The sequence below is a fragment of the Lemur catta genome, chromosome 11 (assembly GCF_020740605.2).
Source record: "Lemur catta isolate mLemCat1 chromosome 11, mLemCat1.pri, whole genome shotgun sequence".
Classification (NCBI taxonomy): Eukaryota; Metazoa; Chordata; class Mammalia; order Primates; family Lemuridae; genus Lemur; species Lemur catta.
The window spans coordinates 19,620,153-19,742,048 of NC_059138.1; the positions used below are offsets into that span (position 1 = coordinate 19,620,153).

General features: G+C 41.8%; 4 protein-coding genes and 1 pseudogene across 9 annotated transcripts; 2 read left to right on the forward strand and 3 right to left on the reverse strand.

Moving 5' to 3' along the window:
- Window positions 1–2,008: 2,008 nt before the first annotated feature.
- CPA4 (carboxypeptidase A4) lies at window positions 2,009–22,446 on the reverse strand. Of its 2 annotated transcripts, XM_045565493.1 has the most exons (11): window positions 22,332–22,446; window positions 17,264–17,345; window positions 16,683–16,817; window positions 15,489–15,587; window positions 12,361–12,462; window positions 11,017–11,121; window positions 10,220–10,330; window positions 9,019–9,109; window positions 6,740–6,939; window positions 6,166–6,250; window positions 2,009–2,532 (listed from the first exon to the last, which is right to left on the reverse strand). In XM_045565493.1, exons 1-11 carry the CDS (start codon window positions 22,397–22,399, stop codon window positions 2,345–2,347), a joined length of 1,266 nt encoding a protein of 421 aa, XP_045421449.1. In that variant the 5' UTR covers window positions 22,400–22,446; the 3' UTR covers window positions 2,009–2,344. The 2 variants fall into 2 exon arrangements, with proteins under 2 accessions (XP_045421449.1, XP_045421450.1); XM_045565494.1 differs by lacking the exon at window positions 15,489–15,587 and having other exon boundaries at window positions 2,215–2,532; window positions 22,332–22,411.
- On the forward strand, window positions 19,059–19,176 carry LOC123647895 (annotated as a pseudogene).
- Window positions 22,447–24,955: 2,509 nt separating the features above from the next.
- CPA2 (carboxypeptidase A2) lies at window positions 24,956–44,854 on the reverse strand. Of its 2 annotated transcripts, XM_045565495.1 has the most exons (11): window positions 44,733–44,854; window positions 42,372–42,453; window positions 41,223–41,357; window positions 40,516–40,611; window positions 38,690–38,791; window positions 36,666–36,764; window positions 35,233–35,343; window positions 34,163–34,253; window positions 32,440–32,639; window positions 29,771–29,855; window positions 24,956–25,193 (listed from the first exon to the last, which is right to left on the reverse strand). In XM_045565495.1, the coding sequence occupies exons 1-11, from the start codon at window positions 44,795–44,797 to the stop codon at window positions 25,006–25,008; spliced, it is 1,254 nt and encodes a 417-aa protein (XP_045421451.1). In that variant the 5' UTR covers window positions 44,798–44,854; the 3' UTR covers window positions 24,956–25,005. The 2 variants fall into 2 exon arrangements, with proteins under 2 accessions (XP_045421451.1, XP_045421452.1); XM_045565496.1 differs by lacking the exons at window positions 36,666–36,764; window positions 38,690–38,791 and having other exon boundaries at window positions 44,733–44,822.
- Window positions 44,855–68,269: 23,415 nt separating this feature from the next.
- On the reverse strand, window positions 68,270–75,315 carry SSMEM1 (serine rich single-pass membrane protein 1). The gene is made up of 3 exons (XM_045565497.1): window positions 75,133–75,315; window positions 71,320–71,374; window positions 68,270–68,801 (listed from the first exon to the last, which is right to left on the reverse strand). Exons 1-3 carry the CDS (start codon window positions 75,313–75,315, stop codon window positions 68,317–68,319), a joined length of 723 nt encoding a protein of 240 aa, XP_045421453.1. The 3' UTR covers window positions 68,270–68,316.
- A 2,048-nt stretch (window positions 75,316–77,363) lies between these two features.
- TMEM209 (transmembrane protein 209) lies at window positions 77,364–118,052 on the forward strand. Of its 4 annotated transcripts, none has more exons than XM_045565499.1 (15): window positions 77,364–77,489; window positions 78,412–78,548; window positions 78,658–78,716; window positions 79,545–79,676; window positions 80,133–80,374; window positions 83,301–83,496; window positions 90,794–90,969; window positions 91,592–91,663; window positions 93,775–93,871; window positions 98,602–98,727; window positions 100,619–100,716; window positions 102,599–102,713; window positions 102,805–102,902; window positions 105,249–105,322; window positions 108,687–110,004. In XM_045565499.1, the coding sequence occupies exons 1-15, from the start codon at window positions 77,442–77,444 to the stop codon at window positions 108,739–108,741; spliced, it is 1,725 nt and encodes a 574-aa protein (XP_045421455.1). In that variant the 5' UTR covers window positions 77,364–77,441; the 3' UTR covers window positions 108,742–110,004. The 4 variants fall into 4 exon arrangements, with proteins under 4 accessions (XP_045421455.1, XP_045421457.1, XP_045421454.1 ...); XM_045565501.1 differs by lacking the exons at window positions 77,364–77,489; window positions 108,687–110,004 and adding exons at window positions 77,519–77,646; window positions 117,888–118,052; XM_045565498.1 differs by lacking the exon at window positions 77,364–77,489 and adding an exon at window positions 77,519–77,646.
- The last annotated feature ends 3,844 nt before the right edge of the window (window positions 118,053–121,896 follow it).

The window sequence follows — 121,896 nt, forward strand, 5'->3', positions numbered from 1 at the left end:
ATGTCAAATTGTTTTCCAAAGTGGTTTTACTGATTCACCTGCCCAGCAATAATGAATCAGAGACCCAGCCACCCACATCCTCTTCAACTTTTTGATTTTTGTAAACTGAATGAGTATAAATTAGCATCTCATTGCAGTCTTGATTTGCATGTCCTCAATCACTAATCATTCTTTCGTATGTTTATCAGACATTCCTGCTTCCTCTTCTAAGAAATGCTTGCTCATACCTTGGCCCACTTTTCTATCAAGTTCTTTGTGCTTTCCTTATTGATTTGTGGAAGTTCTCCATACGTCCTCTGTCAGTTGTGTGTATTAGAATTATGAATATTGTTAATATCTTCACCTAGCCTTTAATTTGTTTTCTCACTTTCTATAAGACATCTTTTTATGAATAAAATTTCTTAATTTTCTTATAGTCCCAGGTATCAGTCTTTTTCTTTTTATGGATTTTCATGTCCTGTTTAAGAAATCTTCCCCTAAAGGAATCAGAAGGATAGTCTCAATGTGAGGGGGCCAGGTGACAGGCAAGTCACAGAGGCAAACATCATCATGCCCTCCAATGCCTGTCCTCTCTGAGGAGCCCTCACTAGCCGGCACAATGACCAGCTGGCTGGCTGGCAGGTGTTTTCTGGTTATGAAAGTGGATATATCATGCTATTAGAGCTGGGTGTTATTAAAAATTCTAATCATAGACTTTAATTAACTTTCCTTGCACTGACGCCTGCTTGCTAAGCAACCACCTGATTATAATTTGGCTTCCCATGTATCTTGCCTACAGGGAGAGAATGTCCTGTTCAGGCCGACGTGAGGATCCAATCTACTACACAGTTACGTGCCATGATGTAAATTAATAAATTCGTATTCTGATTTTCTAGCCTCATCTGAGCTCTGTAGGCGTGAGTCAGCATCCCCAAGTCTAATCAACACGGACACTGGGAATATCAAGCTTCTGAGCTGTAAAATGAAGAACTAGCCCCAGGACCAGAGTGAGATCACCAGGGGAACATTGCCCTGGAGGCCTCTCGGCCTGGTGAAGGAGGCCTGCCTACGTGCCCTGCAGTACGGACAGGGATTAAAATCGACTTCTGACTTTATAAAGAGCTGCTTATTCAAAACCATGGCTTGGTTCCATTCAGGTGAAGGGGAAGAATAGGAGATGATCATGAGACTCACACTGAATATTTATTGGCTTCTGAGTACACAACAGATGCTGCCCAAATCCTAGGCAGAAGGTGAAGATTTACAGACATGTTTGAAAAGGAAAAGCAAAAAAACCAAAAACAAAACAAAAACAAAAACAAAAAAGGACAGATGGTACATACAGAAGAGAAATGGAACAAGAGGCATCTGACTGATGAATTCTCGCTCCACTTAGATACTCGTGGTCCGGGATACAAAATAGAAGACGACTTTAAACACACACACACACACACACACACACACACGTGCGTGTGCACACAAGCCCATGCACACACGCCAGGGAGAAGCAAACACGGTAGGCACACCAGAGCACAAACAGGAATGTGCCGAGGCGGTGAGATTATCCAGACCAGGAGAATGATTTAGGACTTGTAGGGTGAGGGCAAGATCTTTGAAGTGAGTTCAAAAGGCAAAGAGGAGGTGAGTCCCTCAGAACAGATGGGGATAATTTAGCCATCCTGAGACTTCGATCACCTCTTTGTCCAGCCTTCCTGGGTGAGCAGCATCTAGAGGGACACAGATCCCCTCCTGCCATCCCACTGATGCTGAGTAATAAAGGGACAGAAAGGATAAGAACTGTGGTTTCTAGAAATTCTTAGCCCAGTGATGGGGAGTGATCCTCTACTTTGTATTCAGACTAAAAAGAAAGGGGCCAGGAGGAAGAGACTATGCTGATGACCCCACAGGATTCATTGCTCAAAGAAAACCATATTCCAAAAGGAGTGAGAGAAATTAAAGGAAGTTCAGCATCATCTTTGAGATCCACCAGGGATAAGCATTGTCTCCCACTGCACCTTCCCTGGGGTTTGGCTACAGAACCATCTCAGCTGTTCCTCTGTCTTAAAAATGAGAAAGAGACATGCTCCCCGGGAGGGGATGACCCTCAGTGTGGCCGCCCAGCCCGCCGTATGGAAGGAGAGGCAGACAAAAGGCTCAGCAGCACCAAAATCCAGCAGCTGGCACAGCAGCTGGCACAGCAGCTGGCACAGGGACACTGCCAGGGATGCACAACTCCAGGGCTCGGGCTGGAGAGGGGCAGACCTGTGAACTCTGACTCACTCGGGAAGTAATGAGCTCCTTTGATGGTGGCCTCGGTGTGCACGTGCATGGGTACAAATAAATGTAGACAAAGCGGGGTCCTCGCCTAGTAGAGGTGGTCCCGCACGTGCTCCATGATGGTCCTCAGTCCCAGCCAGGTCTCCTCTGCGGTGGGGATGATCTGGCTGGCCGGCAGGAGGAAGCCATAGTGCCCTGTGTCTCTCAACTCAAATGTGAACGCGTACTTGATGCCATTGTCGTATGCCCAGTCGGGGCTGCTCCCACTGGCTGGATCTGTAAGTCAGAAGAGAAAACACTCTGGAAGGCCAGTTCCCTTCTCAGTTAGAAGGGAAGACACAGGATCTCTGCCTGCCTGGGGCTCCTTAAGGATCCAGAGTTCTTTCTGCAAGTCAGCAGATGTAGGACACAAAAACATCATCTCAGACCATCCTGCACCATGAGGGTCTGCGCAGCCTCAAACCAAGAGATCTGAAATCCTCATTCCCACCTTGTCACTAACTCACTGTGTCCAGTCCTGTAGGTCACTCAAAACCAGTCTCTGCAGAGACAGAGTGTGGCAGGCAGCCTCCAAGATAGCCGCAATGATCCTTATATCCTAGAAGTCGCATGCTTGTGTGGTCCTCTCCTACAATGAATAGGGCTGACCTCACCTGGGTAACAGTATGTTGCAGAAATAAAGCTGTTGTGACCTTCAAAGCTGGGTGGTAAAAGATACGGTGGCTTCCTTGCTCTCTGTTGGATGGCTCACTCTGGGAAAGCCAGCTGTCATGCTGTAAGGACACTCAAACACCCTATACAGAAGTCCCTGTAGTGAGGGACTGAGGCCCCTGCCAGTAATCAGCACCGACTCTCCAGGCACCCGGGTGGGCCGCCCTGGAGCAGCGCCCACACCCCCAACACGCCCCCCGCCCCCGACGCTGGCCCAGGCAGGCCTTGGGCTGCTGCAGCCCTGGAAGATGTCCTGACTGCAACCTCATGGGAAATCTCGAGCCAGAGCCATCCAGCTGTGCTGCTTTTGAAATCCTGCCCCACAGAAACCGTGTAAGAAAATAAATGTTTATTGTTTTAAGCTGCTAAGTTTTAGGATTTTTTTTCACATCGCAAGTGATACCAGATACACGGAGAGAAGGAAGCATGGCCCTTGGGACGTCCCTTTGCCAGAAGGCTCGAGAAAGGCAAGAGGCCTACTTATCGGCTTCTTTCCAGGCGAACGGGACCGGAGCAAAAGCTGGCTGAGAGTGCAGAGCGTAGCAGCTATCATTTACTGAGCATCTGCCTTGAGCCAGTCATGACACTAGAAACTTTACGTTTATGACCTCATAATCTTTAAGAACCCAGTGAGGTAGGTTTCATTGTCCATGTTTCACAGATGAAGAAATCCAGGCTCAGCATGGGTGTTTTATCCTACCCAGGAAGCACAGGCAGAAAATGACAGAGCTGGGATTTGAACCCAGGACCATCTGATGACAAAGCCCAGGCCCAATCAGTTAGTAACATGCCTGTTAAATGGGAATATGGGTCCTTTTGTTTTCCCATTGTTCCTGAGAGGAGAAGTTTGCCCTTGGTCCCTGCATGCGTCTTTAGCGACTATAAACAATGCTGTCATGAACATCCTTAATACACGTGATGTATCCATGACTTAGATGACCCCAAAGAACTTGTTTCTAAGCCCTCGGTGGAGCAGAATCAGTGAGGGGCGGGGAAAGGGATGCTAGAGGCAGTTTGCCTAAAAGCATACAAGCTACCACTGGCAGACTGACAGGAGAAAGGAGGCATACAAACTTCCAAAAGCAGACACAAGAATTAAAGAAACAAAACAGGCTGGGACCATTTAGCAGAGGGGTGGAACAGTCCTATATGGTGGAGGAGGCCTTCAGGAGGTAATAACTGGTGCTCACGAGACCACTCAATCATGAAGAAAGGGGCTTACATCTTTTCTGCATGCTCTAAGAAGGCAGGAAAAGTACAAAATCCATTTTAGAATTATTTTCATCTAAAATGGTTAATCTAAGAAAAGGTTGAGCACTTGGAGGAACAAACGCCAACTGTTTATGCAGAACATGCCAAAATCCAGGGGGTTAGATAGAGTGCTATTAATATTATACAAAAATTGATTGCCTTTTTGAAAAGCAAGGAGGACAGACAATTTTATAAAGAATACAAAAGATGGGCTCTCAAAAGAGGTCGGAAATTTTATGTCTCCTGGACAACCCTCAGGAGAGCCTCCCACCTCTTCTGTTGGAGGAATCGGATGAGTATCTCTTGGTTTGGGCACAGCTCACGCTGGGAGAAGAACACATCTGATGCGGGAGGACATGACCATTATTTAAACTAGCGTTTGACCCAAGAGCCAGGACCCTGGTGACCCACAGAGCTCTCTGGAGAGGACCTCCTCAGAGGGTTCCTACCAAGTCTCTTTAGACTCTCTTTGGTCTCTGACTCAGCTCTGACTAATTAAGCAGAAGGTGGAGAAGCTCTGCTGATGTGTTCTCTGAAGAGTTTTCCTTTAACAACACTAATAACAATAAGCCATGAATAATTAATGGATTGTTGCTGTAATTAGCAGCACAAACACCAACATCATGCTAACTGCTTTACGCAGCTCAGTGGCAGCTGAAACAGAGACGGGAGCTGTTGAGGTCACAGGCCAGAGAGGGCTTGGGGTGGATGGAGAGTCTTCCTAGAAGAGGAGGTCTGGAAGGAAAGCCGGGTGCCAGAGAATCAGGCAGGACAGGGCGTGAGTTATGGCATGAAGAGGAAAGAAATATCAGCAAGTTTGCAGGAGTTCCGAGGCGGGCTCGACTGTTGGAACACTCTTAATAGAAGAGGCACTAGAGGGAAAAACAAGGGAATTACCTTTAAAAGAATCACAGTTGCGCTCCTGTATTTATACCGTCATGTGTTGCTTAACGAGGGGGATGTGTTCTGAGAAATGCATCCTTAGATGACTCTATGGTTGGGTGAACATCATGGAGTGGACTTGCCTACACCTAGACAGTATAGCCTACCACACATCTAGCCTACTGTTCCTAGGCTACCTGTGCAGCATGTGACTGGGCTGAATACCGTGGGCAATTGTAACACAGTGTTAAGTATTTGTGCATCTAAACATAGGAAAGGTACAATAAAAATACGATATTATAATCTTATGGGATCACTGTGGTACGTGTGGTCTCTTGTTGACCAAAGCACCATCATATGGCACGTGACTGTATTTATATTTCCCATTTACAACTGGAGTCTTGGAGTATAGTTTTGTTTTTTTTTTCCAACCGGAACATTTAAAGACAGACTCACTGAATAAGGAAAGTGGAAAGATCTCAGCAGCAACTGAGTGAATTGCTCAGATGGAACATTTCCGTGAAAAACCAAAACAACGGTATTTCCTCTAAATGAGGCTGTGGGTAGTGAGCCTGAAGCCCAGGTTCAGGTCTGAGGCTTGGTAGATATTGTGGCTAGATGCTAACCACTGTGGGAGGGACCCCCTAACCTGCTGCCCCCTCAATATGCTCCAAGGCAAGTGCATCTTCCCACCCCCACTCCCAGCACCATCCTCCTGCCAACCCACAGGTGGATTTCCTCTGAAATTGGAATGATGGGCTTGAGCAATTTTTGATAAACTATGTCAGGATCTTTAATGCAAAATAGGCAACGCAGACTCTGCTGACAAGACTTAACTCATCTTCAGCACATGATAAATAGCTTGATGGCGGTGGTGATATTTAGGAAGGCGACTGCCTGCAACAGCTATCAGCACACAGGCTTGGCGTAAGTTCAGTCCATTACTCACCACAAAAACAATCAGACAACAACAGAGCAAGTCTAACTTGCAGTCCCCTCCTACCCCATTTCAAGGTTCCTCTCCAAGTGCTTTCTAAAGAATGAATAAATACAGAGAGTACTTACAGATGGTGGTGGCGGTGGGACCCACTTGGTACTCAGTGCCCGACAGGGAAGCCAGAGTCTTGGCCGCACGCTTGGCCACCACATCCTGGGAAGGGAGAATCGGTGGAATGAGAAAGAATGGATCCGGGAGCCTGACGTTCCTCAGCTGCTCCGCACTGGGATGGTTTGGAAGGTTCTCGGCCCCTCCCCTGATTTCCCATCTGCCCAGAGCCAAGGCATGACTGGAAACTGAGGGAGGTGGCACAGTTCCTCCAACTCCTTCTCCCGCCACATCTCCAGTTTGGGAGAAAGAGGTAAAGAGGGAGTGGGATGTGGCGGGAGAAGGAGTTGGAGGAACAAGAGAGGAGAAAGACAGTGTCAGGTGTGGTCTTGGAAGCTCACAGTAGGGACAGAAAGAGGCACTCCTTTATTCCTGTCCCCAGCACATCCCAAAGGGCAGGGAGAGAAGACTGGATCCTTAATGAAACCCGGCCAGACCCTTGGACTTGCCCTACAAAGCTGCAGAACAACCGCCGGGGCAGTGCCATGGGGTGTAGCAGGGCTGGAGCTGGCCGGGCAGCAGCCTGTCACTCACCAGCTCGTCAGCATCTGGGGCCTTTTTGACCATGTACCCATATGGATACAACAGCAGCTGCGAGTAGCTGTGCAGGTCGATGAAGCATTTGAAATTCCCATGCTTTTGGATGAAATCTACCACCGATTTCACCTCCACTTCCGAATTGGGGTGGGGTCCGTGGTACACTTCAGAGCAAGGGTTGTCACTGGCTCCCTTTCCTGTTGGAGAGGCCAAGAAAACAGAAATGCAGGACACTTAACCCAGAGGAGGCCCCCCTGCCAGGGGCCCCTGAGAACCTGGTGTGTGGGGACAGCGGGGAGGGCACGGGAGAGGCAGGCTGAGGTGCTGATCTGCCACAGCTGTGGAGGAAAATCATTAGGTCGCCTTTAAATGGACAACTGTATCATACCAGAAGCAGTTGTCATAAGTAATTAATGTCATACTTGAGAATGAGCTGTAATTAATAAGCATTCAAGATAATTAATATGAATACCAATAAATAATGAAAATGACTCCATTTATCCTGGTGTCAACTTATTTTCTCGGTTCAGATCTTAATGGCCAAGTGCTGCCAAAAATAATCTATTGTTGTGGCTAAAATCTCTCTATTATTTATTTGGCAGGTATTTAGAAATATTGCCTTCTGTATTACTTTACAATATAGCTCCCTGAGGTGTTGGGGGTGCGTGTGTGTGCGCGTGTGTGTGCACGTGTGTGTGTGTGTGTGTGTGTAAAACCACCCCAGTTGTGACACTATCTGACTCATGCCCTAAGTTCCCACATTGGTAGCAGCTCCTTTCCCACAGTCATTATTTTCCCCCAATGGTTTTTCTGGTATTTCTATGCACGTAAAAGAAGAACATTAAAAACAAAACATCAGCACAGCTGTGGAATAGTGAAAGAGCACTATCTGGATTTGGCATAGGAAGGTGAGTGTAGATTTGAACTCTTAGCAGCCATATGATCCTGAGATTGTCTCTGAGCTTCAATTGTCTCATTTCAGATAATAAAATTCACCACTAGATGAGAAGAATAAGTACAATATATATGGGAAAGTACTTGGCACACAGTTGGCACTTTTTTGAAAGATGGTTTTTTAATATCTGGAACTCAGAACCCAGGTTGCCTAATTCTTGTTCTCTTTCTGTGACAGCAAGCTGCTGAGGTTCATGTTGACACATCTAAGAGCAAAGTGCTGGAGTTTAATTTTCACAGCACGATCTTGCCTATTTGGGTAACAGTGCTAATTGCTCTCTTAGGAGTCGCCAGGAGGAGTCCTTCTACCTGCTCATAACTAGCCCAGGCAGAGTTGGTATGGACAGGGATAAGGAAGGCCCTTGGGTTTGTACTTGTAGGACAAGATTGGTTTTAAAAATATTAGTGTAGGCTGGGCGCGGTGGCTCACACCTATAATCCTAGCACTCTGGGAGGCCCAGGCGGGAGGATGGTTTGAGCTCAGGAGTTCGAGACCAGCCTGAGCAAGAGCGAGACCCCGTCTCTACTAAAAATAGAAAGAAATGATTTGGACAGCTAAAAATATATACAGAAAAATTAGCCAGGCATGATGGCGCATGCTTGTAGTCCCAGCTACTCGGGAGGCTGAGGCAGGAGGATTGCTTGAGCCCAGGAGTTTGAGGTTGCTGTGAGCTAGGCTGATGCCACGGCACTCTAGCCTGGACAAAAGAGTGAGACTCTGTCTCAAAAAAAAAAAAAAAAAAATTAGTGTAAATTTTAATCTCAATGTAAAGATTCTCTGTCCCATCATTCTCTTAGGAGGACAGGAGTTACTGAATCATTCCCTTTCAAAATTACAAAAATAAAATTTAAAAAACAAAATAGGCCAGGCACAATGACTCACATCTGTAATCCTAGCACTCTGGGAGGCTGAGGCAGGAAGATCACTTAAGATCGGGAGTTCGAGACCAGCCTGAGCTAGAGCAAGACTTTTTTGTCTCTACTAAAAATAGAAAAATTAGCCAGGCATGGTGGCACATGCCTGTAGTCCCAGCTACTTGGGAGGCTGAGGCAGGAGGATCACTTAAGCACAAGAGTTTGAGGTTGTAGTGAGCTAAAATGATGCCATTGCACTCTAGTGGGGCAACAGAGTGAGATTCTGTCTCAAAAAAAAAAAAAAAAGACAAAACACCAAGGCAGAGGGAGCATAAGGGATGCACCTCAGTCTCTCAGTGAATCAGCAATGGAAACAGAGAGAAACTGGCCCCATCCCGGCCAGCTCAGAGCACTGGTAGACTAGGTTATACCGGGGCAGGCTTTGCAAAGTGTCTCCCCCTACCTACCTGCAAAACTAGCGTTCCAATTCCTATTCGCATCAGTGCCAATGCAGGGGCTTCCAGGATTTAGGGACCGTGTCTTCCTCCAGAATCGGTTCTGAAAAAGCCGCCAAGGAAGGAACAAACAACCAGAAGCAGGTCAGGGCACAGGAGAGGCCTGAGACACCACAGGCAGGGCTGCTTATGGCTCTGCCTGAAGGGTCCTCTGGGCTCTAATCCTTACTGACTGAACAGTGACCTCTCCTCCCCCCGAGATAGCAGGGTTTTCCCTTCTGGCTCTAAAAGAGGGACTCCCTTAAAACATCCTGATGAGGAATTTATGTGCTAGAACCAGTCTGATCCCACCTGAACCCATCAAATAATTCTTGGCTTTGGCAGAAGTGGGACAAGTGGACACTATGTGCCTCAGTGATCATTGATGCAATTGCAAGTGTACAGCCTCTGTTTCATTCTTACCTAAAAAAACTTCACCTAAATCCAATCAAGCTCTAGATCTGACCATTGGTGAATAGAAAATACGGGGGGATAAGAGGAACAAACTAAGTGGCACAACAAAGAAGCCATCAGCCAAATTCAGAATGTGAGACATTGCACAGGACAAATTATTTGGTTTCTCCAACAGATGAATGACATTTTTAAAAGGCAGGGGGTGGGTGCTGTTGTAGAATAAAAGAGACTACAGAGACACTGCAACAGATGCAGTGTGCAGACCTTGCTGGATCCTGACTTAAACAAATTGACTCTTAAAAGACATTTTTAAAACAATTGGGGGTGTTAGATGATATGAAAGGGCTTCTGTTAATTTTTTAAAGGAGATAGTAGTATCATGGGTTTTTGTTGTTTTTTTAATCATCAGCTAGAGATGCATGCCAAAGTGGTTTTGGGTGAAATAACATGATGTCTGGGATTTGCTTAAAATATGTCAGGAAAAAAAAAATGTGTGGGAGAGAAAGCGATGAAAAAAATTGGTAAAATGTTGATAATTGTTAAGACCCACAATAAAGAGTTCATTCAATTATTCTCTCTAAGAAAAAATATTCCCTGATGATTCCTAGCTCTGAGGATGACTAGGAAATGAAATCCCAAGGGAGCTTATAACACACACATTTGTGGAAGTTCTCTCCAAGCTTGGACAATTAGGTTCATGGCAAAGTAAGGAATCCAACCAAGTCTTAACTCCAAGCGCAGTCCATTTGGGATTACTCACTTTAGTTTGAGCGTACACATATCCATCAGGATTGGCCACAGGCAACAAGAAAATATCCATTCTCTCCAAGATGGAGGTGATAGCTGGATCCTTCTGGTAATCAGATACAATCTAAGCAGAGACAACGTGCTTGTCAGCTATCCCACCACAGGCTGGGTCACCAGTCTAGGCCGTGTATCTTCCCGAGATGCCCAGCCAACTAAAACAGCATCCACCCTCAGGAGCCTCCCTGCCACCCTCATAGGCTCCACCCTCTGAAAAGCCCTCAGAGCCCTTCAAAACCTGGGAGGACAACAGCAACTGCAATGAGTCCTGGGGTGCCCCCTTTATTCATTGCAGGAGGAGGGGACCACATAGCATAAGTTTTTAGGAATCTCAACCCCCAGTGAAAGGATAGGGAAGATGTATCCCCCACGTGCGCCACCCCTCCTCTCCTGCCATGGACTTTATGAACGTAGACTTTCTAGAAGATGGAGACAGCATGAGATCCCTGAGGGCCTGTGGGGACTCGCCTGAGTTTTGCTCCATGGGTAGACTGCAGGTGAGGGTCTCAGGCCCACCTCTGCTGCTCCCTAGCTTGCTCACCACCATGAACATGTACTTTGTCACTTAGCCACAGTGGGCTGACCAAGGGGCTCTGACCGTTTGCTCCTCCAACCTGAAAAGCACCCCCACCCCCAGCCTCCTGGGGCTGGGCAGAACACCCTCCCACCTCATGCCCTGGGCCCAGCCACATGGGATGCTACAGGGGCCCCCCAGGCCCACCAGAATTCTTGGCTAATACCAGGAGACATGACCTTCCTCGCCGTCCAGATTGCGGTGGCCTGGGAGATCCACTCTCGGGAATGAATGCCCGCGTTCAGCCAGATGGCCGGCCTCCGCTCGCCTTCCCGGGTGCTGAACTGCAGGAGGGAGGAGAGGCCAAAAAGTGACCCGCCTGCCCACATCCCCCTCACCTCTCCTCTCCTCAGCTCACTCCCATTCATTTAATTCATTTAAGATAATTCAGAGACCAAATGTTCCTGAGGGCACCATCTATTTATCGAGCTTATCCGTGACCAGGGAGCTTAATTGGTTGGCTGTGGGGCCAAGCTGCAGCCCTGGGCAGCCTGAACCTCTCCAGCACTCAGAGCAAATGGGAAGGGGAAACAATTGTTATCGTGGATTATAATGCCAGAGTGATTAGAGATAATATTGTCTCTTTAAAGACCTCAAGTGGTATCCCAACAGAGAGAGACATAGAGTTCACGAACCAGGCTGTTCCAGTTGATGCAATAAATGAATTCGGTTTTAAATTAGGAAGAAGGGAGATGCACTATAGCTCTTTGTAAATGGTGGTAATGAATTCTGGCTCCTGCCTTTGCCATAGTGTTGGGCCCCCTTGGGTCAGAGCTTGGTGCTTAATGAAGCCAGGGTCTCCATCAGACTGGCAAATAATCTAAATATAATTAATTTTAGAGCAACCAGCTCAGTTGCAGGTCTCCCCTCCTGCTGGTAATTTGCCCGGTACTATAAACCTGAGTTCTTTGGGGCTTATATGAAGCTAAAGGTTTGGCAAATTCTTAGGGCCATCAGTTGTTCCGTGGTTTATATGCCCAAGTTCCTTTTTATTCATTAGGCTGATTTATGTAATTTATGTCATTGTCATAGTTCTCTACCTCCTTTGCCAATATAGACCTGAATCTGTTAGAAATATCTGGAAATGAGGCTTTGTGTAGCCAAGGATCAGAGGCTGGACTTAAATTATATCAAACCTAAAATTAGCTTCCTAGGTTGCTTTTCCAATAAAGTACCCCCAAAAGCGGAAGCCCGTGGGCCCATCCCAACTTGTCCTACTATTTACAGAAGGTGTCGATGAAGGCAAAAGACCATCTGAGAACTTTCTGGAATACTAATTGCCACCCCTCTCCGATCCTGTCTTTTAGTCAAAACTTGGAAAGGGATGTGCTTCTTCTAACTCCCCCTACATTAGGCAGAAGCAGGGGACTCTGTCAGACCAAGTTCTAGCCCAGGTACAATGTGTCCCGACTTCACTTCCTCCCTGAAGTCATGGAGTCCAAACAGCTGCCTCCTTCAGAGGTGTGAGACCTGGGTCCTGGACACCACTCCAGTCAGGACCTGTTCAAGTGCACAGGCCTCACCTTCAGGACATATAACGGCCGGTTTTCAAACGAATGTCCAATCCTCACCCGGCTTGCCAGGTCAGGAAAATCTGCGGCAATGCTGTCCATCTCGCGGTAAATCTGGAGCATGAAAAAGTGAACCCAGGGGCATTTTTAGAATTTGTTCAGCATTGGCTGGGTCTCTATGAACTTAACCTTGTTGATCTTAATGATTTCTTCTGGGCCCCTAACCTCAGGGTTAACCATATTATTGGCAAGGAACGCTTATTATGAGGAACTGCCTGAACAGTTCTTTTTTGCAGTTTTCTAGAGACTAGCACATTTTATTTGTCCACAAAATTAAAGTCCACTAAACTAGAGTAGAGAGACTTTTGCAGATACTGCTGCAACAGTTCAGCCCCTTGTGCCATGCTGGACTAGACAATCAGCAACCGCCCGGGGTTAGCCCAGGCTCTTGAAAGCAACACTCTCCGAACCCCTGTGGTCACTTTCTCCATCAACAACAACAAAAAAAATTAGCATGAAATATATATATATATTTATACACACACTACCATACATATATTATGTACATTATTTTATAAGGGTTGCATTAACAATGAACATAATTATATGTCCAAATCTACATAGAAGTTGTAATGGTTTCTTCCTCCGTCCCAGTGGACCGTCTTGCTTACAGCCCAAGATACAGGCACTCCACGACAGAGATGACTTCTCTAAAGGCCTTGTGGGAGCCAGTGAAGGACTGTAAACAGTGGCTATGAATATTCTTGTTTGCTTTCAGAAAAAACAAAACAGTTTGATTTAAGTAGAATGTATCCATCTCAGTTGCTCAAACCATTTGAGGGCCAACAGAAGAAAATAAACAAATTTATCTGTTTAGTGCTTAAGTTTGGAAGAAGGAGCTAGACAGAGAAGGAAAGTGTGTAATCAATATAGAACAAAATCAGGCTTCAAGGGTTTCTCAGACTTGCAATCAATACGGCAGATGGAACAGAGGCCAGAAACTACCCCAAACACACAGGCAAACCAGATAAAATACAAGGAAAATGATTCACAGCCAAGTTTAAAAGCCAAAAAAGGGGAAATTGTAGATGCCAGAAATGAAGATGGAACTAACCACCCGGGTGGAGGAGATGAACCCACAGGACCACACATCTGCCTTAGGTGCTGCGGGTTTATGCAAATGCAGACAGAGCAGGAGCGGAGGGTGCAGACTCAGCATGGGGCAAGGCCCTGGAACTTTGAGAGCTGGGAATTGGCAATTTTGGTCACAAAAAGAGCTTGGAAACTCCACCCCCTGATCCTAAAGAGTGAAGAAAAAGCAGGATGGCCACCCTGAGCCATGGGGACAAAAAGAGTCACCCAGGAAAAGTTAAATCACCAAGCTGTGTCCAGACGTGGGGTACAAATTCACACTGCCAACCACCACCATGACACGCACAGAGGATCTGGAACCAGAAACCCTGGCAGAGACAAACATGAAATTCCCACTGGAGACCCCAAAAAAGCCTAAGTGGTTGTAGGATAAGAGCTCTTAAAACCTGTTTTTATGTATTTTATTTATTTATTTTTTTGAGACAGAGTCTCACTCTGTTGCCCGGGCTAGAGTGCCATGGCATCAGCCCAACTCACGGCAACCTCAAACTCCTGGGCTCAAGCAATCCTTCTGTCTCAGCCTCCCGAGTAGCTGGCACTACAGGCATGTGCCACTGTGCCCAGCTAATTTTTTTCTATATATTTTTAGTTGTCCAGATAATTTCTATTTTTTTAGTAGAGACGGGGGTCTCACTCTTGCTCAGGCTGGTTTCGAACTCCTGAGCTCAAACGATCCTCCCACCTCGGCTTCCTAGAGTGCTAGGATTACAGGTGTGAGCCACCGTGCCTGGCCAAAAGCTGTTTTTAGAAAGAACTGAAAATGATCAAGCTGGGAGAGAGACAGCTGCCCATCCACAGCAAAGGGCCTCACGGAGAGCAAGAGACAGCTGCAAGCCAGACTGCAAAGGGCACCTACCGCCAGAGAAACCAGAGGTGAGCAGATGAGAAAGTGAGGCTCCAGCAGCCGGCAGGTGAGGGGGTGGCCCTTCCAGGGTCGTGGGTGACATTTGCAACTGGTTAGCTCAGCTGGGGATGGCTCCATGTTAATGAGGCTGACGTCATGAGCTCGATCCCTGTGTGGGCCCTGAGCTCTGCTTTTGTCCCTGGCCCCAGACTGAACTCCTAACTTTATCCAGCTGTTTTGCAGATGTATGTCATTGGTCACAAGTAGGATCAAGGGGCAATGTGGTTGGAAGTGTACACAGTAAACAAAGCTACCGACAATCATGGGAAAGAAGTGGAAATAGTTGATCAACCTTTGAAATAATCCCTTGTCAAGAAGCAAACAACTCATGAAAAGCATGCCAGGAACACCGCATTTGCATATGAAGAACAACATGTATTAAGGTATAGGAGGGCAAATACCAGTTTAGATTTGGGGGTGTGTTCCTGAGCTAGTAGAGTTTGCAGACTAATGAAGGCACGGAGGGACATAAGAGAACTGTATCGTGCACAGTGCAGGCCTTTTTCTAGTCCCTCTTGATTTCTTAGGTTCCAGTATCCTAGGAAATTATTCTGCTCCAAGTTTTTCTTTTGAAGGTCTGGCTTACCTTGAAAATCAGTCATCTATATAAACCGGTTTCTAACTAAACACAACACCAAAATGCATTATGGAACAAATATGCGTTATACATAATCATGATAAATGAGTGCAAATATTTGGTTAACCTTGGAAATAACCACTTGTCTACTTGCTTGGAATAAGTAACATTTTATTCTGGGTGAATAAAATAGAGGGATTATGGTAGGGTAGAAGAAGGTTGAATTACAAGGACTGGAAATGATTGCAATTATTTCATGGTTTCCTTGAAGGGGTTGCTTAAAGAAAGAAGGATGGATGTGGGAGAAAACACCCAGTGTGTGTTTCACAGTGCTGTTAGGTGCTGGTGGAAGTGAAACAACCCAAGATTGGAATTGAAGTGTACACATTTTAGCTCCTCAGTGAAGTGGTAGTGTGGTGAAGACTGATACCTCCCGGAAGGAAGGAAAGAGGTTACAAAATTCAGAAGGCAGAGAAATTTGAACCTAACCCACTCTGAAACACTTACAGCTTCCAGAGAATGGTAAGCCCCATAGTTGAAGTTATTGCCACTCCGTTCTTGCCCTTCATTGTGTTGCATTTCTTCATCTTCATTATCTAAAAGGCCCTAAAACAGACAGAGCAATGTTGTGAAGTGATCCACCGGAGATGTAGGTTCGTGGGATTTTTTTCGCCATGTTTGATATATGGGCCAGCCAAGATGGTGGCACCCTCAGCATGTCAAGCAGTGCAAACATCAGAGTTTAAAAGGGGGTCAGATTTCTTTCATATCTTTATAAATGTTTACTTCTTGGTGCCCAATTTACATCACCCCATTGAGAACCCACTTATTCCCGGGAAGCAGCATCTGTGCTATTTGGTTATTCCAGAGTATGAATTCTCTAGACAGCAGCCTGCATCTGGTACCCAGTGCCGCTGAAACCCACAGCTTGGGAAACCATACAGAAACAAAGAAATTCTTACAACCACTCATACTTTGAAGGTTCCTGGCAGATGTCTGTGACATGTGAGGATGATTAATAAGCTCACAGCTGCTCACGCCATCAGGAAACTCCCAGGCCAAATCACCAATTAGTCTATAACCCACCTCAGTGGAGGAGAGAGCACGAGCCAGACACTGTCCTGATGTTCAGGTCCAGGTCATGAGGCTGGACGATGATGTTCCCTCTGCTGGGGGATATTGGTGACATTCCCCCTTTCTCAAAGGGTGCCTCTATGGCTGGTCTCCAACCTCCCCCCCCCAATTCTGCTCTTGCCTCCTGACTTCAAAGAAGAAAAGGGAGAGGGACTTATTACCTAATGGTACATCTATGATGTGCCAGGTACTGTTAGACACTTTACATACATTTAGTCACTGAATCTTCTCAATGCATCCCATGACATAGGCATCACTATTACCAATCTACAGATGAAGATACGGAGATGCAAGAGGTTAACATCTTGTCCAAAGATATAGCACAGAGCACTAGTAGTTAGAAAAATCAGGATTTGGATCCAGATCTGTGTGCTTCCCTGACCTATGTGGGCCCTTTCCCACTACATGTTGTTCCTCTAACAAGTTCTGCACTTTACTTCCAGGTGCCTCAGTTTCTCCATCTGTGAAATGGAAAAGGTAAGACCAGAACTTGAAAAGCTCTCCAGCCCACTCTGGACTGGCTGCTTAGTCCTACGCAACACCAGCGAGGGGCCACGGCCTACCCACCTGCAGGTCTTCAATTGTCACTGAGTAGTTCAGACCCTGGGACGCCAGGAAGGATTTGACTAGCTGCAGACTGACTGACGGCACCAGGACATCCACAGGCCGACCGAAGGTGGAGGGAGATTGCCAGACATTGAGCTGAAGGGAACAGAAGTAAAAGCAGGTTAAAGGACAGTTCAGGTAAAAGGCACAATGAGCTCATTCTTCTAGAACACTGCCAAAAGCCAGGGTGATCCCTAAGGGGCTGGGTTCTGCCCAAGGGCAAAGTTTGCCTATTTCACCAACTGTGTCTGGTCGGATCTGCCCGGCGAGCAGCATCTGGCAGAGTCCAGGAAAGACTAAGTCAAAGGCAGCTAGCAGGAGGGGGCCTACTGCTCACACTCCCGTCTCCCAGGACAGCACTGGTGTGATCTATAGCGCTGCTTCTCCCCTCCCAACCCTCCCAACTATGTAAACGGTAGTTTGACTAATACAGGATTGTACCCAGAGAATCTTCAGCAATAAAAATAGTAACACGGGTAGTGCAAGAGTCTTCTCCCACCGAAGTTAGAAAACATTCTAGAGGACTAAGAAAAACCAGGTACCTTAAAATTGTCCGAATTCACTAGCTGACTCAATTTGCTGATCTCGTCTCCATTTCTCGCATTAATCCTAAAAACTTGGTCCCTGGAGAAGAAGAGGGAAAAAAAAGGCAAAAGATCACGGTGAGCTTTCAGCTGGCATATAAACCCCAAGCCCACTATCCCAGACGTAACTGGGCCGAAAGGGAGGAAATGGTCTAGTCTTTGGTTACAATGTATGGCCATTAAAAATAAGATTACGTGGCAAATATGAAAAAGTGCTTATGGTATAACTTTAAGGGAAATATTAAGTAAAAGAGCAGGACACAAAATTGTATGTATGCCATGATTACAAGTATGGAAAAAGCAGATGCATTGGAAGAAAAACAGAGAACGGAAATATACCAAATGCTGACAGCCCTTATGTTCGGGTCGTGGGATTATGGATGACTTACTTTTTTTTCCCCTTGTATCTGTTTTCTGTAATGTGGTCATATTACTTTATAATGAAAAACATAGATATTTTACAAGAAGGAATGTTCCTGAGTTACACGCAAAGCTAACTCAAGACATAAAGAAGCACTTCTTCACTGTCAGGGGTAAGTCCCGAAACGCTGGTGGAACCTCCATGCTGGGAAAAGCTGGGAAAGGGACCTGTATCTGTGTCCTAAGAGGGATGGCTGTTGTCCTCTTAGGAAAGAGGGGAGAGGCTTGGAGCTCTCGAAATCCCTCCCGGCTCCAGAACCCCAGACAAGCACACATTACGGTGGAAACTGATCATGGCCCAGGGTGCCGAGGCTGAACTTGGGATCCACTCCTCCCCGCAGGGTCCACAAGGGCCCACCGGTCCCAGTCCCCTTAACGTTTGTCCTGCACTTGCTTCATGTACATTACTGGACTTCCGCAGCAGTGGAGGGGTGGGTGCCACCAAAATCTTGTGTGGGGGTGGGAGACAGCGGGCCTGAAAAGCTGCTTTTGTGCTCTCAGCCCGCTGAGGGAGCCAGGGGAGCCATTAGGCTGTTGCTAGGTGACAGCTCAAATGAATCCGCGCTCGACGCTGTCACATGCGTCATCCCTTTGACATCAGTGAATGCAGGGAGAGCTGCCGTGGGCTAAAGGACCTGTTGACAGAATGAACAGCTCTGTCACAGGGAGCTAAACGTGCAGCCTCACGTGGCAGCTCCTCATCAGAAAACCAGTTCCATCCAGACGGACTTTCACAGTTTCACCGGGTTCTGGAAAGTTCTAGGGGCTCTCCAGGGGGTCTAGAGGAGTCCCAACAAGGCAAGGTCCACTGCAGAGCTGCTCCTGCTGCAGGAGGCCCTTCTGGAGGAGACGCCAGTGCTAAAGGCTCACTTTCTCCCAACCCACCTGGTCCCCACAGGGTCCTGGAGGTGGGCAAGTAACTGTATCCCGTGAGAGCTAGTGAGGGCCTAGAGGAGAAGCCACGGCTGGGCAGGTGTCAGTCTGAACCCAATAGGTTTGCCAAGAGTTGGGCTGCAGCCCTGGGAAGACAGGGAGTCAAACCACTGTTTCCCTGACCCAGGCAAGCAGCCTTGCCGAAAAGAGACAGGTCCCAAACAGAAGGGAAGCCCTTACTTCTGGCAGAGGACCAGGACCTGTCTGCTGAACCCATGCTCTGTCATAACCTACCCCCAACACTCCAGAAAAAGAGGCATCTTAAAAACGGGCATTCTAGAAAGAGCCTATGTGTTGACATCACTTTTAGCAAGAGGAGGCATTTGTAAAATACAGCACTGGCTATAGCAATCACAATGAAGGAGGGGAGGGAGAAGGGACAGGAAGAGAAAAAAAGAAGACCTATGGCCATGCCACCCTGAATGTGCCCATCTCATCTGATCTGGGAAGCTAAGCAGGGTTGGTCCTGGTTAGTACTTGGATGGGAGACTGTCTGGGAATATTGGTTGCTATAGGCTTATTTTTTTAAAAAATAAAAATTTTAAAAAGAAAAAAAGAGAGACATAAGAATAAGAAGCTCTTTAGAATATGAAAATCTCGTTAAGCATTCACCCAGCACATACATTTTACTTTTTCCAAAGTGGTGACTTCAGCTCAGGAGTTCGAGACCAGCCTGAGCAAAAGTGAGACCCATCTCTACTAAAAATAGAAAAAATTAGCCGGGCGTGTTGACACACACCTGTAGTCCCAGCCACTTGGGGGGCTGAGGCAGGACTCCAGTCACTTGAGCTCAGGAGTTTGAGGTTGCTGTGAGCAAGGCTGACGCCACAGCACTCTAGCCCCCGCAAAAGAGAGACTGACTCAAAAAAACAAAACAAAACAAAACAAAACAAAAACCACAAAGAGGTGACTTCACAATAGAACTTGTGCATCCTCCTGGGCAAAGCCCACAACAACAGGAACACAGTGACTCAGGCTGGCTCTGACGATGAATAAATCCATAGCCCATTTCATCATGCTCTAATCAGCCAGGCTACAGAGGTTAAAGAAACATCTGTAGTGTGCAGAGCGGCAGGGTGGAAGGCCTGGTGCCGAGTGCAGCCCACCCCCATCTCTTTCTCCTCCACCTCTCCCCTCTCCACCCCTCAGCCCCAGCCCCACAGACATCCCAAATTCACGGTGTACTTTTGCCCTTGTATGCCTTTGCACGTGTTTCCTCTGCTTGCAGTCCCAGTCCTTTGCCCCCTCTGTCTGGCAATCTCCCACCAAGTCTTCAGGACCAACTCCTGTCACCCAAGAAGCTTTCCCTAATTAGAGGAGGCAAAGTTAGCTGCCGTCTGCAGAGACTGCTGAAAATCGGCAGTGGTGGTAGGGGCTAGCATTATCTTTATGAACATAAGCCCAGCAACCCCGCAAAGCAGGGAAGCACTCGTGGGGTGCCATGCAAATGGCCGCCTTTTTCTTGCCCTCATTGTCCTTGTCTCTATTTGGAAAATGCCCTCTCCAGGTCATGAGAGGGCAGATAGTTGAGTACATCCTCTGTCTGCTATCTGGAAACTCATTCAAAGGCCTTGAGCTCTTTCTGAAGACGGAAGACTGACCTGGGAGGGGAGACATGTTGGGATTTGCAGGTGGCCGTGTCTACCACTCCTGCTCCACACCGGTGTTCCTGCAGCTCCTCTTAACTCTGGCCCTCTTCGGTTGCCAGGGCTGTCCAACTGCTGCCACCGCAATCACTGGTGACCCCTCTCTGTCACCCTCACAGTTGTCCTGTGTTCCTGACAGTCAATAATCACCTTAGTGACTGAGTTTCTACCCCTCCCCCCTTTTCCATGCCTTGAGCCACATGCCTGTTCTTGGTGCCTTTCTCACCTGCCTCCCCAGCCAGGCTTAGCAGCCACCATGAAGAGTAGTAAGAGATGGTTTCATGGGACTCACAGATGCCTACCGGCTTCTGCTGATGCTGCAGCCAGTTATGCAACTACTTCCTGTTCTCTGCCTGCCCAGCACCTCCAGGCATCTGGGCCGTCATCTCATCCTTAAGATGTCTGAAGACCAAGGCAGAAGACAACAGCAGAGCAGGAGAGACTGGGGAGGTGGGTGAGGCAGGTGGACAGAAGGGAGACTGGGAGACAGGGAGAAGCCATGATCCTCATCTTCATCAGCCAGTCTGGGTCCTGGCTTCCCGACCACTTGAATGCTCAGAGGCCAGCTTCCCTCGCTGTCAATATTCCCTGGGCTGGGTGCCTGGGACATGTCTATAAACCCTGGGAAGGATTCCACCACCCTTACTGGGTTCCCTGCTATGGGATGAGAACAGATGACACTATTGGGGGGTGAGGATGACACTATTGGCTGAAACCATCTGCAGTCAGCTCAGGAACACAGCCCTTTCTGTGCAAACTTCCCACAGTGGGCACTCCAGGGCCCAGCCAAGCTGTCTCAGCCCAGGTGCCCACCCCATGATAAGAGGGGTCTGTATCCTGGAACTAGAGATTTTTCAGCCACACGAATAGCTGCAGTGAGAGCCTGACATTTCCATGCATCAGCAAGTGTAGTTATTACATACCTCCTGCAGAGCTGCCTATGGAAAAACCTCCTTCCCTGGCCACCTGCTACGCCTAACCTCTCTGAGCTATTCAGCAGAAGAGACACAGGTGTGAACAGAAGCCATCACTGTAAAAATTACTCAATCTCATTTAAGTAATTACCCCAATAAACAACCCCAACGTTCCTTTAGCCAGGTAGTATAATAAATAGAGAGTAAACTAATAGATAGAGATAGATCTGGGAGATAGAGGATTCTGTTTGGAGACTAACTTATGTCATAGCAAAACGTTTTTGCATTCAGACTTCCAGCTCCCCTGCTTACCAACTAAGTGGCCTTGGCATATTCCTTAACCTTTCTAAGGTTGATTTTTTTTCAGGTTTAAATTGAGGAAAATAGCAGCCTTGCCTGGCAAAGTTGTTGTGTGATCCAAAAGATAATGCACATGAAAGCTCTTTGTAAATGGCAAAGCATTATTCAGTAATGAGCTATTATAATTCACTCTTCTAGCAGGGCGCCGTGGTGTTCCTTTCATCTCTACTGTTTCGCAAATGTCCTCTCCTTTGCAAGCTTCAAAGCGTTCTGTGTGTAACATGTGCGCATGTGCGAGCACACACACACACAACGTACAGGTGTGTGTCCCTGCATGTCAATTTTCATAGTAGACAAGACCTATTAAATTTTCATGTCCTAGAACCCACTGAGAAAGTACCAGCCTGCAAAGCCTTGGCCATTAACAGAGAGGTGAAAACAAAAAGCCTGAGACCCAGGTTTTCCCTGTAAGCATGGCAGAAACAGAAACAATTTCTGGTAACTCTCAGTAATTAACGTAGAAGTAAGAAAGTAGGAGATGCCTGGGACTGACCTTACAAATAAGAACTAGGAAGAAAAAGAATTGGCCGGAGATTAAGATGCTGAGGAAGGACTGTGGCGACCTTCAGTCCCGATTTCACAGATGAAACCGGGTGTCCTGGTTGACACAGGGCAAAGCTGGGACAAGAGCCCAGGTCTCCTTCCACCAGGACCCTCCCACCTGAGCTATAATCAGCCACTCATTTTCAATTCCATTTGGCTCTCATGTTTCTGAAATAACCTAATAATAATAATAAGTCTAAAATAACTTACCCAAAAAATTTTTCTCGGCCACAGATGCTGGTCCCAATAAGGGCCCCAAAGAACAGTATCCACCTCATGTCCCAAGGGTGTCAGTCATATAGTGGCTGAGTCAAGCTGTATTTATAAGGTGTCTGAGCAGACTCATATCCTCAGAAATGATAATGTGGTTCCCGAGCACCCTTGCAACTCTGACGGGGCAACAGGCCAGTCCCTACCGATGCCTCTTCCATTCCTTTCAAGTGATAAAGGATGAGCCTCTCAATTTACAAGGTCAGGAACTTGCTCCACAGGCTGGAAAAGTCTGTGCCAAAGGTACCACATTGCTCATCACTTGGCAATTAAATAGTGTTTTTTCAGTGAATAAGAAAGTCCCACGGTACTGGGTGGAATTTATACTGATAGGAGAGACCAGATCGTAAACCTGGCATGAAGTTACTTCTAGAGTAGTAGAACAGCGAAGACTATCAGAGCAACCCTATGTCAGCTCCACACTTGATCAGCCCTGCCAGAGAATTTCACCAGCGTGGGTCATAATGACGAGAGTTTGGGGCCTCTTTTGCGTATCTGAGGCCTAATTCTTATGACTCCACTAAGAAAATAGAAATATATCAGGTAAATGGTATAAGAAGGATGTGTTAGTCTGAATGAATCATCAGTGCTCCTTGGAGTCTGACCTACAGGGAAGTCTTAATGGTATTATTAACAACAAGACTTTCTTACGTCTGCTAGACTCTGAGCCTGGTGTCTGTTCCACCAAGTCACAGCTGAAGAAATGGAAGAAATTCATGATCTCCAGGACTTCTCCAGGGGCTCTGGGCCTTTGAGTCTATCCTGGGAGCCCCAATTCCCACAACCCTTCCCTATCCCACCTTCCCTACAGTCTACACTCTTTCTAAGAGGAGTGGACACAACCAAGGGTCAGTATTGGCAGTGCTAAATAAAACTTATTCTGACACTTGTTAAAACGGTAAGGAACCAGCCTGAGCAAGAGCAAGAGCCCGTCTCTACTAAACATAGAAAGAAATTATCTGGACAACTAAAAATATACAGAAAAAATTAGCTGGGCATGGTGGTGCATGCCTGTAGTCCCAGCTACTCGGGAGGCTGAAGCAGAAGGATCGCTTGAGCCCAGGAGTTTGAGGTTGCTGTGAGCTAGGCTGATGCCATGACACTCTAGCCTGGGCAACAGAGTGAGACTCTGTCTCAAAAAAAAAAAAAAAAAAAAAAGCAGTAATTTGAAAAAAAAACCAAAAATAAAAAATAAAACAGTAAGGAAGATGTTAATTAGATGATTGCAATATAGGCCATGACCATTACAATAGGAGACACTAACTGTGCTCAACTCTGAATACAGCAAGGACAGCAGAGTGAGGGCATCGGTGGGATGGAAAATTACGAAGAGGAGACATCAAGACAGCGGGATTTTTGCTGAGCCAAGGCAGGCCATGGACTTATACATCAAAGGTGGGGGATGAGGAACTTGATCGGATATCAAAGTGGGGGGATGACTTAGTAGGACCTTTGCATAGACTGGCTTAGCGCCAAGAACCAGCCTGGGCTAAAGGAGGGCACAGAGTCGCAAGGAGAGAGCTGTCAGGAGCTGGGGGCCCTCTTGTCTTCCCAGATTTACACTGCATTCCTAACCCGCCCTGTCCACCACAAAGCCTGGGCTCTACCAGGTTTGAAGTTAGGAACCAGAGAAACTGAGAGCCGAATCTCTAAGAGATGTGAAGCAAAAGAATCAAGTCCCCAGAATTCTAGGCATGCTGAAATTTAGTTCTCACCTTTTCTCTCAGAGAAAACCATACACATGAAGAAAACCTAATGGAAGTGAATGTCCAAAGAGAAATCACGTGGAAGCTGAGAACCAGACTTGATGGGGCAACCAGAAAGGAGTGTCGCTGGTGTGGACTCCACTAGTTTGTATATTGTAGCATACTGGAAATGGAAACGCCAAAGGCAACAATGGAACCAGACACAATGCCTGGCACATTGTAGTTGCTTCATTAGTATTTATAGAATAAAGGAACTCAAAAGTCCAGTGCTTGCTCTACAATTCTACACTATTTAGCATTTAGGTGAAGGGGCTGACATCTGCTACAACACGATAAGCCTGGAAACATTACGCTAAGTGAAATAAGCCAGACACAAAAGGGCAAATACTGTATGATTCCACTTATACGAAGTACACGGCACATGCACATTCATAGAGACGGAAAGTAGAATGGTGGCTACTAAGGGCGGAGGGAGAGGGGAATAAGGAGCTACTGTTTAATGGATACAGAGTTTCAGTTTGGGATAAAAAAAAAGTCTGGAGATGGATAGTGGTTACCATGGCATAACACTGTGAATGTACTTAATGCCACTGAATTGCACACTTAGAGATAATCAAAATGGTAAATGTTATATAATGTATAATTTTTTGAGTCAGATGTGGATTACATGTAATGTACAATTTATCACAATTTTTAAAAAATGTTTTAAAGGATGTTGGGAGCATTCTGCTCAGGGTGGATATTTTTTAAAAAGACAAAAGGGTACAGTGCAGTGAATTGCTGTGTTTTAGGGCAGCAGAAACTGAAGAACTGGTACTCCCAGATCAGGGTTAGAAAAAGGAATAATCACAACCCAACTTTGCTTCAAACCAAAGAGATTTAATGGTGTTTGTTTCCTCCCCAGGCTCCTAGTAGGGGTGGTCTCGCACATGCTCCAGGATCGTCTTCAAGCCAAGCCAGGTCTCTTCGGCCGTGGGCAAGATCTGATTGGCTGGCAGGAGGAAGCCATGGCGCCCAGTGTCTCTCAGTTCAAAGGCAAATGAGTATTTGATGCCGTAATCGTAGGACCAGTCAATGCTTCCCCCACTGGCTTGATCTGAGGGGCAAATGAGAATAAAGTGGTTACACTCTTCCCACTGGTCTCTCACAGCAATGTAACCTCTCTACTAAATTCTACCATTATCAAAGATGAGTCGGGCCCCTATATGCATGAACTGTGAGAGGAGGGACAGTTCAGTAGAGGGTCATACTTATGAAAAAAAAATACATGATAATTTGAAAAGCAAATGGTGTAATTCAAATGGACACTATACTCAGCCTTCCTTTGGTGTTCTTAGGAACCTCGAGCTCTACCCAGCACCCACTTGGAATCCCACCTGCTTAACTGGCATCTTCTCCACCTTAGGGAAGCTACACCACTTCCTTCTTCAGAAGGCACAGATAGTTTTCTCTAGCAGGAGGGAAGGGATTACAAATGGTGTAAGAGATTTGGTTCCTGCCCTCAAGGGACTTTCAGCATTAAGGGTGGAGCAGGCTCTGCTCAGCTATCAAACAGCCCGCCCGGCACCTCTGCCTGATGGGTTTAACCAGTACAGTAATGAGCACCTGAGACATGACGTAACAGATGATGAAGGAAAATGGCACGAGCCTACGAGGCAACCATGACTCAGAAGAGCTGAGCAATGAATGGCCCTGAGGGCCCTCCTGGGAAGGGCAGGTAGAGGTTACATGGAGGACATGGCTGGAGCAGAGATGGTGGGAGCCACCTACTCCCTACGAACAGGGCTGGGAAGACCAGAAAAGAGTAGGACTAGAGGTTGGTACTGTGAATTAATGCTGTGAACCCCATGACTTGCGTCTTTGCCTTCACCCAGAGCAGCCATGCGAGCACCTGGTAAATAACATTCTAAATGGTTGCTGACTTGAACTGAATCTTCCCCAGGCACCAAAATTACTAACCCATCCTTTTGGTGTGGCTAAACGGCACAGCCAATCACACCAGGAGGTTCACAGGGGACAGAATGCTGGCTTCAAATGGAATCCTGCCCCTGCAAATAATCACCTGGGTGACCTAAGGCAAGTCCCTTATCCCTCTGAGGCCCAGATGACTCATCTGTGGATAAGGATGATACTGCTACGTATTTCACAGGGCAGTGAGACTCAAATGGGATTACACAATAGTTATGATTAGAACACTAATTGAGCGCTACTAAATGTGTTCAGCACCATGTTAGGTTGGTTCATTTAATCTGGAGGTAGGTCCTAGTATTATTCCCATTTTCAGAAGAGGAAAGTGAGATTCCGAGAGTTGAAGTGAAGGAGCTAGGATAATGTATGTAGAACAGGCATTCAGCAAGTGTCAGTTATGATTACCACTATCATTATCAACAAATGCCCAGGATCCTGTCAAAAAAGTAAGACTACAGGCCAGGCACAGTGGCTCACGCCTGTAATCCTAGAACTCTGGGAAGCCGAGGCGGGAGGATCACTTGAGGTCAGGAGTTCAAGACCAGCCTGAGCAAGAGTGAGACCCCGTCTCTACTAAAAAAATGGAAATTATCTAGACAACTAAAAATATATAGAAAAAATTACCCAGACATGGTGGCACATGCCTGTAGTCCCAGCTACTTGGGAGGCTGAAGCAGAAGGATCGCTTAAGCCCAGGAGTTTGAGGTTGCTGTGAGCTACGCTGACACCATGGCATTCTAGCCAGGGCAAAAGAGCGAGACTCTGTCTCCAAAAGAAAAAAAAAAAATAGAAAGAAATTAGCTGGACAACTAAAAAACATATAGAAAATATTAGCCTGGGATGGTGGCGCATGCCTGTAGTCCCAGCTACTCGGTAGGCTGAGGCAGGAGGATTGCTTGAGCCCAGGAGTTTGAGGTTGCTGTGAGCTAGGCTGACACCACAGCACTCTAGCCCAGGCAACAGAGTGAGACTCTGTCTCAAAAAAAAAAAAAAAAAAAAAGGTAAGACTACAGTAAGGACCAGACGTATCTGGAGGAGGGTTCACCAGGAAACTAACAGTCAGTGTTTATACAGTGCTTTAGAGTTAGTGAACACTGTTATTCCATATACTAGCTTGTGAGCCTCTCAACAACTCATTTCACAGACGAAGACACGAAGGAAGGATGAGTGACCAGCCCAAGGTTACTTTGTGGCTGTGCTGTAACTCAAACCCAGGCCTCTGCCAGCAAGCTCTGTTTTTTTTCCCCCTACACCTCCCTGAGAAAGAACTCAAGGAACAACTTCTCCTGGACCAAGTACCTATTGTAGTGCAGCTTCTCAGAGCCCTTTCCAGATGGAAAGCTGCCCAGGAAATGTCTCACCGACCACAGGCACACAGCAACCTCTTAGGTGGAGTGAGCAGGTGTTCAGCCCAGAGCTGCATACCAAGCTGGGGCAGCAGGCAAAATGGACTTAATTAGGACTGGTCCTTAGAGGCAGTGCTTGTCCACGCTGGAATGAGGCCAGGATAACAGAGTCAGCTCTGGGCAATGATGCAACCAGAACTTGCTCAGCCATCAATGGTCACGTTTTGAAAGATCATACAGTAAACACTATACTTGTCCGATATTTGCTCAGTAGGAATATCTTCAACATCTGTGACGTCACCAAGGAAAACATACTCAACCTCAGCCTTCCAAGGTCTACCTTATTTGCAAATACCTCCAGATAAGGCAGGTGTAAAACTAGATTCCTTATAATAGAATTGCTGAGATCCACGTGGGGGTCTCAGGGGTATATGATGCCACTCTGCTGATACTCTGAACTCCAGACTCCACTCAAAAGCTGCCAGCCAGACAAAGGCACGGATTCCTCGGTCTTGACTTGTGACAGTCTCAAGCTAGGTCCAGCCCTCTGTCCCCACTGCCACAATTCAGAGGGCCCTCCTCTCTGGAGGTTCCCCTAATGAAGGTGAGAACAATCCCACGTGGAACATGGATAAAATGGTCTCAGCAACTGTGAGCAGATCAGTCTTCCCAGAGAACAGCCTAAAAAATATGTAACAAGAGCTCCAAAGCTGCTCATTCCATTTGATTTGGTAATCTTGCCTTGGGAATATACTCCAAAAAGATTGTCCAACAGAAAAAGGAGTTTGTACAAACATGTTCAAAATAGTACTATTTAGCAAAAATGTTGAAACAATCCAAAGACTCAATAACTGGGATATAGCAATATAATGGAATAACAGGTACCTAGAATGTACATGCATAAAAGTATACAGAACTTTAAAAAGCTGAGCACAAAATATATGGTTACAACTACATAAATATATTTATATTCATTGACAAAAATCATTGACGAACTTGAAAATGATAATAAGACATGATAATGGATTTTAATAAAGTTTTTTAAATGTATCATAAATTGCAAAAAGAGCAAAAACAAAAAAAGACATAACCTGGGAAAAAAGAAACTTTGAGGACATGTAATATAATTATCAGATAAGTAGTTTTTGCATTTCCATGAAGTGTTCTGGATATGGTGAGTAAAATATCACTCCCATTAAGACTTCCAGTAAGAAAACCATGACTAACAAGCGTGCATTCCTGCAAATTCCCACGACCGCCCCTCTTATGGCTGTAGCTATATCCATGCCCACAGCGCATCCAAAGACACGCTCCTCTTGTCCCAGCCTGACTGGCTACCTCTGCCTGCCCATGCTTGTCCTCTTCTTTCCCTCTTTTCCCCTACTCTGGCACCACCCTGCATTGGTCATTTCTTCTCTTTCCTGTATCTTCCACTGCTCCCTTTCTATTGGTTCTTTTCCCACAGTTAATAAATGTATCTCTTATCCCCCCCCTCCCCCCCAAAAAAGCCTTCCATTCCTCTCTCCTTTCTTTCTCATCCACTTTTCTGAAACTGCTCTGGTTAAGGTCACCAATAAACTACTGGTGAAAATTCAATGAAAAATGTTTTGTCCTTACCTTAGTTGAAGGGAAGATTAATAAAAGAACATTATTTAGGACCAGGTCTTGATAGAGGTCCATTTTTAGGCAAAGAGATTCTACATAACAAAAGTAAACTGAGGCTGGGCGCGGTGACTCACGCCTATAATCCTAGCACTCTGGGAGGCTGAGGTGGGCGGATTGTTTGAGCTCAGGAGTTCGAGACCAGCCTGAGCAAGAGTGAGACACCCGTCTCTACTAAAAAAAATAAAAATAAAAAGAAATTAGCTGGATAACTAAAAAAAAAAAAAATATATATATATATATATATATATATATATATATATATATAAATTAGCCAGGCATGGTGGCACATGCCTGTAGTCCAGGTACTCAGGAGGCTGAGGCAGAAGGATTGCTTGAGCCCGGGAGTTTGAAGTTGCTGTGAGCTAGGCTGATGCCACAGCACTCTAGCCTGGGCAACAGAGTGAGACTCTGTCTCAAAAAAAAAAAAAAAAAAAGAGTAAGCTGAAGGATCTGGACAAGCACAGGAGCGAGCAAAAAACTCATATATTTAGGAAGTTCTTTGTACCAGATATTACACAGCAAGTGTCTCATGGAGGAGACGAGACTTACTGAGGGAGACTGGGTAAGGTTGGGTTCCATGCATGAAGGCCTATCCCTTCACATCAAGGTATTTAAAAACTTTGGCCCAAACTCACGTGGTGCCTGCCAACTTGGTGGCTCATTTGTAAAAGCTTCCAGCACATTAGATACTTACAGATAATTGAGCAGATTGGTCCCACTTGGTACTTGGTACCATGCAAGCTTTCCACAGACTGGGCAGCCTTTTGGGCCACTTCATTCTAGAGTGAGAGAAGCAAAGAAAGGTGGATGGATAACATTTGCCTCTTGGGAGATCAGTTGCCCAACAGCGGAATGTAGAACGGGAAGGTCTGGTTATCTAGACTGTCTGGTTAATTGAGCTGGAAGCACAATACCGTTTTTGTTTTAACCATTTTCACTGAGAAGTAAGCACAAGTTCACTTCTGTTGGCTTTGAAAACACAACATGAAGTCTGTCAGTGTTTATTTGACCATCCTGGTGTTTGCAGCAATCCAGGGTTCATGATTTTGCCACCAGCTCTCCTTGTTCAGGAGTGTGGATGGACATAGAGTGGGTGTAAGGGGGCTAAAGAGATCATGTACTGACCCCAGGACATACCCGGGAAGTTGATTTTTTTTTTTTTTTTTTAGCTAAATCCCTATACTGGCTTATTTCCCTGTGATTGTCTCTTTTTCCAAGAAGTAGAGCTCAGAAAAATATTTTCTGTTATTTGACAGTTCCAATTTTGACTGATTGAGGCTTTACCGTCCTTGTTAGGGATAAATGTAAGGTCTTGAACTTGGATCCAGGAAAACAACGGTACAATTACCAGATGGGGGAAACCTGGCTCGGTAGAATCCTTGGAGAGCCTGGGGGTTTCTGTTGTCAGTGAGCCCAACATAAATTAATGGCAAGATGCCACTGCCAAAAAACTAACATGACCCTCAACTGCATTAGCAGAAGTGCACTGTCTGGATGAGTGAGGTTATGATCACGCTCTGCTCTGTGCTGGTTAACCCACAACACAAGTTCTACATTCATTTCTGGGAGCCAGCCTTGAAGAACACAGACAAACCAAAGCATGCTCAGGAAACAGCTACCAGAATAGGGAGGGAACCTGATCCCATAATGTGAGTGCTTGAAGGAACTGGGGTTATTTAGGAGAAATAAGACCTAGAAGAAGCAGGTGTGGTCTTCAAGTAATTAATGGATTTGCTTCTCAAAGGGAAATAAACTTGCTCAATAGAGCCAGGTGATAAACCACGACTGATAGTTGAAAACCATGGGGAGGAGGTTTGGCTCTGTAAAGAAGAGTTCTAACAATCAAACCTGCCCCAGCACGGACAGAGTCCCGCGGAGGCAGGAAGCCATCCAATCACAGGCTAGATGACTGCAGGTAGCGATTTGAGCGCCAGGTTTGGATAATTTAAGGTCATCTAGGTCTACTAAAAGTATATTTTAGGTTCTTTCCAACCATTACATTCCTTTTCCTTGATTTGAAATTGAACAATAATACCATCAAAACTCTGAAAACTGCTTTACAGAGTTAAAATTCAACTGATGAGATGAAAAATACACCTGAATTAGAATAAGCTATACCATTACTGCCTGCAGCTGCTGACAATAACATACTTGAAGGTACATTGATAAAAGGTCCCAATGCAGGCCTTACCCCTAACATGTGGGTTTCAAAAACCAAGCTTAAGAGCCAGATTGGAAATATCTGCACATTCTTTTCAGCTGGGGATATCTCTTGCTCAATTAGGAATAGCCTTCTGAGATGTCACTGTCAGATCTAAGGCTGCCACCAGTTTGCTTATTCCTGAAAGAGGAAAGATGACAGAAAGTACCAAATTAGGGAGGTGAGTGTTTCACTCCCAACATCACACACCAGTGTGTCATCATGGCAGGTCACAGAGCCAAACCCCCAGGAAAGAATGAGGCAAGTTCTTCGGAAGCAGTATTGATTAGTGCAGAGCATCTAACCACACACCCCAGACCCTCAGATCCAAATCCAAGGGTTTTTTTCCCCCTTAAGCAATGAAAAGCACATCCTGGGACTTTATGATCAAATCCAGCTCCTGCTCATCTAGATTAAGGTAACAATAATTTTGTGAATTCTATTTCCCAAGGAAACTCAATTCTGAAAAGTTCATAACCAGCCTTTCAAACTTTTGGCTGCATCACAATCTTCCCAGTGGTTGAACTTATATGTCTCATGCATCTTCGTTTTGTTTTTTTAATTTTTTAGAAATGGGGCCCAGCGAGGTGGCTCACGTCTGTAATCCTAGCACTCTGGGAGGCCGAGGCGGGTGGATCGCTCAAGGTCAGGAGTTCGAGACCAGCCTGAGCAAGAGCGAGACCCCCGTCTCTACTAAAAATAGAAAGAAATGATCTGGCCAACTAAAATATATATGTAGAAAAAATTAGCCGGGCATGGTGGCGCATGCCTGTAGTCCCACCTACTTGGGAGGCTGAGGCAGTAGGATTGCTTAAGCCCAGGAGTTTGAGGTTGCTGTGAGCTAGGCTGATGCCACAGCACTCACTCTAGCCCAGGCAACAGAGTGAGACTCTGTCTCAAAAAAAAAAAAAGAATAATTTTTTAGAAATGGGATCTCACTGTGTTGCCCAGGCTGGACTGAAACTCCTGGGCTCAAGCCATCCTCCCAGCTCAGCCTCCCAAGTAGCTAGGACTACAGGAGGGTGCCACTGTGCCCAGCTCATTCATCTTTGTCACCTATCACTAGTACACCTCCACCTCAGTGCCTAACTTTATGACTGAAACTTACTTGTCTACACAATGGATGTTTGTTGCTGAGCTGAAATTAAGCTTCAGAAACTCACCAGCTCATCAAAGTTAGCTGACTTGGTACATGTATACCCATAGGGGAACATCAGCAGCTGGGAATAGCTGTGGAGGGTAATGAAGGCCTTGACTTTTCCATGGCTCTTGATGAAGTCCACTATGGATTTCACTTCAACCTCAGAGTTGGCACTGTGTCCATGGTAAGAATCAGAGCAAGGGTTGTTACTGGCTCCAGGTCCTGAGGAGATGCAGAAGAAGCTCAGTGAGGACAATGAGCTTTAAGAAGACACAGTAAGGAGGAGGCTATCATGAATCACTAAGTTTCTCCTCTGGAAATCAGAGCAAGATTGTCATCATGTTAGATTAAGTCTCTTTCTAAGGAAATAGGAAGCCCAACCAAAGTGATTCTGGATACATCTATTCTTTAAAAAATAGGTTCTTTCTGCCATGCAGAATGGTAGAAAGAGCCACCAAATTATATCATCTCTCCGTGGGAGCTGTTGGAAGAAAAGCTAGATTTACTATTATAGATGGAATTCCTGCATTGGGTGGGAGTTTAGCAAATTCATTTTCTGGTATCTCATCCAATTCTTAGAGTCCAAGAGTAGAAGATTCTATGCATCTTTACTTCCAAATAACAAAGTCACAAATGCAAGGAAACTCTGACACCCTTTCTACAGTGAGGAAATCACAACTACGTTTGACAACAAGGCCACCTTTGGCCTTGATTCTCTCAGCAACTAGCATGGCTCAAGACCACTGAAGTGGGTCCATGGTGGGCGTGCCCGAGCCTCTGAAGGCTAGAGAACCTCTGAGGGGATGGGGAGGGCTAGAATTCCCCAGGCTATCTGAGTGATACAGACAGAACGTCACCTTATTTGAAAATTATTTAATAAAAATAACATTTCAGGAAAAAAATGTGATATCGAATTGCAGGACATTATTCAATATCTGAGATCTGATGCTTTGACTTTTTTTCCCCTAAGCTAAAAAAAAGAAATTGTAAAAGCAATGGATGATGTTGCCACTCACCCATATCCTGTCACAATTCCCTAGTGTGTCTTGTCTCGGTTCCATAGCTCTCATTAATTCATTTGTTTTACAAATATTGCCTTGTATGTTGCAGCCTCTGTGCTAGGTGTTAGGAATACAGCTGTGAAAAAAGGCACAGCTCCTAACCTCTGTCATCTACTGAGGGGGAAAAAAAAATCAAAGAAATTTCAATTCCATGATTAGTGAAACATAAGTGGTTTTAACCGGTGGCTGAAAACATAAATGAGCCCCTAACTAGCATGGCACTGAACTCCAAATCATAACAGCTGCAAGTCAACAAAACCAGAGCAGCAAGCTAATACTTTACCTTTGAATCTATTTTGAAAATCAATTTCTCAATCCTATTTGTACGTCGTTTTAGTTTTCTTTCTCGAAGCATCCATAGATGATGTAATGCTTCTCCTCGGAATAGATCCTAACCCCCTCTAGTGGTTGGTTCAGGGCTTCCTGCGGCCTCCCGCCATGGCAAGCCCAACCAGCTTGTGAGAAAACCAAGATGTGAGACAAAACATATTAAATGCTGCTCAGAGCTCTGTGACAGCACTGAGCCCCTGTGAAGGGAATTTAGTAAAGTGTTTTTCAAATAGGTTTCTAAATGGCTTGAATCCTGAATGGGTTTAGCAGGCTGAAGCACTATAGAGCCATGCAAACCAGCTAGTTAGCCAGACAACCATCTGACCATCCCCAGGGGCAAGTCCCTGTGTTCACCTCCAAAACCTGCATCCCAGTTCCGGTTAGGATCCACACCGACACAGAAGCTTCCAGTTACCTTGGACCGGGTCTTCCGCCACATACGATTCTTCAAAATCCCACGCAAAAGTAATACGAAAAAAAAGAAAGATGGTCATTCAGCCTGATGAGAAGTCCCTTTAAAATTCTGTTAATTTCCCTTGCTTCCTCCCGGAAAGGTCCCCTTGGAATTGCACTCATTTCCCTTGCCCGCAGGGGTGTCAAATAGTCCTCAAACGGATTGTTCCTCCATCTCCTTAAATGCATGCCTGCCTGCCGTGCTCACAACAAAAAGCCGGGAGAGAGAGGGTGCTGTGATAGAATATTTTGGAAAATATGGGGCTGAGTTGGTAAACTTACTTCAGATCTTTGAAGGATTTTTTAATGCTTTAATGTTTTTACGAACCTCTAAGAAAGGGATATAGTGGGTGGTATTTGCTAGACTTGACTGTGGAACCCTTTATTCACTCGGTATCTCATGAGATACTGTAGTTAGCTCTCTCCAAAAATAAACTTGAAGCTCCAATTCATTTTGAATATACGTGGGGTCACAGTTGCCACAATAGTGTTTTGTAATGAGATTTTAGAGGGGAAAAAAAACCTACCATAACCCCTTTTAGTGATATTACAGGGGCTTTCTTCCACAGATTCTAAGCACAATGCCAGACGCATTGTACTCCTACCCAAATCCTACTGCAATCTAATTGTCAGCAGGTAACATCCGCCTCCTCTTTTCTATCAATCCTACCACAAAAACGCAGAGATAATTGGAACAAATCTCTTAGGTGACTCACAGTGAACACTGAGCTCTAATAGCCCAGCCTAACAGCTGAAATGGGCTCTGGCGGAGACGACATGCATAGACATCATGTACCAGAGCAAGAAATGATTATAAACACCTCTCCGTGCCTCATTTCCGGGCACTACTGAGAGATGAGGCATTCCATTTAGCAAAAATCAAGATAAGAAAGATTATTTTTATTATGTTTTTGACGTTCCTACACATCTCCTTAGGTCCTTGTTGAAGAAGAGGAAAGGTCCAGGCTTACTTGGGTTTGAGAGAATGCGTATCCGTCCGGGTTTGTGACTGGCAGCAGGAAGATGTCCAAAGTGTCCAGGATGGAAGTGATGGATGGATCATTTCCGTAATCAGAAGCAATCTGAGCAGGGACGTTATACATGTCAACCTCATGTTCCCCCTCACCGGGGAACGCAGGACAAAACATTAATGCAATGTGTTTTTTCCAAATGTGAATTAGGGATCACTGTTGGTCAATGGTCTTCCAGGTCCAGCCTCCTGCAGTGTTAATGTGTTTAATATGCCAATGTCTATACCTTTATTTATTGTCAGAATAATTTACTTACATTAAGTAAAAACCAGATATCACATATCCATTCTCTTTCAAGAGCAGTAGCATTCTTCCTATTAATTCTGGTGAGGCATTTTGCAATGGTGGGCAATAGTATATGTGGTTTATGTAGATCTATGAACCAAAGAAATTTTTTTTAGCAATCCTAATCCCCACACTGGGTAGTTTTCCATAAGAACTCATGACCAACATCAGATTACTTAAATATGTGGAGACTTTGCTAAAGATATAGAGAACTGGTTAAATTCCATTTGGGCAATTACATTTTTACTTGCCATCAATAGCAGTAGAGTTGAAGTTTCTGCTGGATTAAAATTTATTCATTTCCTGTGCTCAGCCATCCTAACACATTATTATTCAACTGTTAAATATCCATTTAATAATACCCTAAAGGTAACCGCATTTTAATTGAAGGGAAAAATGTATCAGTCGGTATGCACGTGGTTGCACATGCTTGAATGATCTGATGTGGATTGATTTCCTATGCTCATGAATTAACATTCTGATTTATAGCATGTCATTTTTGAATTACTTAAGAAATACCAGACTAGGTCACACCCAGCCCCATGTCCTGACTCTAATGCCAACAAACATGTGGAAGAGAGGTATTGCTATACTCTGACTTCAAAATCAGATTTGGGAAATTTTCAGAACCACCCAAACACCCTTAAATAATTCCACTTTGGATCTGTAGGTCAAAGTAAACTCTTCTTGCACCTGTTCATATGTTCTCTCTCAGCCTCTTTCGTGATTTTATAAATTTCTAGCACATCATGCTACAGCCCTTAGAATTCCAGGCAGCAAAGCGATTTTTCTCTAGTCAGTTCTTAGACTGAAATCTGACTCCCACGGTCCTTACTTGCCATCCTTTCGATCTTTTCTAGTTCGCTGCATCGTGTAACAGAGCATGCAGCAGCCAGCCCAAGGGGAAAGGGCCAGGGTGCCAGATGGGGCAATGCCAAAAAGGCTGGATGGGTCTGTTTCCTGCCCCTGTGACAAGAGAAGGGCTTGGGTTGAGAGCACCGGCCGTCAGGACCACAGAGACTGTTGTGTGTTTAGGTGGGCCTGACTCCAGAAAGACAAAACAAGCAAGGAATTTTTGGCAAAATAACCTTATTTGCTGTCCACAGTGCAGTAGCTTGTGTAACCCACTCTCGAGCATGGATGCCGGCATCCAGCCAGATAGCCGGCTTGTCTCCTCCGGTGCTGAACTGCAAAACAAGCGTGGCAATGTAAACGGCTCCAACGCGGTGGCACCTCGGCCCCTCCTTTCCCCCCACCTCGGGTCCTTCTCTGTCCCGCTTTCTGTTCTTGATGTGATTGAAAGAGGAGATGCAGACAATGACGCTGTCAATTAACTCTTCTCATTTAAGGTGGATTTTCTTTTGTCCCTTTTTTAAAATGTAAGCTTAAATGCAGGCTAATAAGCAGGACATGGGCTTTTCGCCTTTGATGTTTATAAAAAATCATTGCAGATAATGTAATGACATGAAAATATGTTCATATGTTGTAAATTAGAAAAAAAACCAGGTTACAGAAATGTATGCCATTTTTAAAAAGACTGTTCATCAGATTTTGTTCTGGAGACCAAAAAAAAAAAAAACACTTCATATATTAATATACACACACACATACATATGAGAAAAAGGGAGAAGAGAAAGAAAAAAGGAAAAAGAGAGAAAGAAGTAGAAAAATACACACAACATTGTTAATAACTGTTATCCCATAGTTGTAGAATCAGAATTACTAGGATGTTTTTCCTTTTTTTTTTTTTTGGTTTGTTTCTCTACTTTCCAAATTTATGCAATAATAATGTTATTTTTGTTATAAAAATGCTCATAACCTTTTGAGACCTTCATAAAAACAGGATGGCAGGCTCTAGAGGTGCTTTCCAGAGTTTAAATTTTATGATCTAAGTGAGTTTTATTTGGAACAGTGGCTTTGCCAATTGGATCAGTAAATGGGGAGGAAAAGATTATTTTTGCACCATCAACTTCTATCTCCGTGCAGCATTCTAAACATAGCAGATAAGGTAAATGAGAAATGCAAATCCTTGCTAAAAATTACATTTCACGGGTTTTGAGAGTTTTAGTTGAATGTTGAATGTTTAGTTGAATGTTTTGTGCCTTTTCCTCTAAAGGGCTCAAATGTAAAAAGCAGGGAACTTTCAAAAACACTTAACATTTTCAACTACCAAACCACCCTGGAAAAGGGAAGGCCTGGAAAGTCCAAGGCCAGGAGAATCTGGGGTTTCCTGACCTAGCTGGGGGGCAGGTGGAGAAAATAAAAAGAGTAGTAAACATTAGCAAATGTACCCCAGTGTTATGAAGTAAGCAAACCACTTCTTTCAGGCTTGCTTTGGGGAAAAAAAAATGCTCTGGAGAAATCCATCTGTCCCAGTTAGTTGGTTCCCAGCCATAAGGTTTCCCAATTTAGCAAGGAGTTGTGACATTACCTCTTCTTTCTTTATTTATTTTGTCTTAACAAACTCTTTCTAGGAAAGCTGGGGAAATAATTTTCACTCTTTTTCAGGGCAAAGCGCAAAAGCTTGAAATTATCAGCACTAAGACAGGGGTTACAATTGGAGCAAAACCCTAAACTAAAAAACTATTACCTAAAAGAAAAAAAGGCTTCGTTCAGGGCATTTGCCTTTGCGGCTTAGCTGTCAATCATCCTTCTGCACGCTACGGGAACTCTTCGTTTTTTTCAACTGCAGCTCAGGCAATTACTTGGTGCCTTTTCTAACTGTTTTTTTTTTTTTTTTTAAGAGTAAAGAAAAGAGAAGATGAAGGGGGGAAAAGGGCAGAGAACTCCCACCTTGATTAATTACAGAAGACTCCCCCACCCCCACCTCCCCCTGCTCGGTTCCCATTGGCGCCCTCGCCCCATCCCCCGCGCGCGCGTCCGTCGGACGTGAGCATTAACTCTCTTGCAGACCGGCGTCAGCCTGCGCAGGAAGAGGGGAAAAGAAAAGGGTGGGGGTGGATGCTCAAAACCAGCAAGGACCGGTTAGGAGGGGGATGAAAGAAAAAGAAAAAAGAACCGCTCTGCAAAGCAGAGTGGGGACTGCGGGCCAGCCTGGGGGAAGGGAGATTCTAGAAGCATCGGGAGGAAAAACCGCCGCTGCGCCGTGTACCTTGAGCACGTTCATAGGCCTTTTCTCAAAAGAAGAGCCAACATTCACTTTGCTCACTAGACCAGGGTGCTCAGCCACGAGGTTATCAATTTCTTGAGAAATCTAAAATGTTTCAAATGAATACGTAAGACATTTGCACGTGAACGACCTGATGTGATGCATTCGTTAGTGATTTTTCCCCTCGCCTCCAGCCTCCATCCCCGTGCCCTGGGGTGCCGTGGAGAGGCGGGTCCTGGAGGGTCGGGAGGTCCCGGCTAGGAGGTAAAGAGCCAGCCGGCGTCTGCAGGGGCTGGAGGGGAGCAGCCGTTCTGCTGCGGCAGTGCCGGCTCTTTGCAGTTTTGCGCAGAACAAAATGGCACTGCTCAGGCTTGCCTGCGGCTTCCTCGACCCCCGCCATGCGGCCGAGCTTCTCCAGCGATAAAGCTTCCCGGCCTCGCTAACACAGGAACACAAACATTAGTGGCCCCCAAAAGGATGGCTGTAGAGGAGGGCGCTACAAAACGCAGAAGGGAGAGCTCAGGCCTGGGGACAATGAGGTGCCTCCCACGAACACACTAAAGCCACCAGCTACGCTGGCTCCCATTTTCCAAGGCTGATTGAAATTCTGCGCTTCTGGGGCGCCCAAGCTGTGTCCATTGCTGGAACTGAAACATGTCCGGGCGCGTCTGGGGAGTTAATGGGGTGAAAACAGCCCCTCCAGCTGTTGCCAGCGTTTGCACTCCGTAGGAGGACAACAGTTTGTGTGGCCCGCAAAGGGGAGAGAGAGGGCATCTTGTTTTCACCACTCCCTTTTCTTCTTTACTGTCCGTATTGGTCCACAGCCTCTTATCTGAAATCCTTGGGGCCATATATATTTCAAATTAAAAAATTTCTTTTGAAGAGGGAGATTTAACAAAGGCAATAGGAAATATGTATTATATATTACACATGGGACATTGCTCCATATTCAAGCACATTAATATTTCTGGCAGTGAAACAAATGAGTAGCGAGTCAGTTCAGGTCAGATTTTGCTCCCAAATGAGTTTAGGTCAGATCAGGTTTTGCCACCAGATAAATTAGAGGGAAAAATGCTTCAGAGCTCTTTGCATTTTAAAATTGCTGATTTGGAGGCTTGGTGCCAGAAACCTCCATTTTGGCTCTTCCCTACTCCCAGCCTCATGCCTGAACCCCGCAACAGCTCTCCCCTCATGCCCCCTTCCACCCCCTACTCCTAAGTTGTTCAGGGCAGATGACTCCTGTGCACCCCAAGAAGAACTCTGTGTCACAAAGAGGTAATGCATCCACGCCCAGGAGTCGCGTAGCAGCGTGGAGCACCAGCTGCAGGAAGGGGGCATTCTTCACAGGACCAACAAAACTCGGGAAAGACAACACAGACTACATGAGGCTTTGCTACCATGAGGCCTTAAAGCCTTAGGCAGGTTGCAAGACACCTGATCCCTGGCTGGAAGGCAGAGGCGTCAAGGTGGCCCCTGATTCTGTCATCAATGGCAGCTGTGAAGCAGAGCTCTCACACGGCTCTGCGGAAGGCAGCAAGGGGGCTGAGAGGAAGCACATGAGCAGGAGAGGGCGGTTTATTGGCTCACTTTAGACACTCCCGGACACTTCCAAAGTAGCTGGGTGGCTGGTGGACTTCAGGTCCTGCATTAAGCAGGTGGAGATGTGGAACCATGACACTGATGCTGGCTATGAAATCCTAGGGAAACTTGGAGAAGTTAGGAAATAGGAGAATCATTTCTAGGTCACTTAATCACCATGTGGAAGTACAGGCCCTGTCATCAGAGGAGAGAATGGCCCATTTCTCTGATGTTCATTTGGAAACACCTACCTCTTCCAAGGTATGGTAGGCCCCAAAGTTGAAGTTCCCATTCCGTTCTCTTCTCTGATTAAATAGCATTTCTTCCCTCTCTTTGTCCAACAGAACCTAAGATAAACCAATTATATCTACGATTAGTTTATAGCAATGCATTTCAGTCTACAATTGTCAAAGAAATGGTGACACTCAAGTCCCCAGTACCAAGCTTTCCTCTTCCTGGCTGGTAGGCTTTGGAGTCATGGCTTTCTCTTACTCTGGCAGTACTCCAAAAGTACTCTGGGGCATTAATGGCACTTCCTGCCAGCCAGATGCTGCAGATGCTGTGGTGGAATGGGAGGCACAGTCTTATGGCTCATACCACCTTTCTGGGAACTCAGGGCCTGAGTTAACCTCTAACCAAAACCTAAATCAATAACAGCTTTTCTCTATTTTGACTACATACCCTTCAGGTTTGCACTTTATGTTTCATGTTGTAGCCTCTCTTTTGCCCTTTCCCTTAAATTCTTTGTTACCATATTCTACTTGTGCCAAATGCAAAAGGAAGAGAGACACTGCCTCCCCACCCACCCTGCGGGGGTAGCCCAGGCTGCTGCAAGGTCCTACGGGACACCCACAAGTCCCTTCCTTGGCACAGGGTACTCAAGGATAAAAGGATGGACATGAACTGCAGTCCATGTGGATCAGCAAACCTCTGGCAGGCTGGTCTGTGGCATAATTACCTGCACATCTTCAATCATGATGGAGTAAGAAATTCCCTGGGACTCCAAGAAAACTTTGACTGCCTGGAGGTTGACAAAGGGAACTCGGACATGAGCTGTCTCCCCTGGGATAGTGGGAGATTTCCAAAAGTCAAGCTGAAAGAGATTTCCAAAAGGCCAAGCCAAGGAAATGAGTGGGTTTTTTTCTGGGGATATAGACAGTTCAGCATTGATAGATTTCAAGAAATCAACTTGTATATATTTTATCTTGAATCCACAAGACCAGAATCATTGTGGAATCACTATTGCAACAAGGGTTTTTAAACATCCAAGCATCAGCAAATGTGTTATATTTCTCCCTGCCTCTGCCCTGAACCCCCCACCATGGCTAAATATTAAAACTGGCAGAAGGGGCCGGGTATGGTGGCTCACTCCTGTAATCCTAGCACTCTGGGAGGCCCAGGTGGGAGGATCGCTCGAGGTCAGGAATTTGAGACCAGCCAGAGCAAGAGCAAGACCCCGTCTCTACTAAAAATAGAAAGAAATTAGCTGGACAACTAAAAATATACGTAGAAAAAATTAGCCGGGCATAGTGACGCATGCCTGTAGTCCCAGCTACTTGAGAGGCTGAGGCAGAAGGATTGCTTAAGCCCAGGAGTTGGAGGTCGCTGTGAGCTAGGCTGATGCCACGGCATTGTAGCCCAGGCAACAGAGCGAGACTCTGTCTCAAAAATAAATAAATAAAATAAAACTGGCAGAAGGAAAAGATTATTTAAAACTATGGCAGTTTTTTTTTTTAAAAGCTGGCATTCAAGTGATCCAATTCATGTCATATTAGGATATAAATACTATAAATTATTTTAGAAGGAAAATATGAATTAAAAGTGTTCAACAGTTTTTCAAAGTAACTTTCACATTCTATATCTCTTTTCATCCTTATAATAAACCTATGAAATACAAGAATGGTATATTTATTGCCATTATATTATGCTGAATGGGAAAATGAGACACAGGGCAGGTAGGTGACTTGCCATGTAGTTAGGACTAGAGCCCAGGTTTTTGGAATCCCAGCTCCATGAGTTAGCATTCCACACTACATTAGACAAGTCATAGTATCTAACTGCAGTATCCACTCTAGGAAACAGAACCCGCCCCTTCCAGGACAGATACCTGAAGATGTTCTTCAGCCTCCAATTCTAGCAAATTTTTAATTTGTTCTTCATTGCTTGGTACAATCTCAAGAACTTGGTCTCTAAAGAAAATGAACCACAGGCATGACCTTAAAAGCAAAACCTGGGCACTTTCCTATTGCTTTCTGCTTCTGTTAGTCTCTGCATGTAACAGATTAACTCGACAGTCAATAATCTCTTTGACAATCCAGAAGCTAATAAGTAGCATACTGACCCACATCCTCAGAATGAGGAGGTGATAGAATGGCTTTATTTCCTCCAAGGAAACGTTATTTAAATAATAATTAAGAGGTGTACCTGCTCCTGGCAGGAAGCTTGCCATTAAAGTTACCTTTCCTTTAGCTAATGAGTGTTTGTCAAATAACACCTGCTGCTCATAAAGTGCTAGCTTTTAAACTTGTCTGTTCCTGTTTTTCAGAAATAAGTTTTTAAAAAGTGGAATAATTAACTTGGTGCTTACGAGGGGAATCAAATTCACATGTGAGTAGACATAGGTTTTTTGCGTTTTTTTTTGGTTTGTGTTTTTTTGTTTGTTTTCAGGTTTTTTTTTTTGTCAAATGAAAATATATCGGGGTTCCATCTCCAAACCCCATTCATGTGGCCCAAACTCGGGGCATGGCCAGGGACAATTGGGACCCAGACAAGTCATGATGTGTCTCTCTTTACACACACACACACACACACACACACACACACACACACACATACTTACAATGGGAATAAAAGATTTTCAGGAAAGACAAATCTCAAAACAAGTAAACACTTGTCTTTCAAGAAGAGTTTGGGTGGAAAAGCTGGATTCGTATAGCCTTTTCCTTGGTGATAGAGTTCCATCTCTATCCCTTTCTTCAAGCAGGCAGACTTCCCGAATCACTGGCCCACCCTTTTGTGCAGTGGGGAAGGAATCTGCACAATGAGCATATATATATGGGGACCAGCACATAGGTCCTTGAAACTAAGTCCCATGCAATTTCCAGCAAACTCTGGTGGAATACATAAATGATGGAATGTGAGCTCTTCAAGGCTCTTCTGCCCCAAGTATCCATCTGCCACAAATAGTCTGAAAATTCTTCCATTTGAGTCTCATTACTTTTAGTTAATGCATGGACTCCCTGGAGTCCTCCTTTAAAATGGGAAGGTGCTAAGAAAAGTAAATACATTAGGCTAATATTTCCTGGTGTTTATTCTAAGGAATAGTAGTAGTTCTTTGAGTTGCTCAGCAAAAAAAGGGGGGTAGTTAGCGATTTTTAAAAATTTGGGTACAGGCCGGGCGCGGTGGCTCACGCCTGTAATCCTAGCTCTGGGAGGCCGAGGCGGGTGGATTGCTCGAGGTCAGGAGTTCGAGACCAGCCTGAGCAAGAGTGAGACCCCCGTCTCTACTAAAAATAGAAAGAAATTATCTGGACAACTAAAAATATATATACAAAAAAAAATTAGCCGGGCATGGTGGCTCATGCCTGTAGTCCCAGCTACTCGGGAGGCTGAGACAGTAGGATCGCTTAAGCCCAGGAGTCTGAGGTTGCTGTGAGCTAGGCTGATGCCACGGCACTCACTCTTGCCCGGGCAACAAAGTGAGACTCTGTCTCAAAAAAAAAAAAAAAAAAAAAAAAAATTTGGGTACATACATGCTGCAACCTAGATCCCCTCTTATAGATTTATAATGCACACTAATTTAGTCAAAGTTCTTAGAAATCCTATAGTTTGTTTAACCCTCTCATTCTCAAATTTATTTGACCACTCACTTTTTTGGACCAAATTGATTTGACTGCTTCGTTAGTTCCCTGGAACACTCTCCAAAAAATGCTGCCGAAAGCCCCACATAAAATTTTGGAGCCAAAGTACTTGGGAGCAAAGATGAGAGCAGGAGTCCAGCTGGAGTCTCCAGCCTTGCCCACCCCCACTCCATGCGGTTCCACTGCCAACACGCTGAATCTGAAGCTGGGCCAGACAGGGACTGAGGGGTAGGTGAACCCCAGAAAGGTAGGAAGGAGCTGGGAGCATTGCCTGGACACCTCCTAAGATGCCCTGAGGCAAGTGGCCACGCAGCTTTATTTAGCCTGATGTTTGTCATCCCACATTCTGATCACTGGAGGGGAAAATGAGTAAGAAAATCGGGTTGTGTGTGTTTGGTTTTCACTTTCGTTTTTTTCCTTTAAATGCCATTCATCTCTTTTTTGATCACCCACTCCTATTTTTCCCACTACTGAACCACCCACAAATCTAAGAGAACTTCTATGGAGACACTGAACACTTAACACCGTTTACTCCGTAACAGTCAAGGGAGAGGCTCAGTGAAATCAGTTCAATAAAATTCAAACAAGCACCAGAAAGCATAACTTACCCCACAAATGTTTCTCGGCAGTAGATGTGCCCCCAAAGGGCACCAAAAAACAGGATCAATCTCATGGTCAGGAGTTTTCCCAGAATCCAGAATTCAAGAGTCTTTCCTGAATTTTATTTATACGCGCTGTAGTGGGGCTGATCCACTGACCTAAGAACTCAAGCGAATTTCCCACATGGTAAAATTCCCACCTGCATGTGAAATTCTCAAGGTTATAGATACTCACCTGTGTGATACTCATCAATCTGTCCATTTTCCATTCCTGTGATGAGATAACAAACTTCAGTGGAAAGAAAACAAAGTTGCAAGAGCATATCAAGGGTGAGTCATATATTTATAATTTAGAACATAAAATGTTGCTAGCTCTGCCCAGTGATAGAAACCAGATTAATAGACCTAGAGGTTAAAGTCCTTTCTGGGTCTCTGACAAAAAAAAGGACAGAGCATTTATAGCAATTACTCAGGCATCCTGTCTATCACATTCCATTAGTTTGCTCATTTGTTTGTTTTTGTAATGTTTACCCTGAACCACTATAATCACCAGTCCACATCTACTGAATGTCCCTGTAGATGTGGCCCCCTCCAGTCCTCACTCCATATTAAAACAAAACAGAAGGCCTTTTAATATTCAATTTCACACTGTCTCTAAAGTGATCCATCTGCATTTGCAACAAACTGATATCTCTGTTTCTGTGCTTTTTCCCAAAATGAAAATGTCTTTCTGATTATAACAAGGAAGTTACCTGTTACAGAAAGTTTGGATTTGGATTGAAATGAAGTGTTTTATTTAATCACCAGTAATTCCTCCACCCAAAGAAAACCATTTAGTATATCTTTCCAAATTTCTCTCCATGCTTTAGATTTTTTTCTTAAACAAAGATTAGATCAGATAGCATATCCTGTTTTTAAATAAAGTTTTTTTTAACAAAGGTGATCTTTTCTTGTTTATAAACATAGATATACATTAATCTGACTTTGTTCTTCATTGCATAAGAAGAAATTACACCTGTTTATTTGTAGGAATCATATTTTACTGCATTTTAGTCATTCACACATATTGTATTCAGCGTGGCAAGCATCAACCAGAAAAAGCTGCAAGGCAGTTTTCATCTGTCCTCTGGCTGTCAAATTCTTTATCTGCACACACTTTAAATCCCTGGATTTGAATTCTCAAGTACCTGCTTAAAAGGGAAAGGTATATCTATACAGCATTTCTGATTTAAGAAGTTTCTGGATTAACTTGATTTTTAATTCTCTTGGGAGTCAGAGAGAAGAAAAAAACCAAAAGGCAGAGGCCAAATTCATCCTCATGTCCCCAGCACCTATCAAACAAACAATAGTCCAATACATTGAAAGGCATGCACTTGTTGAATCAATAAAATCTTCCTGGAAAAGATAGAGCTTGAGGTGAGTCTTTGGGCAGGTAGGATTTGCTGAGGCAAATGTGAGAAGAGTCTGGATTTCCAGTGGTAGTGTTAGTGAAAGTTTGGTACTTGTCCCTGAGGTTAAATCAATGAGAACAAAGAATGAAGACAAGTGGTTTGAGGAAAAGGCAAGAGAAGTTTATTAATTTGCCAGCAAATGAGGAGGGCGGCAGACTAGCCTCTCAAAAGACCTCCATCCTGCCTTTAAGTAGAAATACAGGGCTTTTTAAATGGGGGGGGGGGCGGTTGAGCTTGGTGGTTGAGTTTGGGCCTTTGTGATCAGTGTCACATGTCGTGCCTTCAGGCTATTGTTCAACTATAGTTGGTGGTTTCAGTGGACCTTATCTCCTGTGAGGCTGGTCTCATGACCTTTGTCCAGACAATTCCGTTGAGCTGTCTCCTGTGGTGTAAGATGCTAGAAAACAAACAGCAAAGAACATTTTTCTGCCCCTTTGATTACTGGCCTCAGGCAGGAATGCAGGTTTTAATTCCCAAAAAAAGTGTGGGAGATTTTAAAGAGACAATTCATAAAACATTTTGCCCCTTTTCAGACCTTTCCTCTGTTACAGTAGGAAAACATGAAATGGGCAGAGACCTGGGAACACACATATAGCACACAGCCGGGTTAAGGAGAAAACCGGCCCTGCTGGAGCAGAGACTTGGCCCTGGGAGTGGTGGGAAAGGTAAAATATGAGAAGGTGGGGCCCAGGAGTGGGGAGTGTCTCACGATACAAGCAGGGTTTACACCTGATGAAATGGAGAGCTTCAGAAGGCTTCTGAGCAGGTAAGTGATTGATGAGGGCGGCACTGAGAAGGGTGAAGCTTGCACAATGCTTGCCCAGCAGAGCTCCTCTAAGCAGGGAGCCAAGTAGGAGCCTCCTGCAGAAACCTAGATTGAAGATGACGCATCTGGACTAGGTGATGGCAGAGGGAACTTAGGCGATAGCCTCCAAGAGGCATTGCAGCAGAAGAATCACGAGTTTGTGGAGGGTAACTGGTGCCTGAATGGGTACAGAAGGAGAAGTTGAAAGGGTACTTTCCCGTGGGTGTTAAAGGAGGGGCAGATAGACACCTCCATGGCACCCCCACAACCAAAATCTCCCCACCCAGTTGTCACACTGTGAGGTTCCACTGGAAGAATTTTTTATCATCTCCACTACTGGTAGCCTTTCAAAGAGGAATTCTTGCTGAGAAGTACTACCAATGAATCAAATCCACTCTGTTAGGAACATGGTGGCTCTCCTTTCTTCCTGGAAGCAATAGTGGGTCTGAGCTCAGAGCTGCACTAGGGGGTCCAAGAGAGGCCTTGCCCCCCCACCCTCACTCCTGCATCCAAAGGCAAGCGAGGACTAGAGGATGATGCCTGAGTGAAGAAAATGAACATTCCCTGGATAAATGTGTTAAATAAAAATTATAGGTGGCTGCTGTTTTAGACTGAGCTTCTGTGCTAGGCCCCAACAGACCAGGCTAGAAATCAAAATGGAGTCACCTGTGCTGAAGTTCCACATCACCAAACCCAAACTAAGTTGTCACCTGACCTTCTGAGAAATCAGGAGAAAGAGATAACACCCAATTTCCCAAACAGTACTTAAAAATCTTCAATAGGCTTGATAATGAGGTTCCCTCTGTTTTAATCCTTACACAAAGAGGTGACCTGAAGTAACCTGATGTTAACTAGTTAGTTATGTCACTCACTATTGTTCTGTCTGCCTGTCCCCGTACCTTACAACAAAAGCGACTTTGAAAAGAGTAAGGCACTCACTGTCCTTTTCTTCTGCTTTCTTCAGCCCTTCTCTGTCTCTTTAAGCCAACCCCTGCTGCTGAGCACATCACAACACTGTTTTGTGGAATGAAGTGCTGCCCCATTCTAGAATGACAAAGCCAGTTGAGATCTTTAAACTAAATTTGCTGCGATTTTGTTTTTTGACGATGAAAATAGTAATTTAAAAAAATAAATAGAAGAAGGTGAAGGAGGAGAAAGCACAAGCCTTAGTAGGAGGTTGTAGGGAAAATTCCAGAAAGCACCGTTGTTTCTCTGACACTATAAACTGATCCATACCACCTCCTCATCATTCTAGAAGCTGGGTAAAATCTATTTTTTAACAGTTATATTGAAGTATGCATGACATATAATAAACTTCATATATTTAAAATATACAGTTGTTGCATGTATCTAAAATATGCAATTTGATAAGTTTTGACCTAGGTTTACACCCATGATGAAATCATCACCACAATCAATATCACATATCACATATTCATCATCTCCAATCAACTCTGTTTTTGAGAATCACTGAGAAAATCTCCAACCGGAAAGAGATCATTGAAGCCCCCTCACTTTGCAGATGAGGAAATGAGGCCCCAAGCAGGGGAGTGGCTTACACAAAGCCCCAGGGACAGTCTGGGGTAGAGCAGGCACCGGGAGCTCCATCCTCAGACTCTGGTTCACTGATCTGATGCTGCACCGTCCAATTATCTGAGGTAATTCTACTCGGCTCTAGGAAAAGACCATTTTAGACCAAATGCTTCTTTATCAACCTATCCCTGGGGAAGAAGCTGTAATTCAGAAAGAGAAAGATGATAGTTCTCTTCAGAAAAGTGCTCTAATGGCATGCTACTCCCTATAAGGATGATGTTAGGCACACTTCTTGTTTTTGCCCTTTAACCCCCAAAGGTGACTAGCCTAACAGCAGAGTGAGTAGGACATGGGGTCAGTAAATCCTTCCGTAGCATCACTGGCCTCCAAAGCTCTTCAAACTCAAAACTCCGAATGCCTTTGCACATAAAAACATGGTTATTTGTAGTCAAATGCGTTCTATAGCACTGTTAATAAATTATTAATGGCATGTTTCAAAATATTATAGATTAAATAGATTTTAGTGCCCTGATTGGGAAATACACAAAATCATACTGGGGTGGTGGCAAGGGCGGGCGGGGCGGGGAAGATTGGGGATGTGCTCCAAATTTAAGTTAACCCAACTTGAAACAAAATTTTTCATCACAGGAAGATGAAGATTGTATCAGAGTTTGTTGATTCTCTGGAGCGCATGAACAAGGCACCTTTAAAATCTTATAGGATATCTTTGTTTTGACAGGTGTGCCGTGGTTATGGAAGATGTTAACATTCGGGGAAGCAGGGTGAAGGTGTATAGGAACTCTCTGCACCATCTTGGTAACTTTTCTGTAAATCTAAAATTATTCCAAAATAGAGAGTTTGTTTGAAAAAACAAAACCTTCTGAGAAACCACATGCAAAAACAATGAAAAGGCAAACAAAATAGAGGAGGACATATTTGTAGCATATATTATAAAGGGTTAATATCCCTACTACGTAGAGAGCACTTACAAAACGCTACAAGAAAATATCTTATAGAAAATGGGCAATGACAAAAATAGGCAGGTCTTTTACACACACACACAGAGACATGACCAAACAAAAAGGAAAAAGATTAACATCTCTAGTAATCAAAGAAATGCTACTCTAAAAAGTGAGGTAGCATTTTTTTCACCAATCAGATTAGCAAAGTTTTTAGCTTTGTTTCTGTGGTAGGTTGTTGCGGGTTGTTTTTTTTTTTTTTTTTTTTTTTTTTTTGGTTTTTTTTTTTAATATTACCCAAAGTTGATGAGGGTTTGAGGAAACGAGCATAGGAGGTAGAGTGTACACTGTTACAGCCCTTCCTAGAGTGGGATTCGGCAATTCAAATGCCAAAACTTACAGATATGGACTTTGGTGCCTATCAAAAGTCATACGTAGGTATATGCCCATGATGAAATCATCGCCACAGTCAATATCACATATGACATATCCATCATCTCCAACAACTCTGTTTTTGAGAATCACTGAGAAAATCTCCAGCCAGAAAGAGATCACTGAATTACTTGTAGGAATTTATTCTAAGGAAATCATCATGGATACACACAAAGATGTACCTAGCATTTGTATTGTTTAAAATGATGAAGAATTAGAAAAATCCTAGTGTGTTCCAATTGGCAGTTGGTTGAATCAAGCAGAGCAAATCCACACCAACCAAAGATAAGGAGATCATTAAAGATGATGTGGGTAAGAGCAGGGCATGGTTGCTCACGCCTGCAACCCCCCCAGCTGAGGTGGGAGAATCCCTTGAGCCCAGGAGTTCGAGTATAGCCTAGGCAACACAGTGAGACCCCATCTCTAATCATATATAACATATATAATTTTATATATTATTTGCATATAAATGTATACTAAAGAATATTGGCCAGGTGCAGTGGCTCACACCTGTTATCCTAGCACTCTAGCATTCAGGGAGGCCAAGGCAAGAGGATTGCTTGAGGTTAGGAGTTCAAGAGGAGCCTGAGCAAGAGTGAGACCCCGTCTGTACAAAAAGTAGAAAAAATTGGCTGGGTGTGGTGGTGCACACCTGTAGTCCTAGCTACTCGGGAGGCTGAGACTGGAGGATCACCTGAGCCCAGGAGTTTGAGGTTGCAATGAGCTATGATGATGCCACTGCACTCTAGCCTGGGCAACAGAGGGAGACTCTGTCTCAAAAAAAAAAAAAAAAAAAGAATACTAAGAAATTTGAAAGACATGGATGGAAAGGTGTTCACAGAATATTAAGCTGTTTTTTTAAAGCAGCTTCTAAAACAAAATATGCATTCAAAATGACATTTATATTGGAAGGGAAGACACCAAAAAGTTAACCTAATTTTCTTCATTTTTTGGAGAATAGTATTATAGTTAAAAAAAATTCTTCATTTTGCTTATAATTTAAGTAAAAAGGAAGAAAAGACCACATCTCCTACTGACGTGATAAAGAAAACCACAGATTCCCAGCACCTTTCCTTATACTTTGGTCCCACCCTGGTTTGGCTTCTCTCTTGATGCTGTGCTTTCTAGCCTGGCCTTCCTTTTGATCCATGAGTTCCCCATTCAAGTTCACCCTAATAACCCATTTTCCCACCTACCCATCCTTTGGGGTTCCCCAGAGCTTACCACCCTGGAGGATCTCTGCTGCCCTCTCCTGCCACCACCAACCACTGTGTCAGTCCGGCTGGTGCTACCTTACCGTGGGCTGCTCCCTTCTTCCAAAAACAGCCTTTGTACTTGCTTGGGTCTAACAGTCCATTACACAGATTCTGTTTTATATTGTTGGTTGGGAAGAACAAACAGACTTCACAAATCATCTGTTGTTCCCAACACCAAGCTCAAAAGATCTCAAAGTATTAAACAATAACTATTAATATTTGTCCTGCTCAGGAGCAGGTGGACAGGGCAACCCATCGACACATCATAAAGATCCCTCTTCTCGCTCTTCGCCAGTTTCCCATTTGTGATGACCCAGTCTGGGGACCATGAGTGGACTCCTCATTTATGGAGTTCCTACTGTGTGGCAGCACTGCTGGGCCGCAGAGCTCAGAAGATGAATAAGAGATTTTGTCTCCCTAGAGCTCGATGTCCAGACCAGAGCTGTCCCGTGGGATGTTCTATACTGTACTGTGCAACGCTGTAGCCACTAGCCACACATGGCTATTGAGCAGTTGAAAAGTCATTAGTGTGACTAGGGAACTAAATGTTTTATTGTATTTAAATTAATTTTTACTTAAAAACTTAAGCAATGTAAAATGTTTTTTCTTTAAACTTACTTTATTGTCTTGGTAGGACAACATTTTAACTGTTCAAAATTTAGCATCAAGTTGAGGTATGCTGTAAGTGTAAAACACAAACCAGATTTCAGAGACTTAGTATGAAAGTTAGAATGTAAACTAGCTCATTAGTATTTTTATATCTACTACATGTTACAATGATAATATTTTGGATATATTGGGTTAATAAAATACATTATTAAAATTAATTGCACCTGTTTCTTTTACTTTCTTTGTTTTTTTTTTTTTTTTTTTTTTAGAACAGAGTCTCACTGTCACCCGGGCTAGAGTGCAGCGGAGTCATCATAGTTCACTGCAACCTCAAACTCCCGGTCTTAAGCGATCCTCCTGCCTCAGCCTCCTGAGTAGCTGGGACTACAGGCCTGTGCCACCAGGCCCAGCTAATTTCTTTTATCTTTTAAAATGTAGTTACTAGGGGCCAGGCAAGGTGGCTCATGCCTGTAATCCTAGCACTTTGGTAGGCCGAGGCGGATGGATCGTTCGAGCTCAGGAGTTTGAGACCAGACTGAGCAAAAGCAAGACCTGGTCTCTACTAAAAATAGAAAGAAATGATTTGGACAGCTAAAAATATATATAGAAAAATTAGCCAGCATGATGGCACATGCCTATAGTCCCAGCTACGCGGGAGGCTGAGGCAGAAGGATTGCTTAAGCTCAGGAGTCTGAGGTTGCTGTGAGCTAGGCTGACGCCACAGCACTCTAGCCTGGGCAACAGAGTGAGCCTCTGTCTCAAAAAAAAAAAAATCTACTTACTAGAAAAATTAAAGTTACATATGTGACTTACAGTAAATTTCTATTGGATGGCAATGGTCTAGAGGGGAAAAAAATGATGTCTAAATAGTCTCCTGGTATCATACATAATAGCTTCCTGGAAGCATGTAGAAAAGTCTAATGCATAAAGATTAAACATAGACTTACTCTGATAGAGTGAGGTAGTTAATCCTCAAGTGCTAAAAAATATAAAATTCCTAATTTCAACTGACATTAAATAACGACATTAGATGGGCACAGTGGCTCAGGCCTGTAATCTCAGCACTTTGGGAGGCTGAAGCAGGAAGATCACTTGAGGCCAGGAGTTCAAGACCAGCCTGGGCAACATAGTGAGACCCTGTCTCAAAAAAATAAAAATACCAATAATCGGCCAGGTGTTTTGGTGCACATCTGTAGTCCCAGCTATTCCAGAGATTGAGGCAGGGAGATTGCTTAAGCCCAGGAGTTCAAGGCTGTAGTGAGCTATGATCATGCCACTGCACTCCAGCATGGGTGACAGAGTGAAGACCTTGTCTCTAATAATAATAATAATAACCTTTTATCTTGATTGCAAAAGTAATTCATGCTGCTTATTAATAATTACAATAATTATCTCTCTTAACTAACTACTTGACCTTTTGAGTTGTTTCCCAGAAATGGTGGATTTTCTGAGAGACAAAGAACTTGAGATTCTGAAGGCCCCTGGGCAGACTTCCTGATGCCAAGACTCACCATCCACCACAGCCTGCCCCCAATATGCGTAGCCCCTTGTTAGTTACACCATGACCTGCCCCAAGGCACGTGGCCCCTCCTTTAAAGCCCATGATCTCTGTTAATTCGGAGAGACTGATTTGAGGCAGCTTCTCCCATTCTCTGACAAGACAAGACATCTGTTGTATTAAAAAATTCCTTTCTTCCTTGGAATCCTCGTTGTCTCAATAATTGGACCTTTGTGTGATGAGCAACTAGACCTAGGCCAAAATCCCCTTGCAGTTTCAACAACAGGGAGAGTTGAATTGTATTCCACAATACGGATATACTATAATTTATTTAACCAGTCCCTTATATATGGCACATAATATTTCACCGTTTGAAAGTATATTACAAAGAACATTTGTGTACAAACTGTTGTTAAATAAAATTTGTGGGAGGCCATTGTTTTGGGTTTAGCTCCTGGGCTAGGCCCCAACAAACCAGACCAGACCAGAATGGAATCACTCATGCTAGGTGCAGCGTAATCAAACTAAACTTAGAAATGGGCCAGTTTTCCCCCAAACAGGAGATTCTCAGCATTCTATCCAAAGAAGACCAGCATAAGAAGAAAGTCCCCTCTGATTTAACCTGACAAGGAAAGTAACTTTGAAATAACCAATCTACTTTTTATTCCTTGTTTTTGCTCTTTTTAACCTTTTTCTGCCCAAGAAGGCAACCTTCTCTGCTCAGCTCATCAAACCACCTTTCTATTTCGTAGAGGGGATGCTGCCCATTAATTAAAGCCAATTAGGCTGGGCACAGTGGCTCACACCTGTAATTCCAGCACTGTGGGAGGCTAAGGTGGGGGGATTGCTTGCCCAATTTGAGACCAGCCTGGGCAGCATAGTGAGACCCTGTTTCTACAAAAAAAAAAAAAGCCAAGCATAGTGGGACACAACTGTAGTCCCAGCTACTTAGGAGGCTGAGGCAGGAGGATCACTTGAGCCAGGAGTTCGAGACCAGCCTGAACAACATAGCAAGACTCCATCTCTACAAAAAATAAGAAAAATTAACTGGGCGTGGTGGTGCATGCCTATAATCTCAGCTACTTGGGAGGCTGAAGCAGGAGGATCACTTCAGCCCAGGAGTCCAGGCTGTAGTGAGCTATGATCGTGTGGCGACACTCCAACCTAGGGCAACATAGTAAGACCCCGTCTCAAAAAGAAAGACAAAAGAACAAAACAACAACAACAACAAAACAAAATAAAAGTTAATTAGATCTTTAAACTCAATTCATGTAAATATTGTTCTTTGACACTACCTTTATGTACTTTTTATATTCATTTTTTCTGCTTCCAAGATAACATTCTCATAGTAAAAACAGTCAAACAATACTGAAAAATATAACACAAAAAATGACTATTGCCCCCCTGCCCTGTCCCAATCTGTGCCTCTGGTGACAGTTAACACTTGGGTGTATATTCCACCAGAATTCTTTTTTTAAAATGTATTTATTAATGAGCTATTAACCAGATTTTCTTTTTTCTTTTTTTTTCTTCAAAATTTTAGGTAGATTATACATACTGTCCAACTAACTTTTTAACTTACCAATAAATGCTCATCAATAAGAAACTAGTTAAATAAGTTATGATATAACTATACAATGGAATACTATGCAGAAATTTAAAAATGAGCTAGATCTTTATGAACTAACATGGAATGATGTCTAAAATATATTTATAAAGAAAAAGGCAAGTAGTTGAATAGTGTATGTTACAATTTAACTTTTGTAAGAGAAAAACAATATTTGCCCAATAACCCCTGGCTCTTCAAATCTATTTATTTCTGAACTGAGATAACAAGAGTTAAAGTTTTGGTGATGGATTCGGGTACTGAAGGATATTAAATTTTCCCAATGTATTCAGCTCATAAGTTTCAGAGAGCAAATAGCAAGAGTTTGGATGAAGAGAAATATTATATATCTCAAATATTTATCTGAATCTATTTGGTTCTGAAGTTTGGAAATTAAAAGTTCTGATTATTACATGTGTTTATGTGCAAAATTGTCTGGAAATAATGTGCACTGAACTGTTAGTAGTAATTATCTTTGGGGTGGAATTTTCTTTCTACTTTAATACAATTGTATTATTTGGATTTGTTATGCACATGGGTGCTTCCAATCAGAAAACAACACAATAAAAATGTCATTTTGAAAAGCAGATTCTGGGAACCTGAAAACCTAAGCACAGACGATATTTTAGTGAATACCCTTAGGTATGTATCTATATTGTTTTGTGCGTCTGAAAGGATATTGTTGTTGAACAGATTCTTTATAATGGAATTGCTGGGTCACAGAGCATGAATGTCTTTCGTATTCCCAGAGTGCTGTCCAAAGAAATTATCACAACTTTCTTTCCTAGCAACCTTAGCAATGAAAGGGCCTGAGTCCCACATCTTCTCAATACTGGTATCATCAAAAATTGGATCTATGCCCATCTAAAATAAGAAAAATATTTAATTGTTTTATTTATATTTATTTGTTAAGTTGAATGTCTTTTTATGAATTTATTAGTCATTTGGAATTGCTCTTCTGTGAACTTTCTGTTTGTTTATATATTCTGATCATTTTCCTACTAAGTTTTTGGCTTTATCTTATTTAAAAAATTTTAAAAATCTTTTTATGTGTTAGGGAAATTAGGGCTTGCCATAATTTTGTGTTCCAAAATTTTTCCCAGTTTGTCTTTTTACTTTATTTGCTCAGTTTTTTTTTTCTCCCTGTGGGAATTTAAATATTTTTATGCAGTCCAAATATCAGTCTTTGCCTTGAAGGCTTCTGGATTTTATTTATATTATGCTTAGAGAAGTCTTCCCTACTTTTGAGTAAGATTAGAAAACTTTTTACTAGTGCTTTTTTCTATTCTTTTATGGCTTCTTTGTTTTATCTCTCAATTTTGTTCCATCTGGAATTAATTTTTATATGAGAAATTAGTTCACGACGTCACCTTTCAGATATACTCTTCAGGAATATATTTTTTAGCATTTTATATGTGTTCTTTAATTTTCATTTTTTTCCACAAATGAATACAGTCAACAGGCTTAAGTCCAAATATGTGACTGATGTTAAAACGCACCCCTTGCAGCATGTCTAATGATTTCCAGCTTTGTTTCAACCAAACTAAGTGTATAAGATCTGCTCTTCTTATCACTAACATCAACACATTTATTTTTCTATGTATAAACGTGAAGGACGAAATATTCAAGTAGACATATAAACGCCAGTGCACACAGATATTGATGCTGCTGAAAGCAAACAATGCAGTCATTTGAAATGTTCATTCATGAGCTCAAGAACAAAAATCTAAACCCCAGGAGTTTAGCGGTGTCGAGGTATAATGGCCAAAACCTCCAGAAATGTGATCAGTGCTTCAATAGGGGCGGACTGTGGGAACCCAGCTTTCCTGGGAGAGCCACAGGAAATGTCAGAGGTTGCTCACAGAGCCCAGCCTTTCACATTGGTCTTAAATCTGAGGAGGGCTTTGAAGAATTCATTTGAAGACTTGGCAACTCGCTTTTCAGGCAGAGGAACCAAGCGTGTGAAGGTGGCCGTGCTGGAAGTGACTCCTTAAGGCCCGGACACCATCTTCCTCTACCTGTCCGAACATCCCCTCCTCACAGGGGAAGGATCTGCTGCCAGCCACTGACTCTTACTGACTGATTACTTGTCCTCATTCACAATAAAGTAGGGTCCCAACCCTGTATATGCATTATACACCTTATTTTATCTCTGATTTTGTAATAATTTTCCCTCCTTAGAGGAACTTCAGACAAAGCAAAGCAGGTCAGGAAATTTTACACGAGATGGCCAGGTGACCTAAGTTAGTCCTTTGCTGGTGTTGGCGTGGTAGCCTGGGGTACCAAGGAGCCCAGAGTGCTCCTCCTCACCTGGAGAAGCGGATCCTTTCCTCTTTGGCGAGGCAGGAGGCCTGCCTTCGCAGGGGTCACCTTCTTCTACACCTTCTCCAATCCAAATCCCCTACTTCCCTTCTATTCCCAAGACATACAAAAGCATTATTATACCAAAACACGGATTTTTTTCAGTATGATTTAAAGGCTTAATCCTACTTCCTCTACTCCCTGAGCCCGGAGACTCTGCACATTTGAAACTAATTAAAAGATTTGTATACTAGAATTCCTAATTTAGCAGCCAGCAGCACATGTCCTTGAACCTCCTATATGACTAAGGAGTGTGTGTCAAAAGACAAAATTACAACACTAGTTTAAAGATCTCAGTTGGCTTTATTTGAGATTCTAGATGGCTAAAGAAAGCAGAAGCAAAGAACAAAGAGTATGTTAGTTACTTTTAGACAGAACAGTAGAAAAATAACTGATTTGTTAACTTCAGTTTACATTAGGCTACCTTTTTTGTGTAAGGATTAAAGCACAGAGAACTTCATGATCAAGCCTATTGAAGATTTTTAACTAGACTGTTTGGGAAATTGGCTGTTGTCTCTTTCTCCTGATTTCTCAGAAGGTCAGGTAAAAACTTAGTTTAGGTTGGTGACCTGGTTAGCATGAACGACTCCATGTTGATTTTTAGTCTGGTCTGTTGAGGCCTAGTGCAGAAACTTAGTCCAAAACAACAGCCTACTATAACTTTTATTTAACGTGTGTTATGTGTTGTATTCCTTAGGCAGTGGCGTGCTGCAGCCACCTCAGACCAGCTCGCTAAAGCCAATGTGCTCACCTCTTCTCAACTCCACATTCAGTGATGCCACTTTGGTAGCTGGAGATAAGCCACAGTGGCAGAATTTCTATCATGGAAATCAGCAAGTGCCGTTCAACAGAATCAGGGCCGTTAACAATCAGAGTTGATCGTTAAACATTTACCACCACATCACTGCTTTTGGTTTCCAGTAACAGAAATTCACTTGAGCTAGCATAAGAAAACAGGGGAATTTATTGTAAGAATCTGCTGGTGAAATATCATGGTGCCTGTGAGTGGGTAAACAGATGGGCCTTAGGAATGAACTGGAAACAGGGACTGGAAAACCTTCAGAACTTTCCATTGCATCTCTGATCTCTCTGCCCATCTCTGATTCATTCATTCTTCTTCTTCTTCTTTTTCTTTTTTCCTGAGACAGGGTCTCCCTCTGTTCCTCGGGCTAGAATGCAGTGGCCTCATCACAGCTCACTGCAACCTCAAACTTCTGGGCTCAAGTGATCCTCCTGCCTCAGCCTCCTGAGTAACTGGGACTACACTTGCGGGCCACCACACCTGGCTAACTTTTCTATTTTTTGTAGAGATGGGGGTCTCGAACTCCTGGCCTCAAGCAATCCTCCTGGCTCGACCTCCCAAAGTGCTAGGATTACAGGTGTGAGTCACCGTGCCCAGCCAGATTCATTCTTTTCTTTCAGGAACAACCTGCTTTCTCTATTTCCCTGTCTACACAGAGAGAACGTGGACCCTGAAGACCAGCTCTAGGTGCGGTCACTCAGAGACAAACTGATCTCTTTCCTGTCCCAATTCCAAATTCTCAGGCAGAGACTTGGATTGGAAGAGAGAGCCCTGCTGCAGTCAACGCCTGGTCAAGCAAGGTGAAGGTGGTGGGAGCAGGCAGAATCACACTGCACCAGCATTCCTGAGAATGGGGGGAAGAAGAGGTTTCCGGAAAAGACAAGGCGTGAGGCAGTCAACACAAAGAGGTCTGAAACGTTAATAAAGGTGTTTCCTCAGCTATCAATAGCTCTCCCCATCATCACCACCACGCGTAAACCCACGGGCTCCCATCAAGGAAGTACCTATGTCGGGTCGCAGTCTGAAATGTCGGCTTTTGGCACGCCCGGGCTGAAGAATGACCGGATGCACCAAAGTAAGGCAAGCACAAAACTGAGGTTTGTTGAGGAGAGAAAGATAGGATTCTAGAGAAAGAGCAAGATATAGGTTTACATAGCGAGATACATATGCCACAGATGATGACCGAACCGACTGTCCTTGCAAAAGAGGGCAAAAAAAAAAAGAGCTTGGTTATGGTTTCCCTCTTGTTTTATAGTGTCTGGATTGGGACCTCCTTCGTGGCTCAGATGTCACCATGGAACCACTTTGACTGGACAGTTGGGAGTTACGTGACCTGAGTCTTACTGTGCATGCAGATCTCCCATGACTCTTTCTGAAAGCTGATTGTTCCAGGTCACTTTCCAGACTCTATGGTACCTGTGCTGCTTGGCCCATGGGCTAGAGAGTCTTCTGCATTCTTTTGTAGTTGGCACGCTAAGTTCTGATTGGCAGATTCACAGGGTGTTCCCTCCTCCCCCAGGTATGGCGGTCGCTCAGGACAGGAGTAAGGTGGGGCGGCACCAGGACGGTGGCCTGCTTGCATCTCTAGGAGACCCGAAATCTCTTGCTAGCTATCTAACACCTACACTATTTCTTCAACAATTTAGGCATTACAGAGCACTTTCTAGGCAAAAGAAGCTGTTCTAGAGACCTTGCCTAGCAAGAAATCCAAAAGTAGGATGGTTCCAGAATTTGTTAATTAAGCAGCTCAAGACCTAGTCTTTTCTCTGTTTCCACTGTGTCATACTCAGAGTGACACCCTCATGGACACAGCCTGCCTGCCGCAGTTCCAGTCATTGTGTGCAGATTTACAGACATTTACCAAAGGAAGAGGGAGGGACTGTTTCTTTTCTCTGCATGTCTTTTTTGAGACTGAAGAAACTTTTCTCAGAATGCCTCCCTAGAGTCCGGTTATGATGCCCATGCTTGAGCCGCTCACTGACCAGGGGGAGGGTACGACCATATCACGCTTAGATCGATCTGATCGGGACCTGAGTAAGTCATAGAAGAGAGGGGGAACCATGGAACAAAGTGGAAGGAAGGAAAACCATCGTGGAGGCTACTACAGACCCTTTTTGTACCTGCAGGGGTGCAAGCAGAGCAGAGACAAAAGTACGCTGGCCCTACGTGGCATTTCTCCAAGCTCTTGCATCTCTTCCTCAACTCTCTGGCCTGCGGGTCAGTCTCACTAACCCTGGCTGTAGACCCTTCCATGAGGACCTGGTTTTTATCTCCCCATTTCCCCCTTTTGATTTATACTAATTAGTAGCAGAGTTGGCTCCTGGCCTGGCCTTCTCACTGCTAAATCAAGATTTTGAGCACATGCAACTTCATGGTGACAGAGGGCCCTAATAAACATGGACAATTATACACAACAGGCCCCTGTAATCAGGCGCTGGAGCAGCCGCCTGCGAAGGAAGCCAAGCTCAGGAGATAAAAGATAAGAACTAAAAAACAGTGTTGCTCGGGATTATAAAATTTTCTTTTCTTTTATTTATTTATTTTTTTTTCCACTACTACAGTTCCGGAAGATGATATAAAATTTTCTTTTAAAAAAAATATTTCACTAATTTCCTTTTGGGCACCGAATGGAAATCTGCAAGGAGAAAGAAATTATTCAAAAAAGGACAAGTATGATTTTAATGCCTGCATCTTTCTCTTGCCAACTTCCCTAGGCCTCTCTAATCACTCCCAGTCTACGTACAAAACAGGTCAGTTTTCTGTTTTTGTCTGTAGTTTTGTTAAATTTAGATATTAAGTGCAACTCTTCTTTACACCAAAAAGTGCCTATAATTTAATATTCAGCTGGCATGTAATAGACACTTAAAGAGAAAAAAGCATGTTCTCCCTTTTGTCTCCCTTCCCTCACTGAATGTCTGTGGCTGATTTGTGTTCCCTCTACCCTCCCAGTCACCCTTTGACCACATGTTCCCGACAGATAGAGAATGTCCAGGTGGCCTGGTACTTGCAAACTTGTCAGATGTTATTCAAAGCAATAAAGAACACATCATGTGAGTCTTTGGCATATTGTTATGGGGAAACCCGGTTTAGAATTCGCTAATTGGGAATTTGTGATAATTTGAGGAAGGGCTGGCTGAAGTTAACCTTTGTACTATCTATGAAGAAAAGAGTTCGCTGAGGTTCTGAATAGTAGTATAAACAAGATTGGAAGGAGAATAATTATCTACTTAAAAGAACTAGTTGTTTTGAAAAGCTTTAGAAGTATTCTTTTACATACAAACAGGGTAATTATGATTTAAACAAAGGCAGGGCTGTTTCTTAGGCTTCTTTGAAATGTCAATTATAAATTACTTTTGTCTATTCAGCCAAGCAAAACCCACCCCCTGTGTACCAGGCAACAGTTGGTTAGTTTGCTTCCATTTACTGTATTTGAAAATAATAAACCTGAAGGTCTTTTAAAGTAGTATAATTTAATTCACGCTTTTCACTCATCTAGACAGTTGGTCCATCCTATAGTGTGGGTGAGATTTATTAATTACTACCACACAACAATTGGGAACGCATGGAGTGACTATCACCTTCACTGACTTGATGGTATAGCTGGATAATAAGGGAAAACTCTTCAAAGAAAAACAACTCTAGAGGAGTGACTTTTGTTTTCTGTTACCGTGGTAAGAAATACATTTTGCATTGCAAGTCAGTGCACACACCCTTAAACAAAAACAATACTTAATCTTGTTATGTGCAATACTCTGTTGTATTCTATTTATTTAATAAATGCTAGTCACAGCCCACTCTATCGATTTCACAATCTACTAACGGTTCACCATTTTGAAAATACTCCTTGGCTGGGTGCAGTGGCTCACACCTAGCACTTTAGGAGGCTGAGGCCAGAGAACCACTTGAGCCCAAGAGATTGAGAGCAGCCTGGGCAACATAGCAAGACCCCCATCTCTATAAGAAATTTTAAAATTAGCTGAGCATGGTGGTGTGTGCCTGGAATCCTAGCTACTCAGGAGGCTGAGGTGGGAGGATCACTTAAGCCTGGTAGTTGGAGGTTGCAGTGAGCTATGCTGTCACCACTGCACTCTAGAGCAAATCCTGTCTCACCAAAAAAAAAAAAAAGAGAGAGGGTGAGAGAAAGAAAAGACAAGACCCCTGGAAGGTAAGAATGTCGGGAGATAGTACTCCTTCGTGAGAGAAAGGGATGGCAGTGGGAAAGAGCTGTTGCTGCTGTCTGGTGTTCTTGGTGGTGCTGAGCTTGGTGCCTGCACACCACCCTTCCTTCCCAGGGATGAGTGGGGTAGGAAGAGTGTGCTCACTCTCCCCTTCCCTTTCTGAAACAGATCCCCTCCCGATTCTCCTTCTCTCAAACCCTTGGCCATTCATGGACCTTAGTGCTCTAGTCAAGTCTCCCTTTCCCCCTTTTCTTCTTGAGCCGGCCAGGCTCAGCCCTTGACATGGAAGCAGGCTGGTGCTGTAAGCCTCTCCCCGCGTGTGCACCCTCTCTGGCTTTCTTCTCACTGCTCCCAGCTCTGCTCCGTTTCTCACTCTTGGCTCTGTTTTTCGTTAACAGTGCTTCTCTGGTTTCTCAAGACACAGTTTGGTATTTGGTATTTGGTGTCCCAAGTTTTTATCTAATTGCTCTCCTTTAAGAATATGGATTATGTATTATCATGGTGAAAAAAAAATCCAAAAAACCTTTGTGGTCAGACGAGACCCAAGGCCCAGCTCCCTAAGTTTACCAGCTGTATGATCTTGGGCTTATTATTTAATTTCCCCAAGCCTCAGTTGCATCATCCATAAAACTGAGATAATACCTATCTTGGAGGCTTGTGAAGGATAATCTTTATAAAATATTTGTTTCGTGTCTGGCATGTAGCCAGCACTGTCTAAATGTTACCTATTTTCTTTCTCAGCTCACTGCAGCCTCCAACTCCTGGGCCCACAGCTGCATGCCACCATGCCTGGTTAACTTTTAAATTATTTGTAGATATGGGGTCTTGCTATGTTGTCCAGGCTGGCCTTGAACTGCTGGGCTCAAGTGATCCTCACACTTCAGCCTTCTAAAGTGCTGGGATTACAGGCGTGAACCACCATGCCAAGCCACTAATTTTCAATATTGCTATTATTGTTGTTGTAATTATTGGTTAGGTTTAACCTATTGGTTCATCTCTTCTTCCATCCAAACCACCTCACCCAATCCTGGAGGGCAGATACTAGGTCAGACTTCGAGACCATATACCCTGTAGTCCACAGTTCTCAGCTCCCCTGTTCCCCAACCCCTCTCCAAACACCTCCTATATGTACACTCATTCTTTGCCATATCCATCTCAGTTGGACTCTTCCCTGCATTCCGTAGTTCCCTGCATCCCAGTTCCTGATAAGAATTGTGATACTTGATGTATGTGGACATTGCTACAGAGGTCATTCTGGTACTTGGCTGCGTGGATGGGCCACAGAGAGGAGGCAAGCCAGAGAATCCCACATCTCCCCTCAAGCAACCCCCCCAAACAGGTTATAAGCTTCAACCACAAAAATCAGAGAAGGGGGCCAGGTGAGGTGGCTCACGTCTGTAATCCCAGCACTTTGGGAGGCCAAGGCAGGAGTATCGCTTGAGCCTGGAATTTCAAGACCAGTTTGGGCAACATAGCAAGACCCCATCTCTTTAAAAAGTGTTAAAATTAGCCAGGCGTGGTGGCATGTGCCTGTAGTCCCGGCTATTTGGGAGGCTGAGGCAGGAGGTTACCTTGAGGCCAGGAATTCAAGGTTACAGTGAGCAATCATGCCACTGCACTCTAGCCTGGGTGCTCTCAAGACCTTGTCATTGAAAGAAAAAACAGGCTGGGCATGGTGGCTCACGCTTTTAACCCTAGCACTCTGGGAGGCTGAGGCAGGAGGATTGTTTGAGCTCAGGAGTTCGAGACCAGCCTGAGTAAGAGCGAGACCCGGTCTCTACTAAAAAAAATAGAAAGAAATTAGCTGGACAACTAAAAATATACAGAGAAAAAAATTAGCCAGGCATGGTAGTGCATGCCTGTAGTCCCAGGTACTCGGGAGCCTGAGGCAGGAGGATCACTTGAGCCCAGGAGTTTGAGGTTGCTGTGAGCTAGGCTGACACCACAGCACTCTAGTCCGGGCAACAGACTGAAACTCTGTCTCAAAAAAAAAATAATAAAAATAAATAAACAAACAAACAAAAAACAGAGACGACCTGGTCTATCCCATCCAGCAAGGAGGGACTGAAGAACTGAGAGAGGGGACTGTTTTGCAATCCAGGGGTCCCACCCTAAAAGCCCACACCAAACTCTGCACAAAAGCAACGTCCAGCGTGACTAGTGCCTGCAGACCTGGTTTCATGAGCCATCTCCCACCTCACCCGCTGATGCAGTCCCAGTGCACCTGGCCATGCTTTGCTCCTCATCCTACCATGTCCTTGCCTTATCCCTTTGATGTGGGGCAGTTCTGTCCTTGGTTTTGCGTATCTTCCCAGCTATATGCAGCCTTTGTTTCTGGTTTCGTGTTTTCACTGATTATCCTGGTTAAGCTCCCCATAAGATTTATAATCCTCCCCATACTCAACCCTGATTCCTTCTTCCTATAGGCAGAGTTCTACCCCAAACTCTAGTCTCTTCAAGCTCCATGGTTGAGACCAGGAAAAGTAGCAGTCTTTGATAGAAATGACTTTTTGGGTAATAGTGTCATTGGTTTATATTTTAGATCTACAAGCAAAACATTTGGAGCCTTACTCCATAATCTGGAAAACAGCCATGATCCTTTTTGTATGTGCTTGGACATCATTTATGCCCATGTGGGAAGTGATGATTAACTTACCTTAATTTAGTTAGTGTCTTCTGTCTGCACAGAATAATTGTAACTGGCCTATAAACAAATTTCAATGACCCCTACTTTTTTTTTTTATGATCATCTCCCTTACTTAACTACATGAATTTTGAGTTATTTCCCAGAGATGGTGGATTTTCTGCAGGAAAAAGGAACTGAGATCCTGAAGGTCCCTGGGTAGACTTCCTGATGCCAGGACTCACCATCCCTCACAACATGCCCCCAATACATGTGGCCCTTTGTTAGTTACCACGACCTGCCCCAAGGCACATGGCCCTTCCTTTAAAAGCCCACGAACTCTGTTATTGGTAGAGACGGATTTGTCATTCTCCCTATAAGGTGTCTGTTGTATTAAAAAATTCCTTTCTTTCTTGGCAATCCCTGGATCTTTGTGTGACCAGCAACTGTACCTAGACTGAAACCCCCTCGAAGTTTCAACAACATAATGATTAATATCATAGCAATTAAGAGCCCTAACTCTGAAGCCAGATGAATTGGTTCTAAATCCTGCCCCTGCGATTTACTACTATGTTTTGAATTTGGTTCTTTTTTTGTCTTGTTTTGTTGTGTCAGGGAGGGTATTACTTGGATAAAAAGAATAATTTAAGCATCTTGATCCTATCAAGCTGGAAATATAAGAATTATTCACTAAGTTGTGAATACTGGCCCCTGCCCTGATTCCTCTGCCTGTTTCCTCAGCTCCCTCCCACTTTTGCATTCACGAATTCCTTTGTGTGTGGATTCAACTGCATTATTTATGTCATATTGTCTGGCAATGTGCTAGTCTAAAGAGACGCAAAGATGACAAATCATGGGCTCTACCTTTAAGGGTGGATAAATACATACAGTGGACAGAGAATTGTAAACAAATACATTCATCAAAATGTTAAAGGTGCTGAGATAGAGAACTTTTCAGGGTACACTGAAGCATAAAGGAGGGAAGGTGAGTTCTGCCTGAGAAAACAAAGTGGAGGAGGTTGTCAGGAGTACGGAAAAGTCTTTGTGGAAAGGTTGATGCCTGAGCTGAATCTTCAAGTGGTCTTGCTTTTCACCTGTGCTTTCAGACCTATTCTAATCCTGGGGCAATCTGAATAAGACAAAGTCTGTTACCACATGTCTCCTGGACTCCAACGGCCTAGTCCCAGTGGTTGGGGCTCCCACATTGCCTCCCAGGTCTCTTAGTTGCAATCAGTTAAGGCATCTGCTCTTACCTGGAATGACCCTGGCCCAAAGTCACAGGCCTCTGGTCTCTGTTCCCATCCTCTTCCTGTCTCCCACGAAAGGCTCCGTCCTTAATGTTAGATTGTTGTCTTAACCACATATAGTACCAAAATCCTGCCGCAAGTCTTAAGCCCTTCTTTGAACTCTAGCTCCATGACCGTGATCCCTGCTGCTTTATCTTGTCCTTGCCATCCCTTTCCTTTGGGATCTGGATTTTGTCTTCTATCCCAGCTATAACAGAGTAGTCACCCTCCTCCCATAGATATGGAAGGATAATATTGACAGTGGGAAATATGTAGCAGAAGGAATGGCCCAAGGGGAAAAAAAAAACAGCAAAAATATTTTCTGTCTCTTTGAAACATCTCCTATTCTTTTTTTTTTTTTTTTTTTTTTTGAGACAGAGTCTCGCTTTGTTGCCCGGGCTAGAGTGAGTACCATGGCGTCAGCCTAGCTTACAGCAACCTCAAACTCCTCAAACTCCTGGGCTTAAGCGATCCTACTGCCTCAGCCTCCCGAGTAGCTGGGACTACAGGCATGCGCCACCATGCCCGGCTAATTTTTTCTATATATATTTTTAGTTGTCCAGATAATTTCTTTCTATTTTTAGTAGAGACGGGGTCCCACTCTTGCTCAGGCTGGTCTCAAACTGCTGACCTCGAGCGATCCACCCGCCTTGGCCTCCCAGAGGGCTAGGATTACAGGCGAGAGCCACCACACCCAGCCAACATCTCCTATTCTTTACTGGGGACCAAAACTTGCATCCCTGTCTCAGGCCAGTGGTCGGGAGAGGCAGGGTAATGCCTTTTGTTCTTTGTGCTACAGGAGATGGCTCAACCCCACCCAGACCGGGCAGGCAGACATTCTAGAGGTCCAGGTGGGCCTCCCAGGTGGGTGGAGGTCACAGAGGTCTGGGCAGAGGAGGTCAGGAGATTGCCTTCCCCAGAAATGGGATGGACTACAACTAAACAGCAATTGCCTGAAGCTAAGTGGCACCCCTTTAAAAGCTCTGTATTTCTGCTTATTAGTAGGACAAGGGCATTTTTCAGACAGGAGTCTCTATCCTCCTCATTTGCCAGCAAATTAATAAACTCCTCTTTCCTTCTCCTCAAACCACTTGTTCTCATTCATCTGATGTGGCCTCGAGGACAAATGCCAAACTTTCAGTAACATTGCCATCCAACAAGAGAATGATCTCCAGAATGGCCAATCATCTACCTAGGCCTGCTTGAATTCCCCACAGCTGGTGTGTTCCCACCTACCTGTAAAACCCAGCCCCAGCTGTGCCTGGATTGTGGCTAACGTGACAAAGACTCTCTCTTTGACTAAACTTCAGTCAGGCTCCTCGGAACCCTCCTTTCAATTAGGCCTCTACCCTGGCCTTGTCCTTTCTTTGGCCCAGTTTTAGCAAGAATCCTGCTTTTAGTAATTTTCCATCCTCAGATGCCTGCATCCTGCTCCCTTGCTATAAATTCCCACTTGCCCCTGTTGTATTTGGAGTTGAGCTGGATTCATATTCCCTACTGCAGTAGAGTTGACCTCTATTACAATAGCCTTGAATAAAGTCTTCCCTTACTGTGTTAACACGTGTCAGAATAATTTGCCATGCCCTTTGAACAACTATGGACAGCCCATGACCCAGCTGCCCTTTAGGGTCCTGCTGCCTCCCCTCCCTACTCTAGGAATGAGGTCTTATTCCAGGCTCTTGAGCTCCTCTTCCTCACCAGCCCCTAGCTGACACATGTAGCAATATTGTTCTGGTACCATCACCTGAAAATATAGACCTAGGGAGGATAGCGTAATTCTATTCCAAAAACTTCACCTGGTTCATTCAGTCAGATAATCAAAACATGTGAATAAATTTAAATAGTTTCTCAACATAAATAATATATTTTCAAAGAGCCTTCTTACTTGTATTACAGATATAAACAAAATACATACACTCAAGGCATAAAATATCTGTCTTGTGCTCTTTTGAATAAAAAAAAAATCATAGTGGATACAGATCTTCAGTGTTCCAGTGGTGCCATACACAAATTTGCTGGCCGTTTTTTTGGACAAAGAATTGTCTGAAATTTTACCTCTTGAGTTCCAAGTATGTTTTTGTTGTTAACAGAGACACTTTATCATAAAAGTCTCCTCACCTAGAGCTCTGGTGATTTTTCGTGTTTTATTCATCTCTTTCATTTGGCTTCAAGTACGGTAAGGACTTGATAAAATTCAAAATTTACTGAATTTTGTGTTAATGTCAGGTAAGGGATTTTCCTCTTGAGGCTCCCCCTTCTCTGGGGGTGTTTGTAGGAAATGGCGTGTCAACCATTCGTTGGTCCTCATGGCTTTGCAGTGGACGCAGGGCCTTTGTCTGATTTGGTAATTTCCAAGACTCCTTTGCCTCTGAGCTGTTTTTCTCCTCTTCATACAGTCTGGGGATGGGTGGTGGTCACTTTCGCTCTCCTTCCATGAGGAAGCTCCTGAGTTAGACTCTTCACTGTCACACTCGGTAGTATCACTGTCTTGTGGATTCTGATTCACCTGGTTTAACTGAGACTGGCGCCTGGCTCGTCTCTGTTCAAGATAGGCATTGACCAAGGCCACTTCTGAGTCTGTTAGAGGGGTGAATTGGCTCTGCTTTGGTTTCTTCATCATTTGTGAAGTGTCCCAGGCAACATCTTTGCTTTGCCGCTTGTAGGAAGTATTTTTGCTTGCTAACAACCAACAAAACAAATTGACATGTTAGGTACAAGTTGTTGATTACGGGAACCTCACATTACTTCATGCAGCCCGTGTATGTGCAGGCTCACTCTTAGTGGCCAGTCGTCAAGGCCCTACTTTTCTCCAGTCATTTGCAAGTGCTGGCAGCCGACTGCATTTCCCAGCACCACACCCCATCTCCTACAGACCAGAGAGCTTAGAGGCTTCACATATCACTTTTGAAGCTTTGTGGAACCCTGGATATAAGATCAAAGGAAAAGATGTCTAAAGTTTTCCAGAGAAGGATGTTTTTTCCTTTGAAGTCTTAAAGATTCAAGTGTGTATATGACTGTGATTTGGATAGCAGGAAGGGGGATCTTTTCTTAATCTAGTGATGTGCTGGAGTTGGCTCGCAAGAGCTAATAAATTTTCAGAAATTTGTGAGATGGTTAAACATAGCTAGTATCAAAAACTAAATTATACAAACTTACAACAAAATCAATTTACTAAAAATAAAGGTAATAAATACTTGAAACCCATCACTTCTTAATTATCTTGCTACATTTTATTATAGTGTATGCTCTTGAAGTTTTTTATGCCTGTTGTATCCGGATGTTTAAAATACTATTTAAGAGTGTGCAACTGCTCACCTCTTCCCAATTCCACATTCAGTGATATAATGTTGGTAGTTTAAAACCAGCTTTAAGCCTGAGCAACATGGCAAGACCCTGTCTCTACAAAAAATAAAAAAGTTAGCCAGGCGTGGTGGCCTGTGCCTGTAGTCCCAGCTACCCAGGAGGCTGAGGCAGGAGGATCACTTGAGCCCAGGAGTTTGAGGTTACAGTGAGCTATGATGACGCCACTGCACTCTAGCCTGGGCAACTGAGTGAGACCTTGTCTCAAAAAAAAAAAAAAAAAAAAAAAAACCCACAAAAAAACAAAAAAAACCCACAGCTTCAGTAAGGGTATTATACCATGAAAATCAGCAAATACTGAAGGTCAGGGCTTCATCAGGGCTTTGTTGATTGCCTACACTTAAGAAAATGATGGAGAACATGTTACTAACGCAGATTACATTTCAGTGCCATGCCTATAGCCACTACCTTGTGACTAGCACCCAAAAATGAGGAAACATTCTTCCAGTATTCTAAAACTATTATCCATTTCAGCAAAGAAGTCATTCACATCATCGACAATCAAATTAAGTTCCACCATACATCTTCTGTTTCACTTTGATCTTACTCCTTAAATTAGAGGAAAATAACATTCATGCTGGAACTACACTTGTTCATCAAGTGCAGCCATGGTTGGCTAAGGATGCGAGGGTCTGGCAAAAATCAAGGAGAGCATATTGTGAGAATCAGTTGTCTATATGGAATTTACCATAAAGAGTACTGCATATTTTATTATTTATAAGTCATGTGATACATATCATTTATATCAGTAAAATTTTTAATAAACATATGTAAACACAATTTTGGAGAGCCAGTTGTTAAACATCTACCAGCACACCACTGCTTACAGATTCTTGAAAAAGATGTCATGTAGAACCCATAATCCTATAATCGCACTAACAGTGAAGGTTGTTACATGAAAATGATTTTATGTAGAAAGTCAAACTTCCTTTGGGTTGAAAAGTGCCATACTTGGGTATTTGTAACTGCAATCTAAGATCTTTAACTCATTCTTTTCTTAATATCTGATCTCAACAATGGCAGGCAAGTATCTCTAATGAGGTACCTCTTTCCTTTGGGTTATAGCAAGCCTTCTCTGAAAACCTTGAGAGTGGAGTTCTCTTTCAAGATATCTGTTTTTAAAAAATGCATTGGGGGTGGGGGGCTTAAGTATTTAAATTTAATGAAGCAAGGAGAAGCCATGTGAAAGGTGAGTGCTGAGGAATGCAAAGAGAGCTTGAGCTCTTCCTACGCGTAATTCATAGCTTCTAGGGGCTCTGCTAAAGCAGTTAAGCTGTCCCTCTGCACTAGAGAGTCAAAAAGCAAGGAGCTCGTCCAATTGGCCTTCACCGGTGTGGAGAGGCCTTAGGACACTTTTCTTTCTTTCTCTTTTTTTTTTTTTTTGAGACAGAGTCTCACTCTGTTGCCCAGGCTAGAGTACTGTGGCGTCAGCCTAGCTCACAGCAACCTCAAACTCCTGGGCTCAAGTGATCCTCCTGCCTCAGCCTCCCAAGTAGGTGGGACTACAGCATGTGCCACCATGCCCAGCTAATTTTTTTCTACATATATTTTTAGTTGTCAGGCTAATTTCTTTCTATTTTTCAGTAGAGACGGGGTCTTGCTCTTGCTTCAGGCTGGTCTCAAACTCCTGACCTCGAGCAATCCTCCCGCCTCGGCCTCCCAGAGTGCTAGGATTACAAGCGTGAGCCACCGCGCCCGGCCCTTTCTTTCTTAAACATCTGTGCTCTAAAGAGCTTACAACACTCTTGACTGACTGTTCACTTCTGTTGTTCATGTTCCACACTCAGCACATATTTCTCTCCTCACGATCCAATACTAAATATGCACTGGCTCTCACCTTTACTTACTGAGGTGCTTGCCCCACTGTCTTCATCCTTTTTATTCTCGGACATCTGTTTTGGAAATATAGATTAGTAAGAGAGATCTCAGTTGTTTTTAACTAATATCTACTTGCTAAGAAACACTATTGCTGAGGCCCTTTGACAATGTTTCATTTTAAACATTCAGTTTAAATAAGTGCTTATTGAGTTAACTCATAGGTTAAATAAGTACTTATTGAGTTAAATAAGTTTAATAAGTACTTATTGAGTTCCTGTTTATAGTGATCCTACTTCTGCTGCCCAATAAGACCATGCTTTGATAGCAAAATCTATCAAAATGTTTTGAACCAAGAAAAATGGAACAAAGACTGGAGAGAAAATAATACTGATAGGGAGATATAGGCTATAAAGTTTCCCTGTACCCATTTAAATTGCAGGGAAATAGCATTTAAAAACAGATTTATAGGACTCAGATTAGTTTAAAATTAACTTTTAAGGACATTTGATCAGGTCACATTATTGATAGTTCTTTAAGTCAGATGTTTAATATGTGACATGTATATACACAAAGATCTTTAACTGAATTCATGGACTTAATATCTCCTTAATCCTTCAAAAAGTTTCCTTCAAAATACAACCATAATATGTTATTTGTGAATATGGCATCCAGAAGAAATGAATTTCTTTGAATAGTTCCAATTTCAAATATTCTGCCCCATTACTCCATAAATATGTTTGTCCCATTTTTCAGATTAGTGTCCCACTTTCCGATGCTGAAAAATGGTTCTGCTGAAAGATACATACATATAAGTCTTTCAGAATTTATCAAAAACTTTAGAAATTTTCATTAACACCTTTGACACATAATTCTTCCTTTGGGAATCTATCACAAGGAAGTAACTCCCAAAAGAGAGAAAGAGTTGTGTACAGAAATATTCATTACAGTGTAATTAGGATAATATAAAATTCAAAAGTAGACAATGGTTAAGTAAATTACAGTACAATCACATGATATATAGTAGTAAAAATTTTAATAAAATTGTGTCATGAGGAAATAAGTATGTTATAATACTGGGTTAAACATCAAGATGCAGATTTGTATTTACAGCATAATCACAAGTTAGCTAAAAATATGAAGAAAAAACCCTTAAGAAATGTATAGAAGTTTCTTTTTTAAACATATAAAAGTAGCAATGGTTGGCTTTAAGGGGTAAAACTGATTTTTTTTTCCTTCTAATTTTTTCAAATTGTCTACAGTTAGGAAAAAAAATGATCTTATATAGAAAGTCAGACTTCCTTTGGGTTGAAAAGTGCCATACTTGGGTACCTGTAACTGCAATCTAAGATCCTTAACTCATTCTTAATATCTGATCTCAGCAATGGTAGGCAAGTGTCTCTAATAAGGTACCTCTTTCCTTTTTGGTTATAGCAAACTTTCTTTGAAAACCTTGCAAATGGAGTTTTCTTTTAAGATATGTCTTTTTTAAAAATCATGGGGTGGGGCTTAAATATTTAAAATTTAATATGTAGAAGGAAGATTATTAAAAGATTGGATGTTTATAAACCTAAAAGTGGTTGGTTATTTCTATATAATCTGGAGTGATTTTTATTTCATTTTTGTATACTTTCTTATAATTTCCACATTTTCTATAATGTGTTCTTTTGTAATGGAGGGGGGAAGGTGTTTAAAAACACTTATTAGGCTTATATCATTTCCACAGAAAGCTTCCACATTTGATGTCAAATCAAAACATAACCACAAAATCAAAAGAAAGATTTTGCATTAAGCTAAGTGGAGTCATATGAACTGTGGTTGCCAAAAGCATTTCATTAACTGTCTTTGTGTGTGACTTGGTGAGTGAAAACAGGGCAGGGTAGAAAATGTGGGCTGCGGCTCTCTCTGCCACTAACCAGCTCTGTGGTTTTACCAAGCCACTTAACACCTCCTAAGCACAGTTTGCACATATGCAAAATAAGGAGTTTGGGCTAGGATTGTCCAGAAAAATACCGGCACTAGCAATCTGAATAAACACTAAACACATAAACTAAATATAGTATTTATAGTCTCTGAAAGCAAATGGGTAAATGCATCTTAAGAAGTGGCAAATCCAGAGGAAATCAGCCAGCCTGCTTCATGTTGGAGGATAATTACCACCATATTTCCATCATGCTTTTACCATTACTTCAAGGTTTGTAAATAAAGGCTCATAGTTTAGTAAGAGAAAATGAAGAAGTTCAAAGTGAAGGAAAAAATCCATCCTCCTTCACTAGCTCTCATATGGTTCTCAGATTTCAAATCTGGGGCCCTTCAGAAGAAGCAGTCCAGCCGATTGTAGCTGCCACCAGGGTATAAAGTGAAAGATGAAACCTCTACAATAATTAAGGTTTTAATCAGCACTGAATAGGTTTAATTCAACACTACAAACTATACTTTGAAGTAAACAAATAATATGGCAGGAAATCTGGGTCCATTCCCCCTTTGTCACTAACCGCTTGTGTGACATTGGACAAGTCACTTAATTTCCTTGGGCCTTATCAATAAAAAAAAAGGGAGGGGGAGAGATAATGATATTTTACTTGCCTATATACAGGAGGCTGGGCCACATGCTCTCTTGAGGTTCTTGAAACTCCGAGCTCTATGACTCCAAAGAGCTGATGCAAGCAAGGGAGCAGAGGAATAGCTTAGACCTTGTAAGTGGTCTTCATGATGAAATTGCCAGTGATCAATTTCAATTTTTTGTTAATTTTCTAAAGTAGCTTTTCTTGCCAGGCCAGACAAATTCAATATACTTAGCCACAGAGTTTAAGACACATATAAGCTATCACTACTCTAAATCTCCTTTTGGCAAAGTATTTACCGTAAGAAGGAGTTAGACTTTAGATGAAACTTCTTGGCCAGGAGGTGGTGGGGAGAAGTCTTTGATTATTATAATGGAATCCAGCTGGCATGGACAGAACACACTTTCTCCTCTCCATCCTGAGCTGACCTAGCACTCAGTGTAACTGACCACTGCCAGCCCAGGGCTATAATGCTAATGATGGTAATTTGCTTAATCATCAGCCTGGTATCAATGGCCAGCAAGGATTCCATGTCAGTGAATTATAAGAGCTTGGTTACTCATAATATGTTGGGGGCATCACAGTCCTGATAAAGTGGAATATCTCATTCCTAAGAAGATGGCATTTTTTTCCCATGTCAAGAGTGGTTACTTTAGTTTTATTTTGTTTAGTTCTGCATCTTAGTCTGTGTAGAAAGTATATTGCCTCATACCAAAAACCCCCAAATTCTACGTGTATTCTATCAAAAAAAGAATTTGGAAGTCATTGACCAGTAGGGAAGTTTGTCCCCGCATTACATAGCATATGGACAAACTACAATCTAAATGTTTCAAAATTGCAGAATTTTTATGGTACAACCAAAAAACAGAAAATTATGCAGTCATTAAAATTGCTACTGAATGAAAATAATTTGGAGAAGTATTTATATTACTAAGTTTAAAAAGCAGGATATGAAAATATATACAATATAACGCAAACGATGAAGATCAAAGACAGAAAGCTGGAGAGAGAGAGAAGGGGAAAAAAATTAGAAGGACATACTCCAAAATGTTAACAGAGGTTATTTCTGGGAATTAGGGTAACAGTAGTTTTAAATTTTTTTCTTCATCTTTTTCACATTCTTGCATTCTCTAGAATGAAATTGCATTATTTTTAAAACTAAGAAACAAACTTTAAAAAAGTAGTTTCATCAAAGTAAAGTGAATTTATTTTATGGAAAATTCCCTAGTATACAGTAAACATATTAGTTAAAATGAAAAAGGATAGCCTACCCAGACAGAAGTCCGAGAGAAGAGCATCAGGAACAATATAATGACAAAATACCAAAGCAGGAAGCTCCCTATTGTCCCACAAGAATCTTCCTTCCGGCATTCATAATCCTGATTTGGAATAGCAAAACTTAAAGGTATAGGGGGAGGATCCACCTCCCAAAATAAGGAAAAAAGGTCTCCCATGATGGTTTCTTGCTTAGAAAATAAAACATGCTCAAAGTGATGAAGATGTTGGGAACTACTTCACTCCATGATGTATCACAACTTCCTTGGCAACCTATTATGACATATACTTAAGCAACTGTTACAGGAACTGACAAACATTTCTTGGATTTCTAAGGTTTTTGGAAGATTTATCCAAATTACTTCTATGAAAGTTTATGATATTTCCCCCCATACCTCAATATGGTGCATTCTGCCTTAATCTTTTTCTCTTAAAATTTGTATACATTGTATTTTCATATCTTTACATCTAAGTGTCTAAGGTATTCACTCATTTTTATCATCTCTTTTATATGTATACCATTGTATTAATAAATTAAGATATACAGTTCTGATGTGTTACAGACTGAATTGTGTTCCCCAAAATTCATACATTGAAGCCCTTACCCCCAATTTGACTGTACTTGAAATAGGGCCTTTATAAAGGTAATTAAAGTTAAATGAGGTCCTAAGGATGGGGCCCTAATCCAATACAAGTGGTATCCTTATAATAAGAGGAAGAAACACCAAAGATTCAAGAGCACAGAAAACAAGGCCATCTGAGGACACAGGAGAAGGTGGCAATCTGCAAGCCAAGGAGACTGGCCTCAGGAGAAACCAACCCTGCTGACATCTTGATGTTGGACTTCCAGCCTCCAAAACTTTAAAAAAGTAAATTTCTGTTCTTCAAGCCACCCTATCTGTGATATTTTGTTATAGCAGCCCTAATACATAACGCCAACTGTCTATCAAATTTGGTCAGTACTGCTCTTTTTTAAGCCTTGAATAAATGCACAATAGCTTGTGGATTACATTAAGCAGGAAAAACATACATGTGCCTATTGTGAATGACATCAAATGTCTACAATTTCTTCTTAGGAAAGAGTCAGACATGGGGGAGGTGGGAACCTGGTATTCTAATTTTGACTATACATTGAACCTTTTCACTTTGAACAATTTTCAAGTAGTTCTCTAAATCTAAAACTAAAGCAAAACAACATTGCTGCTAAGGGAATCTAAAAATGATTTAAAAAATCTCACTTAAAAATCTGTTAGATCATTAAGAGCCCAGCAAACCTGCAGGTTGTCATTAATATACAATACCATGAGGAAAATTCATTTTCTTCTATTTGACCTTAGGATCATTTTAGGAAAAATTTTGGTCATTGATGTAATAATCCACTAGCTTATTCTGACATGGCTTAATGATTTTATTAGGAAGCACATTTCTCCACATGCAGAACGAGGCCCCAGGCCTTGCGTGTCCTCAGGTCCTGCGCTTCCTGGCCGTTGACCATCTACCTTTGGCGGGTGTCACCTCCTCCAGGAAGCTCGCTGGGAGACTGGGCTGGACTGGACTTGCCTCCTTGGGGCTCATCGTGCCCACCTCGAGCATCTGCGGGCCTCCCCAGGGTTGAGCTCCTCCTGGAAGTAACCCGGGAGCTCTTACTTTCTGTATCCCCGTGCCTGGCCCAGTGGCACACTGTAGGCATTTGTATTTGTTAAATAAAACCAAACTCAACTCCCTGATGAACCTTTTCGTTAGGATTAGTTCTTCCAAAGAATATGCAGGAAAACGTGTTATTTTTTAACCTCAAAACCACTAGCAACTTCAATAAAACAAATTTTGGGTTTTCTTGTTACTGCAGCACCCTCATTACACGGATATTTAAGAATTTACGTTGAGTCAGAACTCTTGACACATATGTTTTAACACAGGGGAAAGAAATGGTTTTCATTGCTGATGATGTCTGGACACATTATCACTCATTCTGTATCCAACAATTAGCCACCCTGCTTAATCTGTTTACAAATGTGAGTCTATAAATGCCCTGAGGAAGCTAAAATTATATTAATATATACAAAATTCTGCTTGTTATAGTTATTACTTTTTACTGTGGATTCAGAACCTGGTCTGAATTTTGCTGCTCAGCTTTCTCCCCTCAGCTCAGTGGGAGCCACAAACCCGAGAGCTGTTTCCCTGGTAACGCTTCTAGCCGCCTGTCCCTCCGCCTCCCTCCTCTTCTCGCGAGAAGAGACGACCCAGTTCTTCCGGTAACTGTAACCTCGCCCGCCGCTCGCCTCTACCGTAGCACTCGGCTTTGCGCATGTGCAGTAGAGTGGCGCGAGTCCGCGGCTTCCGGCCGGAGAGCATGGTGCGTTTTCGGGGTCATCTTTTTGTGTTCCCTGGACGTGGAGTCCTCTTGGGCTGTGGGAGTTCCGCGCCTGCTGATCTGCCCGGGGTCCAGCCAAGGCAGGATGTGGCTAGGCGTCCCGACACCCGTGGTAGAAGGGAAGAAAGAAGCAATAGGGGTAGCTAAAGTTTGTGCTGAGGGAGCCAGGGAGGGATGCTCTCTGGACTGGGAAGTTTGGACGCGGGGGCTGGGTGGCGGGAAGGGTAGAACTCCTAGAACAAGTTTTCCACTTGTCTACAAGAGTTGAGCCCAGCAAAACAAAGGACGTATAAAACCTAACGTGGAGTAAAACTTAAGACACACTTTCCCCACTGTCTCTCAGTCCCTTCACACCTAGGGTGCCCGCCTTTCTAAAACTTAAATCCTTGTACTTTATTAGCACACAAACGGAGATCCCTGGCATACAGTGGTCCAGGTTTGGAGTTGTTTAAGGCTGTAGATAGTAATGGTTGCTGCATAAAGATGTAGGAGGAGTCTTTGTGATTTTTAGTATATGTGGAATATATGCTTCCAAAACTTGAGCTTTTGAATTTCTGAAATTAGCCCTCGTGGCATACTCCAAAAACAAAATGGGGAGTATTTGCGATGTAATCGCAGCCCTTAAATAACAAAATAAGACATTTTTTATTCATTGGAAGTACTAAATTGTTCTCTGAAATAACCAGCCAGTTCTCTGTTGATTATACTATGATGCCTATGAAGGCATAATTCAGCATTCTGTTTTACTATATGAATATTAAAACGGAGAAAGTTTTGGTAAGATTTTAAAGATGAGGCTAAGTGTGTGCAAGTTTAGTTACCTTTATAAAGGACACAACATTAGATTTCTTAAATGGAGAACTAACTTCTTTGGACTAATTCTGTGCTTTTTGTTTTTGAATAGATGCAAGGGGAGCCAAACACAAGTGCTTCCATTATTGACAGGACCATCAAGATGAGAAAAGAAACAGAGGCTAGGAAAGTGGTTTTAGCCTGGGGACTCCTAAATGTATCTATGGCTGGAATGATATACACTGAAATGTAAGTTAATCAGCCCAAAAAAGTGAACATTTAAGAAGCCAATGACAGGTTTTTGTGTTTTGATTTTTGGTACTTTTAAGCTATTGAAAAGACTTTCTAATTTTTTCAGGACTGGAAAATTGATTAGTTCATATTATAATGTGACATACTGGCCTCTCTGGTATATTGGTAAGTAATTAATTTTCGTTATAATTTCAGTTTACAACCAGTGAAAAACTGCTTTTAGGTTTAATTCAACTTAGCATTCATTTCTTCATTCAACAAATATTTGAGTGCCTACTAATGTTCTAACAGCTGGGAATACAGAGGAAGGGAACAAGGCAAAACCCTGTCCTTATGGAAGGAACATTCTAGTAGAGGAGACAATCAAGTTAATAAACAGTAGTTTCAGGTAATTACAAGTTCTGTGAAGAAACAGTAAGTTTGGGCATAGTGAGATTTGTATTTGTTACTCTCCTAAAATGCCCTATCTCTTGCTTTTTTACTTTTCAAGACCAGCCCACGTACCCAATCTGTTGATGCCCTCCTATCTCCTGTCTGTGCTTCCATAGCCCTTGGGTATAAAGAATCCTTGTGGATGTTAAAATAAATTCCGTAGTTTATACATGTTAATCTAAAGTTTGTCATAGGGAGGTGGTGTGGCAAGTGGAAGAGCAAGGGTTTTGGAATCTGCAGGCCTGAGTTAGAATTATGGCTTCAATAACTAGCTGTGTGTTCTTGTAAAAGTCAGTTGGCTTCTCATTGATTGTTGATTTCTCTTTAAAATGAAGGTGAAAATATTTATTCTACAAGATTGTAAGGATTAGTGATATTTTGAAACTCACTAGTAAATGTCCTAGACATAATAGACATTCATTAAATGCTATTAAGAGGAATAAGAAAGTAATGTTCAACTTTGTTGTTGTTAATTTGCTAAAATATGGAGGGTTTTTGTGTTCCCCCAATAAATGGTCTCCCTGCACTCTTTTTTTAAAAAAATAAATTGTTTTCTTCCAGAGCTTGCCCTTGCATCTCTCTTCAGCCTAAATGCCTTATTTGATTTTTGGAGATATTTCAAATATACTGTGGCACCAACAAGTCTGGTTGTTAGCCCTGGACAGCAAACACTTTTAGGGTTGAAAACAGCTGGTAAGTGTTTTATATCTCTTGCAAAGGTGGGGAAAAGGTTGGCAGTAAATCTTCCTCAATTTAATTTTCCCTTTTCATAGAGTCTGAGCTGGAAGGTACTTCTAAGGCCATCTGGTTCAACGATATTAAGCAGGTCTACGATAAGTTGTCGTAAGACCAATGATTATCATTCTTATTGTATAAATTCAACCTCATCGAAGTTTGTTCCGTTATTCAATTAAAATCAAAATTAAATGACTAACTCTTGCTGTATGGAAGCTAATTTCTTATTTTGAACTCTGGGAAATGGTAAATAATTGATTTCTGCCCTTTGTTAGTAATACGTTATGTAATTTAACAACCAAGTCACTGTTACTTTCTTTTTTCCTGAAGAAAAAGGCCTAGTTTATTAAATATGTTTTCATAGAAATTTTATTTGTATATACATACATATATATGTTTCTTTTCTCCTTTTAGTTGTACAGACTACTCCTCCACATGACCTGACAGCCACACAAATCCCTCCCTCTCCACCTTCCCCTTCAATTCAGGGTCAGAGTGTGTTGAGTTATAGCCCATCTCGTTCACCCAGTACCAGTCCCAAGTTCACTACCAGCTGTATGACCGGATACAGCCCTCAGCTGCAAGGTCTGTCCTCAGGTAGCGGTGGTTCTTATAGCCCTGGAGTGACCTACTCGCCTGTCAGTGGTTATAATAAGGTAATGACTCTTCTCTCTTGGCTACTCACATTATTTTAGAATCGGGAGGTACCTTAATAATCTAGTGAGTCAATACTTCTCATTTTATCAGTGAGCAAACTGAGGAACAGAGGCTTATTGACTTGCCCTAATCACCTATTTAAGAACCAAGACTAGGACACAGATTTCCTGACACCTAGTCAGAAGTTCTTTACGTAACATCTTAAAATAAAAGAAAAATATCAGCCTTTGCAAAGATGATGAACTGAGATTTACTATCTAGGATCTTTCAGCAGTCTTTAAAACAACTTGAAACTGATGATTTGGTACATTAGTGTCCTTTACTCATGTTTTCCCTCTTTACTTCTTTATGTGAAGCCTTTGTATTCCCTAGTGGAATTTTTTGCTTTTTTGTCATGTTGGAGTATCTTCTAAGCTAAAAACTGGGATTGTCATGTAGTTTGATTCTTGAGTATGGACACTTTCCATGGGATGGGTAGAAACCTTCATTCCAATTCCCACAGTAATGTGGGCTTTTGTTCTAATTTTTAGGCTTAATAAAAGCAGAATTGACAGATTGAAATTTTGATTCCTTTCTGAAGCATAAAATTATAAGAGGGGCATTAGAAGGAGAGTGATCACTTCAGATGCTCTTAGTATTGTGTTGGATTAACGTCTCTACAGCTACTCATTAAAAGAAGAATGTCTGGAAATGAAACCAATACCCTGTCTGCCCCTATCCTCCTACATAGTATTTATTTCTTTGTAATGAAATTTCATACTACTGGTTACCCAATATTAAAATTAATTTTGTAATAGCATTTAGAAAATTTTGTACAAGCAAATGAGAAAGTGTATATGTAATGATAATTCATAACTCGTGGGTAAATATGATGTTGGGGGTTAGGGAGTGAGTCAGGGCCTCGCTCTGTTGCCTGGGCTAGAGTGCAGTGGCATCAACATAGCTCACTCCAGCCTCAAACTCCCAGGCTCAAGTGATCCTCCTGCTTCAGCCTCCCAAGTAGCTGGAACTACAGGTATGTGCCACCATGGCCAGCTGATTTTTCTATTTTTTTGTAGAGGGGAGGTCTCACTATATTGCTCAGGCTGGTCTTAAATTCCTGTCTTCAGGTGATGCTTTTGCTGTAGCCTCCCAAAGTGCTGGGATTACGGGCATGAGCCACTGTGCCTGGCCAAGTATGACTTTTTAAAATAATTTGTTTTCACAAGAAAAGTATTACATGATCATTATAGAAAATTGGAAAAATAAAATAGAAGGAAAATTGCTCATAGTCCTACCACCCAAAAATGATCTCTGAGAGTGGATATCCCATAGTTTACTCCTGAATATTTATTTTCATTTTTTTGAAACCTGGTTAATCTGTGCTAAATAGCTCTGTACATAAAGTTCTTAATAAATTTGGGAGGGGGGGTCTGTCCAAAAGAATTCTACCAATTTACATTGTCACAGAAATGTATAAGAGTACTCATTTTATTAATACTATACTCTTAATCATCAGGTTAATTTTTTATAAATCTCTGCTAATAAGAAAATGAAAATAGTCTGTTGTAAATTTAACAGTTATTTCTTGCAAAGCCACTTAATTAAATCAAAAAGTTCTCATTCTTTGCTCACTTGTCTTTTGGGTCTATATCCACTATGATTTTTTTCCCTTGGGTTGCTATTCTAATTATCAGATTTTAAAAAATGTACATAGAGCTGGATGCAGTGGTGCGTACCTGTAGTCCCAGCTACTCAGGAGGCTGAGGCAGGAGGATCACTTGATCCCAGGAGTTGGAGGCTGCAGTGAGCTGTGATCATGCCACTATACTTCTCCCTGGGCAACAGAGCTAGCTAACTAGCTAGCTAGCTGGATAGATAGATAGAGCGAGCTAGCTAAATAAATAAATAGATAGGTAAATAGATAAAATGTGGGGAAGGATTATATTATCTGAGTGGCAAAATTATAGATGTTACTTATACTTTCAATTTTTAGAAATATACATGTGTTCTTTTTTTTTTTTTTTTCATAGACTTTAGTTTTAGGTTCACAGCAAAATTGAGAGGAAGGTACAGAGATCTCACAAATATCCTCTGCCCTGACAACATCCATAGCCTCCCCCCATTATCAATATACCCCTTCATATTGGCACATTTGTTAAAATTTATGAACCTACATTGACATGTCATTATCTCCCAAAGTCCACAGTTTACATTAGGGCTCACTCTGGGTGTTGTACATTCTGTGGGTTTGGATAAATGTTTAATGACATGTATTCACTATTATAGTATCATACAGAATAAAAAATCTCTTGTGCTCTATTTATTCATCTCTTTTCCCTTCCAAATTCATAGCAATCACTGCCTTCATTGTTTTGCTTTTTCCAGAATGTCATATACTTAGCATCATACATAGGTAACCTTTCAGATTGGCTTCTTTCACTCAGCAATATGCATTTAAGTTTCCTCTATGTGTTTTCATACCTTGGTAGCTCATTTCTTTTTAGCATTAAATAATACTCCATTGCCTGAATATGCTAGTTTATTTACCCATTTACCTACTGAAGGACATCTTGGTTGCTTCTAAATTTTGACAATTAGGAATAAAGCTGCTACAAACATTATATGCAGGTTTTTGTGTGGACATGTTTTCAACTCCTTTGAGTAAATACCAAGGAACACAATTACTAGTACATATGGCAAGAGAATGTTTAGTTTTGTTAGAAACTGCCACACTGTCTTTCAAGGGGGCTGCATCATTTTGCATTCCCACTGGCAAAGAATGAGAGATTCAGTTGTTCCACAACCTCACCAGCATTTGGTGTTGTCACTATTCTTGATTTTGGCCATTCTGCTAGGGGTGTTGCTTTTTAAAAGTCAAAAAGCAAGGGAAAAATAAATTTCAATCAAAGAAAAATAAAATAAATTTCCTTTTATTTTGTATAGTTGGCGAGCTTTAGTCCCTCTCCTCCATACCCTACCACTGTTGGACCAGTAGAGAGCAGTGGATTGAGGTCTCGCTACCGTTCTTCTCCCACTGTCTATAACTCACCTACTGACAAAGAAGACTACATGACAGACCTACGGACTTTGGACACTTTTCTTAGGGGTGAAGAAGAGAAACAGCATAGGGTTAAGTTGGGTATGTATATATTTTATTTATATCTACTGTACATATTTTTGTTGTTACTTTTCATACTCCTTAACCTATTTTCATTATTTTGATACTTGTACATAAAATTTTAAGTCTCTTTTTCTAATATACTTTGTGTAGGTTAGGAAACACATTTTGTTTTACTTTATATGTAATATACTTTTATGTAGTTAGAATTGAGTTCACTAAATTTAAGAAGTGAAATACTTCTGAACTGAGGAATCTTGAACCTTTCACTACAATAAAATTGAAAACTTTTCATGTAATATAAATTATAATTTCTGTTTAAAGTTGAGGCTACAAGATAATGTTTTTGAAGCATTGCACAGCGAATTTATTCAAATAATAGCTGTCTCTTTTCAAGTAGTCCTTTGCAAGGTTGGTGTCGTAGAGCAGGATGAAGGAGAGAGCGTGAATTTGAAAGTGTTGCCATTTTTCCAAACATTTTTAAACTTGCCTTTTGGTCTTAAAGCCTATAGTTTACCTTGGGAAATAATGTTAGCAAATCTTAATATATTTGGGGTGCATTTGTTACAAAATCAATTATTTGAAACCAACTTAGGTTACTGAACTGAGTAATGATTTTTCCCCCTCAGAAACTTTCACAGAAGCACATTAGGTGCTAGCTTGGCCATGGTGAGGAAGCCAGTTACTGGACCATGGCTCTTTGTGTCGCTTGAAATCTCTCCACTGATTTTTAATTTAGTTTTGCCTGAAAGTGCCACAAATGTCAAAGAAACAAATCAATATTATCTTGTTATTTTTGATAACTTGCTTTTTTAAATTTTGAAATATTTCAAGTCTATTGGAAATAATAGAGTATAATACAAAGAACAACCCAGATATCCTCTACACATCTTTGTGATAGCCACATATTTTCTGACTTCGTTTTTATTTCTTTGACCCATAGGAGGTATTTAGAAGTAATATTATTATTGTTGTTGTTTGGAAATGCTGTTGGTGTTGCTTTTAATTTCAAGCTTGAAGATACTTGGTTATCTTTTTTTCCCCCTAGCTTAATGGTACTGTGGTTAGAGATTCTCATCTGTACCTGTTAATTTTTTGGCTTTGGGTTTTTTTATTACCAGAGTTGCTTTTAGGTCTGCTATATGATCTTTTTTTTTTGTAAATGGCTTTTGGTATATTGAAAAGAATGGATAGTCTTTAAATTTTGGGCTTCATGTTTGTTTGCCAAATCAAGCTTCTTGATGATGTTCTTAAATTATTTATCTTACTAATTTTTATCTGTTTGATCTAACAGTTATTAAGAAAGTGTCTCAAAACTCCCACTGATTGTTTCCCATTAAATGTTTCTTTGTAATTCTGTGAAATTGGCTAAATATAGATGAGATTATGCAAAGTGCATGTAAATTCAGAATTGTTAATATCATTCTGGTAAATTGTGTCTTTTATCTTTATCTCTTATTAGACTTTTTGACTTAACACAACAATACTAATTTCCTTTTGGTTAGTATTTGCCTGGTATACCAATGTTTATCCCTATACTTTTAATCTGTGCCCTTAGGTTTTAGGTAATTAAGTATTTTGTACAAATTAATTTATAAATAATAGGTATTTTGTGGGTAGCTACTCTCAAGATTGTATAAATATTCTGTTCCTCATCAAACTTCGATTTACTAGTCTTAACATCCTTTTAAGATTCTTTTCAAAATTAATTATTGCTGTGTTGGTTGTCATGGGGACTTTCTACTTCCATCATTACTTCTGTCTTCTGTATATATCCCTTTTTACATTTTTTTTTTTTTTTTTTGAGACAGAGTTTCACTCTGTTGCCTGAGCTAGAGTGCCATGGCATCAGCCTAGCTTACAGCTACCTCAAACTCCTGGGCTCAAGCAATCCTTCTGCCTCAGCCTCCTGAGTAGCTGGGACTACAGGCATGTGCCACCATGCACGGCTAATTTTTTCTATATATTTTTAGTTGTTCAGATAATTTCTTTCTATTTTTAGTAGAGATGGGGTCTCACTCTTGCTCAGGCTGGTCTCAAACTCCCGACCTCGAGCGATCCACCTGCCTCGGCCTCCCAGAGTGCTAGGATTACAGGCATGAACCACTGCTCCCGAGTTTTTTTTTTTTTCATTTTTTGAGACAGTGTCTTGCTGTGTCACCCAGGGCTAGAGTACAGTGATGTCATCATAGCTTACTGCAAGCTCAAACTCCTGGGCTCAAGTAATCCTCCTGCCTTAGCCTCCCGAGTAGCTGGGGCTACAGGTGTGCACCACAACGCCTGGCTAATTTCTTCTTCTTCTTTTTTTTTTTTTAATAGAAACAGTGTCTTGCTATGTTGCTCAGGCTGGTCTTGAACTCCTGGCCTCAAGTGATCTCCCACCTCAGCCTCCCAAAGTGCCAGGATTACAGGCATGAGCCACTGCACCTGGCCTCCTTTGCATTTTTATTTTTTATTGTGGCAAAATATAGTATACATAAAATTCACCATTTTAACCGTTTTAAGTGTGTAATTCAGTGGTATTAAGTAGATTCATATTGTATATAACCGTCTTTTACATTTATCTGTTGGTGTTCTACTGTAAGATAAAACTTTTTCTTCCCTCTAATTATGTCATTTATTTTGATGGTAAGATTGTCCCAGATTTGGCTAGTGAATCCTCTTTAATCTGACTTCTGTGTTCTTTTGACGTGACAGTATATTCTTTGAGGGCTCCCCTTTCTCCCCTATCCCCTCTTTCTATTAATAGCACCACAAAATATTTCAGGCTCATCTTGTACTTGCCCTGGCTAGCTCTGGAATCAGTCTGTTTCCCCAAGAGCCCTGATTCCTTTTAATAGAGAATGATATTTAGAAATTAGGCTGGACACAGTGGCTCGCGCCTGTAATCCTAGCACTCTGGGAGACCAAGGTGGAAGGATTGCTTGGGCTCAGGAGTTTGAGACCAGCTGGAGCAAGAGTGAGACCCCATCTCTACAAAAAATAGAAAAAAAAAAATTAGCCAGGTGTGGTGGTACCTGTAGTTCCAGCTACTCCAAAGGCTGAGGCAGGAGGATCTCTTGAGCCCAGGAGTTTGAGGTTGCAGTGAGCTAAGATGACGACAGGGTGAAACTTTCTGTCTCCAAAAAAAAAGAAAAAAGAAAGAAATTAACATGTGGAATATGTGGGTACTGGGCATGCTGTTGCTACTGAGGTATCGTTACTCTAGGTCCTCTCAGCATACAACTCGGAAGTTTATGTATAGACATACATACTCACACAGATTTATGTGCACACACATCTGTATTCGTTTCTCCATCCATGTATGTATTAAAAACTATGAGTTCATATTGATAGCTCCAATTCCAGTCCATTTACACAGGACAGAATAAGCCTTTTCATATTTGTAGCTCCATTCTCCAGTAGTGAGAAACCAAGCTCTCATTCATTCTCCCTCTCTCTTTCTCTCACTTACACATATACTTTTTTGCTGAACCATTTGAAAGGAAGTTGGAGATACTGTGCCATTTCATTCCTAAATAATTTCACATGCTTCTCCTAAGAACAAGACAGTTTCCTTTATAATTACAGTATGATTGTCATACTTAAGATACTATAGTTATTCCTACTCACATGTCCCCAGTTGACCCAGTTACAACTCTTATAGCTCTTACTTTTTCTTTTACTGATGTGGGATATAGTTAGGGATCATGTATTGCATTTAGTTGTCCTGGTTTTTTTGTCTTTAAACTAGAACATTTGTTTGTTTTTTTGTCTTTTATGACATTAGCATTTTGAAGAGATCAGGCTGTTTTGCAAATTTGGATTTGTCTCATCATTTCCTCATTATTGAATTCAGGTTAAATATTTTCTGGCAAGAATACTTAGGTGGTGGCATGTCCCTTTCTGTGTATCATATGAAGAGATACATGATGCTGTTTTGTCCATTTGTTGGCATAGTAAAATTGGATCACTTGATCTAGGTGATGAAAACCAGATTTCTTCATAATAGCTTTTCTCTTTTGTATCCTGTTCCCCTAGCGGCTTTTCACCCAGTGATTTTAGCACCTATTGATGATTCTTGCCTAAATGAGGTTATACAGTGGTGGTTGCAAAATGGAGACTTCCTAATATTTTCATTTCTTCTACATTTAATAGTTTGGCCTTCTTTATATAAGAACATTCTGTTTTATCCCTCAACCCAATTTGTTTGCTTCAGTCACTTCAATTCCTTTTTCTATCTCAATCACTTTAAACACACTTTTATTAATAAAAAGTCTTTGTCCAATAGTTCAGTTATCTAAAGTTCTTGCAGGTTAAATACTGACATTTTTGGCTTGTTGACGGTTATGCTTGGAGGCTTGCTTGTTTCCTTGTGGTTTATGTAATTTTGTTTGTTTTGGTAAGCTTATCTTCAGTAGCGGTTTGTCAGTGTTTTGTCTATCCTAGGCAGGTTGGATGGATGTCCTGTCTCTTCCTAGCCATCTTGTATTTACCTCTGTCAGGTGCCTAAGGAGTATCATTGCCCTTGAGCTAATTTAAGTGATTTCTAAGCTTGGACATTCCTGGACCTCACAGGTACTGTAAATAGACCCTCTAAACCCAAGTGAAGATGAATCTATGACTTTGAAATCGCAGGACTTAAAAAAAAATTTCCCAACAACCTAAGACAGATGTGCTTCCTTTATCTCATGGTGCCAGTGGACAGATTTTTTTTCTTATCTACTCAGAATGTGACCCTTTGAAATTCCTGGCACGGTGCTGGGAGCAGGAAATGGCGCTAAAGGTCTTAATCCAACTCTTTACTCTCCCAGGCTCAAATCCTTATCTCTAATTCCCACTTGGGCACTGAAATCCAAGCCGATAAATTTCTCAAGGCCTGCAAGATTCTCTAGAGCAGCTACAGCCCACAGGCTACTCTGATTTTCAGTTCTCTCTTCATTTTTAGCCACTGGCTATTCATACCCTTACTTTTTTGCAAGTTCCATTGGTCATTTAAATAGTCTGTTTTATTTAGTAAACATTTTTAGATATTTTATATTGGGAGATATTTTAGATTATCTGGTTTGCTATGTTGCCAGATTTCCAAATCTCTCTGTGCTTTGATTCTTAGATCTTTGAGGTTATCTATCTATAATTTTTGTGCTATTTTGTTGTTGTTGTCGGTGGTGGTGGTGGTGGTGGTATTGGTGGTATTATTGATGTTCATCACAGAAAGATCCTAATTTGTCACTGCTTGCTATATATATTTTTGATTTACTTTAATGCCCAAGAGGTATTAAAAATTCCTGCTTCTATCCATTATCTGAGGCCAGTCTTCAATGAAATTTCCCCAGGTTCAACAAGTTTTTTCACAGAAAGCTTACCATTGCTGAAGTTAATAGTGAATATGATTAATCAAAATAGGATAACTTTATCATTACCCTGTTTCTTATCTTTCTTTTCTGTTCCCCCTATTTATTAAATCATTTGTGTTTGTTTACAACTTCTTTTCTTGACATTAATTCATTCCTATGAGTCAGTTTTGTCAGAAGTCCTACTTGGAAATTTAATGTCACACAAGTGTGATATTTCTTGAAATAACTATTTATTTTTATGTGGTATGGTTAGCATGAAACATACTACATTCACCAAAGCTCCTAGCACAAGAATGGCTAACCTTCAAGATTTTGATGAATTAAAAGTTGCTACATATCCCTTTCGTGATTTCTCATCCTTTGTGCCCATAAACATCACAAGAAAATTAGTTTTATTCTTTTATAGTCACTTCTTTTAGAAATTCTAAGATAAAGAACTGGTTTCTGTTTGTGATTTTTGTATGAGAGCATAAAGTATCTTTTTTTTCTTTCCCCCCAAGAGCATAAAATATCAATTGATTTTTTTTTTTTTTTTTTTTTTTTTTTGAGACAGAGTCTCACTCTGTTGCCCAGACTAGAGTGCCGTGGCATCAGCCTAGCTCACAGCAACCTCAAACTTTTGGGCTCAAGCGATCCTCCTGCCTCAGCCTCCCAAGTAGCTGGGACTACAGGCATGCACCACCATGCCCGGCTAATTTTTTCTATATATTTTTAGTTGTGCAGCTAATTTCTTTCTATTTTTAGTAGAGACGGGGTCTCGCTCTTGCTCAGGCTGGTCTCGAATGCCTGACATTGAGCAATCCTCCTGCCTCTGCCTCCCAGAGTGCTAGGATTACAGGCCTCAATTGATATTTTTGATAGTGCTTAAACTCCGAAAAACTAAGCCCTCCATAAATACCTTATACTTGTCATTGAAAACTTGGTTATTTATTCAGGTACTATGCTAGATGTTAAGGAAAAAAACACTCCCTACCCTCAAGGAGCTCAAATTCTATTTGGGAAAACAAACTATAACACTGAAGTGTGATAAGTACTCTGCTATGGGCCTCTGTAGGAGTAGATTTCTTAATGTAACCTTTTTACATTTCCAAAAAGTAAATTTGTAAACTAACTAACGTACTTATTTTTTTATTTAGGTACAGGGTCTTCCTCTGTTGCCCAGATTAGAGTGCAGTGGCCTGATTATGGCTCAATACAGCCTTGAATTCTCAGGTTCGAACAATCCTGCCTCAGCCTCCTGAGTAGGTGGGACAACAGGCATGAGCCACCACACCAGGCTAATTTTTTAAATTTTTTATAGAAATGGCATCTTCCTGTATTGCTCAGGGTGGTCTCTAACTCCTGACCTCAAGAGATCCTCCCCCCTTGGCCTCCCAAAGTGCTGGGATTATAGGCGTGAGCCACTGCCCTCGGCAATTTTGTAAATTTAGAAGTGTAATCAGCAGATAGTCTTTTAATACTATGCAGGAATTACTACAGGATGTTAAATAAAACACAGTATAGTGCAGGGATGAGTAAATTTAGCCTATAGCTCAAGAGAGTAGTCTAGAATAGGACGCTGTGGTTATCCCATTTAGGAGGAGCTTCTAAAAATTCAAGCAAGGAACTTGCTTAGCCTATTTATTTCCTGAAGAAATTTGTCTTTTGTTTGTTTACTACTGAATGCTTTAGATGTCTTAGAGAATGAAACAAGTTTAATTTTACAATAAAAATAAACACTTTCAACTACGTATTGTTCTTAGGGTTCTTAAATTGATACTGCTCAGAAAATGTTCCTTTTAATTTTTAATACAAGCTGTCGATGTTTTTTAAAGAGAAAATTATGTTGAGGAGGAGGTAGGAGAGAAGCTCCTTGGGTGTTTGCCTTCTGATTCCTTTACTGCCATTGCCTGAGTACCTATTAATAGATACCCACTATTCATGTAACTCTAGATGTAAAAATTACTGCAACCGACTTACACTGTTTAAATTAATACTTGCAGGGAGCCCAGATTCTACCTCTCCTTCCAGCAGTCCTACTTTTTGGAACTACAGTCGTTCTATGGGGGATTATGCACAAACTCTAAAGAAGTTTCAGTATCAGCTTGCCTGTAGGTCTCAGGCCCCATGTGCTAACAAAGATGAAGCCGATCTCAGTTCTAAACAAGCTGCAGAAGAGGTAAATGGAAAATAAATATAATTTAATATTTATGATTTATAGATTGTTAGAAAATCTTCAACTTTGGGGACATTTTTCTGTAATCTTCACTTTTTCTGTATAGATATGTAAATTTGACACACATTAAACACTGGAAACTCTCCTCTCTTACGTTGTGTACCTAAAACTAAATTATGCTGTACATTTTACTTTGCATCACATAGTTGACATTAGTGCCCCACCTAAAACATCTTTCTATAAGCATTATCAAAAGGCTCTCAGGTATCTAGTTATACTTAACATATACAAGACTCTTGCTTGTAAAATACATTTGGATTAGAACATTTGTCAGTCTATAACTCCATCACTGTAATACCAAATATAGGATTTTAATTTTGTTCTTAGAAGCAATAAAAACATTCTTTAAACATACTAATATGAGAAAATTTTAAAGATATATCTGTGCATGAACAGCAACTTTAAGTGGGTAATAAAATTATTAAATATTAACAGATGAATATGGATATTTGTGAAGATTTTTTTCAAAGTTCATCATATTTTTTTAGGGTAAGGGGAGGAATGATGCTTTGGCAGGATTTTTCCTCACTGATTGTTCATTTTATACACGATGTATTTTTAATAGGTTTGGGCAAGAGTGACTATGAACAGACAACTTCTTGATCATATGGATTCATGGACAGCTAAGTTTAGAAATGTAAGTTCTGACATTATTTGGACAATTAGTGCCTCAGTATGCAAAGCATGTTATTAGAATATCAGTTAGATTTGTTAATTATTAAATAGAATATTAGAATTAATTATTATTAAAAGTGCAGCGTGAATGGTACATTTATAGGGATAAACATGACATGTACCTTACAGTGTCCATTTTCATGGGATTTCCCCCCTCCATTTTTAGTAAATCAATGTATTTTGAGAAGGTAAAGGAAGAATATGTTTAGTTAAGATCTTCCCTTTTCCAACTTTTCAATTTTATTTTCCAAAGAGCTTTTCTGTCAGATCATGTACCTAGAATTGTGAAGGAAACAAAAATGGGGTCCTTGCCCTCAGAAAACTTAAAAGTTAGACAAATAAGACAATATATGTTTGAAGCTACTTCAGAGTATATATAATTTCAGTTTTTCTAGAGAAGAACCCTCTAATCATTGACCCGGAGGTCAACTTTTCCATATACAAAGTTGGTTAGTTCCTTTGTTTCTAATTCTACCTCTTTATGCCAATCTCTGTAATACAACGTGTCCTCAGGTCTGTTCGGCTGATTGGCTCCCTTCTCCACTGCAGGTAGCTCCGCTTACGTTCTATAAACCCTGCTGCTTCTACTGTTTACATCCCTCAACACTCATCTAGCCACTCTGCATCTTCTAGAACTATGTTGAAATCACTTGTGCTTATTTTTATTCTTTTACTATCATTTACATAGGGTATGGGGGGCGGGTAAAAATGGTAGCCTGCTTTCTTGAAACAGAAACCTAGACAGCATTTTAAAAATAAAAATTCCTGAGCCCAACCCCAGACCTACTCAGTTAGAATTTCTGGGGGTAAGGCCTAGATCTCTCTCCTGGATACCTTAAATAGTTTTGTTGCAGCCAAAGAGTGGTTGGCAAGTAGGATGCATGTAATAAATGTTGGAAGAATGAATGAGTGAAATGATGTTCTGGAACTGTAATCTGTTGTAGTTTCAGTTATAGGCTAGTCTAAAAATGTTAATATATTTAAAATAAAAAAGCTTGGTCAGGAGTATAGCCCCAGAGAAAAATACAAACATTCTTCATCTGAGTTCTTTAGGCTACCATGTTCTGAAATTCGAGTTTTTTTGGATTTTTTAAAAAAGCAGTATGTGTATACCTGTACCATATATTTTGTAACACCACTAGCAAAGTCTAGTTAGTACCCAGTAATAGACTACGTTAATATTTCCGTAACAAAGCATATGAATATTCATATTAAGTGCAATAAAATCTATAAATAGCTTCATGTGAAGTCAGTTCAAGTCTTACCAATATATCAAATTTTGCTTGCTAAATGGATTACAAAAAACCTTTATTTTCAGAAGTTTTAAATTCAAAATTGTTTATAAGGAATTGTGGACTTGTTTTTCATCTGAAACATTTTTTGAGCCTTTCATTTTGTGGTTAAACAAAAGCATAAAACAGAAGTGGTGACTGAAGTTGCTACAGACACACACACAAAACAATAACACACAAACCAGACAAGGAGTTTGCTTAGACAGTCTTTTCATATCCCAGAATTAGTTTGATCTTAGCCATGGAAAAGGAATTTGAAATTTTAGTCCTAAAATAACATTGTAATATTTACAAACCAATTTCGAATATGATAAATATCTATGGTTAAGGAACTAGGTGAGCCTGCTGAGAGTTAATCAGTTACAGAGTTTGAAAAACTGTCTTACTTATCACAAACCAATACAAATACTATGTTAATAAATGTGTGAGTAATTACCCTGGAAATATAAACTGAAGATTATCCTTTTAGCTGAGTATAATAATCATAGAAAAAAATTTGAATAAAAATTTAACATATAGCTAAGTTTTATATTTTCTTCAGAAAAATACAGACATGTCATTTAAGAATATAACTTAATTAGTTTACACTCCAATAGCATATTTACTTAACTCTTGACTTTAGGTAGCTGCTACTTTCATTCTCTTTCACTGTACTTTATGACTCTTAATATTCAAGTAAAAGTAAAAAAATTCTTAGAGTTGCTTGTATAAAAGAAAATAATTATTTGAGAAATACTTTGGAATTATATATATTTAAAGTCTATACCTCATTTCTTCCTAGTGGATCAATGAGACAATATTAGTGCCACTTGTGCAAGAGATTGAGTCTGTCAGCACACAGATGAGACGAATGGGCTGTCCAGAGCTACAAATAGGAGGTATGTGAAAATGGAACCCAACATTTGATTTACTGTCAATAAATCTGCCAAGTAGAAAATTTCTTCTTGTAATGGGCTGTTTCACAACTTTTTTGGTTATCTTGAGGTAAAGATAAAAACCAGAATGTCTGTAGTATAGTTTTTTCTTAAGTATAACAGCTTTGAGATGTAATTTACCTACCATACAATTTATTCATTTAAGTATACAGTCCAAAGGTTTGGGTTGTGCAGCCAGCACCACAATCAATTTCAGAACATTTTATCACCCCCCCTCAAAAAAAGACCCATACCCTTTAGCAGTCACCCCCCATCTCATGTGTTCCCCCAGCCTTAGGCAGTTATCAGTCTATTTTTTCTCTGCGGATAGGCCTGTTCTGGATATTTCATATAAATGGAATCACACAGTATGTGGTCCTTTGTGCTGCCTTTTTTCACTTAATGTTTTCAAAGTTCACATGTGTTGTAGCATTTAATAGTACTTCATTTTTTTTTATTACTGAATTATATTCAACATAGATCTACCTACCATGTTTTCCTTATCCATTTACTGGTTGATTAGCATTTGGGTTGTTCACTTTTGGGGCTACTGTGAATACTGATGTGATGCTGTGAACAATCATGTACAGCTGTTTATGTGGATATATGTTTTCCTTCCTCTTGGATATATACCTAGGAGTGGAATTGCTGAGCCATATGGTACCTCTCTGTTTAACCTTTTGAGGAATTGCCAGGCTCTTTTCTGAAGCAGCTGCACCATTTTGTAGTCCCACCAGTGGTGTATGAGGGTTCTATTTTCTCTATATTCTCACCAGCACCTGCATTATATGTCTTACTGTCATCTTAGTAGGTGAAAAATAATATCTCATTGTGGTTTCAATTTACATTTCCTTGATGGCTAGTGATATTGAACATCTTTTCATGTGTTTATTGCCCCTCTCCGTTTTTTTTTTTGGAAACAGGGTCTTGCTCCACCATCCAGACTGCAGTCCAGTTCCATGATTGTAGCTCATTGTAACCTCACGCTTCTGGGCTCAAGGGATCCTCCTGCCTCAGCCTCCCAAGTAGCTAGGACTTCAGGCATGTGCCACCACATCTGGCTGATTTTTTTAATTATTAACTTTTGCAGAGGCAGGGGTCTTGCTTGTTGCCCAGACTGGTCTCGAACTCCTGTATTGGCCATTTTTATATCTTCTTAAGAGAAATGTCTTTTCAGTTTAAACCATTTTTAAATTGGGGTATTTGTCTTTTTTATTATTGAGTGGTAGATGTTCTTCATATGTTATAGATAAAAGACCAAGACCCTTGTCGAACATTAATTACAAAGTTGTATACAGCATAAAGAATGTGTAATAATAGTAATTTTAAATCGCCTATTTTCAACTGTTACCTGCTAAAAATAAAACTGAAGGTACCATGTAACGTAATTTGCCTAAAATATGTATATACTGCAACTTATTTAGTGTCAAGTAATTAGTTTTGAAAACAAGGAATATTTTAGTTAACCAGCTCCTTCTAGAGAATAAATTTCTCTTTGAAATATGTTAAGTGCTTTGGATTGCATGTTAGCACTTTCCGTTTACTTTGGGTATGTTTGTTAATCTTTATTCTCTGGGCTAAGAATAGAAATGTGCATTCCTAATGTGTCTTTATTGAGTATCCAAATGTCTCATATATAATTAACATAATGCTGACATTAACCTTGAAAGCTGGCTGTTATTGCCCCATTTTATGGATGAGGCTGCTGAAACTCAGAGAGGCTAAGTAACTTGCCCAGTGTACAGACCAGTGATTGGAGACCAGAATTCTCTGGCTCCAAAGCCAGAACGGGTACTTTCTAGGTCTAGGTAATGTCATTTAAACCTGTGCTTCTCCTTTCCGAGCTTTCTATATGAGATATAAAAACATATAATCTTCCAGACAGGCGTGGTGGCTCATGCCTATAGTCCTAGCACTTTGGGAGGCCGAGGCAGGAGATCACTTGAGGCCAGGAGTTCGAGACTATCCTGAGCAACATAGCAAGACCCCTGTCTCTACAAAAAATTAAAAACAAAAATATAGCCAGGTATAGGGTCACATGTCTGTAGTCTCAGCTACTCAGGAGACTTGCTTGAGCCCAGGAATTTAAGGTTGCAGTAAGCTGACACCATTGCACTCGAGCCTGGGTAACAAAGTGAGACCTTGTCTCAAAAGAAAAATAAATAAATATAAATATATATATATATGTATATGTATCTTTCAGGCTGGGTGTGGTGGCTCATGCCTGTAATCCCAGCACTTTGGGAGGCTGAGGCAGAATTGCTTCAGGCCAAGAGTTCGAGACCAGCCTGAGCAACATAGCGAGACCCTCATCTCTATAAAAACTTTTAATTAAAAAAATTATATCTTTCAATACATTTTACCACAGAGATGTGCTTTTTTAAAAATAACAACATTGCTTTGTTTTATGACTACAGAAGTAATACATGTTCATTGTAGAAAATTTGGAAAGTTGTAAAAATTACTATTTTTGGAGAAAATGCTGTGACATTATATACAGTCGTGTGCTTCATAATGATGCTTTTTGGTCAACAACAGACCAGGTATATGATGGTGGTCTCATAAGATTATAATGGAGCAGAAAAATTCCTATCTCCTAGTGACATAGTAGCTATGGTAACAGTATAGAGCAACACATTACTCATGTGTTTATGGTGATACTGATGTAAACCTACTGCACTGCCAGTCATAAAAGTATAACATGTACAATATGTACAGGGCACAATGCTAGATAATAAACAACTGTGTTACTGGTTTATGTATTTACTATTTATTATTATTTTAGAGTGTAGTCCTTCTACTTATTTAAAGAAAAAAGTTAACTGTAAAGCAGCCTCATGCAGGTCCTTCAGAAGGTATTCCAGAAGAAAGCATTGTTATCACAGGAGATAACAGCTCCATGTGTGTTACTGCCCCTGAAGACTTTTCTAGTGGGACAACATAGGGCAGGGGAAGACAGTGATATTGATGATACTGACCCTATGTAGACCTGGGCTAATAATTTGTGTGTTTGTGTCTTAATTTTTGACAAAACAAGGTTTAAAAAATTTAAAAATAAAACAAAAAATGTTTAAAATAGAAAAGCTTATAGAATGAGGATATAAAGAAAGGAAGTATTTTTGTACAGCTGTACAATGTGTTTTAAGCTAAGTGTTATTACAAAGGATTCAAAAAGTTAAAAAAATTTAAAAGTTTATAAAGTAAAAAAGTTACAGTAAGCTAAGGTTAATTTATTATTGAAGAAATAAAAATATTTTAAATAAATTTAGTGTAGCCTAAGTGTCCAGTGTTTATAAAGTCTATATTAGTGTACAGCAATGGAGATGTTATAAAGCCTTGTAGGCCTTCACATTCACTGACTACTCACTCACTGACTCACGTAGAGCAAATTCCAGTCTAACAAGCTCCATTCATAGTAAGTGCCCTGTATAGCTGTACCATTTTTTATCTTTTGTGTCATATTTTTACAATACCTTTCCCATATTTAGATGTGTTTAGATACACAAATATTTACCTTTGTATTACAATTGCCTACAGTATTCAGTACAGTAACCTGCTATACAGGTTTGTAGCCTAGGAGCAAATAGGCTGTACTATCTAGGTTTATGTAAGTATACTCTATGATGTTCGCATAATGACAAAATCGCCCCAACCACACATTTCTTAGAACATATCTCTATTGTTAAGTGATGTATGGTTGTGTATCAATTATAAGTTATACCGTAACTTAAGAAGTGTGAAAAGTATATATTTAGGAATTGAGGAAATATGGACATATAATATATGTGTATATTTTTAATTAAATTGAGATCATATTGTTTTGTTGCCTGCTTTGCTTCCCCCACCTTTTCCATTTTGTTAAATATTCTGTAGCATTATTTTTATGGCTAGATTGTATTTCTTTTTTTATATATGTGATACATTGTATGTAAACAGTCTTTATTGTCTAGAATTTAGGTGGTTTTTTTTTTTTAACTAGTTGATCACAACTAGTTACAGATTCCTTTGTTCCTTCTCCACTCCCACTGCTCCGCTTGACCAGTCTTAAAAAAATAAATAAATAATAAAAAAAAGTTTCTGCTTATCCTGGCACAATGAGCAACTTCTAATTCACCCTATTTTGAAAGCTATCATGTATCTTTTTATATATATCCTATAAAAAATTCTGTACATTAGTTGTTTATAGATTTGCCAAAATGGATTTGGCTGAATTTTTAGGGGTATGTGGGGAAGCGGGGGTATAAATCTGGCTACCTTGTCTGGAAGGATAAATGTTAGGTAAGCAGATAATGCAAATTAAGATAAACTATCGTTGCTTTCGTTTATTCCTTCCACATCTTTTGAGTGCCTACTCTGTGCTAGGTACTGTTGTAGCTGTTGTAGGCGTTAGGGATACAGCAGTGAGCAAAATGACCACAATCCTTGCCCTCGTTAAGCTTTCATTCTAGTGGATGAGACAAACAATAAACAAGATAAAGGAAGTACATTGGATAGTGGTTAGAGCTAAGGAGAAAAAAAATCACAGGAAGGTGTTATTAATGTTTAGGGACTCTAGGATAGGGTAGTCAGGGAAAACATCACTAACTTGTGTAAGTGCCATGAGGAGCCAGCTATATGAACACAAGAGGAAGAGCATTTTACATTCTTTTGGAGACCCACATGAAGGATAATCTCTTGTGTTTTATTTTTAACAGAGGCTAGTATTACTAGCTTGAAACAAGCTGCCCTGGTCAAAGCCCCTCTCATTCCGACTCTGAATACAATCGTGCAGTATCTAGACCTTACACCAAATCAGGAATACTTGTTTGAAAGGATCAAAGGTAACTGTTGGTTTGAAGAGAAAAAAACAAGAGCCTTTTCACTTCCTTGGGATTTTATAAATAAAGGTTAAGAAAAAAAATTTTTTCAATTAAAATCATAACTATGACCTTATATTTTATAAACATATATCTCATTATCACTTAATTAAGTCTTATACTTGAACAGCTTTTGGGTGTTATATTTTATGTGCTAAGAATTATCAAGTAACATTAGCCAAGAATATGTTAATTAATTTAATTTTGTATAGGAAGCTTAATATGAGCCAAATGGGCTCAAGTGAATATTTCACTCATTTTCTACTCTTAGAGTGCCAAGAATGGATGCCACTGTGACATTCTTTATAATTTCAGCATGCTGATCCTTATTTCTCTTAATTTTTATAATTCCTATTTAATATGTTACTTCCTTGTATTTGTTATATATTCTTATTTGAAGGGAGATATGATCTTCTGGGGAGGCTGACTTGAGAGTCGGGAAAGTTATCCTTCTTGACATTCCTACACATTCTCTTTATGCTGCCTTACTTAGGGGACAATTCATAAAGTTAGAATTTTTTAAAATTCAGAAAAATTTTGTAAAATGTTCTCATCACTAAAACAAGTTTTAGATACAGTATTCAAATTTATTATAAATCTTAATTTGAAAATGTATGGTGCTCCTCCTTAGCATTTTCTGTGACTTAAAAGACTTTTTATGTAAGGAGAATTTCAAACATATACAAAACTAGACAAAATAGTATATACACAACCTTCTTGTACACATCACCCACCTCCAGCACCCATTAGTTCCTGGACAAACCCTGCCCTATCCATACCCTATCTACTGCCTTCCTGTATTATTTAAAGCAAAACATATATATCGTTGCCAGTTCATCTGTAAATATTTCCTTGTGTATCTCTGAAAGGTAACTTTTTAAAAACTCTAATACAACCGTATATAACCACAATATAATTATACCAAATATTCTTTATATTATAAAATATCCAGCCTATGTTCAAATTACCAGCTATCTCATAAAATATGTAATTTTTTTAGTATTTGTTTGAATCACTATTCAGATATTCTCACACGTTGCAATTGGTTAAGTTTCTTTTAAGCTATAGGCTTCCTGTCCATCCCGTTTTTTTCCTTTGCAACTTGTCATAAGAACTGGATTGTTTGTCTATAGAATTTTTTATGGTGTGGGTTTTGGTGAATCCATCCCCATGGTGTAGTTTTACATAACCTCTGTTCTATTTCCTGTAAATTGAGGTTTGAATTTTTTTGTCAAGGTGCCTCATAAACAACAGTATCTGTACATCTAAAAATAATGTATGTATGTGTCTCTCTTGTATACACATTATACACAAAGAATATATGAAGTAGTATATGAAATATACAAAAAAGTTTAAAAGAATACAGTGGACACTGTACTGTGTTCTAGATTGAATAGCAACATTTTGCCATATTTGATTCTCTCTGCATATACACGCACACACATACTTTTTTTCTATACTATTTGAAAGTATTAATACCTTGCAGACATCATTACTTTCAGCATACGTTTTCCTAAAAATAAGAACATTCTCCTACATAACCACAATGCAATTATCACACCTTAAACATTAAGAATAATTCCATAATACCATCAAATATACTGTCCATATTCAAATTTCTTAATTGTCCAGTGACTGTTTTTAAGAACTCAGAATAGTAGTCTTATCCCACATTTTGGGTTTATCTCATTTCTTTCTTTGTGCTGTTTAACTTGAACTTTTATATCTTGAATTTCTTTAGGTTTAGGTGTTTTGATCAGGTTTTTAATATGTGCTTCCCTTACTGTAATCATGTAGCCTTTTTTTCTTTTTTGCATATTCTTAGCTTTTTAAAATTTCACCTTTATTGCCACAGAACTTTCTCAAGGAGGTTGTATGAGCTCATTTCGATGGAACAGAGGTGGAGACTTCAAAGGACGAAAGTGGGACACAGACCTGCCCACTGATTCTGCTGTAAGTGCCTAGATTGATTTTGTTTTTTTAGTTTAATGTTTTTGTTATTAGATTTATGTGTTTTTGTTTATTCATTATAAAAGTGAGCATTAAGGCCAGGCACTGCAGGGTGGCATGGTGGCATGGTGGCTCACACCTATAATCCTAGCAGTCTAGGAGGCTGAGGTGGGAGCATTGCTTGAGATTAGGGGGTCGAGACCAGCCTGAGCAAGAGTGAGACACTGTCTCTACCAAAAATAGAAAAAATTAGTTGGGCATGGTGATGTGCGCCTGTAGTCCCAGCTACTCAGGAAGCTGAGGCAGGAGGATCGCTTAAGGCCAGGAATTTAAGGTTGCAGTGAGTTATGATGATGTCACTGCACTCTACCTGGGGGACAGAGAAAGACTGTCTCAAAAAAAAAAAAAGAATTTAGAAAATAAGATAGAAATAATAAATTATAATAGTAACAGCATTTTAACCCAATCACTGTTAACGTTTTTGTGTATTTTTTTTCCTTAGGTGGTGCTATTTTTCAATGTTTTTATCATAGTTTTAATTATTCTGTATATAAAATTATATATTCTTTTTTTTTTCACTTTTGTAATTTTTAAGTATTTTTTTCATTATTATACACTGTCATTTAACTATTCTCTTATATTGGACCTAAAAGTTGGAGAAACTTGTGACAGGGAAGGGGTTTTTATTTGTTTTCCCATCTTAAACGATGTGGCAAGCAAGGTCATGATGCACATTTCTTTCTTATTTGAAATTATCACTTTAAGAAAGAGTCCTAGAATTGGATTTATGAGATCAAACAGTTTAAAGGTTTTTGCATGCTTAAGAGTTTTTCAAAGTCATGTTCTTTATTTTCTTTTTATAGTGACTGTTATGGGAGAAATTAAGTTTTAAATGTTTCTATTGAAACTAAGAATTGAATGTATGTGTGTTTTAGCTTGGTTTTGCTGTTAATTGTATGGATGTGAATGAGCCACTTAACATAAAGCTGGGAATGTCCTTTTTTAGTATTGTTATGAAAATCTAGAAATGAAGATCAAATATTTTGGGAATAGTAGTCTGGCATTTAAGCCTCACCACCCCCCAACACACACATAGATAATGGTAACTTTGTAGGCTGCAGTATTTAAACTTTTTTAGTTTGAAAAGGAAATCTTTCCATCAAAATATAGACTGATTTGATGGCAAATATATTTTTCTATTTTAAATTTTGAGTAGATTATTTGAATAAAGCCTAGATTGATGTCTTTTTTTATTTTTTTTTGAGACCAAGTCTCACTCTGTTCCCCGGGCTAGAGTGCCATGGCGTCAGCCTAGCTCACAGCAACCTCAAACTCCTGGGCTCAAGTGATCCTTCTGCCTCAGCCTCCCCAGTAGCTGGGACTACAGTCATGTACCACCGTGCCCGGCTAATTTTTTGTATATATTTTCATTGTTTGGCTAATTTCTTTCTATTTTTAGTAGAGACGGGGATCTCGCTCTTGCTCAGGCTGGTCTCGAACTCCTGAGCTCAAATGATCCACCCGCCTCGGCCTCGCAGAGTGCTAGGATTATAGGCGTGAGCCACTGCACCTGGCCTAGACTCATGTTTTTACACACACTGAATTCATTTATGATTTAAGAGAGGAAAAGATCCTATTGGTGAATTCTTTATCTTCATAGGAAAGAGTTTTTGTATTAAAAGAATAGGCATGTTACCTGAATTATGTGTTTTTATCTTTTCATTCTATAGGTTTTATCTTAGACCCACTTGAAAGCGTTTTTGCCAATTCTTTATTTAGGGAAAAATTTTTAAAGTGGGGTAATTACAAATACAGATGTTTTTAAAGGTCTATATCCATGCTAGATTTTCATGCTGACTTTGAAAAATTATTTCCTCATCTTCAGATCATCATGCATGTATTTTGCACCTACCTTGATTCCAGATTACCTCCACATCCTAAGTACCCCGACGGAAAAACATTTACTTCTCAGCACTTTGTTCAGACACCAAATAAACCAGGTATAAACCTCTCCTAAAAGAATGTGTTAAGATTTTCACGTGAAATATCTCTGGTGGTTTGGTTTTTTAATGTAACATATTTCCTTTACAGATATTACAAATGAGAATGTTTTTTGCATTTATCAGAGTGCTATCAACCCTCCCCATTATGAGCTGATATACCAGCGTCATGTCTACAATCTTCCAAAGGTATTTTTATATATATAAGTTAGAGAATGTCATAGATGACTTGCTTTGATAATGTTTTTAAAATTATAATCTCCTATTTATGGAATAGGTAGGCAACTTTTTAAGTTAGGGGAAATGTGTTTCTTATATATATATTTTTTTTAACTATAAAAGTAATATGGGCCGGGCACGGTGGCTCACGCCTGTAATCCTAGCACGTTGAGAGGCCGAGGCGGGCAGATCGTTTGAGCTCAGGAGTTCGAGACCAGCCTCAGCAAGAGTGAGACCCCGTCTCTACTAAAAAAAAAAAAGAAATTAGCTGGACAACTAAAAATATGTAGGAAAAATTAGCCGGGCATGGTGGCGCATGCCTGTAGTCCCAGCTACTCAGGAGTCTGAGGCAATAGGATTGCTTGAGCCCAGGAGTTTGAGGTTGCTGTGAGCTAGGCTGACGCCATGGCACTCTAGCCTGGGCAACAGAGTGAGACTCTATCTCAAGAAAAAAAAAATTAAAAATAAGTAATATGTACTTAATTTGGGAAAGTATAAGGAAAAATCACTCATTTTGTTACTCCAAGACAGCCATTGTTAATATTTTGGCATATTGGCTTTTGGTAAATTTCATTTTGGTCTTTCTCTGTATTTTTTATGAGTTAAAATTGTATTCATGTAGTTTTATCTCTTGCATTTAAAAATTAACTTTATACATAATTTTCCATACTATTAATAATCTTTATAAAAATATTTTCTAATGGCTATAAAAATCTTCCTTTTAAGGTTATAACATAGCTGGGCATAGTGGTGAACACCTGTAACTCCAGCTACTCAGAAGGCTGAGGCAGGAGGATCACTTGAGTCCAGGAGTTCAAAGGCTGCAGTGAGCCATGATCACACCACTGCATCCCAGCCTGGACAACAGAGTGAGACTCTGTCTCTTGAAAAAAAAGCGAGATTATAACATAATATATTCAACTCTTCCCCTAATATTAGACGTTTTGGATATTCATGCATTTAGCTATCTGCATTTTGGATCATTTCTTTAGTCTAGAGTTCTAAAAGTAGAATTCTAGGTCACAGAATATTTTTAAGGTTCTTAAAAATATGTAATAGCAATTACTTTATTAAAAAGATTATTATACCAGTTTATACTTCCATCCAGGTATTTTACTCTTGATTACAAACGTCAGTTCTGTTAATGACCTTTGCAGTTATTTTTGTTACTAGTATTGTTACTGAGAAGTTTTACATTGGCTGTAATTATAATTTTGTTCTCTATCAGATTTTCGAGAGGAGATATTAATTTCATTTCTTTCAAATTTAATATTTATCTTTTTAAGTATGTAAGTATTTTTGGCTGTTGAAGTTCTGTTAGTATTCATACCAGTCCTTTTTTTTAAAGAAACACTTTTAAAATTACATTCTCAGATTTTGTTTGTTTGTTTGTTTGTTTTTGGAGACAGAGTCTCACTCTGTTGCCCAGGCTAGAGTGCAGTGCTGTCATCATAGCTCACTAGCTCACTGCAACCTCAAACTCCTGGGCTTAAGCAATGCTCCTGCCTCAGCCTCCTGAGTAGCTGGGACTACAGGAACGTGCTACTATACCTGGCTAGTTTTTTCTATTTATTCTCAAATTCTTGAATGAAAACATGCTAAGTCAGAGTAAACAGGTAAAAGTTAATCAGTAAATTGAAAATACAAACTAGGAGCTGTTTTCACAGACCAACAATTATATGTTAGTTTGATTTTAGAGCTAGTGAAACACTGCCAAGTAGTCCCTTGTAGATAAAATAAATTTATATTTAACATGTTACTTATATAATAAGGTGTACTGTAATGTTATTTTGAAGTATGGCTAAAAGCTTTTTTAATCCCAACAGTCTTGTTTATGCTTTCAGTTTTGGGGATAGAGCATTTTTTATGTGTAGTGTACAGGGATACCAACCTCAAAATAACTCTCTTCCAGACTAATCTTTCTGGTCTCAACTTAAAAATCTTTCCCTCAGGAAGATGTTCCCTGCCTCACCAGTCTAGCTTAGATGCTGTGCCTTCATATGTTCCAATGGCCCCACTCCTCTTCTCACAGCATTCTTCATACTTTATCGTGATTCTTAGTTTACTGTCTGCCTTTGTGACTAGCCATTAAGCTCCTTGATTACATGTATCCTTTCTGTTTTATTCACCATAGCATTCCCACTTCCTAGCACAAAGTATAGGCCATAGACACTTGTTGAGTGAATGAATGAATGTCTGAATTACATGGAGTTATGATTTAGTAGAATGTTAATTAATAGGATCTGCATGCATTATACCTGTCAGATTGAGTCTTTTTGGTTTGGTTTAAATCTTATCTTTTTGTCTTTGTTCTAGGGCAGGAATAATATGTTTCATACATTGTTAATGTTTCTCTACATCATAAAGACCAAAGAGTCAGGAATGCTTGGGTAGGTATTTATGCTTTAAAAACAAAGTACTTAATTTGTTAACTGATATTATGTTAAGGTTCTGCAGAAGGCGGCAGCATATAACTGAAAAGATTTATAGACTGAACAACAATAGATACGGCTTGTAGTACTAAAATAACTTGGCTCTAACTAGCTCAGCTGTCTTGGGCAAGTCCATCAACTTCTCAGAACCTCCATTTCCCTGTTGGTAAAAGGCAAATAGACCACATGATTGGCTTTTTTCAAGCCATTCCATTTCAGACACAAAGCATTCTGCAAAATGTTTATACTTGAGTGAGACAGAGTTGGTACCCATTCCATAATGTTGTTAACTAGGATGGAAAAAAAATCAGTTGAAATGGTTTACATACTTAGTAATGAAGCTCACATATTCCAACAAATTCAAAATGGTGTCTAGACATTTTGATGAAATTTTAGTGTATCAGATAATGTTTGAAGTAAGTAGGCCCCAGCTAAAGCTAAGGAAATCTGGTAATGCTGGGTCTAGGAGTCTGAAGACCTGGGTTCTGGGTTCAGCTCTGCCATACTAAGTAACCTAAGCCTAACAAAATGTAGAGGGAAGGGCTTGGAGTAGGAGGGACCTGTGGTCACTTCCTCTTCTGATAATGGATGCCTCTTTCAAGGTTTGTTTAGGTATCTTCTGTGTAATTTAGAAGTTATCTGTGTTGTACAGTTATGCTGTCCAGCACAGTAGCCACCAGCCACATGTGGCATTGAGCATATGAAATGCGACTAATCCAAATTGAGATTCCCTAAAGAGTAAAATATCTACCAGATTTCAAAGATGTCATATAAAAAATGTAAAATATCTCCTTAATAATTTTACATATTGATTACATACCAAAATACTGTTTTGGATCTTTCAGGTTAAATGAAATATATTCTTAAAATTAATTTCACCTGTTTCTTTTTGCTTTTTTAGGTGTCTATTAGAAAATTTAAATTATATATGTGGCTTGCATTTGTGATTCTGTTGTATTTCTATTGGACAGCACTACTCTAGAGAAAGCAAAGCTTCTGTCCTTAAATATATTAGATGCAAAGATTAAAACAGACATGAACAAAAATTTATAAACAAACACAAACATTTATTAGCTTCTTTTATCATATAGTTTTTTGGGGTTTTTTTTTGAGACAGAGTCTCGCTCTGTTGCCCGGGCTAGAGTGCCGAGGCGTCAGCCTAGCTCACAGCAACCTCAAACTCCTGTGCTTAAGCGATCCTTCTGCCTCAGCCTCCCGAGTAGCTGGGACTACAGGCACACACCACCATGCCCGGCTAATTTATTATGTATATATATATATTTAGCTGTCCATATAATTTCTTTCTATTTTCAGTAGAGATGGGGTCTCACTCTTGCTCAGGTTGGTCTTGAACTCTTGACCTCGAGGGATCCGCCCACCTTGGCCTCCCAGAGTGCTAGGACTACAGGCGTGAGCCACCGCACCTGGCCTTATCTCCTTTTTTTTTTTTTTTTTTTTGAGACGGAGTCTCGCTGTGTTGCCCGGGCTAGAGTAAGTACCGTGGCGTCAGCCTAGCTCACAGCAACCTCAAACTCCTGGGCTTAAGCGATCCTACTGCCTCAGCCTCCCGAGTAGCTGGGACTACAGGCATGTGCCACCATGCCCGGATAATTTTTTCTATATATATTTTTTAGTTGGCCAGATAATTTCTTTCTATTTATAGTAGAGACGGGGGTCTTGCTCTTGCTGAGGCTGGTCTCGAACTCCTGACCTCGAGCAATCCACCCGCCTCGGCCTCCCAGAGTGCTAGGATTACAGGCGTGAGCCGCCATGCCCAGCCTTTATCTCCTCTTAATGAGCAACTTATAGATGAAAAATTAAGCATTTTAGACTAAAACTAATGAGTATTTTCTTTATTGGGTTTTTTTAAAAACCAGGAGGAAAAACTTTGAAATTATTAACCTTTTTACTATGACTAATTTTTTAAAATAAATCTAATAGTTAAAAACTACTGTCTTGTAACTTGAGGTAAGTGAGTGGCTGAGGTATAGTCCATTTGAAATCATGACCATAAAGGTGCAGATTGATCCGAATACATTATCAAGTGCCAGGTATTTGTGCAGTTACTGGAATTAGATGAAAGTTTAACTTCCAAAGGGGGAAAAATCTGGACAGAATTGACTGCATGGTGACTTAAATGTTATGTTTAGCAAAAGACACCATACAGTTAAAATTTAAATGTTAAACTGAGATAAAGCATTATACTGCAACATGTAGCAGACCCAGCTAATATTAGTCATATACAAAGAACTCATAAATTAATTAGAAAAGGAAAATATAGAAAAATAGGCAAAGATGTGAAAGACTTTTTCATAGAAAAGTATACAAACAGCTAATAAACAGAAAAATGCTTATCCTCGTAAACAATCCAAAATTAAAACAGCATTTTTTTCTAGCAAATTGAGATTTATTATTTGCAGTGTTGGTTAGGGTGTGAGGAAATGGAAAATACTGTTGATAGAAATTACCTATTTTGAAGGGCATTTTTGGTAATATAACTTTTTAATTTTTTATCAAGGTTAATACATTATCATAATTTTAAAAGTTATATGGAGCTAAAAGTTTATGATAGAAATGAGCAGTTCCCTGTACACTTCCCGAAAGCTACCACTTCAAACTTTTTTAGCTTTTTCTTCTGATGTTAGTCTTTGTAGTTCCAAATAATAGAGATACACAGCTGTCCCTTGATTCTTCAGTTTTGGAGATTGTCAGTTTCTCATTTTGTTAGATAGGTAATTACTCTCTCTTATAGCCCTCTTCTCCTTCCCTTAGATTTTGAGTACAGTTTATTTTGAATATAAAATATTGGTCTCTGGAGGAGAAGTAGGGTTTTTTTGTTGCTATATACAATATGGTTTAGTTTAAGATGTATTAATATATGCAAACTCATTAAAGCATCCCTAATAATTTGTAAATGCCTAATTCAAGTCAAGTAGGTATAGTTCTCTAAGAGGCCTAGCATCTTTGTATCCTTCATTTTTTAAATTTAATTGACTCTTTGAATCTTACTTGCTAAAATTATTTCATTAGCTCACTATTACCTGGTATAGTAGTTTTTGAACTTTACTGGAAAATTAATTTTCAACACTTCATAAATCTATTCTAAATTTGGGTTTTAAGCACAGTTAAGAAAGTAATTACTGTTACTAGATTGACCTGTTAAACTGTGTATAAATTAATTCATTACAGAATCACATTAAATGTCATCATTTAAAGATGTATTACTTTTATAAAGATTCTTGTTTCAGTTATTGGAAAAAGACTTAAAATGCTTGGAAAGCAAATTCTACTAAAACTTTTTTTTTTTTTCCCCTCTTTATAGGAGAGTTAATCTTGGTCTATCTGGTGTGAATATTTTGTGGATTTTTGGCGAGTAGTGGGTTATTTAATTCCAAACATTTGGACTTCTATTTCACTGAACCAGAAGTTATTGAATCTAACCATCTCTGAGTCACTGCCTCTTCTTATTTCTATGAAATAAGATACACATATGTATATGTTACAAACTCTTTAGATTTAACAAAAAATTAGCTATTATGAAACTTCCTTGTGAAAATGTCCTGTAGCTTCTACACCAAGAGATATTATCTTCAATTTTACATCACATTTTAGAAATTTCAGTTGACTTCAGGTTTTTATTGACCCAAATCAGTGCCATTCCTCCTTAATTAAATGTGTGTCCTTTTTCATTGTAACCCTCAAAGAAGAGTCATCCACCTGACTCTTCCACCATGAAAAAATGTTTTTCAGTCATGTTATTTAGTAGTGTAAGTACTTAAAAACAAAATCACTAATTTGGTTTTTTTATCTATTTCCCCAGTGTTCTGCAAGTCAGCCCAAAGTCCATATTTAAAGAAATTTTATTAACTCCTAAGTAATGTTTTAAGTTCCTGTATGTTTTAAAATGTTACTAAAAGAAGTTTGACAGTGTTAGCATTTAAGAAGTCAACTCTTGGATTAAATTTAGCTGGTAGAATTCATCTGTTTGGGTTTTAAGAGTCTGAGGATGTCAAGAGAACAGTTTACTGTTTCAGTTTTAGCAACTCAGTTTCTACTATTCCATAATATTGTGTTATTTTTAGTGTTCCCTTTAAGATCATAGTGATATCCTATGTTTAAATTTTTTAGATATGCTCACAATATCTGGAAAGTGAGAAGTTAACAAATTTGTAAGTTTTGCTTGATTCTCCGTCTTTATTTTGTATACGTATGCGTAGTAGCCAGCAATTGCATATGTTTTCTTGATCGACATACTAGAGACTGCTTTTGTCGCCTCGCACAAACCTGGGAACAGCTAAAACCAGTATCTTTTGAAAAATTGCATGTCAGTGTTATATATGCATCCCATTTTGTATGATTTATAAATTCTGCTTTTCAAAAAGTTGTTCCTGTTTTTAAAAGTTGATGTCCAAAGGAAAGGAACTTCCCCTCTTTTAACTGCTTTTGGTATATGCTAAATATATTTGCTATGATACTTTGGGAAGAAAATATCAAACATGTTAAACATTAGAACATGTCAAAATTTAAATCTGTTATTTCAAAAGTTATTGAAGATGTCATGGAATAACAATTGCTATACTGTTAAACTGTACAATTGCATATACTTTATTAAAAGCATTATGGAGAAAAATTTTAACAATACATAAGATAAAAGGTCTTTTTTTCTTCATAGGACTTAAGACAGCATTTAGTCCAAAAATTCAAAGCTGGGATATTTTTTAGGTTACTATCAAAAAATACAATATATAGTAAATATATATATATGTAAATAGACGGGGTACACACTAAAAAAGAAGAGATGTCTTGTTTGCATGCTAGTGTCTAGTATTAATTACTGTACTCTGGGTAGCTTTTCTTCCTGAATGCTTGAGCCAGTTTGTACTTAAATATAGCTTTTTATTAAAAATACTTTGGTGAATTAGTTTGAATTCATCCTTCAGGAAGACAGTACACTGCAAATAATGCAAATTTTTTTGGTCCATATGTTAAAATGAGTAAATATCTCTAATCAAATGTTACTTGTAGGATATATATCACAAGTTTTTCTTTTCATTGCTTGACTTCTTATGGGATCAGATCCACCAGTCTTCTAGATTACATTCACTGTTTCGTTTATCCTTTTCTTCCTCTGTAAATATCAGCCTTTACTTAAGCCACATTTCTTTTAGAGGCATACGTAAGTGTTTATAATTTAGTTCCCACTGAGTCATAAAAATGCTGTGTTGTTTGGCTTTCTCAAACTAATAAATACTTTAAGCTGATATTTTAACAGCGAAGACATGCAGAGTGGAGAGTGGTGCTTTCAAGACTTAGCTTTGCAATATAAATCCTTTAAATATGGACATTCCTCAAAGGTCAGTCTTTGGTCCTGTATTGCACTGTATTTGCTTTTCCTTAGAGATCTCATTCATTCCACAACTTCGTTTATCACCTTTCTGCCTTTGATTCCCAAATTCATCACTAAACATAATGTCTCTCTCGAGCTATAGTGTTACATTTCCAGGTACCTGTCAGACATTTCCACTTGGATATCCTGCAAACTCTCTGTGTCCGGAACTCAATTCACATTTGCTAAAGCCAGCTCCCTCTTCTTACATCCCTTTTTCTGTTCATTGTACTAGCAGTTGCCCACGCTCAAAACTCTGGTGTCATCTTTGATGCCTGGAGCTCCCTGGGTCCCCAATCCAATCAGGCAGCAAACCTCATCCATTCTTTCTTAACAATGTCTCTTGCAGCTGTCCTTTTCCATTTCTGCCACCACTATGCTCATTTACACTCTTACCAGCTCACACAGGACTACTGCAACAGCCTAATTAATCTCACAGCCTCCTAATTGTTGCCATGCTTCCAGATTTTCCAATTCATTCTGCACATTCTCTTCAAATTCATCTTCCTAAAACACCTGTTTGATCATTTCATTCCCCTGATAAATTCCTTAGCCTGACATTTAAAGCCCTATACAATCTGGCCCCAACCTGGCCTTATGCATCTAAATCCTTGGCTCCAGCCGGTACAGGCTGCTCACTGCTTGCTGGGCTCTCTGTGTGCCACATCCTGCTCATCCTGATCACCCTCCAGGGATGCCCTCCCACTCCCATTCTACCATCTACCCCTGCCTTGAGACTTCACTCTAATTAAACCTGCTATTTGGAGCTGGTCCTGACCACGCCAGATGGCAATCATGTCTCCCCTAGAGTGATTAGATCTGTGCCCCTCCTTTGGCACTCAGCAGCCATATGAATGGATTCAGAAGTGACTTTTAGTCTAACAGTAGGTCTTTGTATCTTGTCTCATCCTCACACAGAACTGAGTTTTTTACTAGTCTGAGCTGTGCTCTATTCAAGAATAATTGTCAATGGCTAAAGCTACCTTTTGGGAAAGGGCTTGCATTCTCTTCTCCAAAAGACAGTTTTGAGTCAGCTATGAACACTAGCTTTCCTTTTGTGGTCAGGCTAGGCCTAAGGAGGGGGAAGCATTCCCAGGCCTGGACAGCTGCAGCAGGAACTGCTTAAAAAGTAAAGGTGTTAGGAAAATGATGCAACTAACTCCTTGTACTCATTGGGGTCTTCCTTAGTGACCTGGGGGTGAGGCCTCTTCACCTGTGAGCATAGCACATTGTCCCAGATGCTACAGGGATCACTGAGGGATCAGGAGAGGCTGGCTGGCCTAGCCATCTGTCTGGGTGGCTTCAGTCACAGCTGCCCCTGGTCTGTGGGTTGGGGCAAAAGTCTTCAAGGATAAGCAGCAGAGGGCTGGGCTCTTGTGGGAAGGATCCGTGCAGGGCCTTGTCTGCCCACTTAGGATGAGAAGGGTGTGCACAATCAGCACCTGTGTTGCGTGGGCCCCAGTTATATTCTGCATCTCACTGGGTATGCCAGTGGCTTTCTGCAGGATTGTTAGACTCTGAGCCATGTCTCTAATTTGATCCCTGAATAGTCGTCAAGAAATCCGTTTTTACACTGAATGAACTGTGCTGACCTGGGATGGGACAGGTTATGAATTGTGCAGAGGGTGACACCTCGGGGTTAGAAAGAAGAGTCCAGCACAGCAGGGTGTGTATGGCGGAAAGAGCGCCACAGCCCTGGTATACCGCAGAGGACAGCAATGACCCTGAAGATGCATACAGTCTCAGGCTCTACTGGGGATGAAATTTAAAGATAGAAGGAAATCTTTTCCTGTCCCCAGACCAAAGTGAATGTTCCAAAGTCAGTCTGGCTAGAAGAGCCGCTGGCCTGAATGGACTGAGACATGGGAGGACGAGGCTCTGCCACTACTTAGGGCAGGGCAATTAATCTTTCACTCTGTGATTTCTGATTATAAGATAAAGATACTCTTCATACCTCAGAAGTAACTGAGAAGCTAAAAGTGAAAATAATGAATGACAGTGCTTTTAGGTTAAGAAAAAATGGCTTTAAAAAGTTCCAAAAGAACAAATTAGTATAAAACCAGGAAATGGCCCCTTTGCCACTCCAAAGCAGCTGTCTCATCCTTGAATCATGCTGAGCTACAGATTCTCATGGCCTTGACTCTCTCTCTCTCTCTCTCTCTCTCTCTCTCTCTCTCTCTCTCTTTCTCTCTCGCAGCCATGCTAGTCCAGCTGTATCTGTCTTTTGCTCCCTCTGGCCCTGTGTCCTTCCCTCCGCCCAGACCTGACCATTCCTCAGTCATAGACAGTACCACCCTTGTGTCCTGAAGGCTGGGCTTTCTGGTATACTAAGAAAACACTGTCTCCTTCCTTTCCCATTTCTAAACTAGAAGGAAAAAATAACAACCCTGAATCAGACTCTGCTTTCATGAACTGCATCCCATAGGAGGAAAGTCAGAAGGTGGTGATCTCTCTGTAGGGGGCAAACCTTGTTTTTTCAGGAGCAGCAGCCAGGCATGATTCTTCCTCAAACACATGGCGTGTAGACTGGACTCAGGCAGCTCTGTGATAGTTTTGGCCCAGAATACAGGCACCAGCTTACTGAGCTCCAACTCCAAAGAAAGGCCCTTGTGTTCCTGGGGTGGAGGAGTATCACCCACTGGACAGCCTGAGGAGCCCAGCTAACTCGTGAAAGAGAGACTTGGCAGAAGGAGTCTGAACTAAAGCCAGCAGCCCCAAAACCTGGTGGTTTGAGAAGGTGTTATATGGCTTCCATCTCAAAAATAAATTAAGTACAATGCTCTGCTTCCAGTTGAATGTTCTGCATGAGCTCTTTAAACTTTTTTTTTTATGCCATCTTGAAATTCCTGGAATTAACTACCTTAAAGTAGTGGTTAGACTCCACTTAAGCCAAGTGCCTTAGATTGGCAGTCCCCAACCCCTGGGCCACAGCTTCATCTGTATTTACGGTCACCGCCTGAGCTCCACCTCATGTCAAATCAGTGGTGGCATTAGATTCTGCATTATGGTAAGTTGTATAATTATTCCATTATATATTACAATGTAATAATAATAGAAATAAAATGGACAATAAATGTAATGCGCTCCAATCATCCCAAAACTATCCCCCCACCACCCCATCTGTGGAAAAATTGTTTTCCATGAAACCGGCCCCTGGTGCCAAAAAAAGGTTGGGGACTGCTGCCTTAGATCGAACTTGGAGGTAAATCCATATCCTAGAATACAGTGTCTCTCAAATAAGGCACTAGACACTAGATATCTTTTCTGTGTAAGGCAGGAAAGTTATCTTTAAACTGCTTACTCTGTCTCTCTGAATAAGCTGCTACTTTTTGCTGGGCACAGCGCCTTATGCCTATAATCCTAGCACTTTGGGAGCCAAGGCGGGAGGATCTCTTGAGGCCAGGAGTTCAGAGACCAGCCTGAGCAACATAGCAAGACCCTGTCTCTACAAAACAATAGAAAAATTAGCTGGATGTGTTGGCGCACGCCTGTAGGCCCAGCTACTCGGGAGGCTGAGGACAGGAGGATTGCCCAGGAGTTCAAGGCCGCAGTGAGCTATGATTGTGCCCCTGCACTCCAGCCTGGGTGACAGCGAGACCTTGTCTCTAATTGAAAGAAAAGAAAAAAAAAGTTGCTACTTATTCTGACTTCACATCTCTATTTCCACTCACATGCTCCCTCCTCAGGCACCCCCTCCCGGTAGATTGTGTTGGTGAGGGATCTGCCACTGTCGCTGCCTTGCCCATCCTGGCAGGTGCAATGGTGGGGCAATGCTAAGATAAATACCCAGGGAAAACTGAAGGCCTCTCAGATAGGGGGAGCACCTATAAACAGTGGAGCTTCTATCAGACTCACTTTCTTGAGGTCTTTGAGTGCAGGTGTGTGTTAGCTGCTCAGTGAATATTTGTTGAATTAATTATTGGGTTAAGTAGAATTCACCTGAAACCCTTTTCTTTCTTTGCACTGGAATTTTTGGAGAGTGTGCCTTCCATGCTGAAGACCATGGAGCGCTCTTTGGCTGGTGGGTAGAAGTGTGGCAGAGAAGAAAAGAAGCAAGGAGCTGGCAATTAGGTGGTTGAATCTAAACTCACAGAAAGGAAGGCCAAAGGGCCCACTTGACATTTCTGTGCACTCCTCTTTGTTAGGCTATGTGAAAAATTTTTCACTAGCTAAAAGGTGTATAAACAGCTGGGGGGTGGGGGGAGCCATCTAGGTACATTATCTGCCAGTTTCTCAGTAGGATGCAAAATTGATGGTAACTTATAATCCCTCCCCGTTAGAGCTGTGTTGGGGTGGATGCAAGATAACGAGGGCTGGGAAGGCTCTGACCCAGTCACAGGATACTATAATCCTATTCCCTGGGACACTGAAGTGTTTTCTCCAAGTATGTGTCTGATTGAACTAGAGGATGTGTTTCTGGAGTCTGTTTCCTCTGATGGGGCAGCCAAGATAGCCTCAGTCTAATCCACAGTCATAGGCTGTGTCTCTTGGTCAGGATGATCCGACAAATACATACCCTAGTTATCTATACTTTTAACAAATATATAGGCATTTACTCCCAAGTGCCTACTATGAACAAGGCACTGTGCTGAGAACTGTGAGTGGGAATGCAGTGATGTATACCCCTTGAGATGACAGTTTAGAAGTGGAGATAAGATTTGGAGAGATAAGTGCCCCCACAGAGACTCATGAGCCAAAGTGCTCATGAGGGTGTGGTGAATCTGCCTTACCCCTTTACTGCTGGTGGCGCTGCACACTGGTACAGCCCTTTGGGAATGTATCATGGAACTACATGTGCATTCCAGTCATTCCAGCAACACCACAAATTGCCCCAGAATAACAATAACCATTTAGTATCTCTCTCTATAGGACAGGAATTCAGACAGGGCACAATGGGGATGGCTGCTCTCTGTTCCACAATGTCTGGGACCAGAAGACTGAATTGTCCCAAGGCATGTGCATTCACATTCCTGGCAGTTGATATTAGGTATTGATTAGGGGCCTAACTGGGGATATCAGCGGAACGCCCATACTTGGCCTCCACACATGGCCTGGGCTTCCTTGTAATATGGTGGCTGAGAACGAGAGAGAGGCAGAAGTATATTGCCTTTTATCTATAACCTAGCTATAGAAGTTCCATGTTTCTTCCACTGTATTCTGTCAGTCAAGGCAGCTACAAAGAACTACCCAGTTTCAAAGGGAGGGAACACAGACCCTACCACTCAATGGAGGAATGTCCCACATCATGGCATGTAGGATGGGACATATATTGGTGTGACCATTTTGTGAAAATACAATCTGCTATAATGTGCAATACCAAAAAAATATTAATGCCCTTTGACTCATTGATCCCAGGAAAATGTATCCTAGGAAAATGATCAACAGAAAAAAATAGTTATGCCTAAAGGTGTTCATTGTGTGCACTTACTCATTTGTCAATCCATCCAATCAATATTTTTTTTTTTTGAGACAGAGTGTCACTTTGTTGCCCTGGCTAGAGTGAGTGCTGTGGCATCAGCCTAGCTCACAGCAACCTCAAACTCCTGGGCTTAACCAATCCTACTGCCTCACCCTCCTGAGTAGCTGGGACTACAGGCATGCGCCACCATGCCCGGCTAATTTTTTCTATATATATTTTTAGTTGGCCAGATAATTTGTTTCTATTTTTAGTAGAGACGGGTCTCGCTCTTGCTCAGGCTGGTCTCGAACTCCTGACCTCGAGCGATCCACCCGCCTTGGCCTCCCAGAGTGCTAGGATTACAGGCGTGAGCCACCGCGCCTGGCCCATCCAATCAGTATTGATTGAAGTATTTTCCTAAATACTAGGAATACAAAGAGGACAGGATATATCATCCCTCTTTCCTTCAAATAACTTCTATAACAGCTAAAAACAAAACCCAACCAAATGTCTAGTGATAAAATGGTTTAATAAATTGTAGTAAACTGTGAGATACAACCTTGAAATGCTGTAATCATTTAGAAGATTTTTTTTTCTGACCTCTTTAAAACGCCTACAACTTTGAAAAGACTATGTAGAAAGATGGGGGAAACGTTGGATAGAAGTGAAAACAAATCAAAGTAATATGTCTACTGTGAATACAATTATGTAAAACTATGCGTGCATATTGCCAAGGACTAGAAGAGAATGTCCAAATGTGAACTCACTTGTTGAAGTGGGAATATGGGTGATTGTTTTCTCATTTTCATTTTTTTGAAGTACTTTTCAATGTTATATTGCTTTTACAATTGAAAAGGTACAGGGGAAAAAGTGGTGCAAATAAAATTGTATAGAACAAAGGGAGAGAAAGCACAGCTGAGTGGGCAGCTGATGGAGAGACTGCATAAGAGAGCAGGCATCTGAATTTCAGTAGGAGGAGGAAGCAGCAGGAATCAAGACACAAGGACAGGAGAAGAAGAGAGATCTTTGGAAAGGTGAAGAATCCAAACAGCTGGCTTTGGAGGATCAAGGGCAGATAGGACTGGAAGGAAGGGTGGGTCATGGGTTTCAGGATTTCAGACTTTATTGAGAGAGACTCTGAAAGTTTGTGAGCAGAGCATTAACTTAAATCTGAGCAGTGGTGAAGGAAGATAACTCTGACCGCAGTCAGAGGATGGGCAGAAGCAGGAGCAGCTGAAGGCAGGGAGGCTGTGAGGAGGCCCCTGCAGTAATCCAGGGTCTGGACTCCAGAGGTGGCAGAAAAGATTGGAGAGCATCTGTAGAAGAAAATGGTCACAACTTGGGGACTTAGTGCACACAACTCCAAGATTTCAGTGTGGGTGATTGGGAAGATAGTGACACAAATAACAGTAACAGAGCAATGAAGAAGAGGAACTGGTTTGGAGTAGAAGAAAAATTTTAAACACGTTGCATATGAGCCGCTGTTGGAACATGCACGTGGAGATAGTTGGAAATATGATTTTGAACCTTAAGTAGGAGATCCTTACTTTTGGCAGAACAGCTGGAACAGATCCCCGCTTGGAATGCTCTTCTCTCAGCTGTCCGTAATAGCGCTTTCGTTCCGATGCCTGCTCAGGCATCACCTCTTCATACCCTTTCTTGCCACCCTAAAATTGCACCCCCCCATCACTTACCATCACTATCACCCTGCTCAGCTTTTCTTCATTGCACATTCCTAGGTTTTACTGAATATCTGCTCCCCCCGCCACTGACACCCCGTTTAGAGATGGAACACTAGTCTCACCTTCCTGTTTGAAGAACTGAACGTCAAAGGACAACTAGGTGCCAATTCACTCTTATCCAAATTTCTTCTGTGAAATGAGACAATAAATAGCACATATATTTCTGACTCCTCTAGTCTAAGGGTTTAAAATTTTTCCTGCTATGTTATGGATCAGAAGTACAACTCAGAAGGGTATACACCAGCTGTTTCTTAAGGTTCCTGAGTGGTGGCAGGCGCTTCCATGTGCATCCCATTGGCCAGCACGTAATCACATGGACACACCCAGCTGCAAGGGAATCTGGGAAAGGTAGTTTTTGTTCCCCATGGCCATGTCCAGCTAATAATTCTAACACTACAGAAGAAGGAGACAACAGATACTAGAAGACAGCAGCAGTCTGCCGCTGCAGGAGAGAGCTGATCAAACCCCCAGAGCCTTGGCTACACCTGACTCCAGGGATGGTAACTGCTGTGGATGTGGAACTTACCAGTCCCCTGGGAAAATTTAGCTCTCACCAAGTGACTTCTTAATTGGCTCACCCTCCTCTCCCACAGGCACTGGAAATGAGGAAATGTTCAACATTTCTGTTGAAAAATCCTTTTCAGCAAATCCTTTACAGCAAAAACATTGCTGGCTGGGTGTGGTGGCTTGGGCCTGTAATCCTAGCACTCTGGAGGCCGAGATGGGAGCATCACATGAGCTCAGGAGTTTGAGACCAACCTGAGCAACAGCGAGACCCCATCTCTACAAAAAATAGAAAAATTAGCCGGGCATGGTGGCATGTGCCTGTAGTCCTAGCTACTTGGGAGGCTGAGGCAGGAGGATTGCTTGGGCTGAGGAGTCTGAGGTTGCAGTGAGCTGTAATGACACCACTGCCCTCTAGCCAGGGCCACACAGCAAGACTCTTGTCTCAAAAAAAAAATAGTGCTGACACGTCACATCCACTATTTTTAGCCAGCATTGACTACATAATTTGCAAGACCCCTTGTTCAAGAATTTCAAGACAGCCATAGCAGAGCATTAAACCAAGCTCCGGGGCCCTTCTCAGGGCAGAGCCCAATGAGACTGCCTAGGTCGCAGGCCTGTAAAGCCAGGTCTGTGTTTAGCCTAACAAAATAAAGGCGCTGTTTATGGTACTTACTACATGTAAGTAGCGTTGGCTTTTCCAGCTGCTTCAGCTTGTAGGTGAGACTTTTTTTTCCTTCTTGTCATGGCTCAGAAAAACTTAGAAGTGGTCTTGGAGATCAAACAGTTGGATTGTCTGTTTTATTGAAGACCGAGGAGCCCAGCGAGGGCCTGCGGGTGCCCCGAGCCTGGCTTGGTGCTGGTGTCAGCAGCCTCTCTAGAAGTGTGGCCTCCAGACTCTGCCCACGTTCTTGCTGTGCTGGTTTTCTCCTCCCCTCTCCTTTTCCCCGGGCAGGCTGGCTCTGGTGCCAGGTCACAGGCCTCACCTGGCGCTCCCTGGACCTCCTGTTGCCTACTTGGGTTAGACTCTTCCAGCCTCTGGGCAAAGCAGAGACAGGAGTCCGCCCTGTTCTTGCCTCCCTTTAGGGAGGGTCATGGGAGGCCTAATGGAGGTCTGACAGAGGGGACTGTGGCCACTGCGCCCTGAGGGATGCCGCCAGGCTGGGGTTGTGCCCGTGGTGCTGAGGTGGATGGGGAGGTTATTGGAGGACTTCCCTGCTGGGCACCCAGGGCTCACCCTGACAGGCACACAGGACAGTCATTTTGGCGGAGGCTGGAGTGGGAGGCAGCAGGCTGGGGGTGTGGGGGCTGCACAGAGAGAGGCAGCAGCAGGGACAGATGAAAGTGTCCCTGGGAGTGGGGGCAGGCGGGGAGGCATCAGATGGCAGGGGCAGGCAGGCTGTGCGCCAGGCCAGGCAGAGGGGAGGGCGTGATTAGCACAGGAGCCAGTCACGCATCCTGTCCCCTGGGCAGCCGTGGGCACTGCGGGCTCTCCTGGGCACAGACTCCGTGCCAGGCTGCACAGCTGGCACCAGGAAAGGTGCCAGGGTTTCCGCAGGGCCTCGCTAGGAGAGGCCCGAGAGCCGACTTCCAGTGGCCACCTGCTCCCAGCTTGAAGCAGAGTTGGCTGCTGTCCCCGCCATGGGCCTTGCTTGTCCCCCAGAACTTCTGAGTGGGCCTGACTGTGCCCCGCCGCCAGCACCTGCCCCACCACACGCCGAGGGACTCTGGTTTCTAGAGAGCTCCGAGCTGTGAGGGAAGCAACAGCTGCCAGGGTCCCAGTCCCCTTCATGGCCTGGTCACCCTCGCAGCACTGCTCCGAGGTGGAGAAGAGCAAAGTGGAACCGGCACCCCCGGGGCAGGGGAACCTGGAAGGCCAGGCGGCAGTGCAGGGCTGCCCTGGGCCTGCGGCAGGGAGGGTGCCCTTTCCTGGCTCGCCCTGAGGTGCTGTGGCCCTGCCAGGGAAGCCCCAGAGGCAGCCATGGCCACACAGGTGCAGCTGGCCCTGCCTCTCCGAGGACTTCTGGGGTGATGACCACTCCTTCCCTGTAACATGGGGAGTTGTGGGAAAAGAAACCCAACTTTAGGGCCAGGCGCGATAGCTCACACCTGTAATCCTAGTCCTCCGGGAGGCCGAGGCGGGTGGATCGCTCCAGGTCAGGAGTTCGAGACCAGCCTGAGCGAGACCCCGTCTCTACTAAAAATAGAAAGAAATTATCTGGACAACTAAAAATATATATAGAAAAAATTAGCCGGGCATGGTGGCGCATGCCTGTAGTCCCAGCTACTCGGGAGGCTGAGGCAGTAGGATCGCTTAAGCCCAGGAGTTTGAGGTTGCTGTGAGCTAGGCTGACGCCACGGCACTCACTCTAGCCCGGGCAACAGAGCGAGACTCTGTCTCAAAAAACAAAAAAAAAACAAAAAAAAACAACTTTTTCAGCCTCCTCCCCTGGGCTCCAGAACTTGAGTCATTTGCCCAGCGGCCAGGGCCCCTCGTCCTGCAGGCACCTGGATTCTCGCGGCTTTTACTGGCTAGTGGACTCCATGGCCCAGGCTTCTAGAAGATGCTTTCCAGAGAAGGGGCGGGCTCTGTGGCCCAGGCTTCTAGAAGATGCTTTGCAGAGTCGACTGCCCCTCTCTCCCTTGCCCTCTCCCTGAGCTCTGGCGAGAGGCCCTGACCGGGCAGGGTGGGACGGTGGCAGCACCTGTCTGGAGCTGTGGGAGGCCTGCGGGGTTCCTAGGAGGAGCTTCTGCCCCTAATTGTGCCCTCCACATAGGCTGCCTCAGACACTGCCTGGACCCAGCCAGGGAGAGGGAGGAAGGTCCAAAATGGCCTCTCCTTCCTCCTGGTTCTTGTGGCTGTTCGAGCACCAGCCCTGCTGACTTTCCAGAGCCGCTCCCTGGATCCGGGCGGTCGCTCTGATGCTGCATGTTCGGTGTCATCCTCTCCACTGCTGTGCCTGTGTCCCCAGAGGTCGAGGGAGCTTTTTCCACCCCCTTGGTTGTCACTGATGTTTGCCTCTCTCCTGCCAGAAGCCTGTCTGCCCTAGTGGGCGGGAGGTGGTGGAAGCGGGACTGGGCCCCCTCCTCGGCGGCCCCAGGGAGGGGAGAGCCAGCGTGGGCTGTCCTGTCCCGGCCCCCTGCCTGACTGCCGTGGGCGGAAGGATGACTGTGTCCTTCTCTGCCTCTGCGTCAGCCAGCCAATCTATTGATCTATCGAACACTTAATCTGCCGGGGGCCGCTGTTGTCATCCTTGGCTGCTCGCTTTCCTGCCCCGCAGCCATCAGTCACTCTGGGCGCTGAGGGAGAGGCAGGCGCAGCGAGGGGGCGGGAGCCAGGGACTTTGGCGTCACTGCACAGTTACGCAGTTAGTCTCTAATGGCAAAAACGCGCAGGGGGAGCCACTGTCACGACTCCTCGCCTGCTCACTGCCTCCCTGCGTGGGTGGCAAACTAGTCCTCCTCGAGTCCCAGATTCTAAGTCCCCATCACAGACTCCCAC

Excerpts from the sequence above, each read along its gene's own strand:
- CPA4 (XM_045565493.1), bottom strand. The coding sequence starts at position 22,399 with ATGAGGTGGATACTGTTCTTTGGGGCCCTTATTGGGACCAGCATCTGT. Across the intron at positions 16,818-17,263 it reads TGAATTCGGACAATTTTAAG|CTCAATGTCTGGCAATCTCC; the intron begins GTACCTGGTTTT and ends TGTTCCCTTCAG. Across the intron at positions 6,251-6,739 it reads CCCCAGATGCTGACGAGCTG|GATGTGGTGGCCAAGCGTGC; the intron begins GTGAGTGACAGG and ends CTCCCTTCCCAG.
- CPA2 (XM_045565495.1), bottom strand. The coding sequence starts at position 44,797 with ATGAGATTGATCCTGTTTTTTGGTGCCCTTTGGGGGCACATCTACTGC. Across the intron at positions 34,254-35,232 it reads ACGCATTCTCTCAAACCCAA|AATCGTATGTGGCGGAAGAC; the intron begins GTAAGCCTGGAC and ends GGGATTTTGAAG. Across the intron at positions 25,194-29,770 it reads ACCAATCTGCTCAATTATCT|ATCAAGCCAGTGGGGGAAGC; the intron begins GTAAGTATCTAA and ends TTTGCCCCTCAG.
- SSMEM1 (XM_045565497.1), bottom strand. The coding sequence starts at position 75,315 with ATGGGAGACCTTTTTTCCTTATTTTGGGAGGTGGATCCTCCCCCTATA. Across the intron at positions 71,375-75,132 it reads TCTCTCGGACTTCTGTCTGG|ATGTCCGAGAATAAAAAGGA; the intron begins GTAGGCTATCCT and ends TTTCCAAAACAG. Across the intron at positions 68,802-71,319 it reads AAGCACCTCAGTAAGTAAAG|CAAGCAAAAATACTTCCTAC; the intron begins GTGAGAGCCAGT and ends GTTGGTTGTTAG.
- TMEM209 (XM_045565498.1), top strand. The coding sequence starts at position 77,593 with ATGTGGCTAGGCGTCCCGACACCCGTGGTAGAAGGGAAGAAAGAAGCA. Across the intron at positions 78,549-78,657 it reads GGAATGATATACACTGAAAT|GACTGGAAAATTGATTAGTT; the intron begins GTAAGTTAATCA and ends TAATTTTTTCAG. Across the intron at positions 98,728-100,618 it reads CTTGTTTGAAAGGATCAAAG|AACTTTCTCAAGGAGGTTGT; the intron begins GTAACTGTTGGT and ends TTATTGCCACAG.